Genomic DNA, 144,179 nt, shown 5'->3' with positions numbered 1-144,179 from the left:
AACATCAGATCTTATTCGAAAAATTGGAAAGATGGAATTCAAGCAGGAAGAGGTGAGCCTTATTAAAAAAATTCGAATGATCTTAAATGCTTAACATGCTGATATATAAGGGGATAGAAATACATCACAAAAACATTTGCTACAAGAATATATGGATTTACAGGACCTAGAGTGGGTTTCAATTCACCTAATCTTACTTAAATCAACAGCTTACTTTCTGTATGCCCTTAGACAAATCATTAGACTCTCCTAATTCTTCATTTATATTATGTACTCTATGTACTTTGTTTCTATTTATAATATATACTCTATAAACTTCATTTAGTTTTTTGATGAAGATAAAGCTGCTTAGACAATTACAAAGTGCCAGGTAAATACACGAGATTATATTCACACAGTGTCTAGCACATTGGTCCTTAATAGATGGTTGCTCTTATAATTGTAATTATAATTATCTTGATCATCACCTTTCTCATCATTTAATTACCTCTGTGTAAAGTGAAGCATATAAGAATATTCTAATTAGCAATGTAACAATGGGTACCTCTTATTGATTGTAAACTATGTGCCAAGTCCTATACTAGTGCTTTGTGTACAAATTAACATTTTAGTCATCTCAAAACCCAGAGACAATGATGTCATGATCATCATTTTACTGAGGCTTGGAGAAGCCAGGCATCTTATAGACAGTCCATGGGGCCATTTGGAAGAGCCGTGACTCAAAGCCAGGTCTGCCTGAGTCCACACACCTTGTTCTTTCTACCATCCTGTGCCACCTGTTTTGGAGAGACTGACAATGCATTTTAGAACTATTTCAGGTTTTTTTTTCCCCCTTTAAATGTATATTATTCACACCAACTGTAAAACCATCTGAAATATGGGATGAGCCTCCTTTCTGAAAGACAATGTAAGCCTAGAGAAGTCCCTTGGAAAGCTCAAGATCTTCCTTCCCATTTCATCACCTTCGTTGTCATTCTGATTGTTGTCATTCTCACATGTGTTGACTCCACATTTGTTTCCTGAGCATTGTCCCTATGTCAGCTATTTGTGAGTACTTTACACTGTAAACCTGCCTTCCCACCGTGGATCTAGCCACCAATTGCCTGCAAGGGGTCCTGTGGCTCCAGGTTCTCTCTGCAGTCATAAACAGCCAGAACCGTGGGCAGGGTGCAACAGAGATGCTTTCTGTGTCCTGCATTTTCTCCCCAAACTCAGGGAGTGGCTGCATATCAGTTCACACTCAGCAACATGCTCTTTAGATACACTTGAATACCTCTAATAACAAGAAGCTCACTACCTACTAAGGAAGCCCATCCAATGATTGAAAAGTTCTGGTGATTTGGAATTTGGGCATAAGCATTTCTATAAAAAAAATTAAGGGAACACAAATTGGTACAGATTTTCTGGAGGGGAATTTATCAATATGTATCAAGAGCTTTAAAATTATCCCCACTTTTCAATCGGTTGATTCTAATTTAATCAGCTAATTCTGTTCCTGGAAATTCACACTACCAAAAGAATCCAAAATAACAGGAAAACTATTATATTTTTAGATGTTAAAATTGCATTATTTATGATAGCTTATATATTAATTAGTATATGCATAATTAAGTAGTTCAGTTATCCTAACTCTTGCTCAGACCACATGGTATGTCAATCCTAAAAGCGGATTTTCTAGAGTCATGTTTCTTCATAACTCCCCAGACCAATTCAAGGAGAAACTCTAGGGATAAACCCAGACATGAGTATTTTTTCAAGTTTCCCAAGTGATTCTCATTGTGTAGCCAAGGTTAAGAGCCATGTTCTAGAAGTTTTATAGTCATCAAAATGGCTTGTTAAAATGGATCTAGCTCATATTCTTCAGAAAGGGAGACAGACGAAAAAGCATGTCACTTGCTTTCTATTGGGCTGTTGTGGCAAAGCATGACCAGCACTGGTACCCCAGCAGCTAAGGCATTCAGCACTTGGATCGTCTCACTGTGTCATACTCACACCCCACCATCCACAGCCCCTCGTTAGCCCCTCATCCAGATGAGTCTGCTGTTCCTGCTGGGAAGCGAAGGTAGTTTTGAAGAGAGAGGGCTCGGGTATGACAGGCAGGCTGGGTCTCTTTAACTTGCTGCAGGATCCTGCGTCTGTCAGTTCCAAACTCTGGGTCTCCATTTCTTTTGTAAAATGAAAATAGTAACTCCTGCCTTACTGGGGTGCTGCGAAGTTTGCAGCAGAGAGTGGGGTGGAGCCGCTATATGCTCTATTCCGGCTAAGGAATGCACACCCACTGGAAGTCAGCTGTGTGAGGGAGGAGAGAGAGTGCTTTACACTGCACCAGAGTGTGTGAAGTGAAGAGGACAGACTGAGGAGCCCAGGATATGCCTAGCCAACCTCAGTGGGTTTTACTGAGACCAACCTGTAATCCCCCTACCTGTAAGAACCCTGTGCCTGCCCATTTTCTCCAGATGGAGCCTGACCACATCAGAGCCTCCCTCTGGTGGTTTCTGTGCCAATCAGCCAGGCTTCCTGGTCCCTCACTGCAGTCTGCATTCCTTACAGGTATTGGCCTCTCTCTTAAATGCCGTTCAGGGGGATCAAAATTCCCACTTTTATCCCCTCTGGTGATTTCTCTTGCACAAATTGGAAAAAGCAGCAAAAAATGAAGTTAACTAGCTCTGTTTTTTTCCTTCTTCAAAAACAGCTCTTCTTATCCCACACCACAGATAGGGGCATAATTCACAGTTTCTGTTCCTTTAGCTTCTATGTCCCTCAAAGTGGCAGGTGAAGGCCAAAGGGAGACATCTGGGAACACATCTCTCAGAAGCAGCATCTAGATCCTCCGGATCTGGTGCATCTGCTCGTTTGCTTATTTGTTCATTCTTTCGTTGAGAATAAAAAATATCGCTGCCCCACCGTGCAGTTTCAGGCACACGGCAGCGTTCTTGAATCAGCACTTGCCTGGAGTCAGAGGACAGATAATTGGGAAGCAGACTGCAGACTACTTCCAGGATCCGACCATTTTTCAGCACTCACCATGCCCACCTGGTCCAAGCCACCAGCACCACTGCTCTGGATGACTGTGCTCTCTCCTAACTCCTCTCTCTGCTTCCCTTCTTTTCTCCTGCCCACCTCACAGGCTAGTCTCTACAAAGAAGTTGGAGTGTTCTTTTTAAAATGCAATTTATAATATGTCGCTCCTCTGCTCAAAACCCTACAGTAGCTCACCATTTCACTCCGAGTGGAAGCCCAAATCCTTACTATGACCTATAAGGCCGCTGGATCTTGCCCTGCCCCAGATGGCTGGTAGCTGTCTGGCCACACATCCTCATGCTCACTCACCCCAGCTACAGGCGGCTCCTCCTCACTCACCCTCCAACACATCAGGCATACGCCTGCGGTGGGGGGTGGAGGGTTGCTGTGCCCTTGCTCCCTTTCACTTGCTTCTTGCATTTCCAATCCAGAGCGCTTGATTGTGCAGCCCATTTAAGAATGTTGAATTCCCTGCAGCCTCGGCACAGGAGACAACAGGGCAGTCTGGAGGTTGGACATGTTGAGAAACACTAGTCTGTTCATTAAGGATTTCCAAGTCTGCTTGTACCTGAAGCCAAACATCTGGATGGAATATGCAAAAGCCAGACCACATATTTGGGTGTTCTTCACATGTGAGTGTTTGCCAGCGGAACGCAGACCATCTGGTGACTGTTGCAGTTTCACTCTTTATCCTTGGGTTAAGGTTCAGTGACTTTAAATTTAACAAACATTTGTTTATGCCAACTTTTTGCTAGACTGTGTGCTGGCAGCAGGGGATATAGAGATGCATGATTCCCACTGCGGAGGAACTTGCAGGCTAAAGGGATGGGTGACAAGGTCCCAATTAATTCTACCCAAGGCAAAAAGTGCCACATGAAGGTTCCAGATCCAGATCCAGGGGCTGCTTCGTGGCGGGATTCCTGATAGCCAAATCATAGGCAGTCAGTGAACTGGAACTTTGGAAGTTGTAGTCTGTCAAGACCGTGAGACATAGCCTAAAGCTCAGTTGTTTAATCTGTAGAATGGGGGCAACCCCCCCAGGGGGTCCAAGGTTGGGCTGGACAGTAAGGAAAGAATTTAAGGTCTATGGTGTAGCAGCACTGCTGTCCTTATCAGCAAATGGGGGTGTGTCACTAAAATAAAATCTTCCCTATGTTTGAAAGTACAGTATAACCCATGCGCTAATCAAATATAGGAGTTTTCTCTCTTTTGAAAGTAGAGCCTTTCACTGCTCTCTCTACTGGGTAAACACTTAGTCACCACTTAAGACACAGCATAACTACCCCCACCCTCCTGGAGAAGTCTTCTCTGATTATGAGTACATTATCCACTTTTATTTGTCTGCAGCCACCTCTTGCCAGGCTAAGCTCCACTGTAGTTTCTATCCCACCACGTTCTCAATGTCTATGTCCAGGACCTGACACAGACTAGATGGAAGGGAATGTATGCCCCCCTCCCTGAACACTTCAGAGCTCACCATCCTTTACATTCCAGTGTGGTGGCTTCTCGAGACACTCTCTAGGGAGCAAGTCCCGAAGGGGAGATGAGGAAGGGACATAAGGGCCCTGGATGGCTGGGGCAGGGGATGGGGGAGGAAAGGGGCATTGCCTGGGAGCAAATAACACCAAGCCCTTTGGCTTTCCTGCCACAGGGGGCATGGGGAACACAAGAGGAGATTTTCTGACATGCACCGTTCTGCCATGTGTAGATATGTCTCGTGAAGCTGGGTCTCCGGGTGCTCAGGGCAGCTCTCTCTCGTTGCTTCCTTCCATTAACTCCACATTGATTTTCGTTTTCCTTTCTCTTGCCTCCTTTTTCCTTATTCCTCGTTTACTTTTACTCTGTCTTTCTTTTCCTTTTCCTTTCTACCTACCCATTTTAATTCCTACATCTTAGAAAGGCCTGGGCTCCTAGAACTGAGGAGAGATGTGTAGGAAGAGGGGAGCAGCACTTTTGAGCTAACTCTGGGCTTAGCATACATGGCCTGATTCAGTGCTCATCACCGCTCTGTCAGGCAGATTTTCGTGTTCCTACTTTGCAGATGAGAAATATGAGGCTGGAGAGATAAAAGGGTGTTTCCAAAATCACATGTCTAGTAAGGGGCCTTCATGCTGTTCTTTGAGTGCCAACTGCATACTGGGTCCTGTGCGAGCCCTGGGGTACAGAGACAAATACAGCATTGGCTGTCAAGGCCTCTTAATCCAGCAGCAGCCAGTGCCCCTCTGATTGTGCTGAGATTCTGCTGTAGCACGCTGGTTGGCACAATCAAATCCCAATCTGGGGGGAAACATACCAAGTAAAAGTGTATGCGAGTTATAGATGAAGCAAGGATGGGCAAATGTTGGTAATTGTTGAAGTTGAGTGACAGATACCTGGAAGTTCATTGTACTACTTCCTTAACCTAGTTAATGTTGAAAAACCCCATGTCAAGTGGCTTACAATTGTGTCCTTTCAGAAATAGAGATTCCCAAATTTAAAAAGGAACATCCCTTCTCAGAAATTAGGATTCCTAGAAACAGAGACCACCAAGACAGGTTTATCCTTGTGAGCCCTGTTCTCTCTCTGGTTTACATTGTGTCCTGTGGATACACGCGGCCCTGCGGAAAGGAGGAGACCAAATGTCATGCGCAGCATACCCCGTTTGCCTGTGGTCATACACAGGAGAGCCACGTGGAATGAGAAGGTTCTTGTCCAACTGGGACATTGTGGGGTACTCTATCCTCTGTGTTCCAAGTCTTCCCTGATATGTGTTCTATTTATGATGATTGTTTTAGAAGACACTAGAAAAAATTATGATACTCTCAGACACATAGACCATTGTTCTTTGGTCTTGCAGGAAACCATTTTCCTCAATATCAGAGTCTCCATTTCTGAGAAGGCAATAGAATAATCAATTTCCTACAAGATTGCTTTCCACAGGAAAGAGCTTGATTAAAAGCTGAAGTAGCTGATTCTATCTTCCATCTGCTGTGAGCAGGCTTTTCCTCCTGGTCCTTTGAAATCTTTGGCTACGATGGCTTGTTGGATGCGTGGGTCTATCTCTACCCCGGGAATGGCAAAAGGCAGATTTCTGAGCTAATGCTAAATCTCTTCCCACCCAAAATGCTACCATGTAAAAATGTTAGAAAGCTGCCCTTCTGGTTCTATCTGGGTTTAGAAACTGGTTATAACTGCTGACGTGGTACTTCCACGGCCTGCACAATCTGGAGGCTGAGTGGGATCAAACCCAGCTCTGTGGGTGGGGCAAGTCTCTTAGGCCATGGGGAATGGGGTGATTATACTAATCTGTCACTTTGGGGCTTTTCCCTGAGTACATTCTGCACGCTGCGGCTTGTGCTAGGAGCCTGGGGGGAACAGAGAGGAGCATGACTGAATCCATCCACATGGGAGCTGGGGTGGCAGAAATAATGTAACTCAACTGAACATGTTCAAAAGCAAGGTTCACTGGTTTCCTCCACAAACTCACTCCTATTTCTGTGAATGATCCCCCACCCTACCCCCAGTCACTCACATCGGAGACCTGGGATCACCCTGGAATTTTTCCTCCCTTTCCCCAACCCCACATAACAATCCTAAATCCTCTAGATGGTTCTTCTGTTCTTCCTTTCCCATCTCGTGAGCTCTGCTTCTAACCAGCTGTCTCTCCTGACCTCCCTCCCTGATTTTCCCTGCCACCCCTTCCCAGATGATAGTTCATGACAGTTTACTTTTTAAAACTGGTCCGTGGCTCTCCAGTTCCTTCCAGGTCAAGCCTGCCCAGTCATCTGAAAATCAGGAGCTCTCCCTGCTGCAGGCTCATGAAACACTTCCCATCTCAGTTCCCACTCTTCTCCTTTGGGATTCAGACTAGGTTCTTTACTCCTTTAGGAATTCCATTCACATTTCCCTGCCATCTCTCCTTTCTTCCTGACTTATCCTGTCTGGAATGTATCTCCCTTTATCTAAATGCTGCCTGTCCTTCACTCTTAACTCAAATGCCACCTCCTATATGAAGCCTTCCCTGATCTTCCAGTCTGAAGGCATCTTTCTTTTCTCCAGATCCCTTGAAGACTTCTGTTTGTAGAAGCGTTGTGGCTAGAGTGGAAGCTTGAGATAAAACAGGCTTGGGCTTAAAATTTGGTTAAGCCACTAAATAACCAGGGGCTCTTAGGGAGTTGACTTCTCTAAGCCTCAATTTTTTTAATCCATGAAATGGGGAATAATCATACCTCATACATTTGTTGTGAGAGTGAAAGAGAACATAGGCAAAGCTCTTAGCACAATGCCCATTGTAGGTGTTTGATAAAGGGTAGGTGCTGTTGTTATTATTATTCACAGTCATTATTATGCATTATCTTTAAGTTATGTTGCTGTTGGCCAAGGCTCCTGGCCTCCAAAACCCAAGTCCTCACAGGGTGGCTGCCCCAGGGCCTGTCCGGTGGGTGTTGGGTGATGGCTGCATTTCCTGCAGGGGGTGGGGGAGTCTGCTCTGGGGCTGCTGAGGGCACAGAGCGGTCACAGAGAGCAGCAGGCCCAGGACCGACACTCTCAAAGGCCTGAGGCCCCTCAAGGATCAGCTTATTTCATTAAAACAAAGGGAAGAGTTTCCTTGAAAATCCCACTTTTTCCCAGATTTCCCTCTCGGCTGCTTCTGTGGCCACACATGTTTCCGATGAATCCACATTCAGATGAATTTCTGCCGACAAATAACTCGATACAGCTCTTTGGTGGGAGAGAATTCCTTCGGGATGAGGTCATGGTTTGGCTACAGTAAAATTAAAAATAACCCAGAGCCCCCTGCCGTCCAGCCTGGCATCAGCCCAGGACAGTGCATTTGGGAACCATTATCGGGTTTATCAGGGTAACGTATCGCAGAAAACCTGCTTCTGTTTATAGACCATTTTATTATTCCGTTTTGACATTTCCCTTTTTTCTTCAACCTTTTTCCCCCTTAAGCAAATATCTATTAGACTGAATTGAAATGTGATCCAACCAAATATACTCTTTTTCAACTTCAGGCTAAAGCAGGTCTGACTAGAAGCAGAAATGCTTAAGTGAAAAGTTATGATTTACTTTCTTTCTAAAGGGAAACAGTGTCAGAAGGAGAATTTTATGTGACAAGGAAACTTTCAGAGCAGAGAGCAGGGCTGGCAGCTGACACAGACCTTGCCTGGGAAAGCGATAGTGCTTAGAAGGCCGGCCACAGCCTTGCCCAGCGCCCCCAAGAGGTGAACTGGGAACAATGCACAGGCAGAACCAGAGTTAGTTCCCAAATGGCAAAGTCCCCAGATTGGATTTTTGGCATATGGATGGTGACGTCAGGAAGAGAACTTAGAGATAATGCACCCCCCTCCAGCCTCATTGTCTACTACTGGGTGAACTGAGGCCCACCGGGCTGCAGTGGCTTGCCCAAGGTAACCACGCTGAGATATGGTGTTGAGGGTGGGGCTTAGACTGGCACTCGGAAGGCATGAATTTGAGAACCAGCTCTGTCACGTGATCTTAGGCAAGAGACTTGCCTTTATTATGCCTTGAGTCCATCTATAAAATGGGGTGATAATTTCTGCCCTGCCTATATCGTACATTTATGGAAGGATCCAATGAAGAAACAGCTCACATAGCAAATGTTCACTGAGTACTTTCTGTGTGCACTATTCTAAGCCTTCAGACAGCCCGTCTGCTGTTTACAGCAGTCCTACCAATAATGATCCTGAAGATGAGGCAGCTGAGTGAGGCTCGAAGATTCCGGTGACATGACCAAAGTTACATAGTTGGAGGATGGTAGAGGCTTTATTTGAACCTAGAGTGTCCGATGCCAGAGTCTGTGCTCTTCACTGTGACACGATCGGATCTCTGTGACCAGTGAAATCAGAACCCAGATGCGAAAGTGAAAGGTGAGATCCGGGCTGAGCCAGAACAGAGACCGGGTCTCCTGACTCCTGCTCCTGTGTCCTTCTCCAGGACCCTGCACTGCCCCAACCTCTGGAGAGGGAGACCATCAGGCTGCTCCCCTGCCCTTTCTGTCAGGCCTGGAGCAACAGATTAAATTATGAAATGGGAAGATGGTTTGAATTCTCTTTAAATGCATCAAAGTACAGACCTGAAAGGAATGTGTGCTGGTGAGGGTTGGGGGCTTGAGAGGCGGGCCTTCCCTGAAGGCTGACACACATAACAGCATTTCACGGGCCTGGCTGTGAGGTTGTGAGGGCCCCTGTCCTCGCTGAATTGGGCTTCTGCCCTTGCATTTGCTCCCCTCCCCTCTTCTTCCTTCCCTCCTTTCAACTTCTGATTGTTCCCAGGCGTGCCTACCTCCTGGCTTGCCTCTTCATAAGCCCCTGGATGATCTGATGACCTGGCCCCCAACTTCCTTTTTAATCTCTGTGTTCCTCTCTCGTTTGCCCTCTGCGCTCCAGCTCCACTGCTGTGTGTGCTGTTGCGTGTTGACCGCTTCTTGAATGCGTCAAGTCCTTGCCCTCCTAGGTGCTGTTGCCTCTGCCCAGAATGTTCCCTCCTCTACTCTTTGCCCAGCTGACAACTCACCCTTCAGCTCCTGGTCCAAATGTCCTTCCTCAGATACAACCTCCCTGGTCCTCAGTCTTAAGTGATCTCTCCTACATCTCCTTACTTCTCTCATAGAACTGTTTCTTTTCCTTTGTATCCTTCTTACACTTTGCACTCACAAGTGTATTTATTTTTTATCTATCTCTAGCTAGACGAGACATCAACAAACTATTACTATTACATAAACTGTGTTACAACTTGCACAGCCTCTGAGTCAAAAATGATTTTTACATTGTGAATGGCTACATAAGCACCTACATGATATCCTTGTTGTTGCTTCTTTGCTCTGCTAAACCTAAAATATTATTCTTTATATTTATCTTTTAAGATAAAGTTTGCCAACCCTGTTCGCGTCTGCAAGCTCCATGAGAGCAGAGACCATGTCTCTTTTATCTACTCTGCATACCCAGTACCTGACTCAGTGCCTGGCATGTGTGGGTATTCAATAAATATTGGGCTACTGAAATTATTAATGGATTCTCCTTTCCTTCTGTTCCCTCCAGGAGAAGGCAATAAGTTCGATGGGAAGAATTCATGTTGCATCCACAATCTCGTTTGAATTTCAACTCGGCTTTTACTAGCTGTGGGACTCTGGATAAGTCAATGTCTTTGAACTTTAAATTCTTTGTCCTTTAAGTGAAGTTAGTAATTGTAGGGATGAAATAAGGTAATAAATATAAAGGTGACTTGACAAAATGCAAAGACCGTATGAAATGTTAATTATTATCACAAATTGATGCTATTGTATCAAATATCAACTTATCATCTCTCAGCTGCCAATCCACCTATCATTGCCTGCTCTGTGGTAACTGAGAAGGACCCTGTAAATATTTCCTTTGCCAGCTCACACCATGTATAGGGTGCTCAGTAGAGGGTGCTGAAAGGACACGTCAGGAGGATGGGGCTTCTCTTCTTGATTCTGGTGTAAGGCTTCTTGCTTTTATCATTCTGCTGCCAACTTCACATGTGGGGACATCCACTGATGCTCACCCTTATCAAGTTTTGGTGGCACCCCTGTGGACAATTACCCCTTGATTTTCAGTAGTACCTCTGTGGGCAGATTCCCAGCGAGTCTCACAGGCATTCCAGTGGCCAGCTTCCCAGCTTTGCCTGAATCGCGGTAGCTTTCCAGCTTGCAGTCATGGCTGTGGGTGCTTGCCCATCTGTCTCAGCCTACCTGTACCCAGAAGGGGCATTTCCTGTTTGCTACTCTCAGTTGCAGTTCCCTGCCCACCAGCCGCATCCTGGTATCTGTGGACCAGCTCTGATCTGGGGCAACCCAGTGAACTTCCCTACCATGCAGCAGAGTACAAACCACACCTTCTCCAGTGAGGTGAATCCTATCTTTGTAGAGGATCCCCTGCCTTTCAAATTTATTTCTTCCTTAGATGCTCTCCATCAACCTTAGGGAATTCTTTAGAGTACTATTCACTCCTCTATAGATTAACTATAACTGTTATAGTTAATAATTCCTTATATTAAATTTTCTCTGTTCAAATACTGTATGCTTTCTGTCTCATGATTCGACACTGACTGATATGGAATTGTTAGTGAGAGAAAGATACACAAAGATGGGACTTAGGGATTGGTTTGGTTGTGCCTTTGAACCTGAGTGTAGGGCTGTTTGTTGTCAACAGGAAATGAGATGCTAGTAATCCATGGCATGCAATGGCATTAGGATTAGTCAAGCTATTACTTGTGGTTGAATGTGACGAAGTACCAACTGAAGACGTGCCTTGGAAGCCCAAGTGGCTACTGCCCATGACCATTATGGCAGTAATGATGACTATAGGGACTGTGGTGTGGAGGGATTCTTCTGAGTGCACTTGAGCAATGGCAGAAAGAAAATGACAAACTCTAGTCCTTTAACTGTCAGCTCATGTCACAGGTTGAGGAGAAGAGAGCCTCCAAGACAGCCCTAAAATATGCTCTTATCTCTCCTAGCCACTGGGCTGATACTGTGAGAAATCAACAAAAATTTATTGTGCAAGTTGCTGAATTACAATAACAGTTGAATTCAGAGTCTTGCCAAGTTTCTATGTGAAAGTTAGGAAATTTACTGGAAAAAATTAGGATACTAAAACTTGGAATGGGAACATCTGGTTTGACCCAAATGAAACTGACAATCTTGAGCCTCCAAGTCGTGCTGGATTTCTTTTGCCACTGAAATTAGCTTATTCTTCTTGTACTCTGAAATTAGACTCACCTTCTTGTACCTGAAAAACTTATTCTAAACTTACCTGGGGTATGCCTTAATTGCAGATGATCAATCTCTTCAAAATCCACCACAGCCATCCCCTGTTGCCACTAGACCCATAGCTAGAGTTACATCTCTTCATGCTCCAGAGGTATAGATACATACTAAGGCCTAAGTGGAAATGGCTTACACCAAAAAGGATGGAAATTGTTCTCATATATATTGGCAGAAACCTGGAGAACATGAGTGGATTTTATAGGTGCTAGACCAAGGAGGGTAGAATATAACAATAGATTGCGCCAAATCCACCGGTATTGCTAGATACTCCAGATAATGTGTTAGCTCATGCATCTAGAGGTGGCTCTAATAGCTTACTTGGAAACTATAAGCCAGCAGGAGGGGTGGGGTTTGTGCAGTGAGGAGATACACAGAATTTCAGGCCTCATCTCCACCCTCAAAACACCATAACTCTGCTGGGATAAAAGACACATAAATCCAAGTGAAAAGTGAATCAAAAACAATCTCTCAGGAAGGCAGCCACCTTGTAACAGTAGGAAAATAAGCAGCATAAATAGCCAGAACTGTGGTGTTTGAGGGAGAGAAACTCTTACAGGCTGGAGGAGTCAGAGACTGTTCCTTGGAAGGGAAGGAAAGGGCTTTTGTTGGAGCTGGAGGGATGCCTAGGTTTGAGGAGGCCAAGACAATGGAGTGGGGGCAAGTGAAAGGGGGAGGCAGGCTTTTAGATCAAGAGTGAAAGCGTGGCCACAGATCAGGGATCAAGAGACCTGCGGAGCTTGACAAATGTCCCACAGATGTTTGGGGAGACTGGAGGTCCCAACAGGGCACTTACTCCCAACGTGTAAAGCATGACCTACGACCTCAACATCTTCAGCCTGTGTCCAGGGCTGCAGTACCTCCTTTTCAGATCCTAACATGTGGTGAGCATGATCTTTGCACTTTACTCCCATGTGCCCACACATCTGGATATTTACCCTCGTCAGTGTCTGGATCCAAGAACATTCAGCCTCCGAAGAGTAGGAATCACCACAGCTGCAAGTTAACCTCCTCATTGATTCTAGTTTCTTGTCTGAGGAATAGACCTCTCCCCTGAGGCAACTGACAAATAGGAATGTCTGTTCCTTTCAGGAGATATGCTGCTTCTACCCTCAGAGTGTGGCCAACACTCATACCAATGGCTTACAATCCAGAAATAGCATTTTGACAAGATACAATAGTTCTCTCAGAAGAGAATACCCACATATAAATCAGCATGGAAAGAAAAATCAGTGGGCTCTCCTTGTGCTGCTTTTGGACACTGATGTTCATAATGTTGCCTCGCTTTAGCCTTCCAAGCAGTTGCAGTAGTTGGTTAGTCGAAAATGCCACTGAAGGCATGACAGCCTCCTGGGCCTATATGCTTGGGAAAGGTGAGGATATGTGTTGTGTCTGTATCCAGATTGGGGTGCATTAAAATCTGTTGCAGTCTGATTCTGGATCCTTCCTATGGAAGCTAAGCTGCTCTCCAGCTGGAGACAGTCAAATAAGCGCTCTTGGACTCAATGGGACAGAGTTGGGCTGAAAAGTCCAGCTGACTGTCCCCACTTGCCTTGCATGATCTGATTTATATCTTTAGTAATAAAGGAAGTTCCTTGTAAAGGCATCTTGTTTTGGAGAGAGCAGAAATCAGGCAGGGATCTGGCCTTCAACGGTAGGTTGATCACCGTTTCAAATTGAAGGAGAAAGACCAGAGTGGTGATGGAGCAGGACAACAGGCCCCAGGAAAGAGAGCTAAAGAAACAGGGGAAAGAAGAGAAATGTAGAAAGGGCTTAGTCACTGTCCTCAGACCTCTGAGAACAGGGGGTAAACTTGCTTTGGCTCCAGTTTATATCGTTACATTTCATTCCACTGGAATGTAATGGAGAGTAAATAAATATTTGAATAAATGAATGAAGAGTGGATCCAGCAAATAGATCTAGAATCAAATGAATGTAAAGTAAAAACAAGACATATTTTAGCTGAATATAAAGACTGTATTAAAAATCACTGTCAAATAGTTAATTGACCAGTGTTCCTTTAGAGGTATAAGCTCCCCCTCACTGGAGTGTGCAGATATCAGCAGAATGCCCCTCTCCTAGGTGCATTATCCTAGTCATGAAAGGGCATTTCCGAATGGCATAGACCAGGGAACACATGCCAAGCTGTCACTGTCTGGATTTATGCTGATTAAGCTGTGAGATATATATGTGCAGTGGTGACTTGGGGTTGCCTTACTCCACCTATCACAGCAGGGAAAGGAGAACTTCCTTTGTTCATGGGTCTATCTCTGAATTTCATGGATATTACAACCCTAATATATCAGTATCTCAAGGTTTTTTCTTAAGTAAAGCACAGACTTGGGAAAGAAATAAGAGAAGACACAGAAAGCTGAGTGACTGCCACAAGGCTAAATTGGATATGTCATGAATAATAAAATAAAGATGAAATATGCCTTATTATTTGCAAATTTTAACTAAATCTATTAGAAATATTTAATTATACCTATAAAAGTTGTCATCAAAATGGCCTACCCTAATATGAACATAAAGAGAGTAGACAATGAAATCTTCATTAGTTAATTAAAATTTCTTAATTTAATGAAGTAAGTGTCGTTCTGATAGATTAAGTTAAATAAATATGGTAGGCCCTACAGTTTACAAATGAAACTCTGAAAATAAAAATGGTTCAAAAGAATAACATTCTGTCTTTGTTTTGTTCATTCAGTGTGCTCACTATAGTTTAATATAACGTGCATGCTATCAGATGTCAGAGCTGGAAGATCCAGACAATGGATGACTCAGTAAACAGTTCTGCATACACAGATGATCATCTATTCCAGTACTCAGCCATGGCACACTCAGAGGAAGAAACACCAGGTGCCAAAAGCAGTTGCATTCTACTAAGGATAAAATATGTCTACAAGGATGTTGCTGTACTGGTGGCTTTACAGACTTTATCTGACATCTTTGGATGAATTGCTCAGAGCAGACGCCAATGGCTGTGTTAGATTGAGCCTGAGGTGGCAGTATGAGGACGATTGGATGCCTGTCTTTCCCACACTGCATGGCAATCATTTCTCAAGATGGCAAAGTGAGTGTAGAAAATTCATTAACTGATAAAAGTCCCAGTTCAGGGCTTGCTGCAGGCGAATGCAATAACATTGGCTCTTGTAGGAAACTGGACCAACTTCAAGAACCCAGCAGGAGGCAATATTCCATCCTTGGAATGTATGCAGTGTTTACCAGCCAGGATGTCCAGATCCACTTGGTGAAGGATTCCCTTTCCCCTCCCGTGCAAATCTGTCCTTTGACTGAGGTGATAGTTGTGTATACCACCTGAGCTGAAATCTACCCTGGATCCAGTCTTCCAATGATCAGAGATTGACTGAAGTCTCCATTCCCAACTCTCCGTTCGTATCTCCTCACTGCCTCATGAGGCTGTCTCTTCCCTTGCTCTGTGACATATCAGTCCCTAGGTTGTGGAGACCCCAAGCCCCAAGATCCAACTTTGAGGTTACTTAGGGCCGTAGCATGCTAAAAACTAGCATGTTGAGAAGAGCCCCACGAGATGTGTGATTGGAAGCATACAGGTTAAGAGAGGAGCATATGACCCAACTCCTCACTTCCTATCGACACAACGGTGATTTATCACCAAGCCTGGCTTACTGCAAGACACTTAACATTTAAACCTTCATGCATATTTGTTGTGCAGACACACATGTTCAAATATTGCCCATACTTCCAGGCCCAATTTATGCATCATGCGCCTTAGGGTGACGGCCCTGATAACCCCATCTTTACATCATCTATCTTCCAGTTCTTTAAGGAGTTAGAACCCTAGAGCTGCTGGGAAGCTCCCATAACCTCTGGACGGGTAGTTTTCAAAATGTGGAGTTCAATATCTTTGCTCTTGCCCGTGCCATGGAGATCAAGCAGTGAGCAGGTAGGTATCCAGAGCCATCATCCGTCATCTCGCCCACTGCCGCCCCTGAAATTGTCCTTGTTTCACCTGCTGGGCTTCTAGGGACATTTTTGTTTGAACAAAGGGATTTTTAGGCAAAAATATTGAAAACCAAAGTTCTAAACCAGTGTTTCTTAAAAGAAATCATATAAGTTCATATGAAAAATGAAGATTCCTTGGCTCCCTGCAAAAGACATTCTGATTCAGTAGGTCTAGAACAGGACCCAGAAAACCACCTTGTAGAAAGCTGTCCAGGGGCATTTTACACAGACATTTCAAGGCCTGTGGAACATGCAATTCCTCTTCAATAGAACTTTCTGCCGTGATGGAAACACTCTCTATCTGTGTTGTCCACTACAGTACTCCTTACATGGGCTACTGAGCATTTGAAATGCGGCTAGTATGACTGAGGAATTAAATTTAAAAATTTACTTGATTTTGCCTAATTTAAATTTTAATCGTATGTGGTCAGTGGCTGCCATCTGGATGGTACAATACCAATGTTTTCCCTGTGAAAGAGTCTGCCTGGTAGCATCCTTAATAGGCAGACATTCTTCCTTTTTTATTCAAAGACATCTTTGCCTATGCTGAAACATTTTTGAGTTGGGTAGCATTAATTAATTTGCTTATCTCCATATTTATTATGTATCTGGGAATACATGGTCAAACAAATTAGGGTTCCTTTCTTCAAAACCTCAGAATCTAGTGAGGAAGATTCTAGTGAGGATGATTCTAGTCAGGGAAATCGGAAAGTCCAGTCACGTCAAGGGAAGTAAAGAGATTCTGATCTTGGCAGGCTGGCTTTAATTCATTCTGGATCCTTCATTTTCTAACGTCCATGATGGCTTTATATCAGGTAGGTTTCTGCATCAATAGTCAGAGCCACTGTGGAATTACAGCAGTCGCTTCCTGAATGAGGAGTACCACAGTGATTAAAAGCACAGGCTCTGGAATGAGACAGCATGGATCCTAATCCTTGGTCTGGCCCTGATTAGCTGTGTGCCCTTGGGAAACTTATCAACCTCTCTGTGCCTCAGTTTCCTCATCTGTAAAATGGGGATAATACACTTACCTACCTGCCATTGTTGTGAAGAGTAATTGGGATAAAGCATGTTGAGTGCCTAACCCACCACCTATGCATGGTGAGTGCCGTAAACATTCACGTTTCTATAGCACAGTGATGGAGAGCACGAACTCTGGAGCTCAGTGCCTGGTTCAGAATCCCAGACCTGCCTCTTGCAGCTCTGAGAACTTGGAACATTTACTTCACATCTTTGTGCCTCAGTTTCTCCTCTGTAAAAATGGAATTTTTAAATAGTAGGGATCACATAGGGAGGGTAATATGCATGATTCACTTCCTGGGCCTAGCTCCTGGTAAGTGCTGCATAAGCAGTTAGACTTGTTGTACCCTCACTGCTGATTGCTGGTTTCCTCTCTTTGGTCTACATTTTCCAAGTTATCCTCCCACTTAGCAGCCAGAATGATCTCTGGAAGGCATAAATTTGGCCTTGTCCCTTCTCAGTTCAAAGTCTTTCTCTATCTTCCTGTCACCCTCATATCCTTTCACCTTCTTGTCCAGCCCCACCTCTCACTGGGCTCCCATCTTTTATCCTCCTCCAGGAAAAAAAAAAAGAAAGCAAACCATGTGCTCCAGCCATAGAAAGCCCCAGATGGTGTGATGCCCTCTTGCCTTTACACATGCTGCTCTTCTGTCTGACACAGTCACTCCCTTATCCTCGCCCCTCTTGATGTCTCCCTCTAGTCTTGAAAGCTCAGCCACCACGGCCAGGATGACTGCCTGGACTTCCCCCAACCCAAGCCGGCTCGCTGAGGTTTTCCATGTCCCTCCTCTCACATGACTTTGTGTCTATCTCTATCACAATAATTATCAAATGGAATCATATTTTTGTACCCCCCCACTAGAATGTGAATTCTCTGACTTCCACAACCATATCTTTGGCAATTAGCACATGGTTTCATACTCAGTAGAAGTAACTCAGTAACTGAGAAATGAAGAAAAGGGACTGAGTTCCAGAGAAGAAATGAAGGATGTTTTCACTGAGAACTTCCTCCCTTTTTATCCCTGGGTCAATGATCTTTATTTATCACCAAGGAATTCAGAGATGCTAATTTGACAATCCTTTGAAAAAAATTGTGTGTGGGAAATTATAATTCTACAGGTACAGTCTAGCAATCTATCTGGAGGCTACAAAATGAGTTAATAACACGTAGTTTAAGTCAACATGCCATGCATCCCACTCTGTCTAAGGCCAGAATGGGACATTTATTAAAAACACTGGCAAAGTCTGTCAAAGTGAGACCTTTCATGTCCATAATTCCTACCATCTGTAACATCTTATGTTACATAAGATTCCCAATTACCAGTAGCAGTGTTAATCCATCATCTGTCCTAAATATTTTTAGATGTTCTTTATATACTCTACTTAGCTCCCCGTTCTGTTTTTATAAGTGTATGTTCTTTACTTGCCACAATTCATTTTATGCTGACTTTATCATATCATGGGGCTATCCAAAATCCTTTGGGAATGATTTTTCAGAAGCAGTATAGGGTGTAATAACAATTTATAGTGAAATCAAAGAAAAAATTACAAGTCTCTTAATTAAGGAGAAGCACTCAAGTTTTCCCCTCGCATTATATTATATTACAAACATAATTTCCTACAGGATTAGTATTTCTGCCTAGAAAAGAAGTTACTCTATAAAATCTATGTTATTTTTCATAATAATAGGAAAGACAATATATTTTCAGGAAATTTCTAAAGCTAATGATTTCAGAATACATCTGTTCTATCTCTTCCTAATCAGTACTAGAGAGTTATTTACTCTTCAAGTTCCAGTTTGACATAAAGAAACTCTTAGTCAAATAAATATGAGCAATTACTTATCATTTATTAAATAAGAAGAAGGTATAGAACTGTACCTTTATTTCTTTTGAAATGCTAATACTATCATAAATAGAATTGTCTGCCTTGTGAGGTATTAAGCTTCTCCTTGATACAAATTCAGAAGCAAAGAATGGAAATCATACCCCAAAGAGCCTTAAAAAATAAAACCTTACTCTTGGCACACTTTAAAATGGAGATGATTTTATGTGTAACATACAATATGGGCTCCCACACCAGACCCCCTAGGCCTACCCATGACATCAGTGGCAGCTGTGGTGGGTGGTTCCCACGCGCCTTGTCAGTGGCCTGTCCAGGAGCTGAACTAATGCTCTCTACTTTTCTGTTTCCTTGCTTTCTCTGAAGTCAAGGAAGCTTGCTCAGCCCATGCACCGGTGCAGCCCAGGGGGCTGGCAAAGAGTGGACAAATGTCCCAGCATCCAGCCCTTCAAAGAGAGGATACTTAGGAGTTTTTGACACAGTTCCTTGGAGGGTTTTGAGAGGACTGGGCCCTAGTTGCCCTCAGAATGCATCTGTTCTTAGATCCTCCTCCTTCTCTCTGTTCACTTTCCCCTGCTCCCTGGTTCATCTCCTAAATAAACTGCCTGTGCCTGAGTCCTGGTATCAAGCTCTCCTTTTGGTGGGAATTCAAACTAAGATATTAGGCTACAAAGAAAACCTTGATGAATTCCAAAGTGGTAGCAATAATATAGATCACGTATTCCAAGCATGATACAATAGCACTAACACTAATGACAAAAATTAGAGTGCAAAACTTGACAAAATCCTCAACTCTGTAGATATTTAAACTTCTAAATAACACTTAAATGAATGAAAAATTATACGGAGTATAAAATAGCCTAGTAAAATGATAATGAGGTGCAGCTAAATGTATTATCATAGAAAACTGCATTTTCTGAAAGTTTTTCAATGAACAGAGAAGAAAACACTAAATATTTCACATAAGACATTATAAAAATAAGAAATAAGTTAACAAAAATAAGGAAATTTGACTAAGAAAGTAGGAAATAATGAAGATAAAAATAACTACAGTAGACAATAATTATAACTAACAATTAATGATTAGTTACTATGTACAAGGCCCTTTGTCAAGCTTTTATAATTAACATCACTTTACAGATGATAAAATTGAGACACAAATAAAGTCGCCCAAGATGACACATTTAGTAAGTCATGATACCTGAACGAAAATCCAGGCTGCGGTTTGGATTTAGGGTGGCCCTCTTTCTCTTAAACCATGAACTGCTATCCAATAGCTACTTCTTACAACATACACACATATACATGCATGCATACACGCACACATGCATGAACAGCTAAATCATGTATTTGTCTAGTCAAAGTAAAAAAGAAGGAAGAAAGACACATTCAAAAATATTAATTCCAAAGAAGTAGATATAACCTCAAGTAAAGAGAAAATAATAAAATGTATCCAAAACACCCAATAATAAGAAAACAATCAACACAATAAAAAAAGAAAAAATATGAAGAGACTCTTCCCCAAACAAGATATATTGATGGCAAATAAAGCACGTGTATTATATAGGTATGTGTGTGTGTGTGTGTGTGTGTATACATACTCATTCCCCATCCTCTCCCATGCATATGCATGCACACACACTATTCTGGAAAGATGTTCATTGTATATAGTTTAAATGAAAAATTAGGTTATAAAATTATATGTATATAATGATCCAATTTTCATTAAAATCTTTCCATGTAGACAACAGAAGCAATGCATGAAAAGATGTCAAAATATTAAAAATAGTTTTTTTGAGTGGTGTATTATAGGAAACAGTTATTTTTTTCAAAAAAGATATTTTCCATATATCACTTTATCAAACCCAAAGGCATATATCCCAGGCCAGTGGAGTGGGATCAGTCCTTGAAAGTGCTTTTAGTTGTAGCTCTTCTGCTCCACTGGCTAATCCTCCGTTATCTTATTGGTGTACCAGTCATTCACTGTTGTTGACCCAGGAACCTCATAGATAGTTGAATTTCGCAGGCAAGCAAAGAGAACTCTTCTCCAAATAAGTGCACTTTCCATTGTGAAAGCATATCCCCTTATCTGCCAGCGTGTCTGTATTTTTCCCTCTTGTTGAGAACAATTTCTACTTAGACCAATCATCTTAAACACTATGCCACCTGTTGTGTCTCTGTGTCCATATAATCATGATTGCAGTGGACTAGGACACTGTGATACAGCAAGGTCTGTGGGAGTATATCAATACTGGTCCTCTGAAAGCCTTGGTCTGGCCCAGGCAACTTTCAGCATTTAAGGCTGCTCACCCTTGCCTCTACCATTCCATCCTCAGATTTAGGCTATACCAAGGAGATTCATGATGAACAGTTGTGCCTAGGTCTTATTTTTTCTCTCTTGCCCAAATACATCATTGAATAATAACCCATATCTGAGGCCTGCTTTAGCTTGAAAGTCTTGGAGAAGTGTTCTCATTGGAACTCCCTATCGTACATCCTGGGGAGATTTATCTAGCCGAGAGCAGCAGAGCTAAGGAGAACCAGATACATTGGTGGGAGTGACAGGGATTCAATGGATCCTGGCCTAGAGTACAGCTGTTGTGGCTCATACTTGTTGTTGTGAATGTAGAAAGATGCTCCTTCCTCCAGGGTGACACAGCCATTCCAGGATCATGGGCTTGGATAGTAGAGCAAGAACCAGATTATACCCCTCATCACCATGCTCTATTTCAAATCATACATAGTGGCCCTGGACCAGAGTTTTTGGCCAAGTGAAACTCTAACCAGGAGGCCATCAGGCAGAGCTGCATTTGTGTAAAGCATGAGGTCATCCTGCTTTGAGAAGTGGCATGGCCTGGGCTTCAGCTCTGGATGAGAGGAGGGAATTCTTTTAAACATGTCCTGAGTACATATTGAGTGCCAGGCATTCCACTAGGTGATGTGAATAGGGAGATAAATTAGACACAGGCATTGTCTTCAAGGCATCCATTGTCCAGTGAGAAAGAGATAAATAAACACATAAATGCAAAATACTATGATGAACACCTCTCTCCTGTATATTTTAGGAGGGCGAGGGAGATGGGAACATGAGAACATACAGGAAAGAGTAACTAACTCTGCTTGGGTGAGGCATGGAAAGGTTCAAAGAAGAAGAGATGTTTGAGCAATGCATTAAAGGATAAATAGGATTTCACAAGACAAATGAGGGGAAATAGAGTTTCAGGCAATGGGGTGGTGTTATTAGCAATATATAAATAGCAATATATAAATAAAAAAATAGATGGTATGTCAGAAAACTGTGAATGGTTTTGTGGTATGGGAAAATGGGGATCCACGTTTGATAGAAGATAAGTGAGATGTGAAAATTAAGCAGAGTTTATCTCATAGAAGGCCTTGCATGTTAAGCTATTGGGCCTGTTCCTGACTTAGCAGTGTTTTTGCAGAATGCTAATGTCCATGAGAAATTATAGATGTTCTGTGAAATATAAAAGAGTTCTGTAAGAAATACAATTGAGAATTACTACATATCGTATGCTCTATCCTCCTGTGGAGATTTATAATGAATAAAAAATTCTGTTAGTAAAAAGAATAAGTAAATAAAATAATCTGTTTAACCTTGTTTCACAAGTACTTGAAAATTGAAATTTTTTTTTATGGGACACTAATTAACATCTCCCAGAACATATTTCAGGAAACTTGCCAAGGGCAATAGTATGACACAGACATTGTCAGATACATGTCACAGAAGAATGAGTGTCGGCTGTGCAGAGAACGGGTTAGAGGAGGGAGCGAGTAAAGGCTGAGTGATCTTCTAAGAAGAGATAATGAGGCTTGGAGTAAATAAAGCAAATGAACTAGGGAGAAGTTGATAGATTTTGAGAGCCCTTTAGGAAGGATATTTGTTAGATCTTAGTGATCAGCTGGAAGAGTGAGGGTAAAGAAGAACAAAGAGTCATTCCCACGAATTTGGCTTGAATCTAAAAACATTGCAAAAATAAAAACTCGAGGTGATACCTGGGCCTTTCCAAAACTACTTTCTGCCCATCTTAGGTGATATTCAGAAGACACGGGACAAAGAAAAATGCTTTTTCAGCTACCTAGCAACTTTATTTTTAGAATGAACATATTATCTTTGATAACCAGAGTTCTAGAGACAAAGTTTAACCAACAAGTAGGGCTTATAGATTCCAGGATAAACGGCCCTGGACTGTTAGAGCAACACTCCCAGATTGCTATCCAAGGTGCTGAATTGGTTTGTCTAGTTTTTGGAAACTGCTTCTGTTGCCCTTCTGCCTCTGCCTCAAGCTCAGCTCTCTGACGGAGTAGCAGCCTTGTCCCAGACAGAGCAAGGTTTCACCTGACTAGCATTGCTAGGACTAGCTGACTCTGACTTTTGATCAAGATAACAGCCTGATTTCTCAGCTGGACTCTTGGCAGATCAGCTGCAGGCTGCAAGCTCACTGTGTCCACAGAGGTTAAAAATATCCTGACAGGTAGGTAAATATTTTGTCCAGGAATAAAATTGACCAGCCAAGGGAGAAGATAATTTGTTACTGTGGATGGCTTTGAGCTATAGAAATTAATTGTCAGGGTTTCATTTCAGCACACTCAGGTTTAAGGACCCTGAAGTTTCCCCTTTGCAGGCAGCTTCTATTGGCCACTGGCCTATGTTGAGCTCAGCCCTGTAAGGGACACATTTTCTGCCTTCAGAATCTTAAAATATAGTGGAAAAAACAAAACACATAATTTAAAGTAGTGGGCAGTAGCCTAAATTTAGCATCAAATAAATTAAATGCATTAGAGACCAAGAAGAGACAGGATTAGCGTGGATTGGGGTAGTTATGGAAAGCTTCATGGAGGAGGTGGAGTATGCCCTGGGCCTTGATGTACTGGTAGATTCCAGGCAGACAGCAAGGAAGACGTTGTGCATTAATGACAGCATCACGGGAGTGGAAATGCCCATGGCACATTTTGGAGATGGTAAATACTCACCTGATTCAACCAAGAGTTCCCTATTCTTCCATCCTCCCCACCCATATTCACATGTCACACCACCACCTTTATACCACTCCCCACAGTGATTGCATTATTTCTTTCACACAAAAGGAAGAAAAATCCTTTCAAACATATTGACACTTGGAAGAAAATAATTTTATAGCCTCCCCCAAGTATTCTTGATATTTTCTAGAGACATGCTTCTTCAAGGTATAAGGAGCCTTGTAAAACTACTAGTCCTCAAGTCACAACATTGAAGACTTTAGCTCCTGGGTGGCTTAGGAATGACTAATGAATATAGCTCCTGACTTGAAACAAAGCTTGTCATGGTGCAAACAAAGACGATTTAAAAATGAAGAGAAAGTGCAGGCAGAGAGGAGGAGGAATCTGGAAATACGCTATTTGATAGGAAAAATTGGAAGATTTCACAGAGAAAAGACTTGCTTAAGTGAGTTTACAAGAACTTTCAACATAAAAGACTCATTCTAAACTAAATTCTGGGGCTTAATTAAAGCCCTACTATCACAATTTCAAAGGGTATTTTGATGGAGGTATTTTGTAGAAGGTATTTTCAGAACATCCATCTCTAACAATTTCAGGATTTCTAGACTTTGTGTAAAAGAAAACAGGAAAGAGAAGAGCTAGAATAGTAAAAATACAGTCCCAGGAACTTAATGTGACCAGGGAAGAAAAGCTCCCTTCTATGGAGTTTGACTATTGAGCTTAAGCAGACCAAATGGCCAAGACCTCTCATTATTGGCTATGTAAGAGGTACCATACAGGCGTGATCAGCAGGGTCTTTTTTTACTAGTAGAGATCAGGATTTTGGCACTGGATAGATTAATGTACTTAATGAATATTATTAATTAAATAAATTAGTCGATGTTATTTAGTATTATTTAATTAGTCACTTAATTTGTGATGACTAAATATACTACAGATCTTTAAAACAGTAAATGCCTGGAAATTCTATCTACTCATTGATAACCCAAAGCATGAAATCAGGTGTAATACAGATTGTAGATATTCGCCAGGTTTCATGAATGTGGCCAGCTGAACTCCTTATCCCCATCTTTCCAAGAGAACCCTGATTAATAATCGACTTTCTGGCTGGTATGAAGTGTCTTCAATTCCTCACTGGCTGTATTCCTTTTGACAATCACACGTACACTCTACTCATTTTTTCCTGTTTTTTGACTCTCAACACTCATTTAATTAGGCTCTCTCTCTCTCTGTCTCTCTCAAGGTACCTTTCCTCCTCTCCTTCCAGCTTTTGTCCACTTACAATTTATCCCTGTGTCAATTTACAGAAAATTTCCAATTTCTATTCATTTCTCTTTGTCTTTTGTATAGGGCATCATGGAAGGTCTTTCTTAGGGACTCTGACCCATTGAGAACACACACAATTGGGTCTCATGTAATCAGCTTAGAAGTTGCAGGCATTAAAAGTAATGTTCTAGAACAGTTTCAATGTTCAACAGTTAAGAGAATTGCTCTAGTGCTTAAGTTGCCTGAAAAATGTACTTACATGGAATAGCTTATTTGCTGATTTTGCCAAATCTATAAAGTGCTACTGCACTCAAAGAAAGATTGAAAGAGCCTTTATTAGGGTTTCTTAACCTCCTTGGACAAGTAGATCTCTCATGTACTTCTCGATTACAATTGTCTCTCTGTTTATTTTATGCCTTTTTATAATGAAAGGTCTCTGCTGAAATGAGTAAGATATAGCTGGTACCAAGAGCAGTACATTTTGAGTATTTCATGTTGTATATGAAGAAACTGAGGCATAGGGAGGTGAAGGACAGATGGTGTTGTTTCCTAGTTCCCAAAACAGATGTTTGGCAAATGTCTATGTTTACCGTGTATTTATGATTATGTGCTTATCACCCATTCAACCTTGAACATCACATAAAATAGCAGTGTATTTTTAAATATATGTACCAAACTTTAATTTTCATTTCACACCCAAAACTTCTGTACAAAAAGAGGCAAAGCAGGCAAAAAAATTACAATAACTTTAGCAAACAACATGTGACAACTTTAAAACAGCTTTGTGTATGCAACAGCCTTTATAGATGTAGTGGGGAAACTGGGCCTCTAAAGTTTTTGTCTTTTAAGATAAAATTCCCATATTTATTATTAACATCTAGAAAAATTCATAGCTGTCTAGGATACAAGATGGAATGAAAAGTCTCTGGATTCTACTGGACAATTGGATCCCAAGATTGAGTAGGCTTCATTTTTCTTTGAAGGAAGCATGAAATTATTTTTATTTAAATGCGATGATGTATCAAAAACTTCAGTTGACCATTAATACCTTGACATAATGGTGATGACTAGGAGCAAATGTTGATGAAGCATGATACTAACTAATAGTTAAAAGATAGTATCCAAGACTTTCTTTCTTTGTGGTTGTCAATTAATATTCTAGCCCTAACGGGTCACCACAATTCAAAACATTCTTTGCCACTTTTTTTTTTTATTACTAATTCCTCGTGGCACATGAAAGCTTTCTGAGAACAATGTGATAATGTCAAAATAACAGTGCATCTGAGAAATGTGATTTTCACCTTGTTGCTAGCCCAAAAATAAATATCTGAGTAAAGGAAAACAGAGTTTGCTTGAAAACTATGAGACACCAAATATGAAATATAGTTAACATTGACATGGACACTGTCGCTAGCACTTTCCCCTAAACCACCCACAGGTCTTGGACACATGTGCATGCAGCACAAAAAAACATGATTGTTCAAGGGCTCCTGATGCCTGGAGGACAAGCTGTTAAAAGAATTTGTCTCCCACAATAGTTCTGGAGTGGACCCAAGATCCATGACCTGTTTGTGATCACAGACATTCAATTAACTTGTCCTCCTGATAATCTCGGGCAACAGTTCAGGCCCTGGGCCTTTGAGAATCCACGTACTGGTGAGTCTTGGCTTTGAGACAAGATGGCCTGGCTAAATTAGGGCAGGCCTGCAGCCCCTCCTCTATGTTTGGTCCCATTTTATAGAAAGTCTAAGGAAAAATTATAAATATGCTCAACTACTTACTCTGCAAGTCCTTTCCTCTCCCCAAGACTTAATCTCCTCACCTGATACAGGAGGAAAATGGACCCAATGATGATAAACATTGAGTGCCTCTATATTTCTGGTCTTGACAGTTGTTGCCCAAGGATAATATGTGGCTGCCAAATAGAAGAACATTTCTTAAGCTGAATATTTAATGAATTTGTTGCCTAACTATTACCCCATTTTCTGGCTTCCTCTGGGATTGTAGAATCCCTGAGTTTGAAAAGGTCTTGAAGGCCGTCGAGTGCATTTCTGTTCTGATGAGAGAAGCCCGATCCAAGTAGCTGTACTTGTTCACCTTGAAAAGCTCTAAGGAAAGGGGTCTTTCCTCTCTCTGTTGACTAACATTTAGATACAGTCCAAGGAATCTCTTCTGCCACTCAACTGGACTTCTTTGTTAAAAATAAAATAAAATGAAATTATGTCTCCCTTTTCCTTGGAGGACTCAAGGGAATGCCAGCTGGCCACTAAAGTCCAGAAAGCAATGGTGTGACAGCTCATTCCTTGGGACATTGTGAATGACGCCAAACCCTGATGCACCCAGACCCAACTTCTGGAATTATCATTCACTGGGAAACTCTTCCTTTCTATCAGAAATACATAAGTAATTTTGAAGGCCAGACTGAGGATTTATTTAAAAATGTCCAGTCTCATCCCATAGTATGTATGTATAGGCCACGTGGTGAAAAGGAAAGAGCATGGAGTCAGGAGTGAGGCATCCTGGGTTCTAGTCCTACATGCGGGTGATCCTCTTTGACTTCATCCTCTGTCTCATTTTCCATTGGAAAGCAGAATAGAAGATTTCCAAGATTCCATTCTAAGCTCTGATCCGCAGGCAGAACGACTCTAGGTCTTGTCATATTGTTAATTATCAAGACAAGGTGGGGTGATGCTTACTGGACTTTACTTACTAAGGAAGAATGTCAGAGTCAGTCATTTTAATGGCTCATAGCCTTGTAGGGCTCCTGGAGATTGTCTGTTTTAATTGTCCATTTTATATATGAGGAAGGTGAGACACAAAGAGCTTAAGTGAATCTCCTAAGATCACACTGTAAATCACTGATAGGGCTAGGACTAAATCTAGGCACTCAGACCAGAGCTTTACACATTGCAACAAGCAGTGGGGTTGGAGAGGAGCTGCATTTTAAATACCAGGTAATCAGAAAATGTAGACATTCCCCCCTCCAAATTCTCCCAGTTTTCTGGTAACTCATGAAGTAGCCTAGACCTCTGTTACCACATGAATGGTCCACACAGGACAAGGCTCCAATTAGGAGGGGCTGTGTGCCCAGCACTCCACAAACAACTGGAATGTCAGCAAATTTATCCACAAGTTCAAAGCCAGAGCTCCATTCCCCTGTCCCTGTGGACAGAGGGTTGAAGCAGAGAGCTGACTCTCCTGTTGCCTGCGTGCCCTTCCTCCCAACCTGTCCCCCACTTCCGAGACAATCACCTTCATCAGCCCAGCTACCACAGCATATCCATCTATTCTTGCTGCTCTCTCATGAACTGAGTCAAACACAGCTGATTTTCCTCTTGCAAAATTGAAAGGGAACTTTAGAGGGATATAAATCCAGACAGAAAGGGAATATGCTGATGAATAAAATATGTGCAAAAGTTGCACGTGTGGTTTGCAGTCTGAGGAAAGAGAGGGGGCGTGCTGAAGTCAAAACACTTCGGTTTGAGTCTCCACATGCATTCTTCCTTTCTTGGATTCCTCTCTCCCTCTATCAGGATAACAGTTGTGTTTCTTGCAGCTGAGTAGACACAGGAAATCAAATACTTCGTGTTTCTATAACTATACTTCCCAGAGAGATTACACATCTAGAATTAAAACACTACCACAAACTATTAGGAATTTCTGATTGTTACAGGTATAATTAAAGGACTCCAGTAGCAAAGATCAAGGTCTCCAAATGCTGCCTTTGGAGAAGGGGATTTTGTTTTAGACACCAAAGGTAAGGCTCTCAAGTCAATTTATGCTCTGCTGGGTTGAGTCAGTCAGGATACAAATGAAGGTCCATATATTTCAGTGACAAGAAGGAAACGGTTATGTAAATACACAAGTATTAACATCAATCTGTATTAAATTATGTAAACATATACATCTTCTGAGGTCAGTACATAGATCCTCTTCTTTGAGCAGAGTTTTACTGAAGCATCGCTCTAATCTGTTTGGAAGTCGATTCATCATTCAAGTGCTTTGTAGTGAACCTGGATGGAGAGAAAATGATAGAGTTCAGTGTGCAAACAGTACTCAAAGCTCTGATGACTCACCAGCCCATCTTTACCTTGGGAGACACAGTTGATATTTATAAATCAAACTCCGGCTTGGTTCTTTAGACAAAGAACCACACTTCAATGCCCAGAGTATTCTCAGACAGATTTAATATTTGATTCTTCCTTCCAAAGGAATTTTGTCTTCTGGTTATTAAACAAGTAGATCTTTTATCTAATCAAATAATTACACAGAGGACATATAAGCCATCTCATTTTCCAGGAGATAGACTTCACAAGATTGAGTGCAGAATCTTGGCCATTTATGCTACCCCTGCTGAGCCACAGATTTCAAAATACGGATTTGCATAGCAACATTACCCAAAACTTAAACATTTATGGTTTTCTACTTTTGTGGCAACGCTTATCCTCACTGCCACCACAAGGGGGCACAAGGACAGGTAAACAAACCAGGAAAAGTGATGCACTCTGCAGCCTCACATTAAACTGGTGTAGAAAGTTTACGAAAAGGAAGGAAAGGAGAATTAACAGGTAACAAAATCTTGCCCACGCCCTAGGCACTCCATGTAAGTTTACATTTCACTCACGCTAACTCTTTGCAGGACGGATTATTGCCTCCATTTTACAGATAAGAAAACTGAGATTCAGAGAAGTTAAATGACCCATTCCAGATCAGAAATATGACAATGCATGATTTGTGAACAATTTCTGATTTCTGATTTGGACCCAGGTCTACATGCTTCAAAAGCCTGTGCTCTTTCACTTCATCCCAGTGCCTACAGGAGACACAAATGCCAACACTCAGATGGGACTCACAGCCTACCACAGTGCCCTGCTCTCAAAGTCTTGTTTCATTGAATCAAGCTGGAAAGTTCAAGAAATCCAGAAGCTAGTCTTACTGAGTATGGAAAGCTAGACTTTTGTGAAGTGGGCACCAATGGAGAAAACCTTAGTTTACCCACAGAATCTGGAAGGCTCCTATATTAATGCTACATCTGTTCTGAAGAATGATGACTTAGCAGCTCCACAAAGCAGTATCAACCTCGGTGTCTTGTTTATTCATTCCGTGTGCATCTCAGTGGCTTCATTTATTAAATGGGGATAATAGATCAGCCTTACCTCTCTGAGTCGGGATGATTAAATGAGACAGTGTGACTGGGAGTGGAGAATAAAACAGAAGTGTTGCACAGAGGTAGAGGATTACTGGTCCATTCCACTTATACTTATTGAACACCTACTGCATGCACAACGTTGAGTGGAACTGAGGGAAATCAAAGATAAATAAGACAGCAGGGACCATAAACCTTCCAGATTGCAATCCAGTACTGGAATGATTTACAGAGTAATATGATTCAACAAACTGATATAAATTTGTCACAGCAAAAAATAAGAATCCTTCCCTGAAGTGGCTTAAGCACATGTATCCTTGGGAGAGAGGGTACTGGGCGTTACTTGGTATCAGTGAGGGGCTGTAACAAGCACAGGTGGCCAAATACTTGGCATCCAGACAGTGTGGAGCAGGGTTCTCAATTCTGGCAGCTGCACATGTGAACACCCAGGGAGCCTTAGAACAATCAAACGCAGAACGGATGTGTGAGCCCCACCCCAGAGATTCTAATTCATTTGGTCTGGGCTGGAGCCTGGGTATTATTGCTTTCAAAAGCTACCCACATTAATTCTCATGTGCAGCCAGGTTTGGAACACCAGTGAAGGGGGAAGTGAGACCTGGGAAGCTGCTTCTTCTGACAAGTCCCCACTACCCACAAAGCAGCATGGCCAGGAGTTAGGCCCATGACCTGCGGGGTCGCAGAGACCGGGGTTTAGGTCTTAGCTTGGCCATCTGCTATGTGACTTTTGACAAGTTATTTGACTTCTCTAAATCTCAGTTTCTTCCATCTATACAAAAGGAATGATAAAAATGGTGCCGACCTCAACAAGTTGTTGGGAAGATTAAACGTGTTAAGACATGCAAGAGGTTAATCCTGGGGCTCTAGCCCTCAGTCCCTAACAGCATCTAAACTTGCAATCGATATGAAGGGTTGACTGCCCACGGGAGTCTACCCCAGGACTGAGGCTCACCTGAGGGCATTCAGCAGCCCCTCCACGCTGTCCGGGGCCTGTTCCTTCAAAACTTTTATACAGCCTTTCATCTAGGAGGAAAAAGTACAACATTTTGTTAATATCCTAGAAATTCTGTCCATAATAATATCTGTCCATAACAACATCTGTCCATAACAATATCACACTATTTCTGCCCACAGAAATCAAACACAGAAATGATCAACAGACTTTCCTACCCCTTCTGGCCAGTGGGTTGCTCCTCTGGGCTTCTAGAAGGTTCTGTATCAGTTTTCATACTATACTGCATTTGAACATTTCACATGTCTGGCATTTGGGGACAAAGACTTGAGGCTTTGATCTTCTCGTCTTGGACTCCAGAGCCAAGTGTGGGGCTTTCCCTCCAGTCAGTGCTCAGCTGAGATTGACTAAATAAATTACAAACCCCATCATTTTGTGCCATCCTTCTTCCCAGAATGCTTTTCCTCCTTCAGCTGTTTGACTGACAAACTCTTAACAATTTCTTTTAGGACTCAGCTGAAGATCACCAACACCGGGAAGCCTCTCCTGACCTCATTAGCTTCACCAGGTAGAAGTAACCACCACCTCTTTGTATTCCCAAATTCCACTGGCATTTTTTTTTTTAAACATTTTTTTTTTAAATTTTATTTATTTTTTTCCCCCAAAGCCCCAGTAGATAGTTGTATGTCATAGATGCACATCCTTCTCGTTGCTGTACGTGGGACATGGCCTCAGCATGGCCGGAGAAGCGGTGCGTCGGCGCGCGCCCGGGATCCGAACCCGGGCCGCCAGCAGCCAAGCGTGCGCACCTAACCGCTAAGCCACAGGGCCGGCCCTCCACTGGCATTTAACAGAGAACCCTGGAGATTTTAGTGCCCAGATTAATTTGTCTCCCTCACTAGACCAGGAGAGCACTGGTGAAGGACAGTGGTTAGGAATGTGAACCACATGCAGGCAACTTGGCTGGATTTCATCCATGCATGCTTGTTTAGCATCTTCATGAACCTAGGCAAGTTTCTTAGCTTTTTGTGTCCTTGGAATATAATTTATTCATAATTTGGGAAGTGCATGAAAGCTAAATTTATATAGATCACATTATATTATGCATATCCTGGAATGTTTTTTTTTCCACTAAAAGAAGAATTTTTCTGCAAAGAATACAATCATTCATTTTAAACTCAGATATTCATGCACTGTATTAGATTTGAGTATACTAACGGCCTCTTTTATAATGGTCATTTATAAATATTTTCTGTGGGTATAATTTTGGTATGTTGAAAGTTTTTTCTTAAAGGCCTGATAACCCTGATAGATTGATGGAGGCAGCCGGAACACAGGTTGAGAATCATTTGGGGCTCATGTAGAGGCTCATGAAGAAGGAATGTCGTGGTCAATCAGAGATGTCTGTCACGGGTGCAGGATGGGATCAAGCCTAGGCATGCAGAGATTTGGTCCTTCTCCCAGCAAAGCTCATAGTCCAGTGGGAGAAGAGAGACAAATGGCTCATTATTATAGTGTGGTATGTGTTCTTGTAAAAAATGCCACAGGAGCAGTGGGAACATAGATGAGAAATGGGACGGAAGAGCAGCGGGTACTCTTTGGGAATTTCCAGTTCTATTTCAGGCTGATTAAAGTCTTGGGTGTGAATAACAAGATGCGGTCAGGGATGTGGTCAAAGCCAGATCTGCTATAGGTTTAATAGCATGTTAGGCGGTTGGGGGGCTTTACCTGTAGAAAACACACTTGATAGATGTTAAACAATTAAGCAACGTGGTTAATATGGAAAGGGATCAGGGGAAGCAAGACTGGAGGTAGGAGGACCAGTGAGAGCCCTGAGGCTGTGGCGTGTGGGAGAGCAGTGGGCATGGAGAAGCAGGCAGAGACGGGAGGATTAATCTGAGGTCCAGTCCATAGGACGTGGTGACTGATAAGATATGGGGGTAAAGAAGAGGGAAGAAGACAATTCCTGGGTTCTGAGGGAGAATTCCAGGTTTCTGGCTTAGAGGCTGGACTGGAGGAAGGTGAAATACCTAGGACAGGAACCCAGGAGGAAGAACAGGTTTGTGGGGAAGGATTGCCTTTGACTTGAGGCCGGCCATGTTTCAGGTGTCCAGAGGAGGCGTGGTCTGGAATTCTGGGTGAGGTTTGGGCTAGGGGCCGGGGCTAAGGAGTTATTCCTTATTGAATCATTCCATACAATTCTAAGGAAATCAGTTGAAAATGCCATCTCACTCCAGGCTGCCTTTCCTGGCACCCGAGAATAGCCTATATTCTCTAAATGATGCATAACCGCTCGCTTGGGCATTGGTGACCCTACTCTGATGATTCCCTCTGCCTGGAGTACTTTTCCTTCTCTCTGTCCATTTGGTAAAATCCTACCTCTTCTTCAAGGTCCAGCTCAAACATCACTCTGTCTCTGCCTCTAAGCAGAATGAGTTTCTCCCTCATCTGGGTTTCTAGAGCTCACTGCACGTCTATTTTGCACTCCAGGGCACGTTCTTTATAAGTGCATAAAACAGTACCGATTTCAGGATATCGCAAGTGAATATTTGTTTTTTCACGGTTGATGCTGATGCCCTAAGGATTTATAAACCTAGTGCATGTAACGGCTGGCTTACAAGCAGACTGATATCTGGAAAAAGACCCTTTATGTCATCAAAGAAAAAGGCCCATCAAACACGTGTTGTGTTTGGTAAACCCGAAACATTCTTAGAGACGCATGCAAACTTCAATATGAACAAACTTTTCTTAGTGAGACCTATATGAACAAATAGACTTCATCAAGACTGTGTGTGGTTAGATTTAACATTATATAATATTTATGACCTCAACAGAAAGACTCAGTAAATGACAAACAAGGACAAGCTTTTGAAAGGTTAGGGCTACAAGACATAATTGTATCCAGTGTATTTTTAATTGTTGACTCTGTGACAAGTTAAGAGATGGCTATGGTAAATTAGAATGTCCTATGAGTACCAAGTAATAAACCTTATCCATATTCAAATGATATTCATAGAGTTATTAATAGAGTTTTTAACACTCAATCTATAGTATAAAAATGTTAAAATCTCACAAAGAATATAGTAAAAATATTTATTGGTATGAAAAAATTTCCATAATATACTGTTATGCAAATTAAATTGTTTAAAAATAGCAATTATAGCAGGGTGCTAATTTAAGTACATACACACACATACACACAAATATCTATATAAAAAGAAGGGATATATATATATATATATGCTGACATATTGACAGTGGTCATCTGTCTATGGTGAGGTTATTGCAGATACATTTAATTTTCTGTATTTTTATTTCCTGTATTTTCCAAAATTTTTTATACTAAATATTTATTTTCTCAGTAAACAGAAATATTTACATTAAAAATAATGAAGACTCTATGAAGAACCATGACTAGCTGTGCTAGGAAGCCAGAACCTCAAAATGAGTAATCCAAGTTGCATTTTTAATTGATAAATCTTCTTACATTCTTCAGACTCATGGGCCCTCAGGGCATGTAGACTTTCTGTCTGCACAGTACTAGAGCATCAAAGATGCTGTTCTGGGAAGATGAATGAGCATAGAGTGTGCCGCCCAAACTTCACCATGTCAGAATAAGTTAGGACCAAGAGGTCCTATTTTGAACTTAAAAGGCTTTAAATTTATAGTTAACAAGACAAGAAATAACAAGTGTTGGAGAGGATGTGGAAAAAAGGGAATTCTCATACACTGCTGCTGGGAAAACAGTATGGAGATTCCTCAAAATATTAAGAATAGAACTACCATATGATTCAGCTTTTCCACTGCTGGGTATTCATCCAAAGAATATGAAAACATGAATGCATAAAGATATATGCACCCCTATGTTCACTGCAGCATTATTCATAATAGCCAAGACTTGGAAACAACATAAGTGCCTATCAATGGATAAAGAAGAGGTGGTATATATACACAACGGAATACTACTCAGCTATAAAAAAGATGAAATCTTGCCATTTGCAACAACATGGATGGACCTTGAGGGCATTACGCTAAGTGAAATAAGTCAGATGGAGAAAGTCAAATACCACTCATAAGTAGAGGATAAAACAACAACAACAACAACAAACAAACACATAGATACAGAGATTAGATTGATAGTTACCGGAGGGAAAGTGGGGAGCAAGGCAGGTGAAAGGGGTGACAGGGCACACATGTATAGTGACGGATGGTAATTAGTCTTTGGGAGGTGAACATGATGTAGGCTACACAGAAATTGAAATATAATGATGTACACTTGAAATTTATATAATGTTATAAACCACTGTTACATCAATAAAAATAAATAAATAAACAATGAAAAAAAAGGCTTTAAATTAATACGTGGGATACACTATTGGGTGACGCTGCAGGCAAAGGCTGGATTGAGAGGAGGTGTGCTTTATCTCATAATTAGCAGGAAATCACTTGTACCCCAAAATCATTTGTTTTCCAATTATATTCTTCATTCAGCAAAAACTCTACAGAGCATGTATTGAATGCCATGTTCTATGTCCTGAGTACAGCACGAGACAGTACAGTGCTAGCAGACATGAGGTGTATAGATCATGGTCTCTGGCCTTGTCAACAAACTCGGAGTTTGTGAGGGAGTTAGGAAATCCAAAATGGTAAGTGCTCTGGGGACCAGAAGAGAAGGAAGGCTCTGATCCATGCAGGGCACAGGAGATGTGCTCCTAGATGAGGTGACATTTGAGGAGCATCTTAAAGGAATCCACCCATCAGAGAAGACGGAGGGCACTATGGGCAGGGAAAGGGGATCGAGCATATTCCAGTGACAACAAAAGCCAGAGGAGGCAGGTGGAGCAACTAGCAGGGGTGGTAGGAGAAGAAGATGAAATGTCATTTGGGATTTGACCATGGCGTCTTGTGACCCAGTATCTCCCAACGCTTTTCACATTAAGACACATATAACATACAAAAATATATATATGTACATGGGATGCTGGATAAACCGAAGGGGCAGCTTGCAACTAAATGACTGCTGACCTGCTCAGCTCTACAGGCTGAGGGGATCAGCATCTCCGTGTAACTGCTATGCTTTTGAGGTTGGATGTTTTGTTGGACGCATGTGAAAAAGATTGGACTTCTTGCTGTGAGGAGAGCTGCCATGATGGGGCTTGCCTTGGAGAGATCACACTTAGTGGGGGATGGAGGAGAGAGAGAGAAGGAAGCAAGGTCCGTCTGGCAACATTCACGAGCTCTTATTTGGAAAGCACATTTCGTAACTATTCTTACATCGATCTTGGATGTCTTGCAGAAAGCTCCCATAGGGTGGACGTGGTCGTAGAGGATGATGACCCCCACCATCACCCTCATGCAGAACATCAGTGTTTCTTCACTCGTAAATCTACTCCTGTACTCCCTGCAAGAGAGAAGACATGGCAGTGGCATTACTTCCTTGCCAGAGCACATTTGTTTCTGGCTCCACAACTGGCTACTTTAGACTCCTCCAATGCCCTCTTGAGAACAATCCCAGACCTGCAACAACCAAGTTAATATGCTCTTAAAGAAACCCATGATGATAATTCTCCTTGAATCTATACAACCAGCAATTCAGTGTGAAAATAAGGTAAATTAGAGGGCAGTAAATTCTTTTCTCTTCTGCTCTTCAATGGGCCAGCTCATCACGTACATCACTCCCCCATCCATCAATCTTGAATATTTTATAGCAGGCCTCTCTGGCTGTCCAAGATTATAGAGAATAATGGCTTCATTATGGAGAAAAAGAATCAGGCTCATTTCTACAAGAGCAGCTATCATGTCTCCAGTCAAAGTAACTTCCTTTGTTAAGACACAGGCTGCAGACTGAATTAGATTGGCAAAGATACCTAAAAGAAATTATATACCATTCACTGGGCTGAGAGTATTTGTGGAGTTTCAATTTTTTTCACTTACCTTGACAGGGTCCCCGATGATTTCGATAATTCAGGGCAATTCTAGAGGCATTCTTAACATCCATTTCATTATGAATTGGCCCCTCAATGAAGATTACTACTATTTGTGTCTTGGAATAAATCTTAGCTTTGGTATAAGCGAAATATTTGAAATTAACGTCATCTTACATTTGAACAGAGCACCAAATTTTCTCAGGCACTCTTGGCAACTTCAGCCCTCCCAAACACTCTGCAAAGTAGATGGCATTATGGGAACTTCATCAGATGAGGAAATCAAAGGCCAAGGCAGGTCAGACCACCTGTCTACGGGCACAGAAGGGGCTACAGACATACAGGGAACCCTGACTTCTGAGTGTGGATTTCCTCATTGCCATGCTACCTCATCCTTAACAACCTCAACCATTTTTTAAATCTAGCAACTAGTACAAAGAAACTGCTGAGAGAGAGAGAAATCTCCATTATCACTCTTGCAACGGCCTTACCACTTCTACTCTTGGTTCTAAGTCTTCTCCCAAATCTTTTCTCCAATATATTTATAATAATACCCAGTCTTTTAGCCCAATCCTCCATTTGGTCCTTCCACATCTTCTACAGCATCTTTGATTTGAGTCTTGGTTCTGCCATCTAACAAGCTATGCAACTTTTGGGAAGGTTAACCAGTCTAACCTTTGGGACCCCAGCTTCTCAGCTATAAAATAGGGATAACTACATCTATCACCCAGAGTTCTTTATGAAACTAATTCAGTTAATATACTTGTAAATTTTAATGTCCTGACCCAAATGTTAGATGTCATAATTGTCATTGTCATCATCATCCTCATCATCATATTAACAGTCATCATCATTATCATCCTCATATTAACAGACCCCATCTAGGTGAACTCTAGACCATGAATACACCTCTGATTTAACTTACGGAGTTTCCAGCATGACTTTACAAACACTTGTCATCGTACTGAGGCAGTCTGTCGTGTTCTCTATTGGCAGGGTTTTGTTCTAAATGGGAGACACAAATGTATGTTAGCCCTGCCAGCAGCTTTTACGTGCAACTAAGAAAAAAGCACCTTGTTGTTCAACTTCACTTACTTCGGAGACAAAGTGCATTGTGGCATTGCTAAGGGTTTTCAGCATTGGCGTGGCTTCTGCATAGAAGAGGGACATTCGATTGGCCATCTCATTATTGACTTCATTCTCAATGTCTAGCTGATGAAAATAAGAAGAGAAGATGCAATTGATAAAGAGATGGTCAAAATCCCAAAACTTTGGAAATTGAATTACAGACAAAGACTCTGATCATCTCCCTGTGCCCTCCCTGATGCAGAAATCAAAAGAGACATGGAGGATGGCGTATAGACCCAGAAGACCCAGGGACTCACATGCATGTTGTTGATGCGATTGCGACTTATTGTCCTTCTGTAGTAGCTGAAGTCATTCTGAATAGCTGGGTTCCTCATCTGAAATTCAGAAGAGAAGAAAGGTCACTTCCTAGCATCAGACGGAGGATATGCATTAGGAGCCTAGACACTAGATTTTGTAAATACCAGACTTCTCTTTGTTACACAAGAGTCAAAGCAACTTCTAATTAAAAATAAGTATTCAGAGCTTCATTATTTTAAAATATGCCCTGTTTTTCTGTAGGCTAGATTTCAGGCAAAGTATATTTGTTCTCAATGAGGAACAGACTACTTGAAAAGGTTTTCTCTTATTGCATGTTAGCAGATTTTGAATTTCCAAGTACAAACCACCATCTTAAATCACTTTTACCACAAGGAACACAAATTGTCACTACAATATTGTCTCTGTAGGGAAGGGGCTATGTCTTACTCATCTCTCTATTACCCTCTCCCCCCACAGCATTAGCAGAGTACATATACACAGTAGGTAGCCAGTTCAAGTTTGTTAAATTGTCACAGCGTATGTGGCCTAACCTTCAGCTCATCGAATCGAAGGGTAAAATGTAGAATTTCTGCAAACTCCTTTGCCAGGGCTTGCTCCCGCTCCAGGTGCTGGGTGGGCGTGTAGGGTGGACAGGTCAGAGATTCTAATAAACTCTGAAGAGCTTTTTCTGAAAGTTAAAGGGATAAATATATATTTAAGGTGGCCTATAGAGATCCTTCAAAAAGCACAATTCTTAGACCCAGTTGACATTCTCAGAGAGAACCTGCTTGGCTCTTTCTTCTCTATGTCTTTCCCCATAACTGTGTGAGATGTGTTGCATATGGATAAGGAGAGAAGAAGCCCCTCAAGTCCAAACAAGCTACCTCCACTGCAGAAGACCCCCATGGCCACACAGTTTTGGAAATGTCTCTCAAAGCTCAGCGGGACCCTCACATGTTCGGTAGTCTCAATTCCCTAACATTGTTAGAAAACTACAAATACACGTTTTTGGATCATGTGCTTCAAGATCCAGGATGAGATAAGACAGCTGTGGATACGTGGGTTAGCTAACCTGTCTTGCAGGGAAAGACTTCTGGTCCCATTCCAATTCTTCTCTGCATCTACACTCTAATCTAATCCTAGGAATATTCTTCTGCGAACCCACTGCTATATCTACCTCCATTATCGTCCTTGAAACAGTCTCTACTCCCTCTTGCCTGTTTCTAAATGTTCTCTCCAGTTTTTCCTTTGATATATTTCTAACAGCACTGAGTCATTTAACAAACCCTCTATAGCAGGGGTTGGCAAACTATGGCCCACAGACCAAATATGGCCCACTGTCAATTTTTGCAAACAAATTTTTATTAAAACATAGCCACACTCATTCCTTTATGTATTGACTAAGGCTACTATTGTGCTACAATGGCAGACTTGAGTAGTTGCAACAAAGACAGGATGGCCCGCAAGCCTAAATATTTATTATCTGGCTCTTTACAGAAAAGTTTGCCAGCATCTGCTCTATAATCCTTAAATGTCTTTTACACCATCTTTAAAAGGGCATCTCTAGCCTTTTCCATCTATGGGAATGGGCTGTCTTCTGAGGCAGCTAGTTCTACCTTGGCCTGCTCTGTCAGACAGATCTTTTTCCTTCTGTCGAGCTGAAACTTAGCTCCTTAGGATTTCAGTTCATTGGATTTAGACATACACTTTGAGGAAACAGAGAAGTCAATCTCTGTTCAACTTGAGAGTCTTCAGAAGATCCCTCTTCTTGAACAATTGGTTCAACTCATTCAACTACTCCCTTTGGGTCTTGGCTTCAAATTTTCTCAACACTATGGTTATTATTCTGAAAAGTATTTCAATTTCTCTTAAAATGTGGCATTCACTTATGGCAAAAGTAGAGTAGAACATGACTACCCCCTTTCTCATTCTAGATATATTATATTAACTAATGAAACCTCAGCTAGCTTTACTGTTGGAAGGAGCAGTTATATCACAATGGTGGACACCCTGAGCCTACTGTCAACCCGACTTGACTTTACTCTTCCTTCTACAAAGCCACCTGTACCTGTACAGGGTTTTTTTTTTGTTTTTGTGTTTATTTTGCTAAAGCTTAAGGGCAGACACTATGTTTGCTTTTCTTGTATTTTACTATATTAAATTCATCACATGACTATAGCCAACCAAGTTATTTTTGGGTTAGCAGGTCACCTGTGTCTTCCAACTTCTCTCTCTCTGAGAAACATGCTCAGAACACAGTAAAACTGTTGAGAGTCAGACTTAGCTGAGAACAAGACCAAAGGGACATCCACCATTAGAGATACCTTAAACGTGCCAATAACTTCAGGAGGAGAGACTTTGAGATAGATTGAAAGAAATGAAAATATTAGGTGGTGTTGTCCATGGATGCCTCTTATAAGACACACTGGATGGATGTAGGACATTTTCCAATGCACTGAACTCTTCTTCCTACTTTCCCAAATGCTATAATGGAACTTCATACACGGGACATGAAAACTGTAAACACACACTCACCTAGCCTTATGGAAAACTCATAAAATCTCTTTAGCCTCACGACCAGAGGACACACTGCATTCCAAGCTTTTTCTTGAAGCTGAATGTCATTGGGATTTTGAATTGCCTACAAAAACATGATAGAACTGCTTAAAAAAATAAGCTGCACGTTAAAACGCCATAAGATTGAGAAAGGATTTTACTTAAAAAAAAATACAATTCCTGATGTACTTTGCTAATGCGTACTTCCTAAATTGACATCAGTTCATCGGACTCTCCTTCAAGATCCTCAATTAGAATGGAGATTTTAGTACTTGAATATAGTGCAAATGACTCTACAATTAGATCCCATGTCATCTTACTTGTTTGTCTTCTCTTAAATGCAAAAAAAAAATACATATCTAATTGGAAGCAATTCAGCCCTCCTCCATCACCATTTGATTCTTCTAAAGCAGAGCTAGTGCTCATTATGAAGGGCAGATTCTGTAGATATTTTCTTTTCTCTATAATATGTCCTACATTCTTGCCAGTCTGTGATGTTACCTAAATCACCTAAATTAATGGTGACCCCTCAGTACAAAAACAACCTTTCCGTAGACTATTACTTTCTTAGAAATGCTGTTTTGCCTGGGTTTCAGCAGCTTGAGGATTTTGATGTTAATGGTGTTTTTGCAGAAGGATGACCAGCAGTGGCAGTAGCCTGTGTGCATATGCGCATGTGCGTATGTGTTGATACTTCCACAAAACTAGATTATTTCAAACAAAAGGAGTGTGAAGCTTGCCTTTAAAGCATTATGAAGTCTCAAAGCCACAGTGACAGTTGTGTTTTTTTGTTTTGGTGTTGTTTTACAGTTTTCCATGTATTTATTTTTTCAATCTCTTAAGTCATTTCAAGACGGCAGACCTGCAGGCTACTTAAAGCAAGATAGTTTATGGCTGTTATTTGTGATACTGGTGGAACCTGCCAAAAGTATTACAAAATGTTGGAAAGTTCATGTAAACCCAGATCTCATGACTTATATTTCAACTGTTGTTCATAGACTTTATATGTACTTTTCCCTTAAATGAAGTTATATACTGACAAATTATTGTTTAAACGTGAGTCCTGTGATATCAAATATGTCTGAGAAGAGAATGGCTAATGTTTTACATAGTCTACAGCACTGTGTGCTCAGATTAATGTACTAGAATAAAAGTGGTCATTCATATATTTTTTTAAGGACACATTACCCTCCTTGTTCTTCCTACTACGTTAGGAAATAACGTTAGGGCTATTACTTAATCTTGCTGTGTGTGTGCATGTGTGGGTTTCCCTTCTCCTCCAAGGGTGTTGTCAGCTCAGTATTATCATTGACATACGTCTCGGATCTCTGGCCCCGCGCCCTTGTAAGCCTGCAGGTCTGCGAGGATGCTCTCGGAATCCTGGAGCACGGCGCTGATCTGGTTCCATATTTCCCTCTCTCCTTCTGTGGGCTGGGCATCTAAGCAGAGGGGAAACCAAAAGACACAGAGGGTGTGTGTTCACGAACAGCTTGGGAAGAGGATCAGCATTCAGTTCTACCTGCTAGAGAACCCTATTTTGCTCCTGCAGGTTTGGTATTTATCCTTTAACATAATAAGCTACTAGGAAGTGAAAACTAATACAACTTTTGCCCATTATTCAATTCAAATAGTCACCAATCTTCCTGCACACATTAAACCAAACATGTTGGAATCATTGTAGGCACTCCTTTACTTATTTGTGTAAAACACATTTTTTGCACACGTACTATGTGCCAAGTTGATGCACTGGGTGATAGAAGAAATAAACATTGTCTTTTTGAGTCCACTTTTAATAGCAGAAGCTATTGAATATTTCTGTTATGATTGAAAATCTGTGAATCTGAGTATAGAAAAACCATCTCCCTTATATTTCCATATTCAAAAAAGCTTAAAATATTGGATAATTAACTTCACAGCCATGACAGAGATGTATCTTTCTGGAACACAACGATATATAGAAAGCGAACTCAAGAAGTGCAAGGAGTCCATTTTAAAAACACCTGTACTGTTCATCTTGGGTCTTGACTGGGAATGTTACCCACAAAAATAAGTGACACATTCAAGCTTACATAAATGAAGAATGTATTCTAACCATCACAGAAGCATCCCCTTAGCTCCTCAGTGAATTCCCACCTGATTATATTCCTATAGCCAATGTTGTTGTTCCCAGCAGCATTTCGGGGAAGTTGGTGGGTGGAAGTTGAGTGGTGGTAGGGACTGGGCTTTATTTATCTCACAATACCTATACTACAGGCTAACTTGCCCAGGCTAGTAAGGAAGTTAGTCTCCATCTAAAACAAAGGCACCGCTAATGGAGAAAGGGAGTAGATATCACCTCCCAAAAATCTGTTTTCAAAAATCCAAGTCCAAAGGCACTGAATTCTCTCAGCAGACCTCACTAATGAAAGGGTAGGACAGAGTGATGCCTGGTCTAACACTCCTCAGATCAAATTCCAGTTTTGACTAATGTTGGTAGGAGCACAAAGGATTGATCCTGTGAGAAGCAGTAATTCACTAGTGTTACTCTGGGGTATGAAAGACAGAATTCACAAGATAGGTGATAACTAAGTGACGTATTGACCATGCTGCCAGGGCCTTCAGAGAGACTGAGCATCAGAGCAGGGATTGGGCCAGACTTCACTGCTCCTGCTTCAGTGGCCATCTGCTGGGCCTACACCAATCCAACTCAAGAGCCTTGAGAAGTGATGCCCATGGAGACTTTATACCATTTTACTTCCCACTCCTGCTAACACCTAAGCAATTAGTGGCGTTACCTGGGAAATGAAGGGTAAAATTCATCAGTGTATGGTAATTCTCTTTAGAAAAAAAATTATAGGCCCTCATAGATCATCCAGAAATTTTGTAAACTATACCTTCTAGGAATGAGATGGATTTCAACTAAGGAATGATGAGGGACTAAGATTTATGTGCACCAGGGTTCAGAGAAGGAAAGGATGAGTGTTGTCTGGGAGGAGTGGAAATCACTTAATGTAGGGACAGGACTTGAGCTGGGCAGATGGAAGGCTGAAGGGAGTGCATCCATGAAGGGTGTGAAAAGGGCTTGGCAGCTGGTGAAGGCAAGCCTGGGCCTGGAGGAGGAAAGAGACCTGCCAGGTTAGAGGACGGAATCTAGCCTGGGAAGCAAAAGGGGAAAAAGAAACGCGTTACTCCATCCTTTTCTATGCTTCCACTGTTTCCCACAAACACTTGCTAAGTTTTCTCAGGTACGATGTTATTAACAATATTAACCACTTTATATTTTATCTTTTCCTGCTTTTTCAAACTTTTCTGAAAGTGATATGGGTGTCTTAAATAGAAACCTAAAAACCCACGAGCTAGGCAGCCCGTAATTGAAAAAAGCATTTCAGTGGAACAGAACTCCAGGGTAATGCTGGAAATTTCCAAGTAAGAAGAAAGTCAGGGAAGAGAATAGATGACAAAAACACAAAGTAAGGTCCTAGAAAACAAATAAAAATCAAAAACTCATTCACTCAAATCCCTTCCCCTTTTGATGAATGTACTGAAAAATCACAAACTAAACAAAGAGAATTTTCTAGAGAGAGAGAGATATTTGAAGAGGAGGAAAAGAAAAGGAGCCTGTGACCAAGATTCTGAGGGGTAAGTCTATTTGAATATAGTATAAAGTAATATCTGAAGAAGAAGACACCAGAAAAGGAAGCCTTCTAACCTTGACTGTCACATGGCTCCAACATAGCAAGTCACCACTTGATAAGTTTTAGACAAAACAGAATTACAGCTAAGTAGGCCAGAAGAGGAGTGCTGGAAAAACAAAAGCAAAAAACCCATCCTTTTGATGATTGCTTAAACACAAAAGGAGAAAGATTTTAAAGTCAGTTTTTAAAAATAGAGTTCTTTCTTAAGTGCTTCAAAAATAAGACAATTTCTGATAGAATGGCCTAAAAGTAATTCTGGCTACAGAGAGGGGAGCGTCTCTTTCCCTCCCAGGTGAAGTGACACTTTCGGATACAAATCAACACTGACATTTACGTGACCAGAGAGTTGGACGAGTAATGTGGGGGTGGTGTCACTTCTCTCCCAGAGGCGGTCGAGTTGGGGGGCTGTGGTGAATACCTTCCATCACACTGTACCTCTCTCCTGGAAACTGGAATGATCTGTGAAACAGGACCCTCAGTCCCTAGCCTCCCTCTCTGGGAAAATGTTTCTTTTGGCAGATATCCTAGTGTCCTATGTGAAATGCTTCTCATGTGGCTCCACGTAGCAGGGGTGGGTGGGACAAATTCAATCCGTCCTTCCTTCTTTCAGCCCGACTTAGAAATGTGTTGCCTCATTTTCTTCCATAATTTGTTAGTCTTATTACATACTCTATTTTTTCCTCCTTCTCCTGTCATGGAACTGAAGTCACCTCTTCTTCCAGCTAATGATTAAACCTTTGGCGCCAACAGCACGGTCTCTGCCTTCTGGGCCAGGGAGCTGTGAGATTCTCGGGAGACTCAAATCACTGGTGGCATCAACTTCCAAGGTAGAGAGTGCTGCACGGGAGAAGCCCTCATCTGTTTCTCTTTTCAAATGGGAAAAGGACTGTGTAACCCTAAGTAACATTTGGCATTGGCCCATACCCCTACGGAAGTTCATGATTTATCCTACTTTGACCCCTCAGCTAAATGATCAGATAGTCAGGACTAATTAATGAGAATCTGATCCATTAGACTGTGGGACTCTGGCCCTGTTTGTTTCACTTGACATTCTATCTCCAAGACCTAGCACAGTTCTTAGCACATAGCAGCTGCTCAAGAAAAATCTGCTGAATCAACAGCTGAGTGAATGACTTAAATATACTTCTCACACTGTGTTTTGTGATAGTTTTTCTGCTTGTCTTTGAATTCTGAAATCTTTGGAGACAGGGTGTGTATTCTGTCCTCAGTGCCCCCATATGCCTTACCCATTGGAGGCAGTCAATAAATACGTCACGAATCAATGAATAAATGAAGAAACTGACCTGGTGGTGGAGAATGTGAGTGTTGGGAAGCAGCAAAAGAAATGAAGCTCCTATCACTTCTAGATCCTCTCCTCTGTCTCTTCTCCCCACATGGCTTTTATACTGACATCTCTTACCATTCAGATATATGCATTTGCCCACAATCAAATTGGCTAGTCACACCTTCACTAACACTTGTTTAAATCATCCATCATTTATCTATGGCCTCAATGTCTCCTCAATGTGGTTTACACACTAATAGGATATTTGTTGAGTGAAAAATTGCACTTATATTTATTCTCCTGATCCTAAAGCTGTTATTTTGCTTTCTGGAATATCCTTTAAGAGGCTTTGGGGTCCATACTTTTGGCATTCTCCGTATTCAGATTCAGTTGGTAATCAAGTTTTTAAAATTTATTGTGTCTTCAGACGTCAAAGAGAGACATCTTGAAAAAGACCTTGAAGAATTAATGATTGAAAAGGTTACTATATTTAACCTATAAGCAATCTCCTAAAGCATTTGCTGAGTGAACAGAAACTCTGAATTATGGGTTTTGTTTTTCTATTTTTAACACAAAGATTGAACTGCAGTCAAAGATACACACACACAGGCATACCAATAATATTACTTATGGAAATGGGTCCTTACCTCTACTAGCAGCCACAGAATTCTTCTAAGAATCTCATTCTAAACCAATCATCACCAATTATTTCATCAAAATTGAGAAGAATGGTTACATAAAGCTGGTCTGTTTCTGTCTAATAATGAAGCTCTTAAAAAAAAATCCCTGTGATTTACACAGGCAATTTCAGAAACCAATACTTCTAGAAGCCCTGGAACAAACCTATGGAGGCCATTCCCCGGGTGATGATTTAAACCCTGTTCTGGACTTGCTATTGTGGAAAGTATGAAAATGTATCATGTGCACTGTGACCTTGAATACATGCAACTGTTGTCAAGAATTCACTGAATTCCAAGTGCCTAGAATTTTTGATGGAAAAAATTCCCTCTTATCAATTAAGATAGTTAAACAGTATTCATTTTTTTTTACAGATAATCTATTTATCCTCCTTTGGCTCAATTTGCTAGTGACAGTGGATATTCACTGTCAGCATGTTGGTGTCACGGGGTCAGGTGGAGGTTTCACTGTGGAGGACTATGGTATTTACCGAAAGCAGAAAGCTTGGCATTCCACGCTGGGGATAGAGAGGAAGGTGGCTATGTGCTTTGTTGTTAGGAAGGAACATCTTGGGTGAACATACCCCAGGGCACAACTACAAGGCTCAAACCAGAGGAGGGCTGTCCAATCAAAGTGTTCTTATCTTTGTAAATCAGCCAAGGACACACTCTGTCTTCACAAGCACCACGAACACACATACCTTCTCCTAACAACCTATTCAGTACTGTATGGAAAATCTGACAGAGAATCAAACAAATTAACCACAGATAATGTGAGTAGAAGACACAATTTATTTGGAGCTGTCTTTGTCTTTGAAGGAAGCCCCAGCATTTCGTCAATAGGATATATCGCTATCTCTGCACCCCACCAGCTTTTGTAAAAACACTGAAGAAAGGTACAGCAAAAAGGATGTGCCAAAGCCATAAATAAATCTATAGCTCTTCTTTCCCACCCACTTCCTCCCTTCTCCACCCCCTCCCCTTCAGGATAAACTCTAAGCAACATAAATATCTATTATTAACATTTGGGGATGTAACATGGTAATGATTAATGGTAGAATACTAACTGCTTACAGAAACAACATAAAATTGCAAAGGTCCATTGGAAAATGTAAGTGTGACTGGGCTGACATATTTATTTGTACAGGAACATTAGTCATCCTGTGCCACAGCCCAGAGCCCTTTCCCATGGAACAATCAGATGAGGGACTGCAAAGAGCAGGGAGGGTAAAGGCACTTGAAGGCTTGTCTATTTCATTCACATGCAGTGGGGTCCCTGTGATATCATGGGGGAAGGATGGAGTTTTTAGAGACCCAGGTCCTACTACCAGTTTTGACACTCACTGAATACTGGACCTCAGGGCAAACCAGTTAATCTCTCTGGGCCTCAGATTAATTCTTGGTAAAGGGAGGGAAGCTAACAAGAGCCTTGTCTCCTCCCTGTATGGTCCTGTGGGGACTATGAACTGTAGGATTATAATGAGGGTGTTGACATAAACGAAAAGCACTTAAAAAGCAAAACTGCTAGAAATTTAAGGAATCTTTGTGAATGATGTTGGCATAAATTCTTTCCCAAGTCTGTTCTGTTCCTTTTTTGTTTGTTTCATTTGTAAAGTGACCAAAAACATCTCTTATTTTCCCCCTTTCCTCTCCCAAGATTATCTAGCCTCCTATGAATAGCCATAGCAGATGTGAGGGTACCAGAGAGGGAGAGATGAAAGAAGGGCCAGTAGTGGCAAGAAGTGGTCTGCGTCAACAAAAAAATCCCAGACAATCAGTTCATCCGACACCCTCCTTGATTTAGAGTAGGAGCTTGTAGCCCTAACAGGTCAAAATATTCAGAGCCTTTCTGAAACCGCAATGGTTTGGAGGTGTTAGAACTTCCTTCTCAACACCGCCCACCCCCAACACACCCCCCGTTACTGTTCTTGGCATTCCTATTATACTCATAAAGCGGGGTTTGTCTTATAAGAAAACCATTTCTCAGTTACTGTCTTCTACAAAACATGTCTTCAGTCCAGCCCGGAACCAGCACTTCTGGCTAGCCCATCACCTGCTCTGTGTTCTAACTATTACAGACTTCTTCTCTGCTGCCTGTACTAATGTCTCATCAGTGTGCTTGCATCTTACCTCCCCGAAAAAATGATATACTCCTTAAAGAAGAGGTCACGTTCTTCTAATGTTCTTATATTTATGTGCCCTATGTCATCCCTCTATGCCTCCCTGCCCCACTAATACCCCATCCTCACTCCTGCTATTTTTGCCTGACGCTACAGTGCAGGAGGTGCTCTGCATATAGTTACCAAATTCCCGTCAATCCAAAAATCAAAGCTCGTAATCTAATATTTCAAGCCCAACCCTATGCTGGACACTGGATAAGAGATATAATGATATAAACATAAGCTGCCGTCCAAATCCTCTCTTAGGGGATGTTCTTTAGGCTAAAATGAAATGATACCAAAGAGACCTGGTTATGTGAGAAGGAAGGGAGAAAGCCAAAGCAAGTAAATATAAGAGACCTATTGAAATTATACACACAGACACACACACACATTTAAAAGACTGTTGAGAGTTGAAAGTAAAAAAAAAAAACACATTGCAATGAGGAGTTTAGCAAACATTGAAGCAAAACGGAACAAGAGCACAAAGGTAGAAGGGTGGTGATTAGAAATATACTGTGATAGGTTCCTAAATTCTTCATAGAGTAAAGAATACATTTTGAAGATAGATTGCAGTAAATTAAAGATTTATATTATAATCTCTAAAGTAAGCAGTAAGAGGCATAACTAAAAAGTCAACAGAAAAGAAAAGAGAGAATACCAAAAATTATTTGTTTTAATCAAAAAGCAGGAAAACATTGAGAGAAACAAAGAGCAAATATAACAAACGGAAATCAACACCAAGATAGAGTCAAATACAAACATTAATTAAATGTACAGACAATAATCAAATGTAAATGGAGTAAACACTCCAATTAAAAGTTAGATATTATCAGCTTGGATGAAAAAGCTAGGGCCAACTATGTTTTGTTTATAAGAAACACACTATAAAGATAAAGGCACAGATAGGGAGGGGAAACACATACCATGTAAACACTAAGCATAAAAAAGCTGTTATAGTCAAAATATGAAATGTCTAGGGATATATTTATCAGAAGATATTCAGGACCTCTGAAAACTATAAAGCATTGCTGAGTGAAATAAAAGAATATCTAAATAAATGTAAAGGTATACCGTATTCATAGCTAGAAAGAATCAATATTGTTTAGATGTCAATTCTCCCCAAATTGATCTACAGATTTAATGTAATTATAATCAATATCCAAGTAAGAATTTTTGTAGAAATTGAAATAAATTATAAAATTTATTTAGAAGTGTAAAGGAACTAGAACAGCCAAAACAGTCGTGAAAAAAACAACAACAAAGTTGAAGGACTTACTCTTCCTGACATTAAGACTTCTTGTTTGTTATATTTTGGTATTAATTCAGAAAAGGATCAATAAAGCAATGGGAGAAAATAGAAAGTCCAGAAGTAGTGCCACACATATTACAGTTGCCTGATAAGGGTGTTAAAGCAATGCACCTGTGTAAGACAATTTTATATCACAGGAAAAAAAATAAACCCAACACTTCTCTCACAACATATACAAAAATTAGTTCAGGATCAGTCATTGACCTAAATGTAAAGCTTAAAATTGTAAAACTTCCAGAAGGAAACATAGTATCTTTACTAATGTCTTTATGATCTTGGGATAGTCCACGATTTCTTAAAGAGAATATAGTATGCACTTAGTATAAAAGAAAAAAATGACAAACTGCATTTCATCAAAATTTAAAACTTCTGTTCATGAAGACATAATTAAGAAAATAACTAGGCAAGCACTGACTGAGGGAAAATATTTGCAAGCTATATCTCACAAAAGACAGGTACCCAGAATACAGTAAGAAACTCCTACAACTTAGTAATACAACGAAAAAACAACCTAATTAAAAATGGGAATAAGATTTGAGTAGACATTTCCTAAAAATGATAAGCAAATATCCAATAAGCACATGAAAAAGTATATATTACCAGTTATCATGGAAATGCAAATTAAAACCATAATGAGATACCATCTCACAACCACTAGAATAGCTAAAAGAAAAAAGACTGACAATGCTAAATGTTGGAGAAAACGTAGAACACTTGGAGTTCCCTATATGGCTGGTAGGAATGTAAAACAGTACATCCCATTTGGCAAACGGTTTGACAGTTTCTTGAAAAGTTACATATAACTACCCTATGACCTAGCAATTCCACTCTTAGGTATTTCTCCAAGAGAAATGATGCCCACAAAGACTCTACAAGAATGTTCATAGTCAGATTACTCATAGCAGCCAAAACCAGGAAATAGCCCAGGTGTTCATCAACAGGAGAATGAATACACAAACTGTCATACAACGGAGGAGAACTCAGCAAAAAAGAGGAAGAAACTATTGATACATGTAATAGCATGGTTGAATCTCAAAAACATAAGGTTGAATGACAAAAAAATACAAAAAAGCATATACTGTATGATTCCATTTACATGGAGTTCAATAACTTAGAGATTAGCTAAATTAATCTTTGAGATAGAAATCAGATCTGATCAGTAGTTGTTTTTGTGGAGTTGTAGTGGGGTGGATTCACTGGGAAATGGCATACTAGAACTTTCTGGAGTGATGGAAATATCCTGTTTCTTGACAGGGTGTGGCATTTGTCAAAACTGATTGAAAAGCACACTTAAGATCTATGCATTTCAACACATGCAAATTGTGCTTCAGCGAAAATAAATGAAATGAATATAAATTTATAAAAGTAGAATAGTGAGGCAAAGACGAGAAGTTGTCTATTCTGGGCAGGTACAATGGTGTTAGCATTAACCAGAAGCAAGAAATTGAATTTTCCAAAGGAATCTTTGTTTTTTTTTTTTAGAACAGCTTTATTGGATATAATTCACATGCCACACAACTCATCCATTTAAAGTGTACAACTCAATGACTTTTAGTATACTGCCAGTGTTGTGCAACCATCACCACAATCAGTTTTAGAACATTTTCTTTATCTCTCGAAATACTTTATCCCCATTGGCAATCGCTCCCCATTTCTCCCCAACCCCTCCAAGCCTAGATAACCAGTAACCCACTTTCTAACTCTGTAGATTTGCGTATTCTAGGCAGTTCACATAAATGGAATCATACAATATGCAGTCTTTTGTGACTGGCTTCTTTCACTTAGCAATTGATTTCAAGGTTCATCCATGTATCAGTACTTCATTTCTTTTTATTGCTCAATAATATTCCATTGAATCCATACACAACATTTTATCTGCCCATTCATGAGTTGTTAGGCATTAGGGTTGTTTCCACTTTTTGGCTATTATGAATACTGTTGCTATGAAAGTTCATGTTCAAGTTTTTGTGTGGACATATGTTTTCATTTCTCTTGGGTATATACCTAGGAATCATTGGGTCATATGGCAATCTCATGTTTAACCTTTTGAGGAACTGCCAGACTTTCTCCAAAGCATCTGCACCATTTTACATTCCCACCAGCAGTGTATGAGGGTTCCAATTTCTTCACATCCTCACCAACATCTTTTATTAACTCCCTTGTGAAGTGCTATCTCATTGTGGTTTTGATTTGCACTTGCCTCACGGCTAATGATAGTGAACATCTTTTCATGTGCTTATTGGCCATTTGTTTATCTTCTTCGGAGAAGTGTCTACTCAGATCCCAAAGGAATCTTTTGATAGATCGAGTTATTTGCTGAAACAGAGTTTCTTTGAAGCAAGGTGTCCTTGCATGGATTTCAATCTACTTAAACTTCTATCTATCTTGGACACCTTCTACTCCAAGGTAGATATTGTGTGAAGGCCTGAGGAAGTGTGTCACTCTAGAGTCATAGCCCTGATTCACAGCTTGCTCTGTCCTGCTTGCTTGGCAAGGGAGAATGGGGAAACAGGGACTAAAAGAGGCCCTCTGTGACCAATTCTGGAGACCTCAGCTCTGGATCTTGGATCTCGAAAAGTTGCTTGGCTAGCTCCCCTGTCCCAAACACTAGGGTGGGCTAGTGCCTCACTTGGATGCATTAGTTAAATGTGGTTCCCAAACTGGCTTATCATCAGAAGACCTGAGAAACGTGGGAAAAACCAGATTCTTGGGAATAGACCCAAATTCTGAATCAGAATTTTGGGGTAAGGCCCTGACAACTCCATAAAGAGAAGGCTCACCAGATGTTTCTAATGATCATTTTGGTCTGGGAATCACTGGAACTGCTTCACTGCAAGGCTAATGGCTGCTCCCAGTTTTGTTACCACAATGGGAGGATCTGACTGGACAATCATCAGCAGACCTGCAGCACACATCTCCCAACACACTGTCCCTAAAACCATCACTCATGAAAAATTAGGCTGCATTCTATTCCCCTGCCCATTCTCCCAGCCTTCAAAGAGGAAATAGAGACAAGACAAGGAAGTGGAGAGAGAAAAAGAAAAAAGCAGTAAGGATGAAAAAACAGTAATGAAAAAGATGTTAACTGGTTTGGAGAAATGTGAGCATAAAGTGTAGAACTCACTGCAAAGGTCAAACAAGAATTTACATCAGATCTATACAACTGGAAAACCTAAGGACAGATGTGTCTAATTTTGTCTTATATTTTGACCCAGCTTAATTATATCTATTTGACCCAATTCAATTATATTCCATCACTGACTTCAAAAAGAATATTCGGCACTCAAAGTAGAGGTGCCAAATTCATTTAAGCTGTTTTCACATGCTGTTCAGCCTTCTTTCCTCCCTCCACTGCTTACTCCTTAACTCTTTGCCATCCAGCCTCTGTACTCAAAGTAATAAATCCTGAATCTGTTCTCCCAGTGGCTACCAGTGGTTGGGCAGCTCACTGCCCAATTCATCATCCCCTTTTCAAGCTTTATCCTTGTTGACTACTCTGCGGCATTTGATTCCATTTACACTCCCTCCTTCTTGAATTTCTGTGCTTTCCTGACTGCCTGGATCTAGCTTGTTCTATTCTGCACCTTCACACAGCTAGCATCTGTTACTAAGGCTCATTCGGTGCCCAATGCTCTGTGCTCAACACAGGGCTAAGTGCTGGGTCACAAAACGAAGTGGTGCCCCAGCCCTGCCTTCGGGAATCTCAATTTAGTAAAATGTCCTCCTTCCTCTTCAATTTAGCCACTTTCCTGGATCCTCTAACTACTCAATCTCCCCTTAAGCATAAGCACACCTGAAGTTCCCATCTGCTCAGCTCTTTTCTGCTCTCTACTTTTACCTCAGAGATTTCAGCTACTCTCTTTGGAGATGAGCTCCAATTATGGACCTCTGAGCTTCCATACCTGCTGTGGTTTAACCCAAGCCAGGCTTCTATTTCTTTTCAACAAGCATTTGGTGCTCTGTCTAAATTAGGCCTCTAGCTGTTCTTTAAACACGCCTTTCCTTTTCCTATCCCGAAGTTTCCATCTGTTGGAAAACTCCTCTTCCCGTCAACGCCTGTAGAAAAACCACTCATTCTCCAAAGCCCATTCTAAATGCCACCTCTTGCAAGAAGACTCTCCAATTCCTTCTATAGCCTTCCATTTACAGAAACGAGATGTACACTCTTTTTCCCACTTTACTCCCAAGCCACACTGTGCCTTTCTTAAGCCCCTTATTTTATTTTGTCTTAAACTGTGTGCCTGTGTTGTCCTCCACACTAGACTTCAATAGGCAATTACTGCCCTTGTTTAGCTCTGTCTCTTTGATGTTGCCTGGTTTACACAGATGCTTATAACCGTACTCAACGTACTGTTACCGTATTGAGCTAAAGTCTACAGACTCAAGGAAAAATTATGACCACGGCACTTCCCTTCCCTACCTTTCCGGTCCATCATAATCCTCTCTTGAAAATCATCTTTAGGAAATAGGATTTGCAGAATCAAGACGCCAAAATTATTTTTTTCCCGTGAGACATCTTAGTTTGTAGATGATAAAGATGTCCCTCTCTGGTCAGGAACAGAATGATGGCTGTAGCTCTTCTAGGAAGCTGCTCGTGATGAGCACTTAAGGGAAGCAAAGCAGAGGGGGAGGAAAGCCAGAGGGATCTGAGTTCCCTAATCATTCCCTGTGGGACTTCAGCCTACTTATTTATCTTCTCAGAGTTTCAGTGCAATAACATTAATCTTCTCCTTGGGATTGATGGGGAAATACACAGGATTTTATATATTTTTATAAATTTATAGTTTTATATTTTCCTTAAATACTATTGCTCTAGCCCTAGTACTGAGTGACCAGATATGGGAACTCAGTCCACATTTCCTCCTCTTAAAAAATTTATAATATATCTACAAATGCAGTTTTGGTACCATAAACCATCATCAAAGTTTAAGAATTTTTTTTGTGAGGTAGATCAGCCCTGAGCTAACATCTGATGCTAATCCTCCTCTTTTTGCTGAGGATGATTGGCCCTGGGCTAACATCTGTGCCCATCTTCCTCTACTTTATAGGGGACACCACCACAGCATGGCTTGACAAGCAGTGCGTCAGTGTGTGCCCGGGATGCGAACCTGCGAACACCTGGCCACCAAAGCGGAACGGGCACACTTTGGGGCGCCACCGGGCCAGCCCCAAAGTTTAAGATTTTTAAATGCTCTCTTCAGCCACGGTGACCTCTATGAAAAAAATGTTAAGAAAATGTCCAAAACACAAGATTGAGCAGATCAGAGTACTCTGGTTGTAGGAGGGAGAAAGAGATGCTCCTCAGCTAAGCATTGGGGCGTGGGATGTCCTGAGGCATAATCGCAGAACTCTGGTGCTCCAGAGAACACTAGTTGAAAACCACTGCTTCAAATCCCTGCAGATTTTACTTTTGTCACTTCAAATGCTCTTACAATTAGACTTGACAAAGAACTCAACACTACTCTTTGTGGAAATATGGAAAGCCAAGAATCCAAGAAAAGCTAAACAGGCAAATGGGTGCCACTGAATCTGGTAAGCATTTGCGAGCAGCATGCACAGGTGCATGTGGAATTTAGAGCTTCCAAAAAACAACAGGCATATAACTCCCCTAGGAGTTTATATGCCCCCACAGTTTTGAGTGACTGGAGTGTTTTATCACTATTTTGGCCTTTGTATATGCCAGATGCAACAGTGTAAAATGCATGTCACAAGAAGTGGAAGGAACCAACTAAAAATGCAAGTAGTAAAATTAGGGTGGTGGAATAATAGGTAACTTATTTTGTAAAAATTCTTTACAGTTATTAATAAATCTTCATTTTTACAACAACAACAAAGATATGTATACTGTAGAGGAGTAGCAAAAGTTACACAAGTAAAAAAGCCCATTTTTTTCGGAGTATCAAATCAATCTGTTCTTGAGCTCCCAGCTGCACCCCTTACCAAACCCAGCCTAACCCAGCAAACCCAGCCCAACCCAGCAAACCCAGCCTAACCCAGAAAACCCAGCCAAACCCAGCAACCCAGCCCAACCCACCAAACTCAGCCAAACCCAGCCAAACCCAACCAAACCCAACCAAACTCTGCCAAACCCAGCCAAACCCAGCCAAACCCAACCAAACCCAGCCAAACCCAACCAAACCCAGCAAACCTTGCCAAACCCAACCAAACCCAGCCAAACCCAACCAAACCTAGTAAACCCAGCCAAACCCAACCAAACCCAGCCAAACCCAGCCAAACCCAAACAAACGCAGCCAGACCCAGCCAAACCCAGCCAAACAACAAGAATACAAATACGAACAACAGAAAACTGAGTTAAATCAGAAGTGAGATATCTTTCATTGAATATCATATAGATTAAATATTTTTTTCAGAACACATGAGCTTTTGGGGCCACTTTTCCTTTTCAAGTAGCTATTTTAAAAACACCAAAGATAGTGAAAAGATACACTAGGGAGCTTTTATCTTTTGGTTTACTGCACCCTGGAAATGTCTTCTAACATTTACTTAGAAAATCTCTGCTAGAAGGTTTAATCTACACATAATGATATCGCAACTATTATTATTATTTTTTGTGTGTGTGAGGAAGATCAACCCTGAGCTAACATCCATGACAATCCTCCTCTTTTTGCTGAGGAAGACTGGCCCTGAGCTAACATCTATTGCCAATCCTCCTCCTTTTTTTCCCTTTTTCTCCCCAAAGCCCCAGTAGATATTTGTATGTCATAGTCGCACATCCTTCTAGTTGCCATATGTGGGACTCCGCCTCAGCATGGCCGGACAAGTGGTGCGTCGGTGCGTGCCCGGGATCCGAACCCAGGCTGCCAGTAGCGGAGCGTGCGCACTTAACCGCTAAGCCACCGGGCTGGCCCCGCAACTATTATTTTTAATATAAATAAAATACTTCAAAAATTAAAGCAGATTAAAATTTGCAACAGATAGTGAATACTCTGGAAAACGACATTTAACTGTGCTTGGAATTGTAATTCAAAAAAAGGGGAGCACAGGAGTGAAGGTGGAAACACGAGCTTAGTTGATTAAACATGAATATGTCATTTATTTGTAAATATATTAAATCAAGAAAATAAACAAGGTAAGAAAAAATCTCTGTATTTATTCAGTCATGATTCATAAGCCATTTTACCTTAGGAAAAATTTTAAAATTTTTGATAAAAGAAACATAACCTTTCAGATGAAAAGAGTATATCTCAAAATCCTAAAATGGTTTTGTGTAATCAAATAACATATAAAGAACAGACAGAGATGACTCAAAAATAAATCATCTGGAAGCCTTGTTTCTGGTATTGATCACTTTTTCTTTCACATCTAGTGATATCTCTTTTGTATTAATCCATGTAAATTACTATGTCTACTATTTTTCTTTGGAATATGACACAGTGTTTTAAGAAAATTATTAGGAAAAATACATGGTGATAATTTATGCTAGACCTACCAAAGCTTATCACTTCTAAAATCAAAGAAAATTATGTACACATTACCAAGATTTTTCTCTTGGGTTTATTGAAAAAATAGGAAAACAATCTTTGAAGACTTAGAAACAAATGCACAGTGACATCTGGATTTGGTTTAAGTATCAGATAACATCCTTATGTTAAAATTTCCCTATCAACAAGCTACAAAGAAAGTGAAAAGTTTTCATCATTATCTTTTAATTTTTGGAACTTACTTTCAAAATCCAGGAAAAAATGTGGATAGTTTTCAATTTCCCTGGTAAGGACTTTGAGCAGGTTTCCCATCCCAGCAAACCTAGGAGAGGCAACACAAAACCAAATACCATTAGCAGTATAAAAAATAGACTTCTTAAAGGGCTGGACATAGTTGATAAGCTTCCATAAATACCACTGGACCCCCAATAGCTACACTCAAAGACCAGATAGAGCAGTGATTCCAACACCGGGAGATGACTAATAACTTAGCAACTCATTCCTGAATCAGTGGCTGATAAATATCTCTGAGGTGCTGCATCTCTAAAACTTAGGGACATCTGGCCTAAACCATGCAAAGTATAACAATGAGAAAAACGTCATAAGCTCTCTCTGGAGAATACACTTGCATCCTGTGTCTCGTTCACTGTAAAGAAAATTAACTGAAGAACACTCTATTCAAAGAATCAGGAGGTGGAATTTAGGTATATTCTATGAAGTGTTTCCATTTCCCCTTCACTAATCCCCTGAATCCTAACAGTTAATATTGCAGCGCTATGTTTCTGTTCCATTGATGTGGGGATATACCATGTCAATGGACAGGCACAACACTGAGGGCTTTATTAAAATATCTGTCCAGAAAGGGAAGTTTCTTAATGTTCCTGAGGAAAAGGGATTAGAAAACACAGATTTACAGCCCCAGGGACCCTTCTTGGTCTGTACAGGAGGCCAGATTTCCTAGAACTGCAACTTCCAGGCAAGTCAGAGGCTCTCATAACTTCACATTTCAATAGTAACGATCTGGGGACATCATGAAGCATAAAAAAGAAAAGGCATAAGATCCAAAAAGTTATTCTCAATGAAATTGCACAGGTGAGTCAAATCAACAGAGAAATACAAATTTGTTACATATTTGCAATCTCAACCTAAAAAAAAGAATAGGGAAAATGTAGTTATTATTTAAGTAAACAGCAAAATTTCTACTGCTCTCAACTGTAGACATTAAACTATCTTCTTCAGGAGGTCATCATCCATTCGTTCAGTCAGCATGTATTTATGGAGTCACAATTCCATGCTGGGTGCTATGCTCTTTGGAAGGCATTTCTCTAACTCACAACTCAGATACCTCAGTTGTGAAGGATCAACTTGTAAAATCACTAGACCAGTAGAAGGGAACTGCAGGGCTGCAATTTCTATGCACATGGCTTCTGACAGTGTTTATGCTGACACAAGGAGTTTTTAAAAATATGCCACTATCAGAAAGATGCGGTGAGAGAAGAATGCACTAAAAGGATGACTTTGTAGCCAGCAGCTCCCTTGGGTGCAGAAGGTGGTGTAATCTAGTCTCCATAATCCTCCCCTGAGAAAACACTCATACACTTGCAGACATCACCTGGTATGGTATAAGCTGCTAAAGGGAAGCTAGAAAAGAGACTGCTTGGGGAGGTCGATTTCAATCCTAGCTCTGTTTCCTGCTAGCTCTGTTATTTAAGGCAAGCTATGTCATCTCGCTAAGCCTCAGTGTTCTCATCTGTAAAAGGAATTTTTGAATGTAGCTATTTCATCAATTCATGAGGATTAAAAATACAAAAATATAAAATGCTTAGCACAGCACTTATAGGAAGTGCTCAAGAACGTTATGTGCTTTTACCATTGATGAAGATGATGATGATAATTACCACCACCATCATTATCATGATTATCATAACAGCCTTCATATACTTATTTACGATTTTCCTATGGAAGATGGATTAGATAGGTTACGCAGCTCTAGGGAAGAGCACTAAGATCGTTGAGGAAATAATGAGACAGATCTTCATTCAACATCATGAAAAAATTTCTAACCATCAGAGTTGTCTGAATATTGAGTGATTTGCCTTGTGCAATAGTGAGCTTCCTGTCACTAGTGGTTTTTAAGTAGAAATACACTATATCAGCTCTTAAAAATATTGTAAAAATGAGCTATATGTTGGGAAGAAGGTTGGATTAGATACTTCTTAGACTTCTTCCATCTTGAGGTATATAAATATTTGGGCAGGCACGCACATGTGCACACACACATACACACTACATGCACACACACATGCACAAAATGGGAAGCAAACACCACGCTTGTCTCTTCCAAAAGATTCTTCCTTATTCTTTCTGTCATTCTTCTCTTCCTCCCTTGCCTTGATGCACATTTCCTTTTAAGATATTTTTGAGCAAAGCCCTGTTTGAGGTAGGTTCTGCCAAAATAAAACTCAGAACTGGTCTAGTCAATCCCTGCCACTGAGCAACATTCACAAACTCTCCTGGATCTCTCGGAAAGAATCTGTTTCCAGCTTAAGGAACAATTCCAATTCAGACCCAGAGGCATTTCTTGTAGGAAGATGATTCTGCTGTTTAGGAGCAGCCCCAATTTTGATACAAAATGCCTTAATGGAAGTTAAATATTCTTAATCTCCCTAGTTTGGTGCTATTAATGTGTCATAAGAGACCTGAATGGATTTAGCTTCCTCTGAAAATTCTGTCTTGTGCACGATTTTACTGTCAAAGTATCTAGCTGAGAAATATGTCAAGCCTTTAAAATTAGTTACAGACTGAAAGGAACACACGTGGAAATACATCCAAATATTAGCTGGCTGTAGAATTCTATCTGTTCAAAAGGTTATTTAAGCTGGCTGGCTGATATGGTCAAATATTTTGGAACATGATTCTAACATCAAACAAGGTCAATTAAGGAACTCTTAGTATCCTAGATGTTTCACATCTGAAATAGGAACTGTCTGGAACAACAACTTCAGGACATTATTATAGTATTAGGGGTTAAGTCCAGTCCTATGGAACCTAGAAAATGTGCATTTCAACACAAACTCCTTGAATAAGTACAGAAATACTTCATCTCCTTCATGGCCAAAAGATTTGATGCTTACTGCTCTCCTCCAAAAGCAACAAGAATTCATAGAAGTATATTGTGGTTTAAGGTCTACAAAGCGAGTTAACATCACACAGATGATCACTGTGTAGAGACCATAGTTGTTTTTAATTGGAACCAGGGCTCTACTTGGAAAGGTCCCTTACTCATGGGGCTTCCACTACAGCATCAGCCATATTCCTCATGATAGAGACTCTCCAATCTTTTCCAACAGCTCCTCAGTGCATACAAAACACATTGTCATGCACCACATTATTGGAGAGGTGGCTTAATTAATTAACAAGGAGATTATTTCAAAATATTTTATCTTGTTCAATAAAAGATTTTAAGATAAGTTATTATACACTATCAGAGAATGCAAATACTTACGTAACGAAAGTGGAGGGAAGAGAAGAATACAAGTAGAATAGGAAGATGAAAGTAGAGAGGCAAGTAGTACACAAGCTACAGGTCATCTAGGCCATAAAGTCTCCACATTCGCCGGACATGACTTATCAATTTGGACCTGAGCTTCCAACAGCCAAAGCAAAGGAGAAACAATGGTCTGTTTCAAGATTTGGTATTCAGAAAATAAAAACAAATGGGTTTCACTGAATCAGTACAGCATTTTTTGATTGAAAAAAAAAGAAAAGAAAAGGAAGTCATCATGGCTAAGAGACAGTTGAGACAAAGAGAAATCTCCTCCGGCCAAGAGGAGACTCACACAGAGGAAGCCATATCGGAGGAAGGGCTGTCTCAGAGTTCCAATGGGCACAGCGGTGGTTTTGCAGCCAAATGGGTGGCAGAGCAGCCTGGTTGGCAGTCCAGGGCTGTATTTGGGAAAGCTGGAAATCTGGTTTCCAGGCTCTATTTGGTGACTCCATGGCTACACTCCTAATGTGACCTGCTGCTGGGTCTGTCCCAAGAGATGTCAGCTACTTGCCACTCTCCTCTACGGTGCGGAAGCTTATATCAGAGAGGAATACCTCAACCTGACCGGTGTTCTGAGCCCCCTGGGAGGACTTTAACCCGAGGACCTTAGCCTGAGTCCCTTAAAACGATGATTCTGATGATGATTCTTGGCTGTTTCTATAGGTAAAGAAACTGCTTACGTAAGTTCCAGGGATAGGAGAAGTCTCCCCAATAATAAAGGAGGGGGAGGAGAACCAATCTGAAGAAGGAAAGAAATAGAGTAAAAAATGTAGATACAAAGGTACTCAAATATTAGAAACAGAAGTCATAAAGGAGGATAAGAGGGATTCCAGGCATAAAAGAGCTCAAGCAATAACGTATAGAGCATGTTTATTCTTTAAAGGTAGCATGTTATCTATATTGTAAAGTTTAGGCTTACTTTAAACTCACACATACACACACATCGACTCCCTTGGCATCTTCAGAGACCATCTTAAAGAGAAACCTCCCTGGGACGTGATATAGTTGCAGTGTGCACATGAGTGTTGTGAGATCTGAATTCATTCCTGTGAGGAGGGTCTGGTAGGGGCGCAGCAAGGGAAGTACAAGGTCTTGGCTACCAGATGGAGAGACAGGAAAGGATATACCAGCTGGATAAGTACTCATGAAGGCATGGGCCTGCAAATACACTCACTGACTCTTTTACTTGAGATGTTTCCTGCTTTTGGAGAATGGCATTGGAAAGTGGTCCTCTTTTCATTGGTGACCACTCTGAATGGCCTTTTGCTCTTAGAGGCACCAGTCTTCCTCCATGGCTGGATTTCCCAGGACTGCTCCTTCTCTACCAAAGTGAAGGTATGTGGGCATCTGGGCCACTGGGTCTTCAGCATGACGGCTTTAGCTATTTGCTGAGCCTGTTTTCCTGTGGCATTGCAAGCTGGAAGTTACTGACAAAGATTAAGACATAGGCTTGAGAATGTGAAGCACAGAGGAGGCCAAAATAACAATATGACCAACTGATATTTTCAAAAGACATATAGTGTAAGTAGCAGATGAATGAGATCATAGAGAAAAGTTTGAAAGAGCTGCACAAATATAAGCACATCTAATTCTCCCACTATTCTGGAGCAACTCATTTTAGCTGTGAGTCTTGGGTCCTCAGCTATACAACAATCATGTAATTCTATCTCCTGCATGGGATTCTTGCAAGGACTAAATGAAAGGAGTGTAAAAGCACTGTGTACGCTGTAAAAATCTGTGCAAACATTAGCTATAATTATTCAACATTACAACTCATTTTATGGTTTACGATATTCAGGGAACCAAAGAAATGTAACATCCCCAGAATCATATAAGTTGCATTTTTCTTTATCTTTCAGGTTCGGTCTCCCAAGATCCATGATTCTTTATGCAAACCGCTTTAACTATAATCAGGGAAATATTTAAAGGTATTAATAGCTGGCACTGCAAGCTATTTTTCCATGTCTCAAACACCTTATGTTAGATACGTTTTCCTATTTTATCTTCAAAATATATGAAGGGGAAGATATATTTTTTAGGGATTAGAAAACTTAGATTTAGCAAAATTAAATATAGAAGCTGACTGAAAATATATAAATCCTTATGAAAGAAAATTAAATTTTCAAAAGAACAATATTTATGTAAGTTTGTGATAATTAGAGGCTGGGGTCTTCAGATAACTTTATATAGATTAATACCCATTTTAAACACAAAAAACCCCAAGCATAAAAAAATGCTTTTGCAAATAGGAATAGCTAGGTTACTCTTTCAGCAAATGCCAGAAAAATCATCGAAAACTGCAATTTTTAACCAAATGGTTGTGTCTATGCATACCCCATTTGATAAATACAGCATCAAGCCCAAGGAAAATACAAATATGTAACAATGAAAAACCGACCAAAGTGGCTCATGAAATATCTCTATTGAAAAGGAATGAAATGCTAAAGGACGGGGTAACACACTGATTGCCAGCAAACTACAGAAGAGGGGGTTGGGATGACGGCCAAAAGACTTCCTCGGCGCTGACTCTCTTGGTGACCATGACCTATCTAAACAAAAGGAAGAAGCAGATTCCTTTCCCAAGGAAAGGGAATCTGCAACAGTGTTGTGGGACGTTTCCTCGTCCCCTTTTGGTTTTCTAATAAAAACGCCACCTTTACTAATGACCCTGGGGGAATTAGTCGATCCTCGTTGGACACTCTGTATACACAGGGCACCTCGGGGTGGGGATGCAACGATGGAAGCCAGAGCCTGGAGTTCAGGGGATACACATCCTACTGAGGGAGACAGCCTAGGTTTAATTTAAGAATGTGATTGACCCAGAAGCACATAATAAGTTTCTGATAAATGGCAAGTGCTCAAAAATGTTAACTGAATGTGAAAATAGTATATACCAGTACATACTATGTACCAATCAGAGTGATTAAAGCTATTATTATCATTGTTATTCTGTATGAGAGGCACAAGAACATGCACATTTTACTGAGTGTCTCCGTGAGCCTGGCCCTGTGCTGGATCTTTCACATACTTTACTTCACTCAAACCTTCCAGCAACCCTCAGATAGCTATAAGTATCTTCACATTTATTGGAAGAAAAAGAGGTTCAGATGGTTAAGCATCTTTTCAAAGACTACAGGAGAATAAAAGATAGAGTTACATTTGACTTACAGGAACCCAAAAATCTGTGTTCTTTTCTGCACAGGAGACCTGGGACTCCAGACCCCTAGGAAGTCCCTGTTTGGGGACTTTGAGAGACTGTGGTCTGTGGAAAGTGCATGCAGGGTATCACATGATTATATGTACATTCTCATTTTTCTGGGAGAGAGTCTACAGTTCCTGTTAGATTCCAAGGTGGCCAGCTCTACACTAGTACCACTCGATGGCATGCACAGGGAGGGACATATTTCTTTAGGAATTTAGAGAAGAGAGAAAACCATATGGGGTGGAGTCTCCCAGAAAAGTTAGCCTCATAGAACAGGTGAGCTTCCACCCCGGCATGAAGGACGCTGGGAATCTGGATTGGCTGGGAGAAGCTCTCCAGCTTCCTGGGGGAATTAAGAGTGAGAAGAGAGCAAAAGACACAAGTTGGGTGACTCGGCAAGTCTTCCACAAACAGAAGGCTTATTCCTCAAGGCTCATTTACTGCAATATAATTTTGAAACGAATCCTTTCACGTTTTTTTCCAAATATTTTAGAAGGAGGGCGTTTCTCTAGTCACTGTAGGGGTGCTAAGAGTGCCTGTGAAGACTGCCTGCATGTCCCTGCCAAGGGAGGCTCTTATCCCCCAGGGGTGACAATTTGGGACGTACACATGGTACTATGACTACTTTCTTGGCTCTGAGCTCAAAATCACTTCCATGGGAGTTGGCTCTAAGGCTGCTCAGTAGAAAACACTGACTCTCTTAAAGAAAGAGTTCTCTGCTAACATTTCCATTTCCCCCAAAGAAGAGAGAATTAAAGCACGCGTGCACACACACGTACACACACACACGGCCCCACCTCCACAACCACATGTATATTTTTTTCCTATCCGGAACTCTGTTTTTGTTTGAAAGAAAAAAATTAAATAATAGCATTAGCTGTATTCCCAGAGTGTAAAACCAAATAAAATCAACCAGAGTTTGTTTTAAAAAGATGTGGCCATTAGTTTGTGAGGAAATTTATTGGTTTACTATCAAACAAAGGACTCAGGCCCAGGGTGCAGGCCTGTGAAGCTGACCTTCGCCTGGGTACGCTAGAATTTCAATGCCCAATTTTCATGATGAGAGAACAAGCATTTATAATATTTCTTTTGTGGCTTTGACTATTTGAAAGGAGAATTCCTAAGCCCATACCACCTTTTATCAATAAAGAACAGAAGGTGAGAAAAAAATAGATAAAACAGCAGCCCTTGGGATTTTATTTTCTAATATTTTTCTTAAGATGATAAATGCCCAATGCCTCTATCAGAAAGGATGGGTTTTGTTAGCACTTTGAATGAGCCAATACCTTCTAGAATCTACAATATTTAGCAACCTTTGTGCAAATACTTTAAGAAATCAAAGACTTAGATTCTTTGATCTATAATTCAATATTTGGGAGATTAAGAAGTCCTGGCTGATCCTAATGTTTTTCTGCAACATAGTTAGCATACAAGCCACAGACCAGTCATGAATACAACACTGACGTATATTTATGTAACATCACATCTTTGTCAAAGATGAGTCTGACCAAATTTATCCTCCAAGGAGCATGTGTCGAAGGTAGGGAAGGTATTATTGGACCCATTTCACAGATCAAAACTCATGGGTCAGGTAGAGTAAGTATCCTTCCCAAAGTCTTCCAGATGGATTCTGGACCTCCCAATCCGTAGTCCTAAATGTCATCAGAATATGTTCTGCATTAGAATGCAAATTATCTTTTTAAAGGCCGCATTTTACAAAAAAGCACTTGCCCAAAGACCCACAGGACATTAAGGCCAAAGAAGGGACCAGAACGGAGATGTCCTGGCTCTCAACCTCAGGCTATGTTCACTAACACAAAAAGTAAATGAGACATCAAATCCATTTTTTAAGACACAAAAATATAAGGCGCCGTGTATTGCTGCCACTGGAGGATTTCTGTTGTATGTTAGTGGGGTCTCACCAGAACGTGCTCAACAGCGGACATCCCTCGGTGGTTCATAAAACTGTGCGCACTTCTCTCCATCCCTACCCTGATTATCCTAATGCAGACCCTCAGCAGAGCTTGCCTGCGTCCTGCAAATCGCCTCCAATCCGATCTTCCTGACTCTAGTCTTGTCTCTCTCCCATTCATTTCCACATTGCTGGCAGGGCCATCTTTCTAAACACAAATCTGATTATGTTACTTCCTTGCTTAATCTGCTTCTGTGGCTCCCCAGTGCCTGCAGGATATAATGCACCCAAATGCGTGCTCTGGGCACAGAACACCTGGCCTCTTGCCTCTGCTTCTCTCCTCTGTCCGCTCCCTTCCTCCATGCCCCTGGACCCTACACTCTAGCCACATCCTGCATTTCTCAAAGGAGACCTGCTCTTTACTGCCTCAGGGCCCTTGCACATGTTGCTCCTTCTGTTTCAATTATAATGACAGCTAACATTTTTTATTGATCTGCAGGCCATAGTGAGGAGAGCTTTGCATGTATTATCACGTTTTAATTTTCACAACAACCACATGAGGTAGGAACTGTTATCCCAATTTTAGAAATAAAGAAATAATCTTAGAGATTTAGAAACGTGCTCAAGCCCACAAGTGGCAGAGCAGGGTCTGTAATCCAGTTCCATCCAAACTCCGAGCACTGGCTCTTGGCAACTGCCTCCCCAAAATTCCCTCTCAAGTACGAATTTGGAAATCAGGGCCTTCAGAAAGAACGTCCTGAGGCCTCCTTACCCTTTGACTCGACCTCAAATCAGACAAAACCCACGCCCTTGAGTGAGGTCTGCGGCTCTCTGCTCACCTCATACGCTGAGTCTACCATGTCACACGCACAGACCGTGATTACACGCTCTCTCTCGTGTCTGTCTGAGGGTAAGGCCCTCCTGGGCAGGGCTGTCTTTACATCTCATTGTGTTCCCAGTACTTAGCACAAGGCCTGGCACACTGTTGGCACTGGAAAAGAAATCTTTAAGATTGCCCTGTCCAGTGGATCCACAGCAGCAATGGGTCCAAGGGAAAATGAGAAAAACAAATGCTATGCCACGAGCCTTGCAGAAAGCTAAAGTTATTCCAACATTTTTGTGCTACAGTGTTTTTATTTTATAAAATGATGGTGATAGCTGCATTCTAAATCCCCAAAGTTTATTTTGAAATTTTGGTTTATGAAATTCAAAAGTCTAGGAGCTGCTAACCTAGTCAGTGACTTGCCCGGGCTTAGGAGCGGAGCTACAAGGGGGACCTGGTCTCTGCTGTCAGGCCAGTGCCTCCAGCTGCATCCTCCTACTTGCCTTCCTTTTACCATCTGTCTGACCTCCTGACTGCAACGGTGCCCCAAGATTTCCCCAGTTCTGGCTCGAGGAATGTTTCTGGGGACGGGATGTGATTTTAGGAGGGTTGTGAAGACAACCTACCTTTCAACCCGATCCACAAGGTTCAGAGTTGGAGAAATCATGAGGGCAGCCAGGATGGCAGCTGCTGTCAGTGACACCAGCTGCTGGCAGACTCCCCACACTGCCCTGCAAAGCCAGCAGCCCCGGGCTTGCCTCCCATGAACCACGAGCAGCGTCCAGGGAGCTGTCCCAGAGGAAAGGGCACAGCCCTGACACTTCTGGTATTCACACGGCTCAGAGACACTTCCTCCTGGTAACCACAGAACCTCCTTATACAACATTTACACTGCTTGATTGTTTTGAATTATACAGAAAACCAGTTAACCATTAACCTGCCTATAATATATCAGATACAAAACAGGTGGTTTAAAAAAAAATACTTCTCAACTAAAGTAAAGGTACATTTCTTAAATTATATAAGCACCTGTTTTTCTGGGGGGAAAAATGCACCAGTGGAATGAAGTAGGTCAGCTTATAAATTCCAGGAGCCTGAATCTGCTAAACCAGGTTAGCGATTTTCGATAGCTGGACTGGGCTGGAATTCCCTTCCCCATCTGCCACTTCTGCAAGGAACTCACAAGGTTTTCTGTTCTGTTGCCGAATGTGTGGCCAAGAATCCAACAGATGATTTCATTCCAAGATAAAGGAGGAAAACCAAAGTAGAGTGAAGTCTATTAAGCACTTTCATCTGACAATAAAGATGAGTTAATGGCTAAAATGTGTTTTCAAACCGTTTTAACACTACAAGTAATGGCACTTAAATGGGAAAATGCCTTGAATATTCTCATCGATCATTAACACTACGGTGTCCCTCAAAAGGGCTTAGCGTTCCCCGTGGAATACAGGCTGCTCGAGTCCAGTTGTAAGGCAATCCATGGGAATTCTCAAAAAAGTACCGAGAGACCATTATGGAACGGAGCGATTAAGTGCAGGTTTAAAATAGCCCTTTCAATACCTGAGTTCAGTTTTCTAAATTAGACTATTACCTCATCATAGCTAATTTCCCCATAAACACCAATATTACAGCAGCAAAAAGCCTCCAAGAAATGAGGGCAAAATTAGATTCTTTTTTAGGGAATGAAAGTCAATGTGCCCCCCAATTTCCAATGCTGGTGAATATGGAAACAATCAAACTGGGACTTAGTTCTAGACCAGGCCACCACAGGGAAGTAATTAGTGAATCTGTTGCCTTTCACTTGTGAAATCAAGGACATGGTTATGAGGAAGCTGCTTGATAAGTCTGCCCCTTACCTAGAAGGAAGGCTTACAGTCTGGGCCCACTCAGGCCAGTCCTGCGAAAGGTCAAAGGGAAAGTGACCCCTTGCAGAGCCAGCAGCCTAGGGACCTAAGTGCTGGTCTCGGACATGCCTTTTGCTTACTGAGTAATGTTGGGCAAGTTATCTATACTACCTCTCTCAGATGGCCTTCACTTTAGAAAACGAAAGGAAACGCTGAAAAGTTACCTAAAGTTTAGGCTGTTTGAGCATCAGTGATTTAGATTAAACAGACTGTCTGTTCTCTTGGATGACAAACCTCCTTTTTCCAGAATTCCCTCTCAGGTATTTATTTATTTATTTATTTATTTATTTATCGGTGAGGAAGATTGGCCCTGAGCTAACATCTGTGCCAATTTTCCTCTATTTTGTATGTGGGTTGCCACCACAGCATGGCTTTACGAGTGGTGTAGGTCCGCGCCTGGGATCCGAACTCATGTACCCTGGGCCGCTGATGTGGAGAACACTGAACTTGACCACTACGCCATCGGGCCAGCCCCAACCTTCTCAGGCATTTAAATGAGCAAGAGCAGGCCCCTCTTCCTCAGAGCATGGAGCTACAGAGGAGGACTCCCATCTGCACTGTTGACCCAACCATCCTCCCTGAGATGCCTGATGACCTCTGTCTCCTTGCTCCTCTCTCATCTCTCTGAACGCTTTTCTTAAATTTCTGCTTCCTCCATCTGACCTTTAAATGTTGGTCTCTAAGATCTTTGTTCACACCTTTTCTCAGCCTCCTAGGCAAGACACTCCCAATGCCAATTTTTGCCCTGTGCTGATGACTGCTCAACTTCTAGCCCCAAACTGGACCTCCCTCCTCAACTCCAGGCCCATAAATCTAAGTGAATTTGCTGCAAGCATAGAAATTTTGGAAGGGCCTTGATATCCTCACGTTCTGCCCTCCCCAAATACCCTCCTCCTCCCTCGTTCAATGAAAGGCATGATCATCCATCTCATTACATGAGCCAGAAACCACAACGTCATCTGAGATTTCTGCATCGACGCACCCCTTAGATCCATTCTCTCACCAAATTCTATCCACTGAACTTTCCACGTCTCCCTTAGAGCCACCTCTTCTCCATGCTCTTCTCCTTGCTGCTATCTCTCTTGATCACCTCCAGTCACTATCTTCACCACTCTCTCACCTCCCACTAATCCAGCACCAGATACACGAAGCACCTCAGATCCCCCACAGTCTCTGAGCGTGTTACGGGAAATGTCCGTGGAAAATGAATGCTGGTGAATTAAATGGCTTCCCTTTCTGTTATATTACAGTATAACCTAAAGAAAAAAAAAAGGCTTTGCCCTTGTATCTGCCTGGGTTTCATTCCCTGGGCAGCTGCACCACACATTTGTGCTTGAAGTTTCTCTGCCTCCATAGTTCACTGGCAGGTGGTGAGATACGACGGAGGAGGTCGAGGCACAGGGAGGACAGAGCTATTGGAAGGAGTCCTTCTGGGAAGTGAAAGCCCCCAGGAGAATCCCCCTCACCCTAGTGCCATGGATTGACTTGATTTTTAAGTCCAGGTTTTCAGATGCTGAGTTTTCTTAAACTGGCGTCCACCTGTATACCAAAGGAGGCTTTGGAATTGACATGTCAAAGCTTTAGGGGTGTTACATCACAGGTCAAATTTATTTCAGGGGGTGTGGGATGCCAAAAATTATATAAGTACCAAAAAGATCAATCAAAGCCATTTCTCATACTAAAAACCTGAAGAATTTGAAGCCAAGGGAAGTTGGCATGCTCCACTACACCTCAAGCATCAAGGGCGTCCAAAGGGCCAAAACCTCCCTAGAAATCGCACAGGCAGTAGTGGCTCTACTTCTGTTTCCAGTTTCTGGAAGAAGCAATCACCTTGATTTCAAAGTCCTCTTCATTGCAAACCAAACGAACATTCTAAAATAAAATCCCTGGCTTGAGCCCCAAGCAAGTGGCAAAGACCATCAGGTAAGCCGGGGCAGGAAAGGTGAGGGAGGTGAGAATCTGCCAGCTGCCAGGCCGGGATGCTCTTGTGCACAGAGGTCCTTCCAAGGCAACTCCATGGCCCAGTGGGACATGGAGTTAGCTGGGTAGAAGGAAGGCAGGTTTTAGCGTAAACGCTCTCCAAGCTGGCTGTTAAATTAAGATGAGTACAATTTTTTACATGGTATTCAGCGCCATAAAACCTGACCCGAAGCTCTCTTTCAATTTTTAGCTCCTCTGAACCCTCTGCACTTGGGTCACATCAGAATATGCACAGTGCCAACAGCTCTGACCTCGTTCTGGCTTCTGCTTTTTTTTTTGGTCACGCTGTTCCCTTTGCCTGCAATCCCCCTGCCATCTCCTCTGCCCGTGGATGTCCTGTCTATCTTTCAAGGCCCAAATCAAATAGCATTTTTTCCCTGACACCTCCTACCTGACCCTCAGGCTGAATTAAGAAGCTTCCTTGCTGTGAATTCTTTCAAGGGTTGTGTCTTTTTCATTTTCAGAACGTTACCCATTTCAGCTCCTCCTCCCCCTCCTCCCCACCCAAGCACCAAGTACAGTCAGCACACGGCCCTCGTCATTCACGTCCCCTGAAACGGACTGGAAGTTAGGTAAGCAGTCATCGCATGGCAACAACCATGAGGGGGTCCACTGCAGAACACCTGAGCGGAGAAGGCAGTCATTGGCAAGAGGGACAGGTCAGAGAAAATCCGCATTTCCCTGACTCTGATATTTTATGATCATAGATGACTTTGAAAATCTGATGAAAATCAGCCTTCTCAGAAAAATGCACACATGCACAGATCCACGTAGTCTGGGGAGTATAATAAACACACTGCAGCCCAGGAATGGAAATTCCTCATCTATTTTGAAATCACCAATTTCAGTGCATGGACAGCCAGGCAGGATGAGGAAGGTGTTTGCAAGTATGTGGACCATGGACCACACTGAAAAGGAAAAGGAGTCATTTAGTGAAAACAGCACAAGCTTTGGAGACCTTGGGCAAGTCGTTCTGCTTGTCTGATTTTTCTTCATCTGTAAAACGCAAATCATAATACTTCCTTTGCGATGTTGTTATTGAGTACATAATAAGATCAGGCAGGTAAAGTACCTAGTGTAGTATCTGGCACGCAGTCAGCCCCCGACAACAAATACTAGTTTTCTGCACCTCCTATCTTGCATATAAAAAATTGCAACCACAATGCAAACAAGTCATTTCCCTTTTAGCAATAAATTCTGCACTGCTGCTTTGGAGGGAAGGAAGAAAGCCGACTCCGAACACCGCCTCCGTGAAGATATGAAGCCGGGTGCTGAACGGCTGCTGCCGGCTCATTCGCATGGCTATTCATCATACAAGAACCCATTTATGACAAACACAGGTCACTCCCTTTGCATGACAAGGCGTATAGGTCCACAGAGCCCCATTATCCAAAAAAAACAGAGCATTGTGGGAGACGCGGGCGAAGCCGAGTGCACACACACAAGCGGACATTGTAAGGCTGTTTGCACAACCCCGCAGTGCTCCTCGCGGATTTCCTGCCAAGGAGACATTTAGATCTCACAGAGTCTGCTGCAGACATTTGCTCATTCAACATGGCTTCAGGCAGTGGGCTGGAGAAACCCGGGTGCGCAGTCCCCTCTGCTGGCCATCCCAGGAACTGCATGCTGGCGATACTTGGATAATAAAGCACACAACGTGCTCTCCGGACCCCAACCTCTTCTCTCCTTTCCCTTCTTAAGGAGTGCAGTGCAACAGGCATGAGCTTTGGGGTGTGGAAAGCCTAGTTCAAATCCCCACTGTAACACGTATTAGCTACAGGACCTTGGAGAAGTCGTGTCACCCCTCAGATCTTGCTTTCCTAGATGGAGTCCGCAGCACTCAGCCTTCTCCACCTGCCTCCAGCAGAGTGGGCATCGTCATGGGACCTCTGGAACCAGGAAATGAAATCAACAAGCACCTGTGCCTATGTCTTTGCGTAAACTGCAGCCAGTGGTTACAGCAGAAACGTGACTTTATCTTCCTGATGTCTCCTCTCTCTCTTTTTTCAAATTGCTCCCCCTTGCTTTACATAGTGTGTTGTATGTTGGCCGGGGCAGCATCGTGTGTCCTGACGTGCACTATTTCAACAGGCATGTGAAATGCCCGATAGGCTCAACTTGAAGACGGGGTGGGGGGTGAGCCAACAGAAACTCTCAAGTAGGTGTATTTCTCAAAGATGAGAGAAAGGCCATCTCATTGAACTAGTTAAACTGAACTGTGATCTGACTTCTGACGTTCAGTATGGCAACAAGAATATGAACTTGGGTTTGAATCTAGCTCAGCCATTTATTAGCTAGGTGGTCTTAATCAGTGTCTTTAACAACATTTACTTAACCTCCCTGAGTCGGAGTTTCATTATGAGTAAAACAGGGTCTATGGCAACCTCTTCAAGGGTAGATTTTAGAAGTAATGAGACAACATATTTAAATAGCCAGACACATAAATGATAGTTGCCATAATCACTATTACTACTGTTATTTTTATTGTTCTATCCATTAGTGTTAGTCTTGCCCTCCTGGCCATGAAGAAGAGTTCTGTAACTATTAACATCTACAAAGGCTTTAAATACCATCTTAAAGCATGCATGCTGATGACTTCCAAATTTATAACTGTTGCCTCGATCCCCTCACTTGAACTCCAGACTCACATATCCAACTGACTACTTGACTTCTAACAGACACCTCAAATTTAACACATCCAAACTTAAAGTTTTGGTTTCTCCCCTCGAAATCTGCCCCTTCTCCAGTGTTTTCTATCTCAGTCAATGACAATTCTGTGTTTCCAGATGCTCAGTCCAAAAATGTTGGCATCATCCTTGACGTCTCTCTTTCTCTCATACACCATACCTGAGTTAACAGATCTCATGAGCTCTCCTTTTAGGATCTACTTTGGATTCGATCATTTCTCACACCCTCCATCATCAGTGCCGTCGACCAAGCCGCGAGTCATCGCTATCTCTTGCCCAGAATGTCATCCTTGCCTCCCAAGAAGATCTCCCAGCTCTCCTCTTGCCTACTCTCAACCCCTCTGGCAACTGCCTGTGCAGCAGCTGCAGCGATGCTTTCACAATGTATCCTGTCACTCCTCTGCTTAAATCCCTTCTGTGACTTCCTGTTCCACTTCGAGTAAAATACAAGATCCTTATCACAGTCCACAAGGCCCTGTGCAGTGTTATCCCAGAGTAGTTCGTCTCCTACAACTGCCCCTCCTGCACTCGGCTTCTTATGCTTCCAGCCTCCTCATCTTTTCTTTCTTGAACCTATTGCCTATGTTTTTGCCACCTTTTAGGCCCTGTGCACCTCCTAGTCCTTCTTCTTGGAATGCTTTCCCCACTGTATCTGCATTGTTTTTCTTTAGGCCTTTGTTCAGGGTTTACTTTTCAGTGAAGCCCAACCTAACCATCCCATCCAAAACAGTACTTCACTCCACCCCCCAGTCATTGTCTTTATTTTTCTTTTTAATCTCGATCACCATTGACATATGTATCCCCTACTCCTAGACTAAGGCCTGACACATTGTAGGACCTTCATACACACATGTGGAATGAATGGAGTCATTTTTTCGTAAACACAACTCCCATGACCCCGGGAGCTTCTCTTTCAACAAAACGTAAGTTTCTTCCTCCATATCCCATGGGAGGAGAGGCTCTCAGGTCATCGGATATTTTGGTCATACACTGTCATTTGGATAAGAAAGGGGGAGAAGTAGTCATTCCAGGGGATGAGGAAATGCACAGTCAGTGAGCATGGTCCTAATGAGGGGCAGTATGAAACTATAAAATAGAAAGCGTGCTTTGGGGGACAGAGGAGGGAGAGAAGTTCAGGAGAATTAGCTGAAGACTGATTACATGGGAACTCTGAAACCAGAAAGCAGAGGAGGGACACTCCTGGGCAGAGATGCAGCCTGGCACCTTGGGGGAGTCAGATGGTTACTGTGTAACCCTGGGTCTGATGGACACGGGAGAGACCAGTGACTGTAAGGCCACTGAGTGCACAGGGAGACACAGTCTCTGCGTCCTAATCTCATTTCAGTCACCTATCTGCTATGGGACCTTGGAAAAGGTCACTCTCCTGCTCTGAGCCTCATTCATATGGTCTGTAACCTACCAGGACTGGCTAGATGATCTGGGAAACTCCCTGTATCAACATCACAGGGTTTTATAAAATGGCAATGCCCAAGAAGCTCCAAATATGTATCCAGGCAACCTAATGCCAAACTATTAGCTAAGTCAATTAGAAATGGGATGCAACTTCCATTTAAGTAACAGAGCTGCACACCAACAGCACTTCCGCAGAGCATCCCTGGTCTTCTTCTTTGAAGCTCTTTGGATTTCAAGTTATTTGGGAAGGACAGTGATGACAGAGTCCCAGCATTTTTGAATGTACCATGCTATATCAAAATTGGCCACTGCTGCAATCAGAGAGTGCTATAGAGTTTATCTCTGTGAAAAAGCAGTGATTCAGAAATCGGGTGGAACACTTAAACTACTAAGGAGAAACTGTTTGCAAGCCTTTGTGTACTTTTGAAGCATCAAACACCATGAAATGCACAGATATTGCATTACACGTGAAAAACGACAAATAATTTTCATACATTCAATAAAGCGGGCCCCAAGGTCTCTATATTAGGCAATGCGTGGACAGCCTGGTTTAATCTATCATGTGTATTCAAAGGTCTAATATGACGTCCTCTAATTCAGACTCTTTTCCTTTGGAATTTGAGAAGCAGTTGAGGACCCGCTACAGTCCCAGTCCTAGGAGCCCAAATCAGGTCTCACTGCAATTACAGTAATAGTAAAAGTGTAACATTAAGGCACTGGGTTGGGGATAATTTGCAAACACCAAAGCTATGTCCATTGGCTTTCAAAAAAATTCCATGAGATTACAAAACAATGCTGTTAATACCAATCCCAAGGCTTTGGAAGTCTACTTACATCGCCCAGGAAATGGCAGCACTTAACTGGAATAAGTAACAAAGTTTTTCAAAATTTCCAGAAATTACCAGTATAACCAAAGATTCTGTTTAGTTGGCAAAACTCTGTTGGCTCTTTCAGGTTATCTGTCTCCCCACATTTCACTTCATATTCAATATAATTCAGCTGATCTCCCTCCCCCATGCAAATGCAACACCCCTCCTCACCCTTGCCGCTTGCTCCCAAGTTAGAACTGACCTCTTCCTTCCCATGGCCCTAATATGGACACCCTGTCTATCGTGCATATATTTCCATCAAAAATATAATATTCATCCGTGTCTGCGGAGCTCCTTGAAGGCAGGCCTTAATCATTGCTCCATATTCCATACCTAACACAGTCCTTAATAGAGTATGGAAAGTTGGTAAATAGTCAAAGAAACAAATACATGAATATTTGCTCTGTTCCCTAGAGCTAAATAAGACATGGTCTCTGAGCTGGTCTGGGAGCACAATCCAATGAAAGTGAGAGGCTGTGTTCAAAGATGATTGTAAAGGATGGAAGGTTCTAGTGAAGACTGTTACGTGGTTGAAGGGAGAGTGTTCGAGGAAGGAGGTGCAAGAAAGAAGGTGACTCACCTGGGCTGGAATAATCTGGGAGGGTTTTCTGCAGAAGGGGGTTGAGGGGTGGGATGGAGGAGAGGGAGAAATGGTCAATGGATATCGGCTGCCAGGGAGGCCGGGGAGCTGGGAGGAAGGGAACCCAGATCACACACTCGGCGGGGTGCGTAGAGAGGAGGTGCCTTTAGACTGACAGCTGTCACAGGCTCAGCCTTAACATCCGTTGGCAGATCCCAGTCTTCTGGTTATGATGAAGTGGTGGGATCAGTTTTCCTCTGTGGCTTTTAAACCTGCTCTAAACTGCCAGGCAAACTTACATCCTCCACCGGCCCAGGGCCTGCCATGATGTCTGTCTGTGCTGGGGGGACCCCCTGCCCTCTGCAACTCTCCTACAGCCCCGTGAGTCCTGTCATAGTGCCTTTCCACATCCTGTCACTCTCTCTTACCTGTCTGCTCCCCTCCTAGAAGGGGAATACCCCAGGATGGGAATTGGAGCTTACTTATGTTTGAGGCCACAGCAGGCCACTCAAGGAGTGTGGGTTTGCTGGACACATGAGAAAGTGAATGGACACGTGATGGCGTGAATGCCAGATCTGTATCCAAGGACCTGCTGTCTGAGTCCCAGATGTTTACTTAGAAAGAGAGAAAGAGGGAAGAAAGGAGGGTGGGTGGGGGGGAGAGGGGAAAAGAGGGAGAGGGAAGGAGGAAGGAGGGGAGGGAGGAAGGAGAGAGGGAAGGAAAATTGTTTCCCTACCTTCACACCTAGTTTAATAAAGACATAACTAGTTTCAGGCATATGAAGAAACAGACTCATAGGGATCTCATGCTATGCTTGAAAATTAAAAGAAAGAAAACTTGGGTCATTGGAAAGGAAAACATGGCCTCAGTGATGCACAAATTAACCCATGAAAACGACAACAGGATTTGAGAACAGCCCTCCTGCTGCTAGGAGGAGATGACCAGTGACTCATGTCCACGAAGAGAAGCTTGTGAAGCTGTCTCAGCACGGCCTCCCCGCCTCTGGCCCCACCAATCAGCTTCGAGAGGCCGAGTTGGGAGAAGTCCAATGTCAGGGACAGGCGTGGTCAGTACCAGGGTCTCCTCACCAAGTAGGGGTGGAGCTGGATTTTGTGGATGCTCCTCTCAATCAAAATCCCTGCACAGAGAGAATGCATCTGGCTGAGAGAGCTGCTGCACCTTCAGAAGTGGTACTCACCACCTTCTGGCTCTGGGCAGGTGGGCCGGCAGTAGGAGTCCTGTCTCAGGTAAGGACATGCTACTTTTCAGCCACCTGTCCTAATACATGTCAGAGCTGACACAGAGGGCCCTGAAACCGAAATCCTGAAGACTCGAAAGATCGCTCATTCCCCTGCTTCCAAAAATCCTCATTATCAGATAACCACAAAAACAGCAGCTGTGGCTTGAGGGTCAAGCCTGCATTCAATGCTATTTTAAGTGCTGCCCACAGATTATCTCACTTAATCTCAAAATAACCCTCAAAAGTAGATAAGTATTTTAGTTTTAAGAGTTACTAAAGCGATATATTTCTGCTAAAACAGAGAACTTTTCTTTGAGCAAATGCAAGAGCTTGTAGTTAAGTACTTTCTCCACTAAGGGGCATTATCATCTCATATCAAAAACGCCAGACCCAGCAGGGTAGGCCTTTAGTACAAAAGCAGAAGTTTGTAACAAGGACAAAGCAGAGGGATCAATTTCAATGTCCTGAATATTTTCTAAACGTTATTCCTCTTAGTAGTAAAAAAGTGTTCAAATTCACAGTGTAGTACCCAATGCTCACTTGACACGGTAACTCAACCTGTTCAAGGTCATTTCCCAAGCACTGATCTTGACTAGTTTGCCAGAAATGGAACCATGACATTTGGGGGAAAAAGATTAATAGATTCAGCCATTTGGCTTAGTAATCATCCTCCCCAGTCCCTTCCGCTAATTTCTTAAATCACGTTTTCCATTCTGGGAAACATCTGTCTTGTGGCTGAATCAACTTGACTCCAGTTGTAAAGTGTAAAGAGTAAAAACAAAAAAAAAATACTAAAATCCTACCCCAAGCTTATCCAAATGAGTTTCTATAGCTCACTTTGCTGAAACTTCCACTTAAAATTATATTTTGGATCTGGAAAACACTCTGCAAGTGCACATTGTGACAGTGGGAGATCCTCCATTAGCGATCTGTACCTCCAACCCTGAGTACAAGGTTTCTTTCACAGAGGATGCTCCTTCAGGAAACCCTCAATGCACAGAGAAAGCAGCAAAGTCACCGTAGACCTTCCCTATCTGGACTGATCAACCAAGACCACAATGAAACCAAACAAACGAACTTCCCAAGTTGATCTCCAAATTTGTGTTTAAGCCCAGCCCTGCTCTTGATGAGTCAACCACACACTACCCTGATTGAAACTGCACCCTGCAGCCAAGGTTCCCAGGCTGGTGGTGTCTGTGGCCACAAACGACTCTAAATGTGAAAGCTTTGCCCTTCATCCGCTGTAGGGCTCGCAGGCCTCATAGACAGATCAAGTACTGTTTAGGTTATTCCTTAATTCCACTTGAAGACAGCAAACTGTCATCCAAACACTAGGGCTAGAGCTGCTCCTCAGTACATACCATCTGAGAATCCAGATAAACAAAATAATCTCAGGTCACGCGGTGTCCAGTGGAGTGTGGGAACCACGTGGAAGAGACAGTGGAGACACTGGCTCATCCTTCACTTACATGGCCTGGGCCATAAGTTTGAGAACCATTGCACTAAACTAAGGATTTGAAGTTCCAGTGTCAAAGCCCCTTGTAACATGTATCTTGGAAGTAAATGGTTGTTTTAGCATGGGTTGATTTAGGATGAAGGAAATCAGGAGTTCCCCTTGTACTGGCTTAATATGCATTTTGTTTTATGAGCGAGTTCATTTATTGATCCCACTTGGCACAAATGAAGGTTCCAGAAGTAACCAGGGGTCACATTTTTTGAGCCCGCACTGTGGGCCAGGTATTGCGCTACGTGCTGTACATACAGTATCCCAGTCCTGGAGCCGGGGACTGTATGGCTATAAAGGCTTTACTCTCCATTTTCAACTCTGCCTCTCACTCTCCCAGCCTCAGTTTACTCACCTGATAAAAAAGATCAGACAAAAGCTAGACCAGACGATCTTGCAGATCCCCCTCAAGAGTAAGCTTTTATGAAATTTCCAAGGCAAAACTCTATATAAATCTTTGTTAAAATAGAAAACCCAGCTGCTTAGATGCAACACCTGCTAATTTCAGATAAAAAACAAAACAGAAAACAATCGACCCATTGTATGCAGCAATTAATTAATCTGACCCTCTAGTATTTTGTCCATTACCAACCAGGCAGCTAGCGTCTGCTGGAACCGATCCCAGCAGCTCCCGTTCAGGGCTCTGACCAGGAGCTCAGCAAGTAGGGGCTGTCCTGGGGTGTGACCTGGAAGGTGCACAGGGCGCTCCTGGCAGGCGCCATGTTCCTACGCTCTGCTCGGGGAGCGGGTTGGCATGGTGATGCCCCAGACAGGCTTCACTTGCTTCCTCCCTTCCCTTTCACTCCATTATCACTGTGTGAGATCTTGCCCCAGAAGAACAGAGAAATCCTGAGGGCGAGGTCTGATGTCAGGGGAGAACAAGCGAGTCTTTGTGGGGTGCTTCTAGGAGAGGAGGCCCGGCCGGGGCTCTCAGGCGGCACACACAGGGGCTGTCCGGCCTGGAGCAGTGGGGCCTGCTCAGCCCTGCGTGGTGGGGGCCTCACGAGCACATCATGAGCCCCTCCCTCCCTTGACACCAGAGCTGGGCAGAGTGGAGGGATCTCCGCCCGGCGCCTGCAGGCATTCACACTGAAAAGGCTAAGGCAGAGCTTACTGCCCCCACCAACACCAAAACCTCACTAGCAAGCAATTCCTCTCTCATCAGCTATTCTCCAACCTCCCATTCAGAATGACGCCCCATCCCTAAGTCATCCTTACTCAACTCCTCCGTCCTCTCTCAACCCAGCATCTGCCCCAGTCTCCTGCCTCCATCTGCTCCTTGCCACCACCCCCACTCTGGACCTCTCAGCTCCTCTGAGAAGCCACCTGGTTCAGGGAGCTCTCCTGCCTCTGGTGTCCCAGATGCTTTGGCTGCTCTCATGGCACAGAGGGTGACACACACTAGTGATGTCTGATGTGTTTATCACTGCTGCTGACTTCTGCTTTGAAACTCCATCATCTAGGACTAGTTCTGCACACAGGAGATGCTTAATAAATAGCCATTAAATGACTGAACCCACAGCACATCCCAGACACTTACTTTTCATAGAATATTCACTGAGGCTTTAGATCAAAATAAAAACAGCTAACACTTATGGAGTCCTCCATACTTACGGAGTATATGTGCCAGGCCCCCCTCTGAGTGCTTACATATATTAACTCACTTAATGATCAGAGCAGCCTTATAAGGCAGGTACTACCTGCTTTCTCATTTTACAGAGGAGGATGCTGTTGAACAAGAGGTGCAGTGACTCACTGCCCGGGCTCACCAACTGGTAGGCGGCAGATGAGGATTCAACCCAGGCGGTCTGGCTCCAGTCTGCGCTCCTAACCACAACGCGACACAGCATTTCATGATGACCACAATTAAAACAAGTCCCACCTAAAAAGTCCACCCCAATGCACAATATTTGTCATGTGGCATTCCTTAAACCTGGAGACACGTGTCTTTGCAAATGTCATCACATTCGCAGGCTCCTGTATCCCACGTTATGGGAACTGAAGAAAATTGAGACTGCCATTCCCCTGCTTCCTTGACTACCAGCAGAGCCAAAGAGAAAGAGCTGACGAGCTGGGAAGGTGGTCCTTTTGGGGGCACTGATGGCCAAGCAGAGGTCCTTAGAGCAAACACTTTCCAAGCCTGCTTTCAGCAGTAACAACTCTGCAGAACTCCTCTGCCCGTCTGCAGCCTCGTCCTGACCCCTGGATTCCTTCCTCTTTCCAGGCCAGGTAAAGTCTCCCTCCTGGGGCAACTGGGCCGGCAGCTTACAAGTCCCAACAAGGAAAGGCAGGCTCCCCGTCAGGGCTAAGCCAAACACTCCAAGCTGATACTCCTATTTTCCAGCCCAGAGAAGAAGCAAAGTCAGATCTGCGAAGAAGGTAGAGGGCTGGAACGAAGGGACGGCACAAGAGCTGTAGCTACGCCAGGGCTCACGCACAAGGCTGGGTAGGGTGGATGCAGCCGAGCCCCCTCTCACTCTGTGAACTGGATCAACTGCTCTGCACTCAAGGGCTAACGGAAGCCCTGCCTGCCATGAAGAGGTGAGGGGTCCAGTTTCTTACCTTCCAGGGGCGCTTCCTGGTGGTGGTGACACAAATGCGAACCCCACACTGGGGTCCTGCTGGACCACGTGGGGATTCAGCGGGATTCAAGGACTCTCCTTGGAGACAAGTTCGGAAATGGAAGGCCTGGACAATCAAGGCCAACTGCCTGGTAGTGAGCATGGAGCAGGGGAGGGGGTGCCCAAGGTGAAACGGTGAGTCAGGGCCAGAGCTTGGCCAGAACCCAAGTCAACTCTGATGCCACAGTCACCTCTTCTTTCCCTCCTTCATTTTCCTTCTCGTCTTTCTTTTTGAACTTCACCTTTTGTCTGCTAAAGGCACCCAAAGGAAATGCTTACTCCCCCTGGGTACAGCCAGGGTTCTAGAGAGAAGGGGGTGAAAGAAAATCATGTTGAGGTCTCCTCTTAAGGGAGAAGAGAAGAAACCTAGGTACTATGTCTTCCACTTGGCCTAGCCCATCAGGAAGTGCAAATAGGTCCCCCAAGAGCATGAGACAAGGAAGCTCTGGTGAGGGCAACTGGTTCTCAGAGGAGAGATGGAGAGGAGGGCATATCATGAGGCTGCCTGTGTCTCCCAGAGACTCCACTCAGAGCAAAGCAACCACCCCTTAAGCCACTTGCTGTTGAGATGTTTAAGCCAACTAGAAATGAGACACAGTTAGGTTTAGAGATGGTCTGTAAGGAAGGAAAATTGTCCAGCTGCCTTGACAGGTAGTGAGCTCTCTGTCCCTGGAAACATGTGAGCAGACACTTGCAGGGCAAGATGTAGAGAGTTTGCCGGCACCACGGGGAACTGGAGAGGACTTCCAGACACATGCATCCCTGACTCCATGACGGGATGCCACTGCTCTGCCCAATCCTGCATTTTGGAGCTCTAGATGAGGGCCATGGCCAAGGATGATTCTTAAATGCTCCTCCTTGGTTTACCAGAATCTTCACCTATTTATAGACAGGGTGACACAGCATGTACAGTGGAAGAGGAGACAATTAGAGAGAGTTTGAATCCTGACCACCTAGTAGCTGTGGGCCTTGGATAAGCCGCTTCATCTCTGAGTCAGTTTCCTCTTCTGTAACTGGCACCGACACTCCTCCTGGGGTTCCTGTGAACATCTGAGACCACGAAGTGCCTAGACTGTGGCCCAGCGGGGAAAGTGTGCAGGTTGGCAAGGTAGATTCTAACCCATCTGTTCGTCTTCCAGCCAGCAGGAGTGACTGAAGGTCATCAGCACCAGGCTCTGCGCTGGGCTGAATAAATTCTATATAATATACATGTATGTAATACATATACACACACACTTACATATATAGCATACACATATACACATGTGTATGTGTCTATACATACACGCAAAGATATATTTATGTTAATATGTATATATTAATTTTTTTTTCCAAGAGGAAGGAGAGATAGTTTTTAAAAAATCTCTCCCAGTTTCCACCGGAAAGAAGCAGACCCAGTTCTCTGCAGAGTTGACTTTCGCCACCAGAGAGCTATGGCACAATCTACGTTGTTAAATCAGTGTTTCTGGATGATGGAGTTGGATTCATCCTCCTCTTTCTACTTCTTTTTTGATCCCCCCGTCCTATTCTGCTCCCTAACACCTCCATGGGGTCAGAGAAGAGATCAACTCAAATTAGTCAATTTGATTATTTTTAGTCACCGTCGGGAACAAGGTGGGAGGATGAGGAGGTGGCTACTAATAGATTTTTTAAAAGCAGAGTTGAGGCATTATCTGTGCATGATGATCACTCTTTCTTCCCTACCACCATCACAGAGAATTAGTGTTGGCCCTTACCCATAGAGTGCTGTTCTGTACTAGGAGTGTCTCTCTTCCAGCTCCCAACCCCTACTCATTCTTCAGTGCCCAGCTCATATGGCCCCTCTTGGAAGCCTTCTCTGACTTCCCTAGGCAGAGAGCACGCTCCCCTTCTATACTCACATCACTCTGTCTGGGGCTCTTGCCCACTATCTGCTCCTGTGACTGCTGGCTCCTCTGTCTTTGTCACAAGCTTACGGACTCTTCGAAGAGCTAACTGTGTTTGCTTTGTCTTGATGTTCCCAGGCCTAGCAAAGTGTCTGGCTCATATAGGTACTCAGGTGTCATCTGTGTAATGAACACGCACATTTCTAAAGAGAACGCTCATATTTTCGTATTCAGTGGAGAAAGGTATTCAGTGGAGAGAGGGTTAAGAGATGAGTATCACCTATCCATTTTCTGACTAGCAGAAAATGTATCGAGCCCTAAGTTCCATCATTTCCACTAGAACAGCATGGGCTTTTGCCAGCCACTCCCTGCTGTCAGAATCAAGGCTCATGCTCTCACCATTTCCCAGCAGTGTGTACACCAAGACCGCACGTGAAACGGTGTCAACATTTCACATCTGCTAGGGCACTGAGTGGTGGAAAAGGCTGCGTATTCATCCATTCTCGACAACCACCTCATTCAGTCAATCTGGATGAACCTATTTTACAGCTGAGGAAACTACAATCTTACATTATTACAAAGAGTGGGTATAAAATCAGCACTTTAAAGAACCGAGGGTCAAGTAACATTAGACCCTTTGCTTCACAAACTCCAATCTTATCAGGCCATCAATCTTTGCCTAAAGAACTGTTAACAGCTCTGAGCTGTCCTTGGAATAGACTCAAACCTCGTGGCCTGGCATTCAAGGTCCCTGGTCCATCCTTCCAGCTTGCCCCTGTGAACGCGTCCCTCAGTCTCTCAGACTCACTTCCCCTCAGACTCCACAGCCATGATGAATGATGGTGCACACAGTTGCTCCAAGGGGCGGCCTTGCTTACGCTTCTTCTTGCCCTGGAAACTCCCACACCCTTCTCTGAAGTTTCCCACCACCCTGCTATTCGCCTACCTGACCAATCCTTATCTCTAGGACTGAGTGGAGACCACACGTTCCAGAGAACTAGCTTCCCGGTTCTGCCCTCGCCTGGGTCAGGGGCCCCTCCTCTGGGCTCCCTCACACCCACTCGTACCACAGCACTGATAAGTGTGTGTTGTCTGGTCACCACCAGGTCTCCAGCAAAACCAGAAACAACTTGAGGGCAGGGGCTGGGTCTAGTTGTCATTCATCCTCAGTGTTCAGCACTGGTGCTGACATATACTAGGCACTCAAATGTGTGCTGAATGAACTGATCCTCCCTCTACTCTGAAGGCAGGTCTTGGCAACAGTCTAGGTGAATGAATTCCATGAGAACTGTAGAAGAGACTTGTGGGAGGTTCCAGTGGAAAGTTCCCACTCTAGTAAATCCCACAATGACCAAATTAGGACAACTGCTCACCTTGACCTAGTTTATCAATGCAACTTCCCCAAGCAGCCTTGAATTAGTGCTGGACCACGGGCTCCTAGAATGGGGCCAAGCTCATTCATCTCCAGTCTCAGTACCCAGGTTTTTGAATGAATGACTAATAGTCTATTGGGCAAAAGCATCCATCCTTATTTCTATTTAGGGATGCTTTAGGGATGGGGCCTTGGAGATGTTCTGGGATGAGGGAGGAAGGGTAAAGAATCTCTGGCAAAGCCAGCCAGGACATATAAGCCCAAGTCCTTACAGGGGCTTATGAGGCCCTGCATGATCTTCCTAGTCCCCTCTGCCCTTGCCTCCCTCCACTGTCCCCTTGTTACTTCTGCTCCAACCCTACCGCCCACTTGCAGTTCCTTAAAGCCTAAGCACACTCCTACCTACCTCAGAGCCTCTGTTCCTTCTAGTCTCGCTCCCTCACTGTGTTCAGGTCCTCCTAAAGTAACGCTTGATCAGGGAGGCCTTCCCTGGCACCCTACACAAAACAGAAATGCCTGTTTCCCCAACTTCCTATATCTCTGGCTTGGATTTACCTTTTTTCTGCTTTTTTTTACCCCATAACACTTTACGCTGCCTGATGTAAGGTACATATGTTTGTTTACTTGTTGACCATCCCTTGATCAATCCCACTAGAGTGCGAGCTCCATTAGAACAGGAATTTAGTTTTGCTCCGTGCTGTATCCCTAACACCAAGAAGGGCACCTGCCTGCTCCATAAATATTTGTTGAGTGAGTGAATGACTGATGAATGAATACCCCATAAGAGCTAACAGACAAGGAAGAAGGCCAGTACTCCGCCCTGAATGAACATGTGCGTGAAGCCTAACTGTCTTGCTGAGTGCTGGGCCAGGATGCCTGCCCCCAGATCAATTGATCCCAGCTGTCTGGACATTCCCTCTGGGTCTCGGGAGTATGCTGCTCTGAAGTGACAAGCTTCTGGGAGGGAGTTAGTTTTTAGCTAATGCCTCATGGGACAAAGGATGGAGTCATGGGGCTGGGAGAGTGGTGGGCCCTGAAGTTGGCTACAACACACAAACTTTCCAAGTGGCCGGGTTGGAGAGGGCAGTCTGGCCTAAGCCAAGGTGAGGGAGGCTGCTATTGAAGAGGAGCTCTGAAATCCAAAGTCTGTTAACAGCTTCTCTCTTTGTAACTGATTGGGACCTAGGGTGTGTGCAGACAAAGTCTGTCCATAGATTTTAGGCTCAAGGCTCAAATGGAACCCAATGGGGGATCAAAGCTATATTTAAATAGCTCTAGATAAGGTTGGGCAGGAAAAGAAGCTAATATTTTTCGAGGTCTATTATAAGAAAGAAACTACACTAATGCGTTATTATATCCTTTGATCCTCTCCACCAGCCTACAACATAGGCTCCTGTTCCCATATTACAGATAGGGAAATGGAAGCTTAGGAATTTAAAACGATCTAGGCAAAATCACTCAACTAATACATAGCAGAACTGAGATTTGAGGTCAGGTCTGTCTAATTCCACAAGCTCTTCTCCTTCTTCTGAATTATGCTATAACTCAAGGACCACTCCAGGGAAAGAAACCATCAGAGGAAGAAAGGAAGGGAGCACAGAGAAACCTATTTCCCCAAAGAATGAGAATCTGGTATAAAGAACAAATCTGGGATAAGATGCTCCCGGGAACTCAGAATTGGAAAATACCTTAGAAATCACCTGGTCTTACCTTCTGTATTGTGCTCAGCTTTATGAAATGCTTCTGGTTATAGTTTTCAAGGAAACTCAAGATATCGAGATGAAGAAGAAGAGCTTTAGGACAGAGGACAGTGAAGGTAACATCAGCAGCTAGTGAAAGAGTAGCAGATGTGTGGCCATCTTGGTGTACTGGCATCTGGATGTGTGGGTGCCCTGGACTAGCTTAAAGGAGATGTGTTAATATAACAGAGCCCAGGGAGCCAAACCCTCAGTAGATCTTTAGTCATCTGGGAGGGATGTCAGCTCATGTCAGGTCCAAGTTCAATGAAGAAGTTCAAGTAGACGTGGCCCTGTCCTTGCAGATAAGAAGTGTCCATAACTGACTGGGAGGAAGTGAGAGAGGAGGCAGGTAACAAGAGAGACCGACACGCTGGCGGTGAGGGAAGAGGGCAAGGGGAATGGAGACCTGCAACTTGTGCACCACAAGTGCTCCTGGATGATAACTTCACAAACTGAATTTGCCTCTAAAATATGTTATAGCAACTGAGACGCCAGACAGTCCTCTGCACAAGATCTACATTCCATCCCAGGTTGGTAACTTAAGGACTTCCTCCTCAGCTCCTCTACATCTGGGTGGCCAGGATGGGCAGCAAGGAATCCCGATTGTGCTTAATCTCAAATGGATTCTGCAAGGAAAAAGGCAACCTCAGTCTACAGCTCTAATCTGCTCTCCTCCTGCATATGGTACTAGGCTACTCTATTTCATGCCTAAACACCCCAAAGACTGAAGACAGCAATAGCTCCCACTCAGAATGCAGTTAGAGAACCCAGGGACCTCTAATCACTTCAAAATTACAGTGACCTCGAAATGCATGACAATTATTATTAATCATGTCCTTGTTTTTTCTCTTTCACATGTATGTGGCGTTAGGAGGCATGGCTTCTAATCAAAGATGACAAATCTGGTGAAATGACTGTCCTTAATACTTCCAAGTATTCTATAAGCATATATAGCACACATTCCCTACACTAAAAGTGTTGACTATCACTGTGCTGTCTGCTAAAAGCAAAGTCAGTTGTTTTTTACCTGGAGATGTCTCCTGTGATTCAGGTTCACCAATCCAGGCTGATGTGACGAACCAGCTGAGCAGCTGTCTGGCCAAGGCAAGTCTGGCTCCCCAAATCAGGGCTGTAGCCCCCTAGAGTCCTGTGGTTTCTCTGTCCTTAAGTGGGTGATAATCTACTGAAAGGGAATACAAGTCACGTTACTATGAGAAGCCATTTCCTGTTCTCCTTTGTAACAACACATTTTTTAAGGAGAGCAGAGAGAGTCCCAGAGTCATAGATTGCCGGGGCTCAAAGACATCGAGGCCATAACCCTGTCTAATGCTTTCATTTTGTAGTTGGGGCAACTGAGGCTCAGAGAAGAAAACAGCCTCATTCACTGCTTCAGCAACTTGGGAGGAGAATCCAGATGAGAACATGTCTCTGACTCTCCAGCCTTTGGAATTTTTTAAAAAGCAGCCACATGGTCAGCCTGACTTCTCAAACAAATGGTCACTGACCCTGAATGGGAAGTCTTTTTGTTTTTTTTTTTAAACACATTTTCAAAAAGGGAGGTGGCACTTTTTCCAGATTGCTATTTTTGTAGTTTTCCCCCTGGGAGCTAAATTAGTAAAACAGTCCACCTCAGGCATGTGGCTGTGATGGTTCTCCCTGCTTCCCATTAGAAAAATATTGTTATGCAATAATGTGACCCATGAACACAGCAGTGGCCGGGCCTTATTTTCAGTGAGAGGTATGTGTTCACCCGGCTGCCAGGTCTCTTGGTCTCTCTCTTTCTCTGTCTCTCTGTCTTTCTCGGTCTCTCTCTGTTTCAGGAAAACACAGTAACAGACATGGACTCTTCTCCCACATGTATCATTTATTATGTGATTTTTCTGGCTACTGTACATTTGAACAGCCACTCCTCTGTGCACAAAACCAAAACCAAAGAAGGGATCTCACATTTGTTAAGCAAATAATATCTACCAGGCACATCATGTGACTCTTACAGGCATATTTTCCTCATTTTTCCTGAAAAATTCCCCATGAGGTAACAATAACTCCATTTTTTCAAGGGGTTAGGGAACCAAACTTCAGAGAACTAGAATGATCTGCAGAGTCATAAAAAGAATACGCTGCAGAACCAGAAATGAACTCATATCTAACTCCCAAATCGACGTTTTGTCCATCTCAACTGGACTATAGTTATTAGTCCAAAACACTAGGAGTTGTCTCATTTTTCTGGTGTTTTAGCTTGAATGCAGGACATAGTTCTTTGGAAGGTAAATTGTTGTAAGGACATGAAGGATTATTCTCGGCAGATTCTCTTTCAGATGGGAGGTAGACCTCTGAAGGCCATAGCTTCCTGCTGTGCTCCAGCCAGGCTCATGTGCCCCAGAGACGTGGGCTGGCCCTGGCTCCGAGCAGCAGCGAGAGGGCTCGTCAGGAAATCACGATTATCAACGCTCGGCGCTTTGTTCCTGTTCTCAGACAACAAGGGACATGGCTGGAGAGATGGGGTGGGGGTGGAGAAAGAGGAAGAAAAAACAGGAAGCGAAGGGGGGGAGGAGGGAAGGAAATGATAGAGAAAACACAGCAACTTTGAAAAGTCCTTGGCCTGACTTGATTTCTGAGCCGACGTTGGTGGAGCTGGCCCTGCATTTTGGGAAACCAGGTCATGATGGTAGCGGGGAAGAGAAGTTTGTTTCCTCCAGATTTGGGGTTTTACCCATAAGTTCCCACCGCAAAGCATAGCCTGAGGAAAACGGTGCCCTGGCACAGGTGCTGTTTCCCACGGACACTCCAGTGTCGACTGACACTGAACGAGGTGAAATTCCAAAGAAGGATCCTGGGGTAGGACCACATCGCTCACCTCTTGGCTGTGGCTAAGAGGCCAGATGTGCCACAAAAAGACCTGGAAACCAGAGAGAAGCTCTTGAAGTGATGGGTACCAGGGGGCGCAGTCCCATCCCCATCACTTTCTTCTCAAATGCCCTCAAAATGATAACGCGTTTTCAGAGTTATATGATTGGAACTTGATTTACCCAACTGGGTCCAGCAAGAATCCCGCTTTCTTCTACCACAAAACCAAGGCGGTCAGGCCAGAAGAACGCTGAGTCTCCTCCAGACCATGACTCTAAGGTACTTCCACAGTTTTTTCCTATTCATTTTGTCCACTCTACTTATCTATAGACATTTACAAAAGTTCTCCAACTCCCAATGCACATCATTAAGGATGGCAGTCACCTGGTGAGTTGAACCATCACACAAAGAGATAACTTTAATCACAGGCTAATCATACTTTAATGCTAATACTAATATTTTACAGTACCCTGGGTACCAGGAGGGTGCAGGGAATGCGGAGACCCCTAACAGGCAAGCCCTCAGATACTAGCCCCACCCACCCTAGTAGTTTCCCAAACTGGCTGTGTGCCTGGAAAAGCTAAGAAAAAAGTCGCAAACCGGGGAAGGGGCCAATGTTTCCGGAGAATTTTGATGTCACCGACCTGGCTCTGGTTCCTGACCAGCCTTTGGATAACTTGGATTCTAATCCAGCTCTCACCATGTCTACCTCCTCCCATCTTATAGATTCCAACACCGAGGCCCTACCAGAGAGAGGCTCGCTCCATGGATCTGCCCTTGATTCTGTAAATTATTGCCACATCATCTAAACAAACACAAAGCCACAACAAGTAAGCATATCTTTGAGAGGATTCCAAGCTTTTTGAAGTGATGGCTGGTGGTTTCCTGTTTGAGTCATCCATGGGCCAGATGTTCATCAGGAACAGAGATCAAGCAGGGAAAGACACTTACAACTCCCATCTCGGGTCTCCACAAGCAGCACAACCTCACACAACACCAACACTAATTTGTTTCCGTTGCTTGCACTTGTGGACGGCTGGAGCTGTTGCCACAGTCCCTCTGCTCCATGCCTGGAGGAGACTCACAGCACCTGAGGCCATCAGGAGAGCTCACTTCTGCAACACCTGGCAGCCAGCAGAACGCTTTTCAATATCTTGTCTTCTTTGATCATTTTAAGAGAGGTACAAAGCAGAGGGGTCATTAGTCCATTTTAAAAATGAGGAATCTGAAATCCAGAAATATGACATGACTTACCGAGGGTCACACAACAGAACCGGGACTAGAACAGGCATCTCCTGACCTCCAGTCTAGTGACCTGTCACCTTTTCACTACATCATGTGCTCAACCCCCATTCAGTGGAGGGGCTGAGGAATAGCTTAGAATAGCTGCGTGTCTTCCACTTTTGAATGGTTCTAGAAGTGGGAGGGCAAACCAAAGAGAAGGCAAAATAGATGATGCGAGAACTAAAGAGGCTGAAAGATCACATTCCCACCCTCCAGGCTGAGCAGATAAGGAATCTAAAGACCACAGTGGGAGCACGCTCGTTCAAAGTCCCAGCTAACCAGGGGCAGAGCCTAGACTCTGAGTCAGGAGACGTGAGTGTGGCCTCCTTCCCACAGCTCCAGGAGCACTGGCCAACATGAAGAACTATGAACGGGCACGCTTTTAGATAATGAAACAGCATCCATTCATTGAGTACTGTGGGAGATCAAGATTTGGCCACCCTGAAATATATCTCTTTACCTCGATTGTTTTCTCTGACGGACACTTGACCTCCCCCACTAACTGCCTAAAGAATTTGACATAGTAACTCCTTCCTGGAACAGATCTTCTATCTAATGGCTGTAATACAACGTAAAATAGATGTTACAATAGGAAAGGCACCAACAGGCCCATCTTATCGGAAGTTGTGTCTCTCTGGGCACATTCTCTGGATGGCCCTGCCAGGAGTTGCCAGACAAACATTTACATTTTTAAGGGAAATCTCCATTTGTAAAGGTATCTCCCTCCCTGTATGGGGAAGAGGGGGGATGACCTCATTTCTAGAAACTTATCAATGTGGAAGGTGAGGCCTTAAATCTGCATAATAACCTTACTCCTGTTTACTGTGCTTTAGTGGTAATCTCCTGTAACTGACTCCCCCCACCCCCAACATCCTCCTTTGTCTTTAGCTAAGATGGTATTTAAGACGAGAATTTCTGCTATTGTGTTGAGAAACGCAGTGTCCCTGCTTTCTCCCATGTATACATGTTATTAAACTTGGTATTATTTTCTCCTGCTAACCTGTCTTGTTAATTATTTGGCCAGCCATAAGAGCCTTAAGGGAAAGGGCAGAGGGGGATTCTCCTTCTTCCCCAACAGTACCTACTGTGTGTCAGGCTTTGCTGAGCACTGTCCATCTGGTAACTCCCTGAAACTCACTGCGAGCATGCTAGGTAGGTATAGGCTGCCCCCTTTCACAGGTGAGGAAACTGAGTTCTTTGTCCAGGGGATTCAGCTTTTGGGTGGTAGAGCCAAGATTTGAATTCAGACAGTCTGGCTCGAATTCCTGCTATCAACCACTCTGTAATACTCCCTCTCAAAGCAGTTACACTGAAAGGAAAAACAAAGGAAAGAAAGGGTGAGGCTTGCAGAGAGGCAAATCAGTGGAAAGAAACAGAACAAAGTAAGTGCAGCAGGAAGAGATGACACCTTCATTCAAAAGGCAGAGGAAGGGAGGGAACTCTCCAGGCGGGGAATACTGAGAGGTGCTGCCCAGGCAGGACCAGGAATTTGGTCCCCAGCCCTCTTGGGTGGTAGCCTCCCATCAGTCAGCACCAGTAAATGACATCCTGGTCTTGGTGTTTACACAGCACAGCTCGTGGGAGGAGGAAGTGGGCTGGGCCAGGGAGGGGACGGAGGGAGGGCCCGAGCTAGGAGAGTCTTCAGGGAGAGTAGAAGGGATGATGTCTTGGGAACCCAGTGACCATGTCACAGATGGATGGAGCCGCTGGGCAGGTGGGCAAGCGGGACTCAGCTGGCAGTCCCCAACTCTAACAGTGCCCACACTCCCAGGGACACTAGGCTTCTGGGGATGCTGCCTGGTTTCAGCCTCACGAAGACCTGGGGAGCAGGGCAGAACAGGGATCATCTCTCACCACTTCACAGATGGAGAGATTAAACCCCCAATAATAACAATCATGGAATAACAATCATAATAATTTCAGACACCACTTGTTGGCAGCCTAACACGTGTCAAGAAATAAGCTAGATGCTTCACGGAGGTTATTCAGTAATTACCCAAACTCTGTGAGGGCTGAACGATTATTCTTAATTTGTAGTTGAGATAAGCTAAGTAATTTGCTAAAGGTCAAAAAGCTAGTAGTCCATGAGAAAGGGTCTGAACCACTGCCTATTTGACACTTTGGCCCACAATCTCACCTCTAAGCCGCATGTACTGTGAAATGGTGAAATGCCTTACCCATGATGGTGGTGCAACGGTGCTAACCCACAGCCAACTTTGGAGCTGTTACAGCACACAGACACAGATTTTTACTTAAATATATCATCCTCACTACATATGTACTAAGTGCATGTGCATGGTCACACACAATCAGGGTGACCACATGATTTATCATCCAAACCTGGATACTTCTGAGAATGAAAGGGGCCTATTGATAATGCCACTGGGACAACAGGCATAACCCAGGACTGTCCCAGGCACACAAGGGCATAGAGACACCTTGACATGATCCACAGTCCCATGGGGCTGGTTATTGTTACACCAGTTGTGTTGGTAGAAAATTCTCCTGGACAATCTCCCGCTTACAAACCACACAAACACTCCTTTGCAGCCGTTCATTCTAGCTTTACTCACCAGAATGTCTTCTAAATCCACTGAGCTTGTAGACTTTACATATAAAACAAGCCACTGCAACTTGATTAAAAAGTAGTCATGCTATGATTTGAGAAGTGAGGGTGTGACCAGTTTTAGCAACATATTTTAAAAGGACAGTTGAATTCCTTGTGCCCTGGCACCCAGAACCTGAATGTGCAGCTGTCCTGACAACCAGCCAGTCCTCCAAACGTGGGGGCTTGGTGGCTCTCCTAGCTGGGGCGGCCTAAGGCAGCTGGATGGGCAAGCAGTGAGGGGAGCAGCTGCTGCCCAGACCCGCTGGAGAAACTGCAGCCCACTCACAGGACACGAGGCCGTTTCCTCAGGGGGCAGTGCGTCGCAGGCACAGGCCGGCCTTTCTCCACTGCCAGCGGGCATGGACCCCTGCCTGGAGACTGGGGAGCTGGAGGCCACTGGCTGGGGATCTCCCCTTTCACCCCACTGGCCTGGGGATGAAGGAGGTGGCACTTAAAGCCTGCTTTTGTCTTACTCTTTCCCCAAGAATCTGCCTTCCCAAGAATCTCTGACCAAGAGCAAAAAGAATCTTCTGTTCTTTCGAAACCAGGAAATCGATCTTGACTCAAACTCACACATCAATACAGTAAAGTGAAGCACTAGTTAAGAAAGCAACAGGTCTCAGTCCATTCTCTGAAGAGCCCGTTTCCGGCAGTTAGTTAATCATGGGCATCACAGGACCTGTAGTCCAGCGGTTTTCTGACAGCTCTAGAGAAACTCACCAGTCTGGGGAGCCCCAGGGACGCCTAAGGGGCTACTTGGCAAGGCTCTGGGCCCTCGTCCTGCAATAACGCAAATAGGGAGGCTTTTTAGCTGTTTTGCATAGAAGCTTCTGCAAATGATGAATTTTGGTAAATAAGACCCTTTTTCCAAATAAGGTCACATTCACAGGTTGTGGGGGTTAGGGCACGGACTTATCTTTTTGAGGACCACCATTCAACCCACTACTGCTATTATCGGTATTATTATTACTACGATTAATATTATTATTAACGTTACTCAGGGGATACTTGAGTTCCAGAGAAGAGAAGAGACTTGTCTAATGCCACTCAGCAATTAGGTGGAGAAGCCAGAACTCGAACACTGTATGTGAGCCCAGTATGAGAGCAGCCTAGAGAGCAGCCAGATAGTGGCTGACCAGGGTGGCCTGGGCTCAGGCAATCCTAGACCATCAGAGGTCAACAAGTGGATGGTAGGACAGAAGAAGATGGCTCTTCTTCACTGCACACCACTACATGCCAGGCACTGTGCCGAACATCATGGGACTATTTCCCTCGGCCCTCATATCAATCTTAGTGAAACTGGCGGTACTTTCATTAGACACATCTTACAGATAAGGAACTGGAGAGTAACTCACAGAGGTTGAGTTACCAGCCTAGGGTGCACAGCAAGTTGGTGGTGAAGTGCACATTTGAACCCAGTTTCAATCTCACCACCCTCGCTCTAACCACTGTGCTCTACGGCAGTAGAGGCGCCCAGCCCATCACTCCCAGGTGAGGTATCTGACATGGGGCAGGGAAGGCAGTCACAAGTGGCAGGTGGTAGCAGAACCAGGACCAGAGCCCAGGTCTCTCTTCCCAGGTTGTGGCTTGACATCTGTGTGTGATCTCTGTCACCCCTAAACAGCCATTAAGATAAGTGTCCCCATGTGGATGGTGAGAGGACACTGATCAATGACTTCAGAAAACCCCACCCAGCGTTTCAGCTGAACAAAACTGCTGTCTCTCTGCGACAATACTTCACAGTGTTGGTTACACCAGGCCCTCCTCCGGAGAGGGGGAGTGGGAGACATTTTAGAAACTGCATGAGATCAGCCTCCTCCTCTCCCTGACAAGCCTGAGCAGCAGCACAATTAAATCCGAGACCACTGGGGCGCTTTCATGAGCCCTCTTCCCTTCCCAGGGCTGCCACTACAGGTGCATCGCCTTTCGGGAGGGAGAGGGGCACAACTTCACAGGTTTGAGGCGTCAGCAGCTGACACCACCTTGTCTCCATCAGGCAGGCAGCAATAAAACAGAGACAAACACGGTCCAGGCTGCGACGCCATGCTTGAGCACCATGGGTAACACAGCCAGGAGGATGCCTTGATATAGAACAAACACTTTGGGGGGAGGGCAACGAAACCTGGGTCTACCCCCGACTTAGCCTTGGCTGGGCTGTGTGACCTTTAGTCAGTCACTTCTCTTTTCTGATTTTCAGATGCAACGCTGTTAAATGCAGACATTACGACTATGTACCCCAGCAAGCCTCTTTGGGCTACTTTGAAGGTCAAATGAGCGTTCTCTTCTAAAAACCACCTTAGCTATTTACTTTCACATTTTATCTCTGCCGCTGGATGGAAAGTTCCTTAAGAGAAGAGCCCTGCACAAATGACGAGTGTTGATGGTTGAATTTGTACAATTCTGCTTCTCTGAGGGCAGTAAACAGCTCCATGTGGCTGGGGAGGGCAGAAAGAGGTGGCAGAGATACAGATGGAAAAGAGGCTGGTGTCAGGCCGTGGAGCACCTTACAGGCACTGCTCCTCACTGTGAGGCTGAACAGGAAGCTTGTATATCAAACGCTTCTGTACATATTAGTAGGAGAATGGGGCTATGGAAAGAACCTGGGGTCTCGGGCCCAGCAGTTGTGAACTGTAACTTCCGTGAGCCTTGGCTGCCCTATCCGTACACTGGGAACAATAGCTCCATTTCAGGGTCATTAGGGTTGCCCGACATTAAAAGGACTGGTGCAGTATTTGGCACCTATTTGAACTTCAGCTGGTATGATGGCCCCTAAACAAGCTGGGCAAAGCTGACCTGGACTGTCAGAGTAAATGATTGTTATGGAAGTTCAAGGCCAGTCCTGCCTAGGAGTAAGAAACTAAGAAATGGTGCCGTGACCAGACTGCACTAAGCACGACCTGAGAGCCAATCTGGCTGGACTCACCTGTCGTCCAATTTCCCGACGACTCTGGCGTGCTCCAGCATACCGAGCAAACACTTGCAGCACTCAAGTACCCACAAGCCACGTGGGTCCACACAGCAAACACCACCGAGTGCCACAAACCACCTGCGAACACTCCAGCGGCCCCTGGACTATGGTACCATCCACAAAGGGCACCTTTTAAGTGGCTTATGTTGGGTGTTCTGTAGAGACCCCACTTAAGCCATGAGGCTGGGTGGAAGGCAAAGCGCTGTGGGTTGAGAAGCAGGAGGTCTGGACCCCAATTTCTGCTTTGACTCTAAATCTCTCTAAGACACTGGGCAAGTCACTCACTCTCATCTACATAATTAAGGAATCTTTGCAACTTGGGACTCTCCATGTCTAGAACAGCCCCTCCATGGAGCGTTTCTGTAAGAGCTTCACTCATGATATATACTGCCCTTTGAGAAAGTAATTTTCTTAGAAGGCAGACCTCTGCTCAAAATGCATGAAAATGGAGCCCCTCCTGCAGAATGCCCCACTCCAAATCCAACAGGAATATGCTGAACTCCAGGTGTGCCTGGTTTTAGTTCTCATCCAACCAATTCCTGGCTGTGCAATCTTGGGTGAGTTGCTTTCCCCCTCTGAGCCTCAGTTTCCTCATGTGAACCTCAGAGGGAATGATATCTAGCTCACAGCATTTCCCAGCAAACTCTGTTTTCTAACTTCACAGAAAGTACAAATCTCATTTCACTGGGACACTAGGAGGCTAGCTCTCCTTCACCTTCGTGCACAGAGCCAGACACACTTTCACAAAGCAGGCAAGGGGGAAAGCAGGGAATTTCCATTATTCTTAGCAAAGGGGGAGAGAGTCAGAGTCAACACGAGGAGGAATGATTGAGAAGTACCTGCGACAGCTGGGAGCCGGCTTATCTACACTACCGAGAACTGTCACTGTGGCCTAGACAGACATTGGAGATTGTGCTCAGACAATAGCACAGCTGCTCCTGTTCCTGGGCCCCCAGCTGCGAAGCAAATCAAAAGTCATACGATCAACATTCTGTCCTGCATTCATTCTCAAGACTCAAAGGGATTCTGCCTTCCCCAACAGCACAGGGCTGCAGAGCGAGAATGCACAGCCCCCTCATCAGGATCCGTGCACCCTATGCCTTCCATGGGCAGAAGGGAAGTGGGAGCTGCTGACAGGAAAATGCCCGAGCTAAGATGCCCACAGAAGCTGAGACTACAGGAAAACGCACTTTCCCTGTAGGAACCACCACCTTCTAACAAAACCATATTCCTAAGCCTAATGTTCAAGTCGCTCCATAAACCGGTCTGTACTACTTGAGAACCATTCTTTGTAGGAACTTTCAGTTTAAGCCCAAATGTGATTTACTGCAGCTTCGTGTTTTCTTGCCCCGTTCTCCAGCCTAAACTTACATCCCCATCCTTTCTAGCATCCTTCAAAGCCAAAAGCAGCCTCACCTCCTCCACGAAGTCTTCTCTGATACTCTTCTGATACCCTGGTCCACACTGTGCTCTCCCTTCTCTGAACTCTCGCTGCACTTTCTATCTGCACCACTCAGCATTTGCACCCTCAAGTTGCCTCATCACTTTTCAACTGGACTGTTGCACCAACCTCCTAACTGATTTCATCCTGCCTGGACTGTGGCCCCGTACTCTGCAGAGAGAACTTTCTAAAGCATGCATCTGATGATGTGTCTTCCCTGCTTAAAACCCTTCAAGCATTTCCCACCACTTCCAGGATCAAATCTAAATTCCACAACATGCTCCCGCCCCTCTACTACTCCCTGAGGTTAGTAATGAAGTGGTATTAAACGTGGGACGAGAACCCAGGTCTCTAGATAACCAGCTGAGGGTTCTTCCCACAGCCCGAGGCTCCCTCAGGTCTAATGCTGGGCCACAGAGAAGATGTCTAGGAGCATATGGCACAGAACCACGGTCAAGGTGAAAAAGTCAAGATCAGATAAATCCTTAGGCTTGATGAGTTTTCAATACTATAACAACTAGTCAATCCACCAAGCAACTGAGTGGGTGAGTAGACATCTCAGGTTCAGGCATAAGATAGCTTATTTGCTCTTTACATCAAGAAGCGGGGATTTTATTTCTCCTTTTATACATGTGGAAACTGAGGCTTACAGAAGTCAGAGCTCATATCTGGACGAAAATTCTAGCCAAGACCCTACTCCTGTGCTCCAGCGTGGTATGCCCAACATTCCATTGGCCATCACTACCTGGTAGCTCCAAGCACCTCCCACTCAACATATCTGATACTGAGCAACATCACTTAGTTCCTGCCCAGGAGTTCATTCCACCCAGGAGATCCCCTGATGAGTTCCTTGTTTTCTGTTCTAGGACCAGAGCTGTCCTACTGCTCCTACAACTCCTTATATGGAAAGATTGTGAAAACAGATGTTCATTTAACAGAAGAAAGAGGAAATGCCACTTTAACTGCTCTATACTACCAATGAGGTGATCCAAAACCCTTACCAGGCTAATGCTTCCCCCATCATGCCTCATAGTAACAAGTGTGTGTGTTTACAGGGAAGGGAAGAGGGTCGGAAGACCAAAGTCCAGAAGAGAGCAAGACTAATATTTGAACAGAAGCACACATGGATCCAGTGGCGTCCTGGAGCCAGTTGGCACCAGCTCACCAGAGCCAATTATACATATCTCTTCCCAGCTTTACATTCAGCGAGGTCTTGAAAATAGAATGAAAATTGGCAAACATTCCTAATCAGGTGTGTTTTGTTTTTGTTTTTCCCAGAGAATCAGTTATCAAATATTTATCAACACACCACTAAATGCATCTATGAGAAGGAAATGCTTTGGGAAGACAGGACATGTAAATCATAGCTATAGCTCTGCCCTCAACTCACTGTTTGACGGACAAGTTTCTTCCCTTCCTGGTCTTCAACTACCATAAGTTTAAAAGAGGAGCAAAAATCCTTGCTTTCCTTACACACAACTATATAAACTAAGACAAGAGACATAAGAGCATTTTGGCAAATGTAAAGTGATGAGGACATATTTGGCAATGTCTGTAGACATTTTTGGTTGTTGTCACAACTGGAGTGTGTGTGGTGCTACTGGTATCGAGTTTGTAGAGGCCAGGGATGCTGGTAAACATCCTACAATGACAGGAGAGCCCCCAACCTGTCCTCACACAGTAGCCCCTTCAAATTCCTTGAATATACCAGCAAGCAGGAGAAAAATAAAGGAAACTGGGTCAGTCCATGAGAACTCTGGAAGGCCAATGGGTGGAGAACAGTGTGATGTGTGCTACAGCGTGACAACACAAGAATAAGTCACAACTCTGGCCCCAACATGGTGCCGGGCACAGAGTATGAGCTCAGTAATGGTTTGGGGAAAGCGCAAATGGGTCCAGTTGAAACTATAATGCAGTCTCTCTAGCAGGTCCACATTCCAGTGTGTGCACACCCCCTGCACAGTGACACCAGGTAGAAGAATCTGACAAGTGCTATTTCACCTCCTCTGGGAGGGAAAGGAGAAGAAATGGTGTGGAGACTCGGGTTAGTAATCACTAGCCTGACAATCATAGAAGCAGTGGTCAGAGGAGCGATTTTGTTTAAGTCACTTGCTAATATGAGTTGAAACATCTTGAAAGGTGAGGTTTTCAAACCATCCTCTGGGGAGGCAATTGTTAAAAACACACAGCAGGCAGCCTTGCTTTCCACACATTCAGAAACCACTTTTTTTAGACAATCCTTTTATCCCTTGTACCACTTGGGACTGAAAATGCATTTAGCACAAACCACCCGAAGCGGAAACAGCAATGGGTAAAAAACACTCCCGGCGTTGGTGGCCACCATGGGGGAACTGTAACCGAGCCGGACGAGGTGGGCACAGCTCAGACACTCACAAGGATAAAAGGGATGACATGCAACATACCGACTGTCCCTGAGCCTCTGAGGCCTGGAGTCAGCGAGGCTTTGGAGCGAAGCTTAGCCACAAGCGTTTCCTGGAAGTCGCCCTGCAAGACTCCCATTTCCCCGTCGTCCCTACGCTGGGAGAACCAGCCAATTTCTCAAGAGTGGATGACAGGACAGAGGACTTCCCTCGGTGTCCCCCTGAAGATCTGAATCTGAGCATCAACCAGCTGACTCACAAAGCCCCTTAATTAAAAGCTCAAGGGTTCAGAGCTAATTCTAGATGTGGCAGGACCCAGTGCCTTCCCAGGCACCAGAACTGCGAGTGGAGTAATGAGGATCACTTTGCCCTTCCTGTCTATGAATGACAAGTCACTCAAATATAAATTAGACTCACAGAATGCCAGAGCTGGAAGCCACCCGAGCAACTGTCTGCCCACCCACTGTATTTTATCAATGAGGGGCTGGTGGCCCAGGGGAGGAGGCAGGTTTCTGTGTGCCCAGAAAATCTTTTTGTTCAAGTCTCTAAACTCCCTCTCTAAGGCTTACTTGGAGCTCAGGAACAAGCTGGTTACAATCCAGGGAGGATCTGGGGCTTCACGAGGAAGGAAGTAACCAGCTCTCACCTTTGCTAAGCTTGGCCCCTTTCATCCTTCACATCCACGACCCAGCAACATGGGTCTAATTATGCCCATAATGGAGACAAGGAAATCTAGGCCAAGACAAGTAAAAAATGTGCTTGGGGCTGGCCTGGTGGTGTAGTGGTTAAGTTCGTGCACTCCGCTTTGGTGGCCCGGGGTTCACAGGTTTGGATTCCGGGTGCGGACCCATGCACTGCTTATCAAGCCATGCTGTGGCCCATGTAAAGTAGAGGAAGATGGGCACGTATATTAGCCCAGGGCCAGTCTTTCTCAGCAAAAAGAGGAGGATTGGCAACGGGTGTTAGCTCAGGGCTAATCTTCCTCACACACACACAAAAATGTGCTTAAGACCAAACAGCTAGTGAATTTCTTTGATTCCGATGCTCGTGCCTTAAACAAATTCTTTCCTTTTTAATATAAAGTTGTATTATCTAAAGCAACAAAATGATAATATCAGTAATGTCAAAATCATTTTTCTACATTATTAATAATCTTTTGATTTATTGGACTGCAAGCTTGACTTTTTTCATACTAATAATGCCCAATATTTCTGAATATCCTTTCTGCACCATGTACTTTACAAAATAATCTCTCATTATTAAAAAATAGCTTCAAGTAACATCTCTCTCATTTTACTGGCAGATACACAGGCTCAGGGTGTTTAGGTGAATTTCCTGAGATCACACAGCCCATCCATGGCAGAAGCGGGATTCTCACACAGGTCTATCTGATTCTGAATCCTGTGTTCCTTCTACCCTAATGACCTGCTTATCCTCCAGTGACTGTTGACTCAGTGCTAGATCAGACGCCACAGACTTTCGAGGGCAACCTCTTCATAAACGTGCCAGCTGGGCCTGATGCTGAGGGCCTGGGTCAGTGGAGGTGATGAATGGAGTGGTGGTTGTGACCTCATCTTGGGGTCTGGATGCAGCCACACACCAAGGCCCACCCTGCAGCCTATCACTAGCTTCCTGTATTTCTTCCACTCTAGGGAGGAAGATTCTGAGAATAAAGTGTGACACCTCACCCATGTTTGCTAGTAGCTCATGAGCTACCAGAAAAGATGAATACATGAAATGACAATTAAAATACAGGGTGGCAGTTGCTGCAATGGGAAGCGTAGGCTGACGTGGAGGCACCAGCGATGGCCACCTAACCCCAGCCACGTGGTGGGAAGCCCGTCAATCGAGGCTTCATAGAGGAGTCAATGTCTGAGCCAAGTCTGGAATCCATACAGGACTGAGCCAGGCAAATGGGGGACAGGAGAATGAGAATGGGGACAGAAGATGCTCAGGCAGAGGTCACAAGGGAATAAAAATGGATAGAAGTGATGAACTTCCTGATGTAAGGAACTATGTGCAGTTGGGTATGGCTGGAGTGTAAGAAAATGATGGGGTGGAGGGAAGCCTGGACCGAAAAGTGAGGCAGGGGTTGAGCCAGACTACAGAGGGTCTCCTCTAAATGGGAGCTGGAACATCGAGTTTTACCTTTTATTATTTGGCAGGGACAGGGCAATTTTGTCGGGTTTGTATTTTATATCATATACATGTGTGCATGTGTAGATCTATCTATCTATCTACCCACCTACCTACCTATATCTATCTACCTGTCTCTATCTAAATCTTTCTATCTATATCTTTCTATCTATCTATCTATCTATCTATCTATCTATCTATCTATCTATCTATCTATCTGTCTGTCTGTCTGTCTACCTATGACTACTTTAGTGGTAGTGATGTGAGTCTAGTTACTTCTTCACTCTGGCTTTCAATGATTTCATCTCTAAAATAGGAAAAACATGATGTGCACTCCATATCCCAGAAGTGTTATAAGAATAAAGTGAGATGGTAATGAAACGGTTATTAACGATGACAAAAAGATGAGAAGCCTATATGAAGAATTACACACGGCTTCTCTCAAGGCTGTATAAAGGAGAGCTCAGAACTGTAAAATACCCACCCCAGAAGAAGGAATTGGGATGGAGATTACGGCACATGGAACAGAGAAGACCAAGCCCTGCCGCCGTGGGTGCTCCTGTCTGGAAGGCCCTGCCCTGGCTGTGCCTGCCTGGGAACATCTTGTCCTTGGCACCTGGGTACTAGGCTAACTTTCTGATCCACGCAGCAGTTGGAAGGAAGCGAAAAAAAACAAATGCCAAAAACCCATCTTTCGTATTTATCCAGTTAATGTTTCCAATTTCAAATAAAAGAATTATTTTCACAAAGCCCTTCTTGAATCTCAGAGAATATACAGGTGGGCAAAGAATATTTGATCTTCAGCTGAAAGGGCAGGTCTTTGCCATCCAGGGTGGGCACAAAAGCCGGGCTGATTTGTGTCCTCTCTCAGTCAGCCCCGGCTCTGTGGAGGTCTGACTCCTGCTGAAATCAGGCAGGACAAATCCGAAGCAGGCTGCCCGTCTAAGCACCTGGAGTGCAGGGCCAGTGGGTGGGGGATAAAAGCTTCCTTCAGAGGGGAACAGAAGGGTTTCCACCATTTCACAATTACCTTTATTAGCATAGCGTCTCATCTCGCATTTTGTAAAACACTTTCCTTTTCCGTCTCAGGAAGAATGCAGTGACAGAAATTGCTGCCGCTGGGGGGGAAATGTCTGTAAAATTTAAAGCATGGGGCATTTGTTCGAGACTCCTGGGTAATGCTGTCTCTTGATATATAATTCACGATAGCCTTAAAGCTTGGCCTACTTGTGACACAGAGATCATATATTTTGGAAAAGTCAGGGAAGGCGAGTGAGAAAATCGCTTCTAAATGGTTCTGCTGTACTTTGCCTTTTGAGTAGAGCCAGACAATATTTTGGACCGCTCTTTGCTACCATAAGGGCTTCCCTTAAAGAGCCTATTTTATTTTTCTCTCTCTCTTAAATTGAAGAGGCAGCATATCATCCAGTTTCAGTTTTATCTTCTGTAACACTAGATAAAAGATGAGGCTGACTCCATCTGTTACTACATACAGGCTGCAAACTGTGTGAAAGCAGACACACATGCACACACACACACACACACACTCCTTGCAAAAAGGGGAAAAAAATCTACACTTTTGAAAAATTTATCATCAGCAATCCTATCCAATGCCGACCAGATAGCAGCACTTTTATCCTTTTATGGGCAGATCCAGGAGAAAGCCAGCCTCGCCACAAAGGCTGTTCCCCCCATGCTGCCACATGAATTGGGATGCTGGGATTGGCTGCAGGCCAGGCCCTTCCCCCACAGCCTGGAGTTCCAACCTCACTGAAATCTGTGATGATCCCCCTGGGTGCCATTACCTGCTATGTCTCAGCCCACCCGAGCTGATGCTGAGAGAATCGCAGAACAGTGAAAGGGTTTCCGTCCTCTGGTACAAAAGCCGTGCTCCTGGGGCTGGATTTTCTAGGGGAAATGAGCCCCATTTGAGTCACTTGGCATTTCCTATGGCACTGCTGGTTGGGGTGACATCTTATTTTTGCCCTCTCTGGATTTTGAGAACTGCTTTTTCTCAAGAGTTCCTGAAAACGTGGTGTTCAATTGATCAGATCAGATGCAATAGAGGATCAGATATTGGAGGCTGGAGGTGACCGGGATGGGCCCTCGCCACTGTTCACATCTTCACAATTACCCCTTTAAGGTGGGCATAGTGCAGGTGGAGAGATCTGAAATTCACAGAGGTCCTTTGTTTCTTGAATGCAGAAACCGTGTTAATCACAGAGTTCCAAAAATAGGCAAGCTTCGTTTCATTAATGAGGTGAAGTTTGAGCACTCACGGTTCGGAAGAGGGTGGGGGTGGAGGTGACAAGCACCAGTGACCACCTAGGCCACTGCACTTCAAAAGGCTTATGTGGTTTTTAGGGAGGGACCAGAGCCCCCGCTACACCCCGAGCACCCTGCACTCTGAAGCGCTACGGCCTGTGGACTCCGCTTCAGCGGTGTCTCACGTCGCCCCCTCCTCTTTCCTCCCACTGCGGCTGCCCTAATTTTGGCCTTTATTATCTTCCTCCTGGATGGTTTTGCACACGCAGCCAGATGACTCTTCCTGAAGCAGCACAGCTATTATTGAGTCACTCCATGGCTCAAAAGCCTTTAATGATTTCCTCATTGACTGAGAAATAAAGGCCAGCCTCTAATTTCTAAGGCCCTCTTCATCAGGTTCCAGCCAACATTCTAGCCTATCCTCCCCTTCCCTCTCTCCTTCCCACACTCAGCCCTCAGCTCAGTGCCACATCTCCAGCTGTCCCACCTGCATGTCCTTGCTCTTATATTTCTCTCTACCTAAAATAGTCTTCTCTCCACCTCGTTCATTGCCAATCCTATTCATCCATCAAGACCAAATTCAAAGGCCACTTCAGCCATGGACTCAACCCTGATCCCCAGAGACAATTTCTCTGTCCTCTGAACTCCCATAATTGTACTATAGCTCAACCACTTTCTTTTGCTGTAACAGATTCTATAAGCCTTATTTTTCTCCTTAGACTGTAAGGCATCTGAGAGCAGAGGAGTGCCCAATTGACCTTTGCATATTCACTCTATCTAGATAGGTTCGAGAAGGTGCTCACTAACACTATATAAGTAAACTAGTGAGGATGGCTCCAGGACTGCAGACACAAAGCTATTTTGTGGGGGCAGAGTGACCTAAACAGATCGTGTCACTGCAGTGTAGAAGAGCATCATTAGAGGAGCATACAGCATGCAGAAGAGGCAAGCTGGGTGGGCTGGGGTCATAGGTGGGTGACACTAATGACCTCCATGGTGCTAAATCCAATGGTCAATCCTCAGTCTTCATCTGTACTAGACCGACAGCAATTTTGACACAAGTGAGTCACCATCCCTTCTAGAAAGTCTTATTTACTTGACCTCTAGGAGTTCACAGTCTCTTATTTTTCCCCCTAGTTAATGTCTGCTCCTTCTCAGACTCCTTGGGCGATTCCTTTTTTCCAAAACTCTTGATGTTGGTATCCCCCAGGACTCAGGTCTTCAGTTTCTCTCTCCTCTATGAGGTCTCACTCCTAAGGTGATCTCACCCAGTGTCACGGCCTTAAACATCTCTATTTTGATAAATCTGAAATTCACATTTCTAGCTTTGACCTCTCCATTGCTTGCAATAACCAACGACTTACTCAATATCTACACTTGGATGCCTGCAACTCAAACTTAAAAAGCCCCAAATTCAACTCCTCATCTCCCCTCCCAATCCTGCTTCATCCACAGTCTTTCTCATCTCAGCTAATGAGAATTCCATCCTTCCAGTCTCTCAGCACAAAATATTGAGTCATCTTAGCCTCCTCTTTATTTGATGCCCCACATCCAATCCTTCAGGAAATTCTTCTGGCTTTACCTTTAAAATATATCCAGCATAGATCAGAATGTACCCCCTCTACTCTGCTCCATTTTCCCCCTTTGCTCTTTTGACCTTTTAATATACTAGAAGGCAATAAATATTACTTTATTACCTTTACCTGAGTTATTATCATTATTAATTTATTATCTATTTTTTATCACTAATGTATTATGTCCCCAGTGCCTAGAACTATGCATGGCACCAACTAGGCATTCAATAAATATTTGTTGAATGCATGAATGAATGACTTTAGCCAATGATCTATAAACTGTAGCTTAAACAATAAATAGCATCTAGCCACAGAGGAATGCAGCTGAAAGGCACTTGTAGGCAGGGGGAATACCAGAAGCAAGGGCCTGGGACAAAAACTTATCCAACATCTTAAGAAGTGACAGTGTTGCAAAAGCCTGCCTGCATTATACAAAACCACTAAAGATGCACAGTTGAGCTCTTTCCAACTTGTCTAGATCAGCCAAGGAAAGTTCCGAGGGACTTCCATGGACGGCTATGCTTTTTTGTAAAAAAGACATACAGTCAAAATAGAAATGAAACACATGAAAGCTAGTAAATAACTGTGCATAAACATCCCCTCGACGATTTTATTTACATTACACATTTTTTCACACCTTTTTTTGCCCCTAAAATATTACAAAGACAATATCCCCAGTTCTGTCTCTATTCGCCCACAATTAGACTTCCTGCAAGTATGTTTTCAGGGTCAAGCTCACGTCAGTCCTCCTCCTTGTCATACCCTCAGTGCCCACCCAGACACAGTGAGTGTTTGCAAATTATTTGTTCAAGGAATGAAGAAATGAATGAATGCCTTCTGAACGTCTCCTGCCAGGACCAGTTCCACAATCTAAGAATACATTCTTAAGTAGAAGATATATTCTCCACTAGACTTGTCCTCGAGGCAGAAGTTGCATTAGCCTTCACTTTCCCCTGAGTGCCTAGCACAGTGCCTGGCTTCCAGCAGACATTCGATAAGGATTTGATGCCTAAAAGTCAAGTTCATCTACCTGCAGACCTGGAAGTGGTAAAGGGCGCTGATGTACACTCTTCTTGACTCCCTATGCCAGCATCTCAGCATTCTCTACTCTTGCTGTGATTTAATTCGAGGTAGAAAGCTGGTGTGGGGCCAAGTCAAATACCCCACTTAGTTGCATGTCCACCCTGCCGCATGGGGAGGTTAGAACTGGAATCAGAGAGGCTCTACTTGAAGATCCGTCCCTTTAGTGGATGGGCTGAGTCACGGAAGCCTTAGCATTTGCATCCATAAAAAGGGAATCATCACACCAGCATGGCACACAGGCTGTGGTGAGGATCTGTAGGGCCCTTTGAAGACTGAGTTCATTGAGTTCTAACCTCAGATGACCATTTCCTCTAGGGCACTCCCTGCCACGCCTTCTGTGAGCCAGAGCTTATCATGCTATTCAAGACACATCTGTCCAGCGGGTGCTGTGGCTTAAGTACTGTTGTCTGTCAAAAGCTTCCTCTAAGCATGTCTTCCTCACAGATGTTTGTGAAAAGACTTGCCAAACTCAGAAGCATGATTACGGGCTTTCGGGCTCTGATTAGAGTCAGGAATTAACTGGGCTTGAGAAGTAACTTCCTTGGAAGCCACACTTAGATAATCACATGGAAAATGAACCCAGCATTGCTGTGCATGCTTTCTTCTACCTTTGGGGGGTCTTTACCATGGAAGGGGGTCAATTATTGCTATGGGAAATAAGAAGAAAGGAGAGCAGAAAAATAAAGCAGGATGTTCATAGCCCTGCTGCCCATACACACACACACACAGCCACAACCACTGAACCTCCTAGAGGTCACCAGCTGATTGGATTTCCCTCATAATGCAAGACTTATCAAGGAAACCGATTAACATTAAAATGAAAAAGTGTACAATCCTGTTTTCATTGTGGTAGCAATCAGGGGAGAAGGACTTGGGACAGTTACAACATTCTTTCATCTGAAAGTCATATTACAATTGAACCTGCAGATGTTCCAGGGGACAACTGGCAAGCAAGCAGAACAATCATGAGAACCAACATTCTTTTCATTTTTTCCAATATGAGGGTACTTTTATGACCACTAACAAAAATCACACATGACTTACGTCTGGCATTGGTTACCCTCTAACTAATTAACTCACCTCTTCTTGGCTTGTATATTTATTCAACAAACATTCTCTAAGGTAAGCAAGGAAGTATCCTGGGCTGGTGTAAAGGGTATGGGATTTAGAGCCAGAGGTCTTGGCTGCAATTAAAACAGTCTTGAATAGGGACCTCCTCTTCAAGCCTCAGTTTCCTCATATAATAAAATGAAGCTAATATGCCGTGCCCACCTCATTTGGCTGCTGAAGTTTAAGTGAGCTCTTGTAATAACAGACCTGGTGCAGTATCTGATATGTAATAGACCCTCAAAAATGTTACATGAACCACATGTAATTCTGCTTTCAGGGTGGTCGTATTTTTGGAGGGGGAGATGGAATACATTCCCCTAATGCCCTAATATAAGATAGAAAACAGTAAAAGCTCTAAGATATCACAAAGAAAATGCTCTGGAGGGCCAGACAAAGCAGAGATTATTTACAGCCAGCGACATCAGGGAACACTTTCTGGAAGAAGGGACATGATGTAGGAGGATGCTACAGTTTATTTAAAAGGATAAGGATGGATGATTATTCATTTATACTTTAATAATAGAAAAGCCCAAGCCATTATGCTTAGTACTTTGAAGGGTGTAAGAAAGGAGAGAAAGAGAACACGACAAAGACCTTGTCCATAGATAATTTATGACCTAGTTGGGAAGAGGTCACGTGTGTGTATACATGCACACACACATACACAAGTCAGCTGTCCTTGACAATTTGTGACAAACGACTGATGAATAATTCAGAAATTTGGAGTGACTAAAATGGTAAGGGAGGCCGTGCAGTGCAACCAGAAGTGTGCTTGAAGGTCTCAAGTAGTAACCAGGCAGCTCTGGTTTTTCCCTCTCTGGGCCTCAGTATTCTCATCTGTAAAACAGATGGCTTGGTCTAAATCAGATTTTTCCAACCATGTGACAAGAACTGCTAATTTATGTTCTTAGACTAGAGAGACAGCTAGGGGGGTCAGGGTGGCCAGAGCTTCCAGGCCACTCCACTGTGGCCACAAGCAACTTCATCCATTTCCTCTGTGTGCCGTACAAATATTACCATTTTCCATGTGGCCATGACATAGAATATTTTGAAAATCCCTAGTTGAGATGATCACAAAGAATCCTGCCTGTTTGGTCAACCTATCAAGTGGAGCTTGAGTGCTGCCCTGAAAATAGAGAGGGCTTGAATTGGCTAAAAGCAGAGTCTTAGGAATCTAGGGAAGCTGGACCATGCGAGGGGAGACAGGCTCTGGGCGCTGTCCTGGCAAGTGAGCTCAGGCCTCCCGCAAGACCAAAGAAGGCATGTCTAGTGTTGGAGCCTCCTAGTTGTTACTTTCTGCTTTCTTTAATTGTATTTACATTTATAAAAATGGTCTCTGTGATTGTTAGTGTTGTGTGTCACCTTGTTGGCCCATGGGGTGACCAAATAGTTGGTTAAACATTATTCTGGGTGTGTCTTTCAGGGTGTTCCCGGATGAGATTAACATTTGAATTGGTAGACTGAGTTAACCAGACTGCCCTCCAGAATGTGGTGGGCCTCATCCAACTCGTTGAAGGCCTGAATGGAACAAAAGGCTGAGAAAGGGAGAAGTGCTCTCTCCGCGTGATTGTCTTTCAGCTGGTACATGGGTCTCCTCCTGCCTTCCAACTCAAACCATCGACCTTCCTGGTTCTCAGGCCTTTGGACTCTAACTAGAACTTTACCATCACCGTCAGCTCTCCTGGGTCTCCAGCTTGCAGACTGAGACTGCAACTCTAGGACTTCTTGGATATACATGTATCTTGTCTACTTGTTCTGTTCCTCTGGAGAACCTACACTAACACTTCTAATACATACCAGGTAACAGGGCATGTATTAATTTTCTCAAGCAATGAAACCACATCTGGCACAATCTCCTTTCCAAAAAGATGTTTTATAGCCATTAACTGTGTTAATGCAAATTAGTGAGTGGAAATTCAGCTTTCCTTCATATCATCACGGTTGATATGAAGCAGAGAAATGAACAAGTATATTCAAATACTAAATAATTAACAAATGTCTAAATTTGAAGCAGTTCTGGGATGTGCTCTGAAATCCAAAAGACCTTGTCTAAAGGCTGGTTTTGCCATTTGTGGTGATCTGACTGCAGACGAGCACCTCAGCCTTCTCCCCTGCACCACCTGTACCAGCGCCTCTTCCAGAGTTACTAAAAAGATGAGACCCAGCCCAGAGCTGAGTGCACAATGGGTGCTCAGGAAACGTTAGTTCCTTTCTCCCTGTTGAAATTCCATTCCACAAGGCACTAGAGGCTCTGTCCGGCCTCCACCTCATCCCTTACCACTCCAGGCTTCATTTACTCTCCCCAGACATACCTCCGGGCCTCTTCTCCTGCCTTTGAATCAGCAAAGCACACTCTCACCTCGAGGTCTCCCCATTTTCTTTTCCTTCTGCCTTGTCCAATCCACACTCTTCCTACAAGTACCGACATGGCTCACCGCACACTCCTTTCAGGTGTCTGCTCATCGACTGCCTTTCTGAACCGCCATATAAAAGGGAACCTCCTTCACTCTCTACCCCATTGCCCACCTTTATTTCTTACAGTACTCACTACTGCCCAACATAGTGTGTGTGTGTGTGTGTGCACATGCACGTGTGCATAAAAGATAAAAGCTGAGGCTTTGTTTTGTTCAGTGCTAGGGACACAGTAGATGCTCAATAAATATTTGTTGAGGGAATGAGATAACGAATGAATGAACGAACCAGGCTCAGTCACCACAGCCCCACTGCTACCGAACATGTGCAGAAGGACAAAGGTAGACATTCAGTCTCGGGTAGAAGCTGACGACATGGGGTGGGTGGGAAGCACTCACCCACCGGGGAGCCCAGGCTGGATTAACCCTGAGTTCTCCCCACTCCCCACCCCGCTGCACGGTTGGGAGGAGGAGGACTTTGCAGAGGAGACCATGTCTCCTGACTACTAGGACAGCCCTCACATAAACACTTTGAGCCACATTATAAAGGTTTTCACAAACACAAATCCTCACCCACTTTGGCCCAAGCAGCTGGGGAGATAAAGTGCCCCCAGAAAGTCTGGTCTGATCATCATGCAACACATCGCTATCCTATGCAGCGCCAAGAACACACGCTCTGGGTGAGACACACTTGTGGGTTCAAGTCCCGGCCCTTCCGTTTACCAGCTATTATAACCTGAGCCAAGCGCTCATATGGGCCCCTGAGACTTAGTTCCCTCTTCCCTAAAATGGGCATAAATAATGTGTAATTTCCGACGCTGTTGTGAAGAGTAAGGGAGATAGTGTAGTTGGGAGTCGACCAGAAAATAAGTGTCCTTGTGCCCCTGAGTGACACACATCATCAGAGATGTACACAGAACATTTCACCCCACTAATGTTAGCAGAAGGGAAAAATGATTAACATGTAAATAAGGCTTATATTTTCCCTGTTATTACTAAAACACAGCATTTTAAATGAGCTGTTTTGTCTTGCTAAAATCTGTTAATCCTAGTCACAAAAGGATTAGATGTTGAAATGCATTTTGAAATGTCTGGATGCTCAGGATGAAATTATTTAAATTAAAAGTGTTAGAGAAAAGGTAAATCTCAATCACAGAATAAGAAGCAGAACGTTTTATTATTTTCAAGTTCATACTGCAGTTCACACTGGCCTCTTAGAACGTTGTCTACTCGAGGTCTTAGAGGGAAATAGGCGGTGATGGTTTGCAAGGACCCCAGAGCATATTACGGTGTGTGGAAGGTGCCTCCTACCATGTGGGGCATCTGGGAGGAGGGGTGCTTGTCTGCATTTTAAACATCCTCCTGGAGCCCCACGGCCCCTAACCTGAGACTGGCTCTGAGCGTTTTTCCTGAGCTGCACTTCACACATAGAGGCCTCACACCCTTGACAGACTAGCCCTACACTGCCTGACCCAGGCCGTCACGGGAGACACAATCAGAGGCCCAGGACAAAGATGGACAACGTCCCTATGAATGTCCTTATGCCTCAAAAGAGCACTGCGTTGGGAAGCTCCTGCCCAAGTCACCAACATAGCAGTTTGAGGCCCGTGGCTGGAACTGACTAGAAGACCTGCTCAACCAGGAAGCCCAGGAGGTCCCCTGACCACCCAGGCTCAGGTACAGTAGTAACAAGGACCCTGAACCTGAGGAGCTTTCCAGTCTCTGCACTCTATCATGTGTTCAAGACAGGAATGTGGCTGCACCTGCTGCAGAGGCCCTGCCTTCCTCCCCATGCATCTCAGTCCCTTAGCACATGGAGTCCCACATCCCAGCCTCCATCCAGAACCTCATTTCTGCTTTTGCTCTCCCTTCTCAAAAGACCAGCAACACAGAAGATGGTTCCCGAGGAGCAGACAGCTGTGCTGCTCTCTGCCTGCTGCTCTCCCTTCTGTGCCAAAGCTGGTCAGGGGCTAATAACTAAAATGGATCATGAATGCACTGAGCACTCACTGTGTGCCAAGCATGGCTCCAACACTTCACATGTACCACCCCATTAAATCCTCACCATACGCCAAGGTGGAAGATGCTACTATGAGTATCCATATTTTGGCGACGTGAACAATGAGACACCGGGAGGCTGAGTAACCAGCCTGAGGTCACACAGCTGCCGAGCGGAGGGGTGGCCTACATCCCCCACATGGCCTTGGCCCTGCCCTCACATCTTGGTGCCTTCATTTTCCTTCTCCAAATTTAAGAGGCTACCATTGCTTCCAGCAAGACAGAGTAGGAACAACAACAACAACAAAAGATATGAAGAAGAATAAGTGTTGTGGAAAGCCCCAAAGAAAGACGCGACAGTAGTCAAAAGCACTGTCATTACCGGCCCTGACCAGGACAGTGACTATCAACAATGCTGGGCACCTTGAGTTACAATCGCACCACGAGAGTTCTTTGATGCAATGACGTGTTCCAACATAAGTGAAAAAGAGCTTCAGAGATGTGATTATATTTGAATTTAAGAAATAAATTGATAAACCTGTTTATCTAGTGCACTTAAAATACATGCTTTGCCAAATCTGCTAACTTAAATAGACTGTGGAAACTTTAACTATATTTGACTCTTGGGTTCCCAGAGTATTGGAGCAGCTGTGACCTCATGCAGTTATTCAGAACAAGTAGTATTCAGAACAAGTGTCAAATATCTACTATTTGCCAAGCACAGTGCTAGGTTTTACCCCAGTATATGTGGGTAAATAACACAGAACATCTTCCATCCTGGAGCGACTACATTCTAGTATAATTGAATGTTGGCTAGTACCGTGTAGTCTAGTTGACCAAAATATCAACACTGGATGTAAGCTTAATTTCTACTATGCCATCAAGTATTATCTTACTAAGAACATAACATTCACATCTTGTTTAACAGGCTTACAGTATATGGGTTAGTCTGCAGTATTTTCTCAATTGTAAAAGATTATACAGCCCTTCTGGTCACCATGTGACTTGCATGCACCATCTCCCCTTCCATGGGAGGGGAGACACATTTGATATAGAACTTGGTCATTTGCCCTATTTAGCAAATGGAATGTGAGTAGAATAAAGTGGAAGCTTCAAGAAGCATGTCAAGTTTCTGCCACCTTGCTCACTTTCTTCCCTCGGTCAAGACACATTCCAAGAAGCAGCTGCCCCTTCAGCCCAGGTCCCGGAATAAGAAAGGTGGAGCAGTGCCACAGAAGCCCCTGATATGTGACATAAGTGAGATGCTCATTGCTACCAACCACTGAAATTTGGGGGCTGTTTCTACTGCAGCAAAACTGACTAATACTCCACATGATCCCATATTAAATCTCTTCATGTTCACAGGTATTATGCGGAGGTCAGCGAAGAGGGAATTTGTCTATTTTATAGATGAGGTTCCTAAGACCTAAGAGTGGTTAAGTGATGGCCCAGAATCAAACAGCAAAGAGATGAAAGTAATGGGAATAAAACTATAGACTTACCATAGCCAGATATGATTAAAAACAAGACTGACCCATCTTTAGAGTAAAACTCTCTTTTGAAAACTGCAATTGATTAAAACACTAGCGAATTGTAAAGTTTTCATTGGTCTCTGGGCCAGTTCCTGATAGCAGGGATGATGTAGCAAAAGAACAAGAGATATACAATAAAAGAAATGCAGAATCGGAGGACAGAGCTTCCATCTCTGTTAAACTGAACGGGCTTCTGGCCTCAGCTCTTCCGCCCCGTGGCTGAGTGGCTGCACATCGTCACACTGAAACTTCTCAGGGACAGTGGCTACTCTCCGCTGGTCCCAGGAAGGCTTCCTAGGCTGAAGAGGGAAGCCCGGTAGCAGCTTCACGACAAGCATCCCCGGAGTGCCCATCACCCGCCCGGATCCGGCGCTGGGAACGGTGTGTTATTTCACCGGGAAATTCAAACATAAAGAGACCCTGACCTTAAAACCCAGGCAGGGAGGTAGTAATTCAGGACAGAGGCTCACAGGATCTGACATGAGTGACTAATTCAATTTTCTTGTTTCTATTCTTTTAAATTCGAGCCCTATCGTTCTTTCTCTTTGCTTTACTCTCTTTCTCTCTTACTTTCACTTTTTAAAAAAGCTCGTTTCAACGGGAGTGAGTGAGTCACCTTAATCATTTATTTAGACACATTTCGGGCCGGCTCTGCGCTCTCCGTCCCGGCTTGCTGACATATATGGAAGGCTGAGCAGCCGCTGATCTTTTCACCAGAGAGCTCAGTTTTCAAAAGCTATTTTTGAGGGGGCTGCACGTTGCCTTTCACAACGATTCACACCGCTGGTTTCCTACTCGGACCCGAACTCGGCTGACTTCCGACACCTCCCTCCCCCATTTACCCACAGAGGCTGTTTTCATTCAGCACCCGAGGCTTTTCATATCCTGAGCAACAATCCTGGCATTTTTCTTCCATTGGTATAATATCAACCAAAAAAACAATCGGCCCCATAGTGTTTAGATAAACAGACACATGTGTACATTTTTAAAGCATTGCACTGAATTGCAGAAACCAGACACTAACATAAAATCAGGAAAAGCGGTTCTGAAAGCTGGAAGCAAGCCCAAACAGGCAGTCAGAGACATACCAGGAGAAGCAAAGCTGACACAAACGGAGCTGTGAGCAAATGTCCGATTTCATCCACACCTCTCACCAGGCCCCACATTGCTAACAGAGGTCCCTCATAGGCATGCTAGTAACACCCTGCAATTTGTACAGAGCTTTTAACTTGTTTTCAAAGCTTGTGGTGTTCATAACATCCCCGAGGGGATGGAGGACAGAAGATCAACTCCACAGGTGGGTGAGGAGATGAAGGCCCTTCCGGAAAGGCTGTGACTTGCTTTAAGCAGATCGTTGGCAGGTGTAGAAGTCACTCTCCATTCTTTTCATATCAGGTACTGTGAATTTTTATTTCCCCATCTTTAAACATTTACAACATGCATCTGAAGCCAGAATATTCATCATCTCAATCCAAGTGCTCTGAAGTACAGTCCATCTAGCCAGGCCCTGTGGAATGCAGTCTCCTCGAGGACTGTGTTGATCTGTTGTATCTACGCAAGCACCTAGCACTGTGTCTGCACACAGTGGGTTCTCAAACAAAGTTGTTGAATAATTACAAGAGAAAACTTTTCTTTCCTCTTCTATTATCTTTAAACAAACCCAGCACCTGAAACAACAGCTGCAAAGGAATTACTCCCCTCCCCAACTCTCATTAATGAGCACTCCACAGTTTTATAACTATGTCATACACACTTTGACACACATACGGCTGGTGAAAATCCAATTTCATCACTGCCTTGTTGAAATTCCTTAACGGCTTCCCACAGACGTCAGGATGTCCTCCAGCTTCAATTTCCACGAATGCCACACCCTCCCCCCATGCTCCGACCCTCCTGAGCTACTTGTACCAATGGCTATGAGTTAGGACAAGTTGCTGTAAGTCTCCTTTTGTTCTGAGGATGCAGGATTCAGATTGGGAGGGGATATGAAGGTGGGAGCTGACAGCCATGGGAGGTCCCTGACCCTGGCATGTCACCACAGGCTGAATGCTTCTGCTCAGCCTTCTTCTCTCCCCTTGCTTTAACAGATCTACATTTCCTAGGTTCTCTCCCTGCCTCAGAAGAAGCCCAAGCCTCTCAGAGACCAGTGTTCAGCTCTACAAAGGAAACTCCCCACCAGGGAGAATGCTCTTTTCTTTCTGGAAAAGTCTCCAGAGACAAGGCCTTCCAGGTCCCTGGGCCCACCCCCCCAGCTACCCTCTGAGTCAGCAAAGTGGTGAGTGGAAAGTCCTGGCTGGACTCCCGACACGCTTTGAGGGTTTCTCGAGAGCCTCCTTGTTCCAGCCTGTGGTTACTCTTTGTAAACACCCGTCCCCAGCAGGGATCCGCACAGTCCTGCTAATCCCTGGGGATTTCTGGTGAAGCCTTCTTCCTCCTGACTCCAGTTAACACTCCCCTCTCCACAACTTTCACTTCCAGCTTCTTCCTGGCACCTTATTCCGTCTCTAGCAATTCCATCCATTTGATGGTTGTCCAAAAAGGAATTGGCTAATTGGAGTTTAGAGCCGACATTCCTTCAAAATTCCCATTTTTCTCAAACAATCAGGAATAATGGTTCATTAGAACTCTTGGCCTTAAAAAAATAAGAAAAGAGGGCACAGAGTTATCATAAATGCTGCATTCTCCCTCTACCCCAGTCTGGAGTGAGGTGCTAGAGATGTAACACTAAGGGTAAGTGCGCCTTCCCTCCAGGATGCCCAGGCCGGTGTGGGGACAGACCAGAGACAAAGGAGACAGTAAAAATACAGTGAAAGTTCTCAGTCAGAGGGAGTGGGGAGGGTACTGCAATCGAAGCCTGGCTCTCGTCTGTCTCCCGGACTCACCCCCTGCTACCATCCACTTGTCCACTCTGCTACAGCTCCTGGCCTCCTTGTTGTTCCTTCAATGGGCCAGACACACCCCACCCAAGGTTTTGCAATTGCTGACTCTGCCCAGAGCACATTCTCCCTAGCTAGCTACATGGTTCCTTCCATCACTCCCTGCAGAACTTCCCTCATCACCACCTTCTCGTGAGGCCTTCCCTGACCACCCAACTTAAAATAGCATCGCTTTCCCCCAAATTCCCCCTCCCCACCCCTCACTCTGTCCACTCATCTATGCTTCATTTTTCTTCATGGAACACAAAACCATGTAACATAATAGACATTTTATGTGTTTATGGTCCATCTTTCCCCAGTAGACTATAAGCTCCATGGGAGCAAGGAGTTTTGTCTCTTTGGTTCACTGCTGAATCTCCAAACTGACCCAGGGGAGAATGGCCTGACTCACTGCAGGTGCTCAATAAATATTTGTTGAATAAGTGGATGGAGGAGGGATGGAGGTATGGATGGATGGATGAATTTGGTGGGGAGTTGGGGAGGTTTCCAGCAGAAGTAACATCAGAAGTGAATCTCAAAGGATCTGTTTGGCTAAAGAAAGAGCATTTTGGAAAGAGAATGCTCATGTATGATCTAGGGTAAATCACATTACTGTTTTCTTTTCTGTAATATGAAGCAAGTGCATAATACTGGCAAGTCTGTGATGAGCTATGAAACTAAAGTAGGAGTCTGGGCCAGCTAAAATGCACCAAGGATGGTGCAGCTGATGCAAGATGGAAAAAGACAAGAGGAACCGTGCCCTTCTCCACAACCACTAGACCAAGTTCTGACCTCAGCAGACAGAGACTGAGGAAGCCGGGCACGATGAAATGAGAGCTGGGTGGGTCTGCAGGACTTGATCTCACGGGTCAACACGGCATGTTTAGGTTCTAAGCCAAGGGCAAAATCTCAAGCACGCTACAGAACTATACTCTGTATTGTTAACTCACAAAGCAAGCCACAACCTTTCATGTTATCTGCCTTTGGGTAAATAATTGCATCTCTTTGAGTCTTAGTTTTGCTGTCTACAAAATGAAGTCCACAACATCTTCTCCCATTAAATGACATGTGAAAGCTTCTAGAACAGTGTCTGACGCTTTGCAAGCACATGGCAAAAGTTTGTTATATGGAAATACATTATTTGCATGAAATTTACATTAAGGTAGGGAGAGCCATGGGACTCCATTCTGGAAAAAGGCAAAGAACTCCAGCTATGATTGTATTTTCTGAGGCTTAAGTAGAGTCATGACAGGAAAAAAGATTTTATTTTCCTAAAAAAATAAGATTGTGGCCTGGAGGCAGCGTGAACTATGTGGTATGGGAAAGTGAGGGATTTTGAGAGCCAGGTGGACTCGAACCAAACTCCTGGTGCCCCATTTTCAATCCCACGTCTTAAAACAAGTTTTTAAAACTTTCTTAGCTTCAGTGTCTTTATCTTCAAAAGAGAAATATATCTACCTTGCAAAGTTGTCTGTAGGGTGAGAAACATATACAAATAGACTAGCAAAATAGAATTAATAGGTACTAAATGCATGTTGAAGAGCATAATTCATTATATTAACATCACTGAAAATTTGGAAAATTAGGGGTCATGTCAGTACTGGGTAATCTGTAAATAACTAGGTAGAAAAATAATCCACGTGCATATACCACAAAATAGCAAGCACACTGTAGCTATTTTAGTTTTTATGAGCTACTCAAATTATTTCCTGAATTTGAGGTTGAACAGAAAAATTTGCACAACCCACAAACTTACCAGCAGGTTACCAAGTGGACAGTGTGAAAGGGAAGGAGAGATGGAGCCTTGAGACACAAGTGGTTTAAGGGAGGAAAAAACAGGGGACATGCCCACAGCACTTCATCCACACCAGCACGAGTTTACACATTCGTCCCCAGTCATGAGGAGGAAACCCCCACTGTGGACCCACGGGGAAGAGGGCTCTCAGCCACAGCAACTGCAGGCCAGAGCCAGGCAATCCTCTCCCTCTCCACAGAGCCTTGGGCCTGGAGTCTGGGGCCAGGCTTCCCTCATCAACCCAGGAATTGCTTTAGACTTCAGAGATGAAGGAACAGGGTTCAGAGAGGGAAAGAGTCACAGAAGGTTAGCTGAGTCAGTGGCCAACCTCAATTCCCAGGGGACTTCTGGGCTGTGCTCTCTCCACACCCTGAGAGGTCTTTCCGCTCCTCAGAAGCTTAGTAAGCAACAGTGTGCAAGGATCCCTAACCCCCTCCTTCTGTTCCTTCTCCTCCCTCACCTCCAGTCTCCTGACTCTGCTGTCTTCAACAAGGAGACTAGAGCAAGCCACGTTCCATCAGGCGAAGGCAGCTACAGTGGTTTCTCCTCCGTGTTTCTCTTTCTCTTTCCCTTTCTTTGCTCCTTCATCATCTTTTCCTACCTTCCCCCAACCAACTATTAAATCAAACTAAATATATTCCTAGTCCTTTATTTTTTAAAACCTGTTTTAGGTTTTTCTTTCATTTATTTTTATTTTTAAAGTAGTATGCTCAAATGGTTGGAGTCTTTACAAACATGTAGAGAATAAGATTTGAGAGGGTTCTGTGTTTCTGAAGCAGAAGAATTAGATATTTCTCCCTAAGAAAACATTATCTAGTTGCTTCCTGCCAGTTCCCTCAGAATTGTCTTTCTCGGTGGTTATCGGTCCCTGAAAGACAAAAGGTCCCTCAGCCCTGCGGGAGCACCTCCGCGGTCAGTTCCATTCGTGAGCCACACAGAGGCCAGGGGACAGGCTGAGGTAGAGGCTTGTCCAGGGGGCGCCCGGCAGAGCCCTGGCCTTGGCAGCAAGTCCCAGGATCCAAAAGGACCCCCAAAACACACGTGCATATGCACTCAGACATGGTTCCTCACACACACACACCCCTACACATGTTTGCATACTCATGTACCACACATATACCCACACTCGCATACCATGCACACAGTTACACATGCACACACTCACACACCCATGTACCAGCTACACCCTCAGACTCACAAACACCCACTCACAACACACAAACACACCTGAGTCCGGGCTCTCTAATTTATAAGGACCAGCCATCCCTACAGGTATCCTCAGCTCAGTGTGCCTGACGTCAACCATATTTACAACTCCCAAGTGGCTCCACAGTCCATGCAAACCGAAGGCCTCAGGATCCCAAACTTCAAGGTCACTTCTCCATCATGGAAACCCCCTGTCCATGGTCAGGCTCCTGGTTCCTATCAAGAGTTACTGCTAATTGAGAGTCTCCTCAGTGAGCAGAGCGAGTGCTCAGAGAGAGGCAGAGCCACTCACTGTTTAGATTCTAGAGAAAATGTTAAACTTTCAACCTGGCAAAAGTCAGAATTATGATACATTAAGCATAAACTCAAAAGACAAGAAATAAAGACAGAATGAGAGAGGGAGAGAGAAGTAGGTTGGTCCCCACTCCTCTTTACCTAAAAGTTTTATATTTCAATACCTAGCCCACAGAGACAGGCCATAACAAGGACCTATTTCCTTTCCTTGGGCAGATCTTGCACTGGTCCCATGCTCTGCAGTAGGGAACTTTCACTCTTCTTCCTGACGCTCCCTTAACAATGCCTGGCGTGGCCTTAGCTATAGTCCCAATAATGCAGAGCAGCCACTGGCAATGGCCATCACAACAGGACAATGGTCACCTACGATGCTTGGATAAGCATTTACTAAGCCCTCACTGGGCATCAGTGGAGGTGCTGGGCCCAAAATGAATGAGACACAAACCAGCCTACAGCATCAGAAGGTCAGTGTTGTGAGAGAAGGAAAGGAATGGCCAGGAGGAAACCAAGGCAGAGCTCATGAAAGGCCTCCCACATCCCTCCAGTCTGCCTGGAGGCTGGAGGGCAACTACAGGAATGCAGCCAGGCAGGCTGCTTCGCACTTTTCACTCTCTTGTAACGCCCTGGCCTCTACTCCTAGCATCTCAGAGAGAGAGAGAAAGAATTCATTTACTCAGGAACTGAGTTTTTAGGGCCCAGAGAAGGGAAGCGACACGCCCAAGCTCACCCAACAAGTCAAAAACAGACCCAAGATAAGAACCAAGACCTTCTCACGCTCTGCTCGGGGCTTTTCACTTCCCCATGCTCACTCTTCAAGCCCCGCTTCCTCCTCATAAGGCTAAAATGATGAGTAGGATTTAAAAATTCCCTTCTCCCTCCCCGCCAAAGGCCAATGATTAAACTTGGTTATAAGCCACACTAGATCAAAAATTCCCAGCTTATTTTTAGTTCTAAGAAAGTTTTTAAAAATTTACTTCGTCCCAATGAAACTTTGGATGCTTTAAACAATGCTTTAAAAAGATGTTGTTGCGGGGCCAGCCCCGTGGCGTAGTGGTTAAGTGCGCGCACTCCGCTGCTGGCGGCCCCAGTTCGGATCCCAGGAGTGCACCGATGCACCGCTTGCTAAGCCATGCTGCGGCGGCGTCCCATATAACGTAGAGGAAGATGGGTAACATAGAGAAAGATGGGTACCGATGTTAGCCCAGGGCCAGTCTTCCTCAGCAAAAAGAGGAGGATTAGCATGGATGTTAGCTCAGAGCTGATCTTCCTCACACACACACAAAAAAAGATGTTGTTGTTGTTTTATTTTTGTGCCAATCATGGTCATTTAATTCATTTCCTATTATTTAAATTGACCATTAAGGCTTTTGATGAGCACAAGATGAACTATGTCACCAGACCATCTGGTATCCAGAGCTAGGATACTCGAGGGAGGGCCCCACCCATGTCTTCCCAACCCCCAACCCCAGGGACGATGTGAGTGCCTTTGGGTTTTTAGAAAGAGAGGTCCACAAATCCTTCTTTGAAACTCTTTCCTCCGATGTGCTTCGAAATTCAGAGTTTTTCCAATTTCAGAACGATAATCAAGTACACATACCATGTTATGTATACCCCCAGCAGGGTCTGGGGCACTCATCTTTCCGGCAAAAACTTATTCATTCTGAGAGGGATAAATGAAAACCATAAATAGTCTCATGTATGATCAGGCCAGCTTTTGCCTCCTAAGTTATGAAAAAAACTTTACATTTTCAGAGCATTTTGGATTTTGGACTTGTAAACAAGGGAATGTCAGAAAATAGTTTATGACTCTATTATTCCTGAAGGTACTCAAGGGCCTAGATTTGAAACTTCGACACTCCAGAAAAAAACAAAACAAAACAAAACACACATTTACAAAATAAGAAAAAGATGTAGGGTGGGAGATGGATTCTATAGTATGTGTAATGCTGGATGCTGACTGGAATCATTATCCTTGTTACAGTCCAGTAAACAACATTGCCAGGTTCATTTCAAGTATAAAATGAAGGCTTTCGAGCTAGAAATATGAGTCCCAAGGAATGGATTTGGAGCCTTTGTCAGGGCAGTTCAGGAATGTGTCTGTCAGAGAGAGAAGTCCCAAGTCATTTTCCACCCAAAACAAGTAAAGAGGAGTCTAAAGGAAGTAGCAGAAATTTTTCAATCACATTTTCTTCAAAAATCAGGCAAAAAGGGTGACTGACATATGCTTAACTCATTTATTCTTTGCAATATTCTTGAGCCACAAATATTACGAACTTCAGTTTGCAAATTAGAAAACTTAGCGAGCCTAAGGAATTTGCCCAAAGGAAGAGCCAGGATTCCAACCCAGGTCTGTGCACGCCCACCCTGTAGCCCTGGGATGTTCTCAGAGAACTTCTAGGCACACTTTGAAATCTCTGGATTTCAAAGAGTTTTAGTCCAGTTGCAGGTTTTGCAAGGCTGAATTCTTGTCCCAGCCTTGGAAAAGCCTCTGAACTTGGTTTCTCTCTTGCAACCTTTCTCTTGACCTCAGTTTCTGTAAAATAGCAGTTAGACTAAAGGTGTTCTTCCAGGTTTGACAGCATGTGAGTCTGTCATTCTGGAAGCCAAGACCATAGTTCTCTTGTGTTCCCATGACCTCAAGCTGTCCCAGGGAGGGGTCTGAAAAATAAGTTATACACATCCTGCCTCGACTGGGTGGGCTCCACCGCTCAGGAAGGCCAGATGCTGCGCACACCAAAGGCTCAGCTCACAACTGCCGGCTGGGTTCTCTGATGCAGTGAGCTGAGCAAGGGTCGCTCTCGAAGGACATCAGTCCAACACAGAGACACCGGTCACAGGGAAGCACTTAAAACACAGCTACATTTTATTTTATTTCTTTCAGTTTCAAGGTATGGAGACATCTTTGGCCAGCTTGAATTTACTAACTCTTTGAGATGAGTATTCCACCTAATACACATGCTTATTAATGCCACACTCCTGACATGTGCACGGCTCTCATTTCTGGTGTGGATGGTGGACAGAGACCAGGCTCTGAACGCACACAGATGCCAGGCATGCCACCTTCCTAATGAGGTGATGTCATGCAAGTTCCTTAACTTCATGGGGGGACTTCAGTTTCCCCATCCATAGACTGGGGATAGTATCTATTTCAAAATCTCTTTGCGAGATTGCTCAAAGTGGACATTAAATGCTCATTATTCCTGCCAACGATACCCTATATTGCTCAGAAGGTGCTGCTGCCCGCATTTTACCAAGAGGAACACAAGACTCGGAGAGATGAGATAACCTGCCAAAGCTCAGGCTGCTTGGGAGCGGGCAGGGTGGGTAGAAGACCCCTGTCTCCTCTGTCTCTCCCTTTGCCCTCCCCCAACCACAGCTCGCTGTCCCTCTCCTCTAGGTGCCTGGGATCTGGCGTCACTGCTGCTACTGGAAGGGCTTGCGTTTGGCTGCCAATGAGAACGAGGGAATTTGATGGTGCCTTAAGGTAGCTGTGTTTTTGTCTTTGTTCCTCATGATCCTAAACTGATTGTGTATTTTAATTTATTCTAAAACCCGGAAATCATCAAACCAAATGATTTTTTTTTTTAAAAGGACATTTACCTAAAACAGAAGAGCACACTGCAGTAACCAAGGCATCTGGGAAGTCAAGCCCTTCACATCATGTCAGTGAAGACCCTGGAACACAGGAATAAGCTAGTGACCCTCCTCCCCACCTCTGCTGAGCTCCTGCGTGCCTTCTGTCCCTCCCTTTGGTCATCAGCCTTGACTTTCAATCATTTATCTGGATGCTCAATCAGAACCTTGGTTCCCTTTGTGGGAGGGAGAGCAAGGTCTCTCTGCTCTTTGAGAGGATTCTTTGAAAACACACTTGGCTCTTTCCATCTGCAGCTCTGTCTCAGCAACCCTGCTAACTAAGGCTGCCAGGTTTTGCTTCTTCACCTGTCACTTGGAGAAAGGAGCCCAAGGGCTTATTAGAAGCCCTTGTGGTGGAAGGGTCCTTTCAGGTCATCAAATCCAATCTTCCCATTTCACCAATAGTAAGACTAAAGTACAGAGATGTGCTCCTCCCCACCCAGGCAGTGAAGAGCAGAGCCCGGGGCCTTAGTCTTCCAGGCCATGTGCTTTTCTGTTCCATGCCTTCTCTCCCTACAACATGTCAGGTATCATTCAGGTGCTCCACGGACAACACCCACGTGGAGGGAAATGGGCTGTGTTGCACTGAGTTGAAACAATTACATTTCCCTCTTCCCCTGGCACACTGCACTCTGTATGACACCAGTGAAGCTCCACCCAGGCACCTGTTTCCTCCTCTGCCTCCCGTGGGAGTGAGAGTTCCCTGCAGGCAGGGACAATGCCATATTGATCACTGGATCCTACCTGGTGCAGCACAGGGCAAGAACCCACCCCATACATATTTGATCAATGAATGAATGAAAGATCTCATTTTTATGCTTGATCCATCATAAAACTGCAATTATAACTCTTTAGGGGCACTTCATTTCCCCAGTTTCATTTTAAAGATCTAATTATCTATGCCATACAGAATTTTTATTAGAAAGTGAAGTCATTAAATCAGCAGACACCAGACTCAGGCCCTGAGATAATTGCAAAAAGAAACACATCTGTCCGCAGTGCTAAGCTGGACCTGGTAAGCACAGTGCTGGCAAACATGGCGCCCAATTTCAGCACTTGGATTCACTGGGACAATGGGGTTCTTAAACCAGGGAAATCAGGCTTCTAAACTCACTGAGAAAGGCTAGTGAGCAATTCTATAATCTCTTGTCAATAACTCCATCTTCCTAGATGTGAGTTATACTGACTGAATCCAAATCCCCCCTGCATTTGAAATGTCCACCCACATTATCTGACCTTGTTGCTTCTGTCCCTATATCCCTGGGATGCAATTGTCATGCTTTCCTTTCATATAATCAGTTATAAAACCAGTTCAGTTTATTTCAATGACAAACCAGCAACCCATCCTTGTGCAAAGAAAGCTACTTCTAGCATCATCAAACATTTTCTCTTAACTCAGACATGTCAAACTCCTCTTCCATTCGTCACTTCTAGAGTGAAGCCTCAGCCATCTGCAGAAAGCCTCGTTAATGCTGTGCTGAGAGCAAAACCCTAATAAAGTCTCTAAATATTTACTATGAGTCTGAATTACAACACTGACCAGTTCCACCCCTGGTAAAATCTGCTCGCTTTCTCCAAACACAATTATTTTAGGTCACTGAAATGCCAGCCAAGGAAATGACAAGACTGTGTACTCTGGCACAAAGAGTGAGCAGGGCCCAGTTTTAAATTCTGGCCCTGCCATTTACTAGCTGCTGGACTCTGTGCAAGCCACCTCACCTTTCTCAGTTTCCTTAACTCTACACAGGGGACGAGAATACTAATGTCACAGAGTTGTGGTCTTGATTTGACATAATGCATATACATATATATGGTAACTTAAAAAAAAATAAAAGAAAGCTAAACATGTCCAGAATAAAAAAATATGAAGCTTTCATTTTAAAGTATTCTCTGACAAAGGAGCCAAGAATACACAGTGGGGAAAGGAGAGTCTCTTCAATAAATGGTGTTGGGAAAACTGGACAGCCACATGCAAAAGAATGAAACTGGAGCACTATCTTAGACTATACACAAAAAGGAATTCAAAATGGATTAAAGCCTGAATGTAAGACCTGAAACCATAAAACTCCTAGAAGAAAAATATAGGTGGCAAGCCCCTTGACATCGGTCTTCGCTATGATTTTTGGATTTGACACCAAGAGCAAAGGCTACAAAAGTAAAAATATACAAGTGGGACTACAACAAATTAAAATATTCTCACAGATGGTAACGTGTTTTTGAAACTCAGGGTGTTTGTGGCCATTTCAAATTTGTACACCTTTGAGACAACAAATGTGTTGATGACTTGCACAGAGTTGTGGTGTCGCAGAACATAGCTTCTCTGGTGAGAGATAACTCAAAGACTAACCAGCAGTGTGAGGAACCTGAGCATGGGCAATTGTTAACATTCCCAGATAATGAATGGATCTCCGAAGGCCAGAATCAGTCCAAAGAGCTCCCCACCATGGTTCTAAGAGGACCCAGAGGCCCAGTAACTGCGAACTCTTTTCTAATCAATGTAACTAAATAACAGCAAGTCTACTGTGAGGTGGGCGCCATGCCAGACCCTATAAATACATAAGATCATTTACTTCTTAGAAGACAAGTATCATTACTGCCATTCTACAGATACAAGAATTGAGGCTCAGAGAAGTTACATACTCTTCCAGGATACCACAGCTAGGATATAGCAGTACTAGAGTCTGAACTCATGTCTGTCTTCAAAATCCACTTTCTCTGCGATCACCATGGTGCCTTGTCAGGTAATTCACGCAGCCCCTGAGAAAGGATTTTGACCAAATGAAATAAGAACCAGATGCTACCATAAGTAGATAAGTCAAAACCCAGCAAGCAAGGCAGGATGCCTCAGGCACATGCCTCTCTCCTGTGCCTGCTCTCCAGAGCTGAGTGAGGGGCTCTACACCCATCTTCTGTGAGGGCCACACGAGGGCTTGCCACGTGCGCAGTGGTAGGACAACTGTATTTCAGCCACAAAGCACAGGTTGCCTGAATTGACCCTAATGGGTGACTTAGTCAAGTCGTCATCTCTGGGCCCCACATCACCCTGTTATCACACCACTGCCTGCCTGTATTATAAGGATCTCTTTCCATGTCTGTCTTTACCACCAAACTACATTCTTTTAAAACAGGAATACTGTTCATTTTTGTAATCCTCAGTTCCCAAGGCTGCATTTGGTACAGAGTAGACACTCAGTAAATGTAAGGTGCACAAATAAAGAAACAGATTCAACGTCAAAGCTGGACAAGATGAATAGAGAATTCTTCTGTCCCTGAGAAATTAAAACTTAATTATTCCAAGTCAGTTCCCAATCTCTGGGCAGTGGTTCAGGGGTCTCTTTAACACTGAGACCTCCCAGCAGGATGAGGACATTGTGGGTCCTTCAGGCTTTCAAGTGTTTAAAGCACTCCCTATAAGCTACTTCATTCCATCCTACAAGAACAAGCAGATGTGGCCAGTAGGACAGATGCTGTCAACCCCATTTTGAAGACTGAAACCAAGGCCCACATGAGTGAACTGACTTCCCCAGGGCCAACATCTGACTTTGAGGCTAGTGATTCTCTGGTCTTTTCATGTCACCATGATGCTTTTTCAGCTTATTATGAACAAGCCTATAGCATGAGCAATGTGCAGGGAGAAAGGGGAGAGGAGAGGGTGTGCGATGAAGGGAAAAATAAAAAGGAAGAGAGGAGACAGCTTCTCTGGAGAGTGTCACAGACAGCTGACAGTCGGTGACCCTACGGCCCTGGTGAGCTCTGAACTCCTCACCCAGGGCTGACTCCGGAGGCTCTGCTGGTTCCCAGTGCCCCTGACTCATCCGGCTACATCTCGGCCCTGAGAGTAAAAGCAAACTGAATGCTTCTTGGTGCTGAGTAAAAACAGGAAGTCACAAGTGGCTTCACTCTCCTCTCAGCTTGGGTCTCCAACAGTTGGGGTCAAGGGTGCATGAAAGACCTGACAGGCAGCTCCCTGGCAGCTCGCCTCCCTGGGAGTCCAGCAGCACTCCACACCCGAGCGGCAGGGAGACGGGAAATGCCTTCCGATGAGCCTCCTGGAACGAGGGTTTAGGGGCTCTCCTGTTCCTCTGTGAGCAGGACCACGAAGCCCACAGGGTGGAAAGTCAGGGAGATGGGCGTTTGCATGCCGGCTCCATCACTTTTCCATTCATTCAAGAAAACTGAGCATGGACTATATGCTAATCAGGGTGACCTTAGGGAACTAGCTCACTCTGAGCTTAGTTTCATCATGTGCAAAGTGGGGACAGCCCCTACCCCACAGGGCTGGTGTGAAGATGGAAGCAAATAGCATCAATGAGCTCTTCTGCCACACTTGGGGTCTATTCTTAGCCCCAGGCAGTATGCTACCCTGTGTGTGGGAGCCTGTGACGCTGCTGCCCCCTTCCTGGAGCTGGAGGCAGCAGGGAGAGTGGGCAGGTCTGTTCCCACCTCTCTTCCTCCTCTCGCCTCACAGGAGCCCAGGGCCAGGAGGAGGTGAAGTTTTGCCAGCCCCCAGCCTGGGCCCAGCGCCCATGTTTATGACTGTTTATCTCAGAGCAAGTAGAAAGGAGAAATTAGATCCATAAAAGACAGGACAACAGACCAATAAAAACCAGCTCCCAGAAGAGTCAGAAGGAGGAAGAGAGGCAAAACTGTCACCATAGCAACACAAGACAGTCAGAAGCACGAAAGAAAAACAGCCCTGCTCTGCCTCCTCTCTTCAAGCAAAGCAAGCCCTCGGACCCCATTCGGAACAGCTCAGTGAAAGCCAACGACCCACCCTAAAGCCCCGGCCCCCAGGCCGAGATGCCCAGCCTGACCTGGCTAGCAGCCACCCTCCTCGTCCTGGCCCAGCACAGGTCCCAGCCCTTCACAGTCCCAGCCCAGCTTTCTGTGCCCTGGGGACTCAAAGCTGTGCAGATGGCCCAGGCCCTCTCCAGAGGAGATGGTGACAGGTCAAAGAGAGGGAAAGTGTCCTACAGGGTAAGGAAGGAGGGCCACAGAGCTGTGAGGCAGACCAAGGCCCTGAATACCAGCCCATTACCGTGCTCTGGGTTCCCTGGGGAGCAGGCGGGAAAACAAGGGTATGGGAGAGGAGAGCAGACCCAGAACAGTGGCCCCATCAGTGCTGGACCCTGCACTCCCAATACAGTGGCTGGGGGAATTCTGAGAATCTGAGAGTGGAGTCAGCAAACAGCTTTGGAGGTCTTCAATGACACAGCTCTTGGCCTAGTCTCTGGGGACACTGGCCAGCAAGTCAGGGCAGCTTGGAGGAGGACCCAGAGACCGGCTGGCCCATTTTGACAGAGGCTTCTCAGTCCTTCAGCTGGCAGGCAAGACAGGTGTCTCCACCAAATAGCGTGGCTGGCTTGGGACCAGGCTTTTGGGAAGTGGGTCAAATTGTTCCCAAAGCTCAGGTGCATAAAGTCCCTGTTTCTAGACTGAGATTCTGGGGAGGGTGATGGCAAGGAGGCCTGAGCAGCTTGCAGGCTGGCTAAGAACCTCTGGAGCAGGTGGCAGCAGAAGGGTCCAGGTGTGCAGGAGCTGGGAATGGCAGTCATCCCTGTCTCTGGGGCTGTAGAGAGCGGTGGGGACCCAGGGCCTCTGATGGTGGGAACAGGGAAGGAGAGGGTTGGGATCTCCTGGAAGAATGGCTTGGAGCTGAAGATACCTGGGGGTCTGGGCGGGGGGAGAGGTTGAGTGGTTGAGGGGCGGGGGGTGGGGCGTGATCTGGAACACAATCAGGTGGCTGCTCTCTCTGGGGAGAAGGGGCAACGGGGAGCATAGACGGACATCTGGACGCGATCGCAAGAGACGGGCTAAAGGACTGGGTCCTCCGCTCTCCCTCCCTCCCTCCCCCAAGGCTGCAGGGGCGTCGGGAGCTGGGAAAGATGGCAGGGTTCGCCCGGCGCCTCCCGAGCCCGCTTCCCCAAGACCCCCGGCCGCGCCCCCGGCCGCGCCCCCCGCCGCGTCCGCGCCGCGCTCACCCCGAGTCGCCGCCGCCCGGCTCGGCCGCCCGTCCGCCGCTGCCCCAGCCGCCGCCGCCGTGGACGCCTCTCCCGCGGCCGCCGCAGCCTGCGAGACGGCCCCGGAGCCCCGCCCCGGCCCGCCCCGGCCCGCCCCCAGCCCGGCCCGCTGCGGCCGCCCCGCCCCGGAGCGGGGATCCCCACCCCCGCTGTCACCCGGACTGGTCCCCACACCCGCGCGGCGACCCCTTCTGCGCCCGGGATCTCCACACGCGGTAACCTCTGCTCTTCTCTCGGCCTTGGGGCCTTGGCCACTTGGCTATGCCCTCCAAGACGAAGCCCGGATCTGCTCTTGCTGTTCTACACACCGAATTCCTCCATACCCACGATTTCCCTAAGAAAAAAAAAAAAAAAAGAAAACGGGAGAAAGGCCTTGCAATCAATTCCTGGAGGCACACCACCCTCAAATTAGTGCCCATGCACCCAGCCAGACCATCCCAACCCCTACCCACACCCCCAAATTACTTTGGATTCTGAACCTAGCCTTCCTCCCTTCCCCTCCCTGCTCATTGTATTAACAGATTCCCAGCCCTGGGGGCCGAAGTTCTCTGATGGGACCACCAAAAAAGTCTTCACAACTGCTTAGTCCAAAAAATGTAATTACCCTAAAGAGTAAGTCTGCGAAAACACTTTAAGAGATTCTATGATGCAAAGGGAGAGTAGGGCATTACAGTGTCATTGTCATGATCATTGTTTCAAAACATCTGCCATGGAGGCTTTTTGCATTAGAGAGAGAGAGATGCAGGAAACCAGAGAGGGCTGTGCAGTGCCAAACAGGTTGTGAGTCAGAGCTCCTGTTGGGGGGGCCCTCCTGCAGGCCCAGGCTTCTCCCGCTTCCTTCCCAGTCAGTCAGCCAGAGCATCATGAAGCAGTTACCAAACCCCTGCAATGGGCTGCCCCACGTGATGGAAGCTGTGTCAGTTGCGGGTGTGTGTGTGGGTGGGGCGCATAAGGTGCCCAGGTCCCAGAGTGCAGGAAGCTTTGGGAGACCTTAGTCAAGTCCCTCCCCTTTCTGAGCTCTGGTGTCCCCATGCAGGACTTGATGCCACCCCAACCTCTGACAATCCGTGGGTCTGAAAAGCTTCCACGAGCTGCCTAGCCTGGCTCCTGCTTTGGGTTTTGGCAAGAATTCAGGTGGGGGCCAGGAGGGCACAGTCTAGTTAGAATGAAATAGTCTCCCAATTGGTAGGGGTCCTTAGGATCAGAATGAACACTTTCCCATTCCTTCTTTGTGTCGGTCAAGGTTCCCCACCCAAGGCCCAACCCCTGTTGTCAGTCCTACAAAGATGATCCATTCTGTCTTTGGGTGGCTCTATTCTTGCTCCACCACCATACAGACACACATAGATACACACCAAAACTTCAGACTTATTCTGCCCACCTTGGACCTGGCGAGACTTTTGGAAGAGGAAAGACAAATCAGCCATAGACGCCATTCACCCCATAAAACACTATCATTTCAGACTACAGGAGGACTCATTTTACACCCATCTTCTCTAATAACACAGCTTAAGTTGGTGAGAAGAGACTATTTGATGTATGAGATTTCACTTCCACACACTTAAAGACGGCTTCTGTTTCAGTAATTGAGGGATACCTGCCTGCTATTGCCTAGCCCATTGTGAAATAATAGGGTTTCTAATTATCAGTGTGGAATTTAATAATTAAGTGTTTCCAAAGGCACAATAATCAGATGAAATGGTCTTTCAACTTCATCAGTAATACTAATAACAAGTTTAAAGGTTACTATAATAAAGATTACAGTGAAATTAAATTGTCATTGAGGGGGCAGGTGGGTTGAGATTAAATTTCAGGTGGTTTTCATTCACAGTATAAATTTACTAAAATGAACCTTAATATCTTAGTAAAATTAAATTTAAACGGAACTGTTTTAGTTTTAAGAACATCTTCGTCCTGCTTTTATTTAAAAGAGATTCCTTGAGCTTTGACACAGTGCCAGGTACTGTGCTAAATAATGGAATAAGGACACATGTCCCCAGCCTTGAGGAGTACGCAGACAGGTTTCCAGCCCAGTTTATGACAAGGTAGAATAGGAAACAGGTTAAAATAGAGGTATTTGCTGTGTGGGCCCAGTTCAAGAAGAAATTCATTGTGGTTGAGGGAAATCGGGAGCAGATTCTTTTAAGCTGTACCCTGAGGGATGAGCTAGACTTCAATAGGTGGGAAATGGAGTCAAGGACACTCCAGGTGGAGGGACAAAGGGACGCCCTTGTGGGAAGGGGTCCAGTGTGGCCGCAACGCCAGAGGGACTAGACAAAGTGAAGCCGAGGGTGGAGGGCCGGAACACCAGCCTGGCAAGGCTGCACTTGATCCTGGGGGCTCTGTGGGACTGGTGGCCTTAACCAGGGCCTCCAATAAAGAGACTGACAACAGACTGAGGGTGCTTGGGAACTGGGCTAGAGAAAGAAGAGGAGGCAGCAGTGACAACGGTCAAGAGAGAACTACTATCATTGCCCTGGGGCTGTGGGCTGCCCTCCACGGACCAGGTTCTGCTGCCTCACATTAGAAAGCACGTCCTCTGAAGCACCCTCAGCGCTGAGAACAACACTTGGCACAAACTGGTCCCTAACAATATTTATTGAAAGAATGATAGGATCATGAAAGATGGGCATCCTCTCTGGAGACCAAACCACAAGGGTTGATCCCATCTGAGCCTCCTTTCCATCCACTAAGATCCATCCTAGGGCAGGTGGAACATTCCCTCTAAAACCCTTGACAAATCCAATTTCTCTTCCTCAGAGTAACTCGCCTTGTTCCTTCAAAAGGTCGTTTCTGCTTCTGAAGCTTTGCTTGTGTATGCACCTAGGATGACTTCCTCCTCATCTCCGCCACCCCTTCCAATGCTAATGACGCCTGGAGGACAGTGGTGGGCACTGTGGGCTCACACTTCTTTCCTCTGAATTCCTACAAAACTGACAGTCTGAGCAATTTACCCCTCTGATTCATCACATATGCAAGTTTCTTGAGGACAAGGACCTTGTCTGAGACACAGATAAAACCCCCACTCAATTTGGAGTCAAAGTTAAGCATGAATCCTGATTCTGCCACTCACTAGCTGTGTGAACTTAAGTTACTGAAGCCTTTGGAGTTTTGTTTTTTTCTTCTATAAAACGTACGTAATAAAACCTACCTCAGAAGGTTGATGTGACAGATGATCTAAACTGCTTTGTAGCTGTGAAAGAAAGGATGGTTGTCTGTGCGTGTGTGTGTTGCCTCCTAGTGCCTTGAATAACGCTGGGAGTACACTAAGTGTTCGTTTCAGATTTGCTGGTTAGTGGGTTGATTCACAGATGAGGATATGGAGTGGAGGCCGAAGGATGAGGTGTCATGAAGCCCTACAGTGCTCTCTGCTTGCTCCTCTGCAGGAGGAGTCTTTATTTTGCCTTCCAGTTCACTTATTTCCCCAGGAATTATATAGTACTTTCCCTCTGACATTACTATAATGGCTTCCAAAGGTGGTAGATTTTCTTGCCAATTACAGGTCAGGGTTCCTTTATGTAACTAGGGGTTTCTACGGAAACATGGCCCAGGCTTCAGAGGGAGCATAATAGATTTGATTATGAATATTGAGCCAATTTTCACAGCTGACATGATGCACACTTCCTTGTTGCAAAAATCACAGCCTAAACTACATAGAGAAACTTAGTAATGGCTAAAAGTCCTTGCCTGTGGCTGAATTGGAGCCTGTGACTTAAGAGATCTGACTTTAATAGCTTTTTTCATCACTGAGTGTGTCAGGGTGATTCAGACCTCCCTTTCTTTGCACATAGTTTCTTTCTGCCTTCAATGACCTTCCATCCTGGTCCATTCATTGAGTTTCTACTCATTTTTAAAATCCTGGCTCAAAAGCAACCCTCTATAATGCCTCCTTAAACCCTCCAAAGTGGAATCAATTGTTCTTTTTTTTTTTCGTGAGGAAGATCAGCCCTGAGCTAACATCCATGCCAATCCTCCTCCTTTTTTTCCCTTTTTCTCCCCAAAGCCCCAGTAGATAGTTGTATGTCATAGTTGCACATCTTTCTAGTTGCTGTATGTGGGACGTCGCCTCAGCATGGCCGGACAATCAGTGCGTTGGTGTGAGCCCCGGATGCGAACCCTGGCCGCCAGTAGCGGAGCACGCGCACTTAACCACTAAGCCACGGGGCTGGCCCCCAATTGTTCTTTCTTATAGGATTGCATTCACACGTTTATCACAGCACTCACCAAGCTCTGCGGGTCAGATCAGTTTATATACAGTCAATTTTCATTATTCCCAGTAGCTATGTTCTATGAAGTCACCACAAACACTGAACTGGCAAACACCGAACCATTACTCCTGAGGGAAATACAGGGCTATGTTCCTGTGAGCCTCTGGTCACAACATTTTCATCAACTGATCAATACATAACCTTGTTTTATGTGTGCTTCTGTTTAAAGACATCTTATTTAATATATACTGTATTGTTGATTCATTAACACTGAACTCATAGCCAAGAGCACTGTAGCTCATGCTTGAATAAAGTTTGTTTAACACAGGCATTTTCTCCATAAGGCCCATCACAGTCTTCTCGCTCTTAGGAACACTAGACAGCTCTTCGGCACTACGCTTGGGGGCCATTTCAAACAGTGAAATCACTAACATAAGGCACACCAATGTGAAAAATGTGGCACTAAATAGACCACGAAAAGGGGGATTGTTCACAGTATGAAAGCTAAAACACAAAGGCAGAACTTTGCCTCAATCAGCCTCAGCTAGGAACATGTACGTTGGTGACTCAAGTTTTTTGCTGTGTGGTGCACCTTGGCAAATCACACACAGAGTCACTACAGCATTAATTTTGAGGTTACAAGTAAATTTTAGTGAATAGGCAAATTAGGAAATACGGAATCTGCAAATAATACACATAGACTGTATGTGCCTCCAGACTAGACTATGAGCTCTTTGCGGCCAGGATCTGTGTTTTATTGGTCTTTATATCTTTCCAGCACCTCTAAGATCACCTGATACATAAAAAAATTGATGTTCAATAAATACCAATTGAATGAGTGAACCATTTAATCCAGTCTTGCATTTCTTTAGAGATTTCCTCAACAATTTACAAACATATATTAATAAAGTAGGAAAATGTCTCTGGCTCTTCTCCCATATGAATATCAGGGACCTGACTTGGCTCTTTTCAATTATTTGAGAAGAGTCCTGTCTTTAACTGTAAGGAACGTTCTGTATGGAGTGGATCCCTCATGTGTTTCAAATCTGGATAATACAGATATTGGCTTCCAAAATGGGTAAAAGATTATAGACAACACCGTCCACCCATTTCCCCCAAAAGAGAAGAGGAAGCAATAAATTCAAAGGATCTGGAAAAATAGAGTCAAAGGGCCAACAATGGAGAAAAATTATATGGCCCAAGAACTGCAAGGGGACACTAGTGATGAAGTACAGAGTGGTAAGAGGGAAGGAAAGTGGACAACTAGAAGCAAGGGAGTCTTGGGGACCATGCAGGAGCTTTGCAGTGAGGTCAGATCTGGGCCCCTTCTCCCACATACAGCAGTATGATTTGGGGTATGTTTCTAGACATCCCTCTTCCTTGTTTCTCACATACATAAAATGGTGATAATAGGACTTACCATAAAATGTTATTTATGCATCTGCCATTTATTGAGTGCCAGATAGAAACATGAATAAGATCATGAATGTGCAAATAATGAATGAGTACCTGGCCCAGTGCCTGCTGTAACCCAGCTACTAAATTTTAAAAGTGATTTTAATTATTTGCACATAAACTTATTTCTGCTTTCATTCTCTCTCTAATTTGCAACGTTTCAACGTATGACTTCTATTCTCTTCTAAGTCCAAACCTTCTGATACTTTTTCATAGGTCGGTTGACCTCAATCTTCAGTTGGCCAGGTAAATCCAGAAATTGCTGATTGCATCAATTTTTGGCATCTTTGACAAAATGAGTCAGCCCCTCTAGGAGATTCAACTTCACCACCCACACAGTTCACAACATCTCCAAAATCACCATCAACAAAGTAATAACACATATATAAGGGCCTTTGAGCAAAGGCTGCGAGCATTTTATAGGCATAGCCTAGTCATCTATGCAGCATCGCAAATAGGTAAGTAGGGGTCACTTCTGACTATACCCACTCTATAGCCAGGGAAATTAAGGCTTGATATAACTTGATCAAGTCATCTGAGTCCCAGCCACAACCACAAAAATAAAACACAGGTGTCAGGGCTCACAGTTTAGAACCAAGCCTTGAATTCCTTGGACAACCAGATCTTCCTTTTCTTTACAAATAATTTCTTTGCTTTTCAGGAAATGTATCAGTGAACAAGCAGGCAGGTTGATTCAGACATGGGCCAGGATTCTCTCTCTTGCTGTCAGAGATTGTGTCCAATTTAGAGAGCTGAAAACACAACTGGATACTAAGACAATGTTAAAATTTGTACCAAACAGAATGGTTGACTCTATAGAGCTCTATATAAGTCCTGCTAGTAAAATGTGAATGTTGCACATTTAAATCACATTACTATATGTGACAATCACATAAATGACCATTTTAATAGTTTTCAACCTATTGTGTTTGCCTTTCGACTCTTTAATCATTTGAGAAATGCCTCAGAGTAGTGATGCTAGCAGGAACCTTGATATATTTAGAACTCATGTTTATCTTCTTTTTATTATCGTCCTTTGAACCACAGCCCAGATCAACCCCTTATCCACTCTCGCCTGAGTCATTTCAACAGCTTTCTGATTGGGGCCCTGACTTCCTATTCAGCCCATCCAATCCTCTGCCCTTCCTAAAGCTCCAGTGACCTGTCTAAGAGACATACATGGTTATGGCAGCCCTCTTATTCAACCCCCAAGTGGCTCCCCATTGCCCCGGGACAAAGTCTTACATTCTTTGCAGAACTCCTATGGCCATTTATAATCTGTCCTTGCTTGTTCTTTCTGCTACATTTCTTTCTACTCTTTAACTCAAAATATTATATCACTCCCCTCTTCCTTTGTACATGCTATTTCCTCTTCCTGGAATACCCTACTCTCCACTGTCAAATGGATAAACTCCTAGTTATCCTTCCAGGTGGAAGAAATATCACCTTGTAATGAAGTCTTTTCTGAACACTGATCCTCAGCATACCAGGCCAATAACTCACAAATTTTATCTCACACTGTTTTAATTCTGCCCATCACTTCCTGAGCTCTTGGAATTTAGGAATGTTCTATATGGGATATCTCATATCTCTCATATATACATGTATGTATATATGGACATGTATGCATATATACATATATATACATATATATAACATCTGTGTTCCTAGTGCCTGACATCTAATGTACATTTAATAAATATCCACTGAGTTGATTTGAGTTAAACTGAATCCCTCAGGATCCAGAGATTAGAAAAATTGCCCTTAGAAGTTATTTGTGGGACAGCAAAATATAGTCAAGCTTGGAAGAGCAACATAGGACCTTTTGAATAGAAGAGCAATTTCAGGGTGCTTTTTTTTTGGAGAATAAAACAAAACTCCTACAATGTGTATTTCTACTTATGCGATCTTAAAATAAAGTCCACGTTAGTGATTATTAATCAAATCCAACAAATAGTTCTCGGCTTCTGATGTTGAAACACTTCCTTTCCTCGTATGCCAACACCTCTATATTTTCTTTGTTTTAATTATACTGAGCATCTTTTTGTTCTTCTCAGGACATTTGCCTGGAAAGCTGGGGTAAGCTATAAATAATAGTCATCATCATTATACGAATATTTTTTACACAGTCTATTTTTAAAACTGAAGACTAACTCACAAGCGTGCCCAATACAACGAGCTGCAGTGATTTCTTGGGGAGAGTCTTGGGCTCTTGAATATTTCACCTGTCTCATTAGTGTCACTCGTGTGGCGTGACTGCTCAGATGGCAGCTGCTTCATCCAATAAACTCCATCAAACTGCTTCCCATCTGTTAATGGGAGAGGAAATGGAAGATTTTAGAAAATATGGTGATTTTTATGTTGTTATACATAAATGCAATTGGTTTTCTGATTTCTGCATTTCATCTATACTCAGGCTTCCATGAATCTATTTAATACGATTTTTCTTTAGAAATAAAAAAAATCACCTTTTATTACACATATTTAGATATTTCAAGGTCTTAAAAGAATCTCAGAGTAGAAGGGGCCTTAGAGATAATCGAATCCAATTTTTTCATTTGAGAGATGGAGAAACTGAGGCCCAGAGAGGAAAGATGATTCCCCAAGGTCATATGGCAAGTAAATGGCAGAGCTGGGCTTGGAAACATGGTGTGCTGGTTTCAGGCTAGTGCTCGTTTGTCTTCCTGATGCTGGACAAATCTTCACCCTCCTTCTGATTAGAGCACTAAAGTTTTCGGCTTGCTGTCTATCTAGAATGCCTGTCTTCTGTACATAAATTATCCAGTTTCCTCCACAATTTCTCATAGATCCCAAGGCTGTTCTACTGGCCTGCATTGGGTCTTGTCCCCAGGAGAGATGAGGCTGTGTAGTGAAAGGCCCAGGCCAATTCTGGAGACAAGAATCTGCAGCGGCTGTTCTAAACAGGCAGAGTGATCAGGAACAGGGTCAGGAAGAGCTTGTTGTCCTAAATCCTGGGTTCTAGGAACAGCTCTGCTTTATCTGTTGTATAATTTGAGGCAGGTCAGTAAACTTCTCTTGTTTCAATGTTTTCATTTGTTCACCATGGATGATAAATGCCTGCCCTGCCTACCCTAGAGGAGTTTTATGAGAATCAAACGAAATGATAGATGTGAAAAGCTAAACGAAAAATTGTTATTTCATGTGGCAACAGAAACACAGCACATAAACACTTTGTTTATTGCCAAAACAGCATGCATGGTAATTTTGATGCTAATTTCCTGCAGGTGGTCAGGTTTTCTTTGGCCCTTATTTTTCTCCTACCAACAAGTTTGGAACAAATTTTATATTTTCACATATTTAAGAATTTATTTAGAACTTACTTATGCCAGACACTCTGATAGGTGCTAAGGATACAAGGAAGGATGCTCTTGTAAACTCACTGCCCAGGTGGGAAACAGACATGAAAATACTTAAGAAATTACCTTATAATATGAGAAGGGTGCTTGCAGGCAGACAAGGGTCACTTCCGAGTTAGAACACTTATTTACCAGTGTGAGACTCTCCAACAACTTTTATCCCTCCTGTTGCAAAACACATTGTTCATCACCCTGGGTCCTGGAGTAAGGATGACTTTGAGAAGCCATCTTACCACCACCAACAACACATGATGGACGTATAGTGTTAGGCATAAACACATTCTTGTTGTTTAAACCACTGAGATTTGGGGATTATTTTTATTACAGCATAACCTTACCTAACCCAACTTCCAGCCTCATTCCCATTCCTCCCTATCCTGAGAGAACTCTATCACAAGGTTGTTGGGAATTTTTCCATTCACATTTTCTAAAAATTTCCTAAATAAGTATGTACACTAAATATACGGTATTGTATTGTATAGTTTTAAAGTTTTCATAAATGCTATCATATGGTATTCTGGTTCTTACCTTTCTTCACTCAATTGTATGGATTTTTAGAACTACCTATCATGATAGCTATATAATTCTGTAGACTATGTAAGTATTCAGTTTTACCAGATAATGACAAATTCCTCTTCAAAATGGGTCTTCTGTTTTAATAATCAGAGTACCAAGGCATAAATGTGCTTACGTCTCCACATATTTTCCAACATTTCTGGTATTTTTTATTTGTGAAATGTAATTTTATTGTTTTCATTGACATTTTCTTGATTACTAATGGGACTGAATGCCTTTTCATAAGTTTATTGAGTTTTCAGGTTTTCTCTTCTGTAAAATATTTGTGCATATACTTTACTATTTCATCTATTGTGCCATTTATAACTTATAAATTTATAGTTTATTATTTTGTTATTGATTTGTAAGAGTTAAAATGTCATATTCTGAATACTAATCCATTGCCTATTATACATGTTACTGATTTCTTCATTTAACCTATGGCTTACATCTTAACGTTGTTGGCAGTGTCTTTTATCATATAGAAAGGCTTAATTTTGAGAAAGTCAATTTATATTCTTTTACAATACCTGCTCTTTTTTGTCTCTTCTTTAATATGTCTTTTCTTGACCAAAGGTAAAAAAAAAAATATTTTCTCATATTTTCATCTAACAGTGTTACAGTTATTTTTCACTTTTTTTACGTCTTTGATACATATGAAATATATTGGGAGAATGACGTGAGAAAGGAATCTAATTATTTTCTTGTAGGAAAAGCCATTTATCTCAATACCATTCTTTCTGCTTTTTTCCAATACCTCCCCTAGCATAAAGTAGGTTCACATTTATCTTTCTTCACACACTACACTATTGTGATCAATCTATTTTTATGATATACCTTGATATCTGATAGATAATGTGCCTACTTTTTCCTGATTTTTAAAGAAATTTCTTGGCTATCTTGAGACTTTTTTATTTGATATGGACTTTTGAATATAAATACTGATGAAATTTTTTATTAATTTTAAGTATTTGTCTTTTTGTTTGGTTTTTATATATAGACCAGTGGTTCACAAGCTACAGCATATGGATCAAATCTGTCCCACCACCAGCTTTTATAAATAGATTATTATTGGAACAGTCATGTTCATTTGTTTATGTATTATCTATAGCTGCTTTTGTGCTTCAATGGCAGAGTTGAGTAGTTGCAACATAGACCATATGGCCCGAAAAGTCTAAATATAAGAGCCCTCTTGTTGTAGTAAGATGTTGGGAAAAGAGAAACATCCTATAATCCCATAAGTAAGGGAGCCTGTCTAAGGCTAGTCCTCACTTAGTCTCCAGAAGTTAGTCTATTACCCTTAAAGTGTTCCTACCAAGCTCCACCTGTGACTTCTGCTTCTGGTTAGCTGTGATTCTTTGCATCTGCCTGTCTCTCCAATTTTCAGGCTCTGTAATGTCAGTTCCGATGTATCTGTGAAAAGTTGTTGATTTTCGGTTTGTTCAGCCCTTTTCTTGTCGTGAGCACGGGAGTGAAGATTTCCAAGTTCTTCACCTGTTGAACTGGAAACTGGAAGTCTACAGCTTTGAATTTTTTTTTTTTTTTTGGTGAGGAAGATGGTCCCTGATCTAACAACTGTGCCAATCTTCCTCTACCTTGTACGTGAGATGCCGCCACAGCATGATTTGATGAGTGGTGTGTAGGTCCACGCCCAAGATCTGAACCTGTGAACCTGGAGCCACTGAAGTGGAGTGTGCAAACTTAACCACTATAGCACTGGCAAGCCACCTAATTTTTTAAAAAACATTTATTTTGTTTATTTTAGTTTTATTTGAATTTTGGTCAAAGAACAATTTTCATGTATGTCCTAATACATAGTTAATTTTTAGAAATGGTTCTTCTGTACCTGAAAAGAATGCATAGTCCTCATGTTTGGGGTTCATGAGTTTTTTATTGACTCATATTTCTAGAATTTATTTTTCTTTTCTCATAGTGACCTTTTCTCACATTATGGTTTCTGTTTACTTCTCTATTTCTGCAAACATTTAAAAATACTTATTTTACAGTCCTTTTAATTCTATTGTCCTTTTAGTTCTATTGTCTCCAGGATTATTTGTTGTTCCTCTTGCCTCTTCTTCCTGGACATTTATTTTGTATTGTATATGATTTTGGCCATGATCTTGTTGTCAGTAAGGATATTTTCCATGGGAAACTCATGTAACTTGCTTTGGGTGACAATTTCTCATTTTTATCTACCAGGACTTTATGGATTTAAGTGTACTGGACTAATGTTTATGTTAATTTATTTCTTTGGGGTCCTGAACTACTGAGGTGGCCTCCATTTGGATCCCTTCATGTGTTCTGATTACTTACAGGTGTGTCTATTTCCATCCACTGCCCTAGGTGGGTAGGAAGCTTCATTACAGCTTTCTTGGATTGGGTGGGCAGTAATTTTCTTACAAATGGAAATACTAGTGGCTGCAGAATCAATTCAAGCCACTCAGTTCCAGCTGCCCACCCACATGGGGCTGCTGGCTGAATTTCCCTCTCTGTGTGGGCATTAATCCCTAGTCCCAGCCGTTAGGCCTGTAACAGGGTCCCATTCCCCCATAACACTTTTCAGTTTCAACTCTCTTACCATTTTTTGAGACTCTTTCTCTCTCTCTTTTTTTTTTTTCCAATCTGGAATTTTTCTTTCTTGGGCTCAAGTAAGGCTATGAATTTACAGTTACTAGCAAATTTGTTTTTCCATTTTTAATCCAGCATTTCTATTGTGTTTTGAGTAAAGGGGAATGTTTTCCACTTCAGCTCAGTCTGCCTTATGTTTCAGAGGACAGAGGGACATGTATATTCTGAAAGGAACACACAAAAGCTGAGCAGAAAGGCAGGCTTTCCTATGGGTATCCAGATGCTCTGTAAGTGCACAGGAAACACTGGTCTGAAGCTGGCTTATTCTCGACTCTCAAATAGTGCTATCTATTTAGCAAAGAGTCAGTCCTGCCTCGTAACACAACTAACCCTTCCATCACACCTTTCTTTTGGCTTCTGAAGTCACTGAAGCCTGTGTCTGACTCTCCAGGACCTGTCCAGCTAACATCTGCTGTGGGTGGTGCCCAATTCAATTCCCAGGAGACACCTCAGCCTGTGTGCTTAGGCCCCATGCAAAGGCCTCTGTCCATCTCTACAGAAAACAGGACATCTCCACTTTGAGCTATTGTCACTGTTGTTGTCCCAGACTTTATGCTTTTAGAATATATGTTCCCTTTTTCTCAATCTGAGTCAGTCCCTAGGATTAATGTCTTTAGCTAGAGTATGTCATTGTAGTTAAGATACCCAAAGATGTGAAAGACTGGTTTTCTGTCTCAAAATTCACAAATTTGAAAAAAAAAAGTTATCACTATAGTTTGATGACTCCAGGCTTTTAAGGAAATGTGTCCTTAGTCCACATTTTAAAAATTTGTTTAAAGAAAATTATCCATACCTTGAGGTTACTAAATAATGAAAATAATGCTATGTGAGTTCACTGGTCTCTAATATAATTTTTCCCCTCATTTGATTTCCTAATAGGGAAAGCTTTTTCAAATGATGTATTTCAGAGGCTGAGGAGAAGGAATTATGTTTGTTTTCCTCATGGCTATTATCAACCATAAGAGGAAAATTCAGCTAGTTTGCCGTTTTAGAAGAAGTGGAGGGATTACTTTGTTAATGTCTATTCAGTTCATTTCCTATTTGGGGAATTGAAAATTCAAGTGTGGTTGCAGAGAAATGACTGGAGAAAGCTCAAACTGCAGTACAGCGGCATCACTCCATCTGCAGAACTTCTTCCAAGTTGCTTATAGTGAATGTGCGAATGTGTGTAAGAACTGTAGCCTTGTGTCCTAGAATTGCATGCTTATCCTAAATGAACACTTTTGGTAAAAATCACTATTGTCATCAAAAAAGTATTTATTAAGTGACCATCTGTGAATTGTTCTTTACAAAGGCTGAAAACACACAAAGGCTCCATTAGAGATGATATATGAACTTGTTGATGTTATCAAAGGAGGATGATCATGTTACTCAGAGGACGCACAGACACCTAAACAGATAAATCATTTACGTAAAGAACTGGCGTATTGAAATTCTATATAGGCCAAGGGGATGTATTGGAGAAAACACTGGAATGGCAGTCAAGAGATCTGGATTTTAGTCTTGGCTTTGAGGGCATTCAGCTGAGGGAACTTGGGAATCGCCCAGCCTCCCTGGGTTTCACTTTCCTTATGTGAAGCTGGACAAAATTAGGAAGTTACACAGCAGTTTTTTTTTTTATTTACTTATTTTTTTTGCTGAGGAAGATTCAACCTGAGCTAACATCTGTTGCCAATCTGCCTCTTTTTGCTTGAGGAAGATTCTCCCTGAAGCTAACATCTGTACCAGTCTTCCTCTATTTTAT

At 43.6% G+C, this 144,179-nt stretch overlaps 1 protein-coding gene across 3 annotated transcripts; it reads right to left on the bottom strand.

Annotated features, from left to right (window-relative positions):
- Positions 1–25,575: 25,575 nt before the first annotated feature.
- CYRIA (CYFIP related Rac1 interactor A) lies at positions 25,576–130,219 on the bottom strand. 3 transcript variants are annotated; one of them, XM_058551758.1, is made up of 12 exons: positions 130,174–130,218; positions 87,739–87,894; positions 57,696–57,775; positions 42,222–42,343; positions 40,884–40,989; positions 38,900–39,036; positions 38,348–38,425; positions 38,058–38,174; positions 37,888–37,967; positions 36,313–36,439; positions 31,039–31,109; positions 25,576–28,935 (listed from the first exon to the last, which is right to left on the bottom strand). In XM_058551758.1, the coding sequence occupies exons 3-12, from the start codon at positions 57,763–57,765 to the stop codon at positions 28,872–28,874; spliced, it is 972 nt and encodes a 323-aa protein (XP_058407741.1). In that variant the 5' UTR covers positions 57,766–57,775; positions 87,739–87,894; positions 130,174–130,218; the 3' UTR covers positions 25,576–28,871. The 3 variants fall into 3 exon arrangements, with proteins under 3 accessions (XP_058407741.1, XP_058407739.1, XP_058407742.1); XM_058551756.1 differs by lacking the exon at positions 130,174–130,218 and adding an exon at positions 90,813–90,864; XM_058551759.1 differs by lacking the exon at positions 87,739–87,894 and having other exon boundaries at positions 130,174–130,219.
- Positions 130,220–144,179: the final 13,960 nt, after the last annotated feature.

This window comes from Diceros bicornis, chromosome 12, assembly GCF_020826845.1.
Source record: "Diceros bicornis minor isolate mBicDic1 chromosome 12, mDicBic1.mat.cur, whole genome shotgun sequence".
Taxonomy (NCBI): domain Eukaryota; kingdom Metazoa; phylum Chordata; class Mammalia; order Perissodactyla; family Rhinocerotidae; genus Diceros; species Diceros bicornis.
This window is presented reverse-complemented; position numbering and strand designations above follow the sequence as displayed.

Coding starts and splice junctions, on each gene's coding strand:
- CYRIA (XM_058551759.1), bottom strand. CDS start 57,765: ATGGGAAACCTGCTCAAAGTCCTTACCAGGGAAATTGAAAACTATCCA. Junction 40,990..42,221: donor CGGGGCCAGAGATCCGAGAC/GTATGTCAATGA, acceptor ATGTTTTTGTAG/GCAATTCAAAATCCCAATGA. Junction 38,426..38,899: donor TTCGATTCGATGAGCTGAAG/GTTAGGCCACAT, acceptor TCTGAATTTCAG/ATGAGGAACCCAGCTATTCA.